General features: G+C 40.7%; 1 protein-coding gene across 3 annotated transcripts; it reads left to right on the top strand.

Moving 5' to 3' along the window:
* The first annotated feature begins 23,284 nt into the window (after nucleotides 1–23,284).
* On the top strand, nucleotides 23,285–132,109 carry HOMER2 (homer scaffold protein 2). 3 transcript variants are annotated; one of them, XR_012154019.1, is made up of 10 exons: nucleotides 23,363–23,778; nucleotides 67,943–68,099; nucleotides 93,979–94,110; nucleotides 103,158–103,250; nucleotides 107,730–107,869; nucleotides 111,705–111,861; nucleotides 114,798–114,908; nucleotides 120,702–120,782; nucleotides 123,240–123,411; nucleotides 127,043–127,130. XR_012154019.1 is itself a non-coding variant. In XM_073304048.1 (9 exons), exons 1-9 carry the CDS (start codon nucleotides 23,298–23,300, stop codon nucleotides 127,229–127,231), a joined length of 1,110 nt encoding a protein of 369 aa, XP_073160149.1. In that variant the 5' UTR covers nucleotides 23,285–23,297; the 3' UTR covers nucleotides 127,232–132,109. The 3 variants fall into 3 exon arrangements, 2 of the variants coding, with proteins under 2 accessions (XP_073160149.1, XP_073160148.1); XM_073304048.1 differs by lacking the exons at nucleotides 23,363–23,778; nucleotides 123,240–123,411 and adding an exon at nucleotides 23,285–23,347 and having other exon boundaries at nucleotides 127,043–132,109; XM_073304047.1 differs by lacking the exon at nucleotides 123,240–123,411 and having other exon boundaries at nucleotides 23,364–23,778; nucleotides 127,043–132,109.
* Nucleotides 132,110–144,179: the final 12,070 nt, after the last annotated feature.

Genomic DNA, 144,179 nt, shown 5'->3' with positions numbered 1-144,179 from the left:
TGCACTTACAAAATTGGTTCTCATTGTTGGATGTTATTCCCTTGGCTAGAGAGGATCTTTGCCTGGATGATTCTCATTTAAGTAACAAGAAAAGCTGAGATATGGCAGATGTTACTGACAGATGTGTTAAAGTCTGTGTAGTAATTCTATCAGATCGCTACATTGTCTCCGTGTGTTCAAAAATGTTCTTTCCTCACCTCCATGTGAGATTGTAATGTGGAGCACCCAAAGGAACAGAATGCACGATTCCCATCAACTATGCTCAGCACAAGAATATTTCTAAAAGAGCACTTCCTTCCCTTAACAATGGCCTTTTAGATGTTAATTGCCTTTAAAAAAGTTGCCTTTATAGTAAAAAATACACACGTGCGCGGACACACGCAAAGCAATTCCTGATGTCAGCTTTTGTTACGAAGTACCCATTTAGACTTTTGAGGGGACTGATTCCTCTTACACTAGCTTTACATCAGTATAATTCTTGACTTGCAGTGAAGTTACTGCTGATTTACACTGATTTGAGAGAAGGATAAGTCCCTTCAGCTTCAGAAGTGCTTTTTTCTTTATCAGTCTTTTCTAAAATACCATCATGAAATTATATTTCTAGCATCTTGTTTCTGGTACTATTGCAAGGGTGGCCTTTCCTTGCTGTCAGTTTTTTATGAATATCACCAAAGTCTTACTGCCATGTCTAATTTTCACCTTTAAGATGACTAAGCCAACTGTGCCCTCCTGGTTCTTTAAGAATGATTCATTTTTATTATATTTGCTTTCTAAGACAGTAATTACATACTGCAGCACACTGTCTTATTTTTTCTAAATATTATAGTGCCAGTTTAATCTCTGACGTAATATCAGTGGTTTCAGTGGAGTTACACTACAGTTGAATTTGCTCCTATGAGACTTTTCCAAATGTTAAATTCTTTTCTCATCATTACTCAGTGGAGCCGTAAAGACAAGGGCAAGAAGATGGGTCTTTGACAGAAAGAACCTAGTTCAAACAGCATCCCTGCTCCATATGTTGCTCATTTGAGAGGGAGGTAGATTAGATCCAGTGCAGCCAGTGCTGATATGCACGCTGTGTCTGAAGGATAAGAAGAAGCATTCACCATAGCAAATCTGGTGCACACTTCATGAAACAGATAGATATAACAACGAGGAGTCTTTGTGGCACCTTAGAGACTAACAAATTTATTTGGGTGTAAGCTTTCATGGGCTAGAACCCACTTCATCAGTTGCATGGAGTGGAAAATACAGGAGCAGGTATAAATACATGAAAAAATGGGAGTTGCCTTACCAAATGTGAGGTCAGTCTAATGAGACAATTCAATTAACAGTAGGATACCAAGAGAGGAAAAATAACTTTTGTACTGGTAATGAGAGTGGCCCATTTCAAACAGTTGACAAGAAGGTGTGAGTAACAGTAGGGGGAACTTAGGTTTAGGTTTTGTAATGACCCAGCCACTCCCAGTCTTAATACAGGTCTAATGTGATGGTGTCCAGTTTACAAGTTAATTCCAGTTCTGCAGTTTCACATTGGAGTCTGTTTTTGAAGTTTTTTTGTTGAAGCATTGCCACTTTTAGGTCTGTTATTGAGTGACCAGGAAGATTGAAGTGCTCTCCCACTGGTTTTTGAATGTTATAATTCCTGATGTCAGATTTGTGTACATTTATTCTTTTGTGTTGATAGTCCAAATGAAACTGAGTGGGAGAAGCATTCAGATATTCATGTAAGTATTATGCAGAATTGTTTGAAAGTTAGGATATGAGGTAGCATGTCCACAAACCAGATTTACCAGATTTGTCAGAGATTTGCTCAAGTTCCAAAAATCAAAATCCAGTTGCAGATTAGATTTCAGGAAACCCAAAGTTTTTTGGATGATCATGATATTGGATCAGCCCATTATAAAGATAGAAGACATTTGAAAGGTATCTGGATTCAGATTTTGTTCTTGCCCAATATTTGTTTTTTTTTGGAGTGTTGATTTTAGTTTGGGCTTGTCAGTAATGTTCATATCCAATCTAATAATCTGCCAGCTCTGTTAGAATATGGAAATACTGACATTTCTGTTAGAGCCAGATTGATAGTTTCAATCTGCATAGAATGTGAGTATATAGAGAAAATCTTCCCATATACTTTAAGAAGGCTGCTGGTATTTGAATGAGAAACTGAGTGGGAGGGCTCATGAGCCCAGTTCTGTGGCTCTACAGGTAGGCCTCAGACTTCAGCCATGAGCCAGCAACTTGCTAATACTAACAGGGAGTGTGGACTGGTGGACCATAGCTGACCAGAGGCACCACCCACAACACTGCCAATCATAGGCGACACCCAGCCACTCCAGTTGGCTCAGGCTCACTATTTAAGCCAGAAGGAGGCACAGGAAGTTATCTGAGAAATTAGTTGAGTTCCTGGATGGCTGCCACATTGGACCCTGCCTTCTCACCTGACTCCTTATTCCTCCTGTCCTGTCCTGATCTAGATTCCTGCCTTGTTCCAGATATCTGCATTTATGCCCCACCCCTGGCTACTGACTCTGGCTCCAACCTTTGGCTTGATTCCTGACTGTGTCTCTGACCTCTTTGATCTCTACTGCCTAGCTTCTGCTCTGACCACTAGGCCTGACCAGCAATGTCCTGGCCTATGTCACTCAGATCCTAACAAAAGGTCCTACTTACCTGTTTTGGAATATAGGAACTCTCAGATGATGATAATTATACTTTATATTATCATAATTTTCATACATCATAAAGGACTTCATCTACATTAAATGAATTTATTAAACCTGAAAGCAGAACTGAGAGTGGTTAAAGTGACTTTCCCAGCAACACAGTGAACCGATGGCAGGGCCAGGAATATATAACCCACGAGACCTGGGTTCCAGTCCTCTACTCTTAAGGCCAGACTGTACTCCCCGTGGCATGACAGAGGACTAGCTGCCATGTGCACTTGAATTTAGCTGCATTTGTCTTACTTTTAAAGTAAAATTTTAAGTTGTTATTCTCACTTTGGTATTTTAATGTCCCAGCAACAGTTATTTATATTCCATTTCTTTTTGTGTCAGCTGAAACTACATTTGCTTAATAAACAGGATCATTCATAAATGTCTGTCCTTGTTCCTAGTTCAGATACATTAGAAATTTATGTACTGGACATCAATCAGTTCCCTCAGACACAGAGCCTGAATATCAATCACTTAAGAGGACGTCCAAATCACCCAGTTTACCCTCAGATTTTCACTCCACTGCTTAAAAACATTTTTTATCCACCAAAGCGTTGATCTGAGGATTCAAATGTTGGTTTTGACCATTGTATTAAGGGACCCCCTCTTTGAAAATAGGCCCTACAGCTAGTTGAGTAGCAAGATTAGTTATGAGCCTGCTCCAAACTAATATAGGCTCTAACCCCACTAAATACTTAATCACATGCTTAAGTTGAACACAATGAGACTTGAGCACATTCTTAAGAGTTTAACTGAATCAGGGCCTTGAATGGGCGTAGAATTGGAATCAACATTTGCTTGAATAAAGCTGCCTACACTAACAAGTAAACATCACCTTCTCCAGCAGACTTTATTGGCAAATACTGTAAGCATAAGAATTTACCAGGTTCTTTTTGCTCTTCCCTCTGTATGCATTTGAGGGAGACTTCCTGAGCATTTCCACGGAGTCCCTCTAATTTTATAAAAATAATAAGAGAGCTGAAGTTGAGCTGGTGTAGCTAAGGAGAGCTAAGTGTCTTCTGAATCTGAAGTAACACCATTAAAAAAAATACCATGTTTGTATTACAGTACTCTCCAGAGGCACCAATCAGGACTGAGACCTCTCTGTGTTAGGGATTATATAAACATATCGACTGAGCTGCAGAGAAGCCTGTGAGGCTTCCATTGAACTGCAGATCATCACTTCTAACAGAACCTAGGTATTTTGTACTAAGTAGAGCACTAAGTTTGTAAAAAGATGTAACTCTACATTTGAGCACAAGCAGTGAAGTCCTGATGGAGCTGACTTCATTAAAAAACAAGCAGACAAAAGTGCACGCACACACAAAATCTATATACTGGAGTTTTGGTGATGCTTTGAGTGTGATTGCTCCTTTGGATTATGCTGTAGCTGCTTATTCTAAAAATAATATAGGAACTTTTATCTTAAATGCTGCTTTGGGAGTATTGCAAACTTCCTGAGTAAACACTTCAGTTAGAAAGCAAATCTCAGAGCACTAGCATCTACAGCATATTACAAAGAAAAGACTTTGCCAACCTGAACAATGAAGCAAGATTCTAATTAAATTGGAAAAAATGTTATAAACTAGTTATAAATTTTATTTAAGGATCTCAGTTACTAAAAAAATGACCAAGATCTCACCGTTCCTGTCAGATGAGAAAAGTTACTGTCTGATCTTACAAGCTACATGTTGGGAGTGAAATTCTTGGCCCTCTTGAAGTCAATGGGAGTTTTGACATTTATTTCAATGGAGTTGGGAATTCCCTCTGGCACTGGACTTGGATAAAAGCACAGAACAATTAGGTGTTGCTGGAAGTGATGTTGGTGATTCAGCCGTGAAATGATACAACAGCATGGTGTGAGCAGATGCTTTACTGCTAGCAGTGTCATCTTTCCAATTGGAGACAAAAAAACAAGGTCTTGACTATTTATGGTTATTAAAGATCCATGGCACATTTTGTAAAAGTGGAGCCGTTAATCCTGGTGTCCTGGCCAGATTCTATTTTGCGTAATTCCACTCTGGCTATCAGCATTCCCTCTATTGTTTCCATTGGCTATGGTATTTGCCACCACATCCTGTTCTAAACTGTTGTGTTCATGTGTATTTTGGAACAGTGATATTTTTCAGAGGCAGATACTTTGCAGAGGTGGGTGAAGTGATCTCTATATATCCCTTATCTGTCTCACAGGAATGACATGAGGCTTAATTAATTATGGGTGAAGCCTGATCCTGTTGAAGTCAATGGGATGTTTTTCCATTGGCATCAGTGGGAGCAGGATTAGCCCTGCGTATGTGTAAAACGTTCATTCTGTGATGAGAGGTATAGTGCTGCAGTGTTACCATATCAACATACCATCTATGACAGGGGTATCCAAACCACGGTTTATGAGCCGCATGGCTCGCGCCCAGCCCACGCCTCCATTCTCCGCTGAAGCCCTGAGCCACAGCAGGCACCTCCCACAGGGTTGAAGCCCCGAGACACTCCTCCGTGCAGGTCAGAAGCCCCTAAACCCACCACCCTGCTGCAAGGCAGAAACCCTGAGCCACAGGAGGTGTGCCCAGCTCTCGAACTTCTGAAGATTATCGTATGTGGCTCAGAGGGTCAGTAAGTTTGGCCACCCACCCCTGGTCTGTGACTTTGTGCAAGTGGGTGTATAATTAGAATTTCTTTAGCTAGACACTACATTGCACCCTAGAGGATTTTGTCCCCAAAGTATTTGATAAATATTTGTCACATGGCCCAGGACAATCAGTGAGGAAATCAGAGATCTTGGAATCAAGCTTTAAAGAACTGATGTTGATTGGACTACTGTTTTGGTTTTGTATGTGTTATGCATTCAAATGATGATTCGTGTTGCAGTTTAAGGGTCTGCTACTGATCTTGTCTCATTGAAGTTGATGCTGTCAGATCATATCCGAGAAGCTAAATTCTCTGCTGGTGTAACTCTTGACACCATTGAAGTAACACCAACAGAAACTATGGCCTCACATATTCTCAGAAAGCTAAATAGTAAACAATTATGGCTGTCAGGCTTGTTCTCTTAGATTAAGTAAAGGTGAATCCCTCTGGGAGAAAAAAATATCTGGAAAACAACCAGATCCTCTAACTCTGACAGACTTTGGCTAGATATGTGAGGAGAATATAATATATTCCTTGCTTACTACTTCTGTCACATGCCATTTATGACTTGTGATATACCACTTGAGATTTTAGATCTGCTGACATGAGGGTACAAGTTATGTCCTTGAAATAGAGATTTTAAAGGGTGGTCTAGCTTCTTCCATACAAACTTAGAAAAAAATGATCCTGTAGTATTTTGGGGAAAAAATGCTAGCCAGACGGACATAGCAATAGGAGGGAAAAGCCAGGCAGCCACCAGATGGACAGAAGAGCTGGAATGAACATTCTTAAAGGTGAGTCTTAGTAAAGGTTAGTCTATTCCTGGGGGAAAAAATATCAAATTAAACTTACAAAAATGTCAGTGCATACAATAATCAGATACCCTATATTTTTGTATAATTTTCCCTTAAAGAAGAATGTGACATTCATGCCTTATAAAATAGAGTCATGTTACTCTCACCCTTGTAAGTATCTAAGAAAGATTTTCAGTTAATGTGTCTGAATATTACTCCATTGAATAAGGATTAATTTAAAGCAAAAAAGTTGAAATGTTGTTAAATTTATATTGTGCTATAGAATTGTATATATCTTTTGCCAATGTTGGTCATAAAGAGAAGTTTAACTAGTTGATTAAAAATTTCAGTTGTACTGAGAAGGAATCTTAGAAAAAAGCAAAAGCCGTATTCTCCTTTTCTTACTTATTGTTTATTCGAGACCAAAAATTTTCTGGAACACTGATGTAAATCTGGAGGAATACTAAATGGAAAAGTAAATAGAGTTACTCCAGATTTATATGAGTGTAAATATGCAGACTCAATGGGAGTTTTGCCTGAGTGGGGAGTGCTAGATATGACCCTAATATATGAATTGTCTCTTTGATCAAAGGCAGCTTTTGAGTGGCACATTCAGCATTCTAAAAATAGCTCTTCTATTCTCTCTTTTAAAGGGGAAACCCTCAAGTTTTGCTGCCCATTCTGGGAAAGGGCTACTATAGCTGAGATACTCTGAGTCAACTGAAATTCAGCCCTCACACCTCATGCAATCCAACTGGCTTCACTTGGCTTGCATGGTAGAGGTAAGTTAGCATCAAATTTGGCCTGCTTAATGCAGAGTATGACTCCATCTCTGGCTATTACAATGACCCAATAAACTAGTTATTGCCTGGTGTTAAAACAAAAACATTGTCCCATGATTGACTGGGCGCACTGACTATGGCAGGGGCGGCCAACCTGAGCCTGAGAATGAGCTAGAATTTACCAATGTACATTGCCAAAGAGCCACAGTAATATGTCAGCAGCCCCACATCCGCTCCCCAGCCCTCAGCGCCTCCTGCCTGCCTGCCGGCAACCCCCACCAATCAGCACCTACTCTCTCCTCCCCCTGCAATCAGCTGTTTCACATGCGCAGGAGGCTGTGGGTGGGAGGAGTGAGGGCATAGCAGGCTCAGGAGGCAGGTGCCTTGAGGGAAGGGGTGGAGTGGGGGCAGGACTTGGGGCAGAGGGGGTTGAGCAGTGAGCACCCTCTAGCACATTGGAAAGTTAGCATCTATAGCTCCAGCCCCGGAATCCATTTCTAGGTAAGGAGCTGCATGTTAACCTCTGAAGAGCCGCATGTGGCTCAGGAACCAGAGGGTTGGCCACCCCTGGACTATGAGATTCTTATGATGCCATAAACTTGCACTTCTGTCCAGCAGAAAAAAAACACAGATACAGGGCTTCTGAAGAATGGAAGATATATTCTAGAATATTTATTCTAATTCTATTCTGTTCTCGAATTTCTAGAATGTGTGTCCTTTTGTGTATGTAAATTAATGTTTTATTGAGTTTTTGAAACTTTTTTTATATAGTCAGCAGAAAAAAAATAGAAAACCCATAACAATCTAGAAATCTAGGAGAGGATAAAACCATCCTATTGGATAATAATGCATATAATTTTTCCACATTAGAGGAAGGGAGAAGACAGGAGCAAGATATGGGAAACAAGACAGCAGGAAACTAATGAGGAAGAAAAGCATGACTATGTGGAACTTCACAAGTTCTTCTCATTGCTTATATGGTAGCCTCATATTTACTAGACCATTGTACCAGTCCTCCATGTTTTGAGACTATTATTTATTTATTATTATTTAGGAATGAGGACAGATATTGTGGTAGCACCTAGAAGCCAACTATGTTGAGGTCCACTGTGCTAGGTGTGATACAATACATACAGGAACAGACCCCGTCCCAAAGCACTTACAATCTAAAAGACAAGACATAACAGATAGGTAGAGACAACTCTTTTGGATTTCTCTCTTTATAAAGCTAGAAACTTAGCCATAAACTTTGCTTGAAGTATCCAAAGTTTCTATTCCATGAGGCCCATTTTTACTTATGTTAGTCCCAGTGGGTGCCCTTCAACCTGCGAACATGACCTGTGTGAGGCTGATTCACCATTTGAGTTTTACTGGTGTGTGATTACCAGTGCTTATCAACACTATTTTTATACTGGTCTGACTCCATTGACTTTGAGGGAATAATGTCATCTTAAAACTGGTGTGGCAGCATAGTCAGTCTATCCAAGACTTCAAAATATGATTGGGACATAACTGGTGCATTGGCCCTGTGCTGGGATGAATTTCAGCCAGTAGGAACATCTCAGATCTTAACAACATATTTGTATGCAAAATGAAATTGACTATAATAACGTACATCCTTCAAAAAGCCCTTTTACTTTGGGGGAAATCATGTTAATCAAGGAGCCTAAGGTCTTCCTGGAAAGCCAGCATTTATCATCACTTTTTGTACCTATTTTATGTAAGCAGGATGGGTTCTTGTACAATTTAAAGCTTTTGCTGGATCTAACATAGGACTCTGATCCTGTTCCCACTGATTTCAGTGAGAATCTTTCTATTGATTTCAGTGGGAGTTGGATCGGATCTTCAATGCTGATCCATAGCTGATGGCTTAGGGTTGTGTCCTATGGTATTACATTGTGAAGTGTATGGATGTTCCAGGGTCAGTCTCCCAAAGAAACCTTGAGTCAGCTAAGTTCTCTTCAGAAAGTTTCATAAGATATTAATACATGACCTCTGCTGACCTGTCTTATTTTTCTCTCTCTCTTAAAATGTGAGTAAGCACAATGGGGCCAAAATGATGCTCAGTCAGACACTTCAGCTACAAACATATCCAGAAAGCAGCTCTTGGACATTTGCAGAAGGCTTAATGACTTTGAATCTTGTACATCTGCAAGTGATTTAATGACATTGTGGTGGATTAATTGTGACAAAGTAATAATTCCCTCTCCCTTCCCAGTTTTTTCAAAAGTAAGGGTTTATTCTGAATACAAAGTATGTAATTTCCCCATAAAACAGAAGCATGAAATTTAAGTTTGGTGGTTAGGTATGTGACCCTACTTGTCTAATAGCTACAACAGCAGGAAACTGGGCATTAGAATGCCTATAATAAATTAATCCTAAATAGCAAAAGATTGGGGTGAGATATAATAGTTTTTGTTCAATATGAACCCATGTGGGGAGGTTACTTGGTTTTCTGACATCAAAATATTGCTTGCATCTGAAGAAATGAGTAATATTATGTGCCTGAATTAGGAAAGCAAAAACTTCCTTTGTACATAGGGAGATAATTGTCTGTGTGTGTGTGAGAGAGAGAGAGAAAGAAAGAAAGAAAGAAAGAAATGTTCTTTTTGGTAGGTTCTCACATTGTCCAGGTCTCTAATGGGCGGGTTGTGAGATCCACATTGCTCTGCTTTTATGAGCAGTTCGAGCAGGTTTCCTTTTATAGACGGGTTACCATTCCTCCCCTCCGCCCGTCAATTGGCTTCTCCCTTGCTTAGCTGTTTCTTCCTCCCCCAGATTCAGGTGGGATGTTTTGGGAAGTTCTTCGCACCACTCGCCCTTTGAGAAGTGGGAGAAATTTAGAGTTGCTCCAACTAAACTAATTTTGATAACCCATATCCAGGCAGGGTGATTATCTTTTGGAAAGACTTTTCCACTTCAGGAAGGAGCCCTTGATAAGAAACAAAAGCTCCAAATATTCATGGCGTTCTGCCACAGATAGGCTGTCCAGGACATTATAGTCACCCAGAGAAAGAGAGAGAGGAAGGAAGGCAGAGCTCTCACCTCCACCACCTGAGATTGCAGCCATCTGGGAGGAACTGGAAGTGGAGCTGCTCCTTCCCCCAAAAAAGTAAGTCATATTCAGACCCTACTGTGACCATCATTCTATGTGATTTTTTTTTTGGGGGTGGGGGGGACAGAAACACAGGCAAAAGTAGTCCCAGATTTGTAATATACAGGACAAATACCAGCCTCTACAGGAATTTGAATACTGAGACTTGCAGATCTGAAATGAAAATCATACCACTAGGCAACAAGCCACTTTCAGGTGACTGGGTGAGCACCATTTCACATGACTTTTGGAAAAAAACACAGGCAAAACTAGTGCAAAAATTGTAAGTCTACAGCAACAAACCAGACATGTGAAGACTTGTCTGGGATTTGGAACAGGACCTGCTCAAACCTGAAACAAGATTCATACCCCTAGATCAACAAACCATATTTGAATGCAGTGCAACAACCATTCCATGCTATTTTTTGAAAAACGAGCAGGCAAAGGTAGCCCAAAAATGTAAAAGTAGAGGACAAAATCAGGCTTTTGCAAGGACTTGTTTGGGATTTGAACCCAGGACCTCTCATGCTGTTCAGACAGAAGGACAGACAGTCACAATGGTATTACAGTTTGGTACACGGGGCACCTCTGTTGGTATAGCAGAGAGCAGGGGAGTCCACTGAGAACTCGACTCCTGGTAGCACTGGCTTGTGCACCATGTGGGCAAGAGAGAGGGGAGTCTCCCCAGCTGAGGGAGAGACAGGATCTGCAGAGACCAGAAAAGGGTCCCTGACGGGACTGGAATCTGTCCCACTCCTCCCCCAATAAATAGATGAACTGGAGCTACTGATTATTAGGTCTGTTTTTCTAGGTATTATGATTCCCAGATATCTGACTTAGTTATTAGGCCATTGGAATTCCCATCTAATAAAAATATACTTCAGCATTCTCCTAGAAATTAGGGGAATATCAGATTTGTCCCAATTAGTTTTAAATCCTGACACTGCTTCAAATACCTGCAAAGAAATTGTGAGGGGATCGATCTTACCAGATATCATTGTTCTGCGTTCACACTGATGGATTTTTATTTCAGTTATATGTATATGTTATATGTATGTATAGGTGGGCATGAGGCGCCATAGGCAGGGACTCGGGCAATATAAAGTATACCTAAGAAGAAACCACCTCTGTTGCATGACACAGCTTGGGGAAAAATATTTGAGAAGAGGCTACTTGTTCTGATGGATGACTTGGGTCCTGTACATAGTTTTAGACAGGATTCAAAGTAAGTAGTGAACCCATATTTCTCCAAGCCAAAGAAAGGGAAATCCTAGCCCACCTTATTGAGTGCTTCTTCGGCATCAACTGATTTACTAATGAATGGGTCAACAGAGTCTTGGTATAGAATCATCAGAGCAATGAGGTTGGAGGTAAGTGCTTGAATTGTATATGTTGTCGACAAATCACTCTTGGTTAGGGTGACTGATATTAAGCAGAGTAATTTCTAGCCTTCATGACAAGACTTTTGCCGTATCTTGCAGGATCATCTGGCTTTAATAAGACAGTAATCAGGGCCATTTAGAACATAGGAAGAAGTTCTCTTGGTCTACACATGTTTGGTAAAATTCAACAAGGAAGCTATCTAAGGCAAGGACTTTGAGGTTTTGTGCTCTGAATAGCATCTTTGTCTTCAGTATCAAAGGATGGCTCTAAAACTTCTTTTGATACTATGTTCATAAATTTAGCGAAGCAGCAGGTTGAAGAGGGAAGTCAGATGTATGGTTCCCTACATAATTTTTTAAAATGAGTGCTTATCTGTTGGTGACGAGTGTAAAGTATTCTATTATTTGATTGTGAAAAATCAAAAATCAAGCTCTTCTTCAAAGAATGGTGAATAGCGTGGATCCCATAGTAAGGCAGTACTTAACCTTACAAATCGGAGTTATTCCTCTGCATGGAGGGTATTAATGTCCAAGGCAGTATTTAACCTTACAAACAGGAGTTATTCCTCTGCATGGAGGGTATTAACGTCCAAGGCAGTATTTAACCTTACAAACAGGAGTTATTCCTATGCATGGAGGGTATTAATGTCCAAGGCAGTATTTAACCTTACAAACAGGAGTTATTCCTATGCATGGAGGCTATTAACCTCCAGATATTCCCGAACTTGATGACTTTCCCCTCTTGGACAGTCTGAGAAGCCAAAAATGGCTTCTCAGACTGTCCAAGAGGGGAGAGTCATCTTTTCATGCTGAGGGTCCAGTCACATCCCCATTGACTTTAATCTGAGCTGTTGGGTGCTGACTACCTTTGAAAAACAGGCAGGTGTCTCAATATGGATTTTTAAAGCCAACATTGAAAATCCTGGTCATCGTCTCATTTTCCCATGGCACTTCGCATGCATCATCTAATCCTGCAGGGAATCCATTCAGGAGTTGATACAGACTGGTCCCTTAATGGAGGGTTCCAGGTGCCACTGCCTACAAGGAAAAACATGTTACCACTGCCAGAGAGTCTGGAGATAGCTACAGGAGCCAGTACAAAGGCACAGGGCCTTGAGGTAGAGGGTTCTGGCCCTTAATGAATCCATGGGGATGCCATTCTTTTTCTGTGAGGGAGGCAGGGAGGAAAGTGGGGTCAAAGTCCACCTCCACTTGTGGAAGAACTGGAAAAAAACCCTGCAGAGAGAACCTAACAGAAAATGTTTTGCACCAGCATGGGTGTGTGATATAAATCATCCCCACAAATGCAGCCATCTGAAGAGTGTTGGAGGATAAAAGTGCGTAACTTTGGACCCCTTACCCAGTAGGTACTGTAGCGTACACTTGAGCAAATTAATGGCCTTTAAAAAACTGACTGACTGCTCAAAGCTGTGGACCAAAACGTGACTGAAACTGGGGTTTGGCCATCACTCTCTCTGAACATCTCAATGTTAACAAAAAATTAAAAGATTACTTGACTATTTAATTAAATATTAATATTTGATATCAATTAGACAATGCCTAATGCAGCACGGAGTCCAGTGCAGCCAACACAACAGAATTTTAAATGCCAGTCTCTCTTGGTTGCTTGGAAATGTAACCCAACTTTGGTATTATGTTAGAGATTAGTTTTTGAATCTAAAATTCTGTGTGATGAAAGAGATGGGTATTTAAACAGATGTCTGCAATTTTTTAAGAAATAGAGACTGAGTTACAGATGGTGGTGAGGTCTGAGAATTAAAAACATTTGAGTTACATGAAAATTTACATGTGAGAAAAATGTTTTATTGAAATGAATGATCCTGAAAGTCATGTGTTTGAAAATTAAGCTGCTTGTACCGAAAATGTGAACATCTTTCTCTTTCCATAGTATTCTCTATCTCATTATTTCACTAAGTCTTTGTGACTTTAAGACTTCACTAAAGTCTTTATTTCAGTAAGGCTTTTGATACAGTCTCACATGAACCTCCTCATAAACAAACTACGGAAATACAACCTAGATGGAGCTACTATAAGGTGGGTGCATAGCTGGTGGAAAACTGTTCCCAGAGAGTAGTTATCAGTGGTTCAGAGTCAAGCTGGAAGAGCATATCAAGTGGGGTTCCTCAGGGATCGGTTCTGGGTCCGATTCTGTTCAATATCAATATCAATGATTTAGATAATGGCATAGAGAGTACGCTTATAAAGTTTGCGGATGATACCAAGCTGGGAAGGGGTGCAAGTGCTTTGGAGGATAGGATTAAAATTCAAAATGATCTGGACAAACTGGAGAATTGGTCTGAAGTAAACAGGATGAAATTCAATAAAGACAAATGCAAAGTACTCCACATAGGAAAAAACAATCAGTTGCACACATACAAAATGGGAAATGCCTGCCTAAGGTGGAGTACTGTGGAAGGGGATCTGGGGGTCATAGTGTATCACAAGCTAAAAATGAGTGAGTGAACAGTGTAGCTCTGTTGCGAAAAAAGCAAACATAATTCTGGGATGTATTGGCAGGAGCGTTGTAAGCAATGACATGAGAAGTAATTCTTCCGCTCCACTTCACTCCACGCTGCTTAGGCCTCAACTGGAGTATTGTGTCCAGTTCTGGGCACCACATTTCAGGAAACGTGGACAAATTGGAGAAAATTCAGAGAAGAGCAAGAAAATTATTAAAAGTCTAGAAAACATGACCTATGAGGGAAGATTGAAAAAATTTAGTTTGTTTAGTCTGGAGAAGAGAAGACTGAGAGGGGACATAACAGTTTTCAAGTATTTAAAAGGTTGTTACAAGGAGGAGGGAGAAAAATTGTTCTCCTTAACCTCTGAGGATAGGACAAGAGCAATGGGCTTCTTGCAGTAAGGGCAGTTTATGTTGGACATTAACATTAGGAAAAACTTCCTAACTACCAGGGTAGTTAAGCACTGGAATAAATTGTCTAGGGAGGTTGTGGAATCTCCATCATTGGAGATTTTAAAGAGCAAGTTAGACAAACACCTGTCAGGGATGGTCTAGATAATACTTAGTCCTGCCTTGAGTGCAGGGGACTGGACTAGATGACTTCTTGAGGTCCCGTCCAGTCCTATGATTCTATTTGTAGCCCTGGCTCTGACATCATCACAGTAACTCCACAATACTAGGGGTCTGTTTACAATACACAACATCAGAATATATTGGCTGTTACATTTTGATTTTGACTTATAATACAGTTTGTTCTGACAGGGCCAAAAATGTGATCTCAACTAAGTTAAAAAGAAAACTATACTACACCAGCTGAAGAGCTAGTGTCTAACTCTGCCCTAACTTATATTGGTGTAAATCAGAAATACTTCCTCTAAAGTAAATGGAGTCACATGATTATACAATTGAGATGACTCAGAATGGAACTCAAAATGCTAACTGTAACCTTTTTGGGGGGTGGGGGTGGAGGGGCTATTTCTGTGGATTTGAAAATAAAGTAACCAAAATAAACTTAGAATAAAAATGCTGACAGCTTAAAAATGACACATGAAAATATAAAATGTGAAATAATTCATGTTCGGGAGGAAAAAATTGAACTACTCATACACCTTACAGGGTTCTGAATTAAGTGTATCAACTCAGGAGAAGTACCTGGGCATCCTTGTGGACAGCTCAATAAAGACCTCTGCTCAACGTGAAGTAGTTGTCAAAAAAGCAAGCAAGATGTTAGGAAGCATAAGGAACAAATGGAGAATAATATGGATAATATTATAATGCCATTACATAGATCAGTGTTGCAACCTCATCTGACATACAGTGTGCAGTACTAGTCACCCTATCTCAAAAAGAATGTTGCAGAATTAGAGTTCAGAGAAGGGTGACAAGAATGAGTAGGGGCATGGACAATCTCTCATATGAAGAGAGATTGAAAAGGTTGGGATTGTTTACCTCAGAAAGGAGACTATGGGTAAAGTGGAGATATGATAAAAGAATATAAAATAATGAATGGTATAGAGAAGATAGATGAGGAGCTTTTGTTCTCAACACACAAGAACAAGGGGACATTCAATTAAATTAAAAGGTGGAAAATTCAAAACTGGTAAAAGGAAATACCTTTATACAACATATGATTAGACTGTGGAACTCACTGCCACATTATGTTGTTGAGACCAAGTATTTAGCAATATTCAAAGAGGAACTGGACATTTATATGGATCAAAAACTCTAGTGTTATAATAGTTAATCTGAATGATTTTTTGAAGAAGGTTATTAGATCTCACGTATCAGGTTTCAAATTAATCTCTGATGATTAGGGATTAGGATGAGACATTCATGGAGGCAGTTTATGCCACATCTACCTACTGTGGTGTTTTTTGCACCTTCCTCTGAAGGTGCCACTGCCAGAGACAGAATACTGGATTAATTGGACCATGGATCTGAGGCATTATGGCAATTCCTGTGTTACGAAAGAAATAATAGGAGCTGCATGAGTCATTTCAAATGCAAAGCACTCAGACTAACCCTTGAATCAAAATCCTCTGGGAGCAACATCTGAAGATGGACCAAGTAATTTGGTAAACACTATGTACTTTCAAATGATACTTCAGATGTTGAACAAACAAAGAGCTGAATTTGAGAGCTAATATATTTATTACTACCCTTGCATGAAGGCTCCTCAGGATAGCCAAGGACAGGAGTGCATTGGCTCCCCTGTTTTTGAGTCAAATACAATAGTATCTTTAAAAATAGGTTCAGAGCATGTCTTTGCCTATTGGTTTTGCCTACTCACTTTCAGATGCCAACAGCCTTCTCTGCTGACTTTGGAAAGTAGCATAACAGTAACATTGATACACAACAAATTTTTCATTGTACAGAGCTTATCAAGAAGAAATGACTTGACAAGAAGCTCGGAAACTCTCTCTCTGACCTCATCTATCTGTACTGTAGTGCACCCATCTCTGGCATATGAGCATAAACCACATGCAGAGTGAGACAGTCAAGTTCAGGGCACAATACTTTGTCTACGTAGGGGACCGCTTTTTAAAATGCTCTTTATTGATTTTTTCAGCACCGGGAACAGTGTATTGTAGAACTGTTTATATGTAGATATATTGCACATTTAGTATGCTTTGCTTGCTCTCATTTTGTCAGGAATCTTGATCAGAAGAACTGGTCCTTTTCCCCCAACCTTCCCCAAATGTTCAAATAGTAAAACTTAAGCAATGTTCATGTTATCGTAAAAGAGGATACATTTCATAGCGATAAAAACTCTATTTGAAAATATTGTATCTGGCGTTTCTGTAGCATCTTTTTTAAAGTAAAACAGTAGAGAAAATTGTGGCAATCCAGTTTCAGACTTACTAGGTTCAGCATGTACTCTATGATATGATTTAGTCTGGATTTCTTTCAGGCCAAAGTATGGAGAATGCCTGGAAGACCTGTATTGAATTGTTTATTAATGCTGACAGCTGCTCTCTGACTATACTAGAATTATTAGATATTTTGGCAGTCTCTAACACTGTACTGTGTAGTTTCACTCTAGGGTTTAAAGACCTGTGTTGGACAATCTGGCATTATTCTGGCTTTACTGGATTATTTTATGTGTGTGTGTGTGTGTCTTTTTTTGTTTTGAAGAGCTCACTTTTTTTTGGTCATAGATTTTCCTTCACTGCAAATGCATAGGGCCCCAGGGGGTGACCATAGTTCTTTATATTTACATAAAACTGCTTTGAGCTGATATTTGCATATTTGTACATTTTCCAACATTATCTTTTGAACAGAGCTGGAAACCACTTTGTGGTAGCACTCTGAATCAGGAAACGCCTGGTGCCAGATGATTTTATACAAAAGATAAGATCTGAAGAATAATGAAAGAATCTCCTCAATTAATAATCAATCTCTACTCCAGGGTCCCTGAACTCTGACAAAAAAAGATTAGATTAAATTTCACAACACAATTAGTCTTTAATTTGCTCTTTTAAGGATGACCTGCAAAGGGCTTTTAAGAAACAGGGTTTTTATTTATTTCTTTTTTTATTTTATTTTCCTTTTATAGTAGGCCTGAATAATTGGTTTGTTTTTTAAAGTGGGGTGGTTTTTTTCCTGCTTGTTTTTACCTTAGAAATCTCCGGGATGTCAGGTCTGGTTTTCTCTGCTTTTGCTATAGGACTCATTGAAGGTCTCAGCTGTTTAGTGTGAGCTCTGACGTTTTAATTGAAAGGACAAGACTGTTGAATCTTTAACAAATACATCCTTTGTCCAAAATATTTATTAGTCATTGGATTAAATAAATATTAACAAAACCAATCATAAACCAAAGTGTTTAAAACTATCTGATTTAAAATCCTTTTCTTTCTCAGTTGCTTAGCTTTCAGTCTTTTGTTTCTTGTGATGTAGTAATTTAACTTGTTCTCCAGTCACCAAAGAATCTTCTAGGGGAGACAAGAACTCAGTTTCTGACATAAAACACAAGAACTCCTCACCAAAACCTTTTTGACTAAATCTTTCAGGCCATATTTATACATCATAAATAAAGTTGGTTATTTGTCATCACAAAAAATCAGAAAAGGCATGGCTCTTGACATGTTGAAAAATACAAATCTTATAACTCTAGTTTTTAAAAAAAGTGAAAGCACACAATATTTTATTTAATATTAAGTTGTTTATCTTGGGAAATAATGAGAACATTTGTCACCAAACAAATACATAAATAGATTAAAAAGTCTTAACAGCACCTTTTATGGCATAAAAATATACATGTGAAGTAAAATAAAATAAAGCAAAACAGTAAAATATGGCAATAGCGAAAGCTAAACAAAAAGGAGAGTAAAACAAAGAGAGGTAGGAAGGGATGAGCCATCTTTGAGCTCTGTGGAATGCAGACTGACTACATATACTTATTTTTGCTAGGACAGTCTTGTGCGAAGGACATATTTATCTTGGTTTACAGGAATCAGGAATAATATATTTTACAGGCTCCCAGGAACAATAGTTACTTTACTTTCCATTTGCAGATACACTGATACACTGATAGAATGAATTTGTTTCACAGGTTGGATAGTGCAAGGGGCTTCTCCACTTTTCAGCACTTGGAGTTTTCTTGAATCTTGCCACAGTAGTAAAGGACACTCTTATGAATAATATATCATGACTGAATTATCTCCATCCTGTATAGGAGCTGTATCAGAAGAGAAATTTTGTGTCCTATGTGAAAGCTGAGGAACTAATTAATTATGACAGCAGATTTATAGTCCTTATTCCAAGAGATCCCAAAGTGCTTTAAGAACTATGGGCCCAATTCTGCAGACTCCTCCTCATGTGAGTAGTCTTTACTCATGAAAGCAATTTGTCAATGGAACTTCATGTAGTTAAGGACTATTCAGATGAGTAAAGGGATGCAGGATTGGGCCCTATATAGAGAAATTATTTAATTCAGCACTGAAATGTAGCCACCTCTGGGTTAAACATTTCAGGTGAAATCCAAGCCCCACTGAAATAAATGGGAGTTTTGCCATTTACTTCAATAGAGCCAGGATTTCACTCTGTGTGTTTTACAGGGCAAAATTACAATATGACAGTTTAGGACAGGAAAGCAAGAATATTTTATCCAATTAGAATGACAGAAAGAATTTCAGGGAAAGATAATGCAATATCCCAAACTTAAATTTGGCCAGAATGCTGGAGTTAATTTCCCCTCTCAAGCAATATGTGTCATCGGACCTTTGAAAAGTCAGAACCACAGTTTTATATTTCTTCCAAAAGAGGGGTCTGAACTCTTACCACAAATAAAGCTTCATAGTGGGGGAGGTCTCCTCAAACCCAGTAATATACAGTACACTTGCTACCATTATGATGACTTGTAATGGCCAGGGCCAATCGGGGCGGGGGGGGACGGGGGGACAGGAGGGCCATTTGGCCTGGGCCTCAAGCTCAAAGGGGGCCTCAAATTTAGACACTTGTTAATTATTTGGCATTTGATAAGTTTCGCAAGTTGTTTTTATGTGCATCCCTATCGGACCAAAATGTGACACGCTCTCTCATCTTAGAGCTGCAAATTTAAGCAAATAAGAGATGTGATTTGGTAAAAGACATAATGTTTTTGTTAACTGATATAGATTTTGCCATATTCAAGAGTTAAAAATGTTCATAACTATTAATAAAAATATATTGGTTCTGATGGCACAAGATTAGACCGTGATGAACACAAGATTAGACCGTGTCCTCTCAGATCAGCTGATTATATAAACAAACCACTACTAGTGGCTGGTGCTGGATCAAGTGTGTGTTGAAAGGTAGAGAATTGTTATGTTTTCGTGTCTTTATAGTTTTGCATCTAGTTGATTAAGGAATTATTTATGTGTGAGAATTCCTCATTATTATCTTCATATGGTAGCTAAAAGAGGTGACTGGTTGGTAGGTTGAGCCCTAGGTTGGTAGCTTGACCATCAACATCGGCTTTCATAGTCTATAGGCCCAGATTCAAGGTGAAAATTTGTGAGGAACTCTTGTACGGTGAGTTTCGTGAGGACACACAAATTTGAATTTTTTGGACATTATCCCTCTGTCTGTATCTGTGTCTGTGTTTACTATGTATATGTCATCCCTTTGTCTTCAGCTCAGCCTGTTATATTATACCTTGTGTGCTTGAGGTTTGATTCAGTGATAAGGATAATAACTAGTCTGACTGTTTCATTTTGTGTTCTTAATTTGTTTTAAGTCTTTCCAGCATTTGTGTACCATTCAGCATTTATGTACATATATACAGTAGAAGATTTCAAGTGTAGATAAGCTACTTATTTACAGTAGAATATTTCAAGTGTGGATAGGCTACATATTTACTTTAGAACATTTCAGGTGTAAATAGGCTACTTATTTACAGTAGAGCATTTCAAGTGTGGATAAGCTACTTATTTACAGCAGAACATTTCAAATATGGTTGGCTACATGTTGTGTATTTTTGTCAGTGTGCCTGCATCAGTGGCTTCAGGTGAACGCACCTTCAATGTGTTGAAGCAAGTGAAGAACTATCACCCTTCAACTATGGGACAAGAGCATTTGAATGGGCTCGCAATGCTTAAAATCAACTGTGATATTGCACGAAAGCTAGATTTTTCCTCAATAATTAGTGCATTTGCACAGAAAAAGGCTAGAAAAGCATTTTTTAAATAAAAAATATTCAAATTATGACTCACTCTTTTTTTGGTGCCTTATTTTGTTTTCATGTGTCGTCATTTTTTATTTTTATTATGGCTGGGCCCTCAAAAGCTGGAAATGGCCCAAGCCTCTCTGGACCTCTGAGAGGGCCTGGCAGTGGTTGCCCTTTTGGCTAACACATCAGGAATTCTCTACAGATTGGCACCTGTAACACACACTCACCAGTCAGTTATATTGTCACACCCATCCCTTTGCTAAATTTGTTTGTGTGGCCTTTACATTTTTTACTGTAGTGCAGTAGTACCAGCTTCACACCTTATATTGTATTAGATGACAGGTTAGAAAAGGTGATAATTTTACATTAAGACAAATGCAATTCCAGTTTCCTTTTAATAGTGAAACACGTAAAGCCTTACTCTACTTTAATAAATCTGAATTCCATTGAAAATCAGTAAAAGTTCCCATTAAGCCACTTATATCAGTAGCCCATGAAGTGTAACTGTTCACTGAAACAAACTCTTTGAATAGGGAGGGTGTATGACTGCATTGCTTCTATCATCTGCAGGATTGTTCAGGGCAGGAGGGATATGAGTTGAAGGTTTAAAAAATAAATTGTGAGACAAGAATCTCAAACCTAACCTTGAACTGTGGTGAAAGCTGAATACCAAGATGAATTTAAAAAGTCTAATACTGTCTTCTTGATTACCCAGGAGGAACTAGAGGGTTTCTTTTAATCTGAGATTGGGAATGAAGAGAAAAAGAGAGAGTGCAGAAAAGGAGATAGGACGTTTTTAGGCTTTAGCTGTCAAATAAAGAGGTGTATGGCTTTCCTATTAAATCTCCTTCAAGCAAGTTTAGTATCTGGCCCTTGCAAACTGGTAAAACACAATTTAAAATCTACAGTAGTACATTTGGCTGTCATTATAACAAATCTCATGACAGTGAGAAAATCCTTTGGAGTACAGCCATCCTGAAGTTTAGAATGATACAGCTGCTTATCTTCATGACATTTTTAAAATTTGCTCTTAAATTTTTTTAAAATGTCCTTTTCCATTTTTTTGAATGCTGGAAACGTCTTAGAAAGAGGCTTATACGGCTGTAATTCCATCACAGGGTTTTAATGACATTAATAAATGACTCAAGTTTCACTTGAGTGGTTTATGATATCACTAGTACCCCTAGATGGAATGTCAGCCTTGTTTTGTACAGTTGAGACATTGTTCCTTATGTCATTGGCTAAATTTTTCTTCTTTTCTTGGTTTCTAGTTAATGCCAGATCGGCATTTACAATACAGCTATCATACAGAGTACCAAACCAAGTAAATTTAAATAATTTATCCACAGCTCCAATCTTTAGATTTTGGGTTTTTTTTAAAAAAAAAAATATAAATTAATGTTCAGTAATAAAATGTTGAAGGTAGTCATTCTTGACAACGGTGTATATCTAAGTTGTCCAATCAATTGTAATTTTGAATGAGAGGGGAAGTTAAAACCCAATTGTCACATTGTTTCCCCAGCATAACAACAATGTATGTGTGGAACACAGTAACAAAAAATGGAAGTGGGATAAACAGAGAAAATTAGCTTCAGAACATATTTGCAAACTTACATTTGCAAAGTGAACATATATTTATGGAATTCATAGACAGTAGTGTGTTTATGTGGTGATGGGGAGGCAAGTACTGGAGAACAGAAGTCACATTATGGTCACAGAAAGACAGACACAGGTAATTAAAGTATCTAGCATAATATAATTAGTAAATGGTAATTCAAGCAGGGTTGTGTATTTTTGGGACTGTCTTGATTTTAACAAGGTGATTGTGTGTCTCACAAGCCATCCCAAAGCTGTTTCAGGGCCTGCAAAAGATCATCATATTGTGATTTTGCATCTTGATGACAGTTTGGCACAATTTCATCAGACTATATTATGAAATGACAGTCAAACTCACAACAGTAGCACTCTGAAAGGACAAATATAGAGAGGAAGGGATTGACACAGCTAGAGCTGTGCAAAACTCAGAAAGACTGGGAGTCATCACTGTTAGTGGGACTCCAGAAACCTGGAGCCAAGTGGAAATAAGTGCAATTGGATGAAGGATCATGAAGGATCAATTTGGACCATGGTATCAGCTCTTGTCACTCACTGACTAATTAATAAGCACTTAGCCTATATGTACTTTAGCTTCCCCATCTGTGAGAATAGTCTTCACAGCTCAAACCACATTCCCTGAATTTAGAGACCAACCTGCCTGCTTAGAGATGGAGCTGAAACGTCCCCAAAATCTGTGGTGTTTGGTTGCAGGAGTTTGGTGTGTCTGTTGGGACAGTTCGTGGAAAGGCCGCAACGTTCAGAACCAGAGGGGACCGTTCCCAAACGTTGGGGTGCACGGATCCGAGGGTGTGTGAGTGTGGGAGCAGGTGGCATTCGCGGAGGCTCCAAACCCTGGGGTCAGAGATCGGGGTTGGCTCATATGGCGGAGCTGGCGCGTAGGGCTGCAGAGTGGATCTCACCCAGAGTCTTGGGGTGCTGGGGCCACGGATGGGCCTAGGCGGATCTCCGCCTGGGCTCCCCCCACAAAGTTCGGCTCTGGAGTCGATTTGCCCCCGTTTCCTTTGGTCCAAGCCCACATCCGCCAGGCACCAAGCGGGCAGGGTGAGGACTCAGGGGAGGGGCATGTTTGGCGGCAGGGGGCGCCTGAGGGGAGGGGGAGTCCTGCCGAGTCCCGGGGAAGGCGCCCTGCCCGGCCGCTGCCGGGGGAGCGCGGGCAGCATGGGCAGCAGCGTGTGGCCCCGCCAGTGGGAGGCGGCTGCGCGAAGCAGGTGGGGACTCGCCGCCGCCTTCCCTGGCTCCGCGGTGCGAGGGAGCTCCCGGGAGAACCCCCCAGCTCCCGCCTCCTGCCCGGCGCGGGGTCTGCGGGAGGCTGGTGGCTGCCCCCGCCGCTGGGAGAGGAGGTTATGTAAGGGGAGGAGGAGGAGGAGGAGGAGGAGCAGGACGGCTGCCGCCGCCGAGCGGGCACAGGGAGAAGCCGCCGCCGCCCGCCCGCCCGGCTCTCGGGAGAGTTGCTGCTGCTGCCGCCGCCGCCGGCGGGGCCGGCCCGGGATGCGCAGGAGCTGAGCGCGCTAGCAGCCGGCGGCCGCATGTGCGAAGTTGGGACTCGCCCCGCGCCCGCCGGGGACAGAGGCGAGAACCCCGGGGGCCCGGCGGGGCTGCAGGCTGCGGGCGCAGCTGGGGACAAGTACCGAGAAATGGGGTGAGTGTCCCCGGGAGCCCACGGCCACTGCCTTCCCTCCCGCCCCGGGGGCTCAGGTCGGGCTCTCCCCAGCTGCCGCCGCTTCGCCGGCGGGTCTCTAGCGAGCCGCTTGGGGCTCGGCTGGGGGCGTGTTGAACTTGCAGCCCGGGGCGCGGCCAGACCCCGCTCCCGGGTGCCGCGGGGCGCTGTACAGCCTCGGGCAGTTTGTATCCGGGGCTCCTGCGCCTGGCTCCGAGCAGCCCCCCTGCCCGGCTAACCCGGGGGCAGCGCTGTTCCGAGCTCCTCTCCAGCTGGGGGGCTGAGTCACTCCACGGCACTGGGCAGCTGGAGGGGGCTCGCCAGGGATGGAGCCCGGCTCTGCCACGGACAGTGCCGTTTGCACCCATGGGGCTGGAGAGGAGCGAGGGCTAGGGGAGCTTGCCCGGCTCGGACGGGACTGGGGTGCCCGCTGAACGAGCGGGGAAAGGCGCAGCTCGGCAAACGCCAGAGCGAGCGGAGGAGCCCAGCAGTGGGAGACTGAGGGGGGCTGGATGGAGCACGAGCAGGTCCCGAGTACTTTGTGCGCTCTGGCTTCGGGGTTTGGTGGTTGTGGCTGAAGTAGCGCAGCAAAGATTAATTTCCGGCTGTTGGATGGCTGGTGGATTTAACCTGGTTCGGGGGCGTTTACACTAGTTTTAGGACTTGTCTTGAGTCGTGGTTTCTTTTTGGTTCCTGTCTTGTTAGTTATATTGGTTAAGGTTCTCGAGGCCTTCGTATGAGAGTTCGTAATTAAAATGTATGTGCAGTGTGGTTGTTGCCCTGTTGCTCCCAGGATACGAGTCTTTCTCTGTTGTTGGTTGTTACATTTTAAGACTATTTTTTTTTAAAAAGCCTTTTAGTTCGGTAACACACGTTCATGAAGTGCTTTGAGATCTTCTGATGTGCAAAGTATTATTATTCAGTTTAATGGTTTTAAATGTAGTTAATTGATTTTCATGCTGTAGTGGCAAAATAGGATCTTGTACAAATAATATGGATAACCAAAAAATATTCATAAATGTAAGAAAGGGGGCAACGTTTTTTAAAATGTGAAGATAATAAGCTTTGCTGTTAGCTGTAGAATAAAACTTGAAGTGTGCAGAAATGTCCTTGTAGCAGATAAACACGGAGGTATGATTTAAATGGCTAAAATGACTGAACAAGTGCCTCAGATACAATGTGAAAGATTCCAATCTTGAAATGAGTAATCTGTTCATGTGTATAAACTCACTTAAAAGCAGAGGATTTCTTTTCAGTGACTCTGTGTTGTAATTCAGTCAGAGCACTGAGTCACCGAAAGCAGGCAATAAACTTATCCAAACGTTATTGTTTGTTATATTTAGATAATTGTTTCTGAAACATTTCTCTGTTTAAATGTACAAGATTTTGGTCTGAGAACATGCCCCACTGGACAATTCAGTTTGCTAGTTCAGAGAAACTAATAGTACTTTTTTTTTTTTCATATCTTGTAATTTGAACAAGAGGGAAGAAGGTAAATACTGTGGTTTAAGGAATTTGTAAACTAAAACCTTAGAAAACAAGAATTTTTTTTTAAAAAAAAAGCGCATATATTTTCAGTGTAAACTATGGATAGACCTTGAAATCTTCTTAACAAGCCTGGAAGGTGGTATGCTGGGGGGATTCCAAAACCCACACATCATTTAATTTGCTGTATTTACTGTATATTCTCTTACATCTTTCCTCTTCTCACCCCCATGTGGTGAGGGATCATTCTTTAATTTCTCAGTTTACTTATGCCATTTTGTAACTATGCAAGCTCCCACTACAGAATTTATTACAGTATCACTGAAGTGGCATAATTTGCAACAGGTATGCTAAAGGTAAATTATATAAACATGAACAATTTAAAAATGCAATGAATGTGCCTAATTTTGATGCAGAGAACTTTCGGAAAGAAGGTGGGCGGAGGAAATAGGTATGGGGTGATATAAGTGGATATTGACCAGCATGCCACACCAGAACATCTCTGATGGGCTCATCAGTTTCTTCATTAAATAAGCATTCATTTAAAAACAAGACAGCATCTTGCCTTTCAAATTTATAAAAGTAAGTTTCAGAATATGAACTGATGCAAGGCTGTCTCATTGCATCTATAGATGGGCAGAAAAATGGGTCTGAAGAACTGCCCCATTCATCTCAATTGGGTGACCAAACAATATTTTCACTGTCATCCTTGTTAACTAACTAGCAGAATATTTTTAGCTATTCTGGGATGAGAGCTTGAATAGAAATTAGAAAAACATCTTTTAAAAAAAAAACAGTCTGACCTGGAAACATGGAAGTCCTATTCCACAGAAATCTATTCTTTAAAAGTTCCAAAGGATTTGAAGTCCATTGATCCACTTGCAGAGTCCTATTTGTACTTCTTGTGTATTTATGATATTATCTAGGCTATTTTGCTTTAGGCAAGCCTGTGGAAGAAAACAGTCTTCACTCTTAGGTTGGAAGCAACAAAATCAGAGACAACTTTATTCGAGTAATTGCAAGGGAAGAATACAGCTGACAGAGAGCTGTCTCAGTTTCTCCAAAATACAAGCAATATCACACAAGCATTTATACTCTTCTGTGGCATGCATTAATTGAAAACATGCACATTTTGTTTATATTATATCCTGTCTAATCCAGCATTTTCTCACTTTCACTTCTCAAAACATTGTTATCTCAAGGCAAGGTCACACTGACTTTGCGCTGCTGTTTTCCCACCTGCTTCTGACTTGAGCCCTGCTTCTACAGGTCCCACGCTATTAGGCTAAGACTTAGCATAACAATTGCTCTGTTTCTAACAAATTAAAATGGCTGCACTTAAACCCTCTCTTTCTTTCCTGTTTCCACCATGCCCTCAGAGTTTCCAAATCTCTCTATCTGTTGCCTGCCTGGGCCTGATCCTTTTTTTTTCTTGCTGATCGGTTCTTTCCATGGGCACCAACTTGTCCCACTACCAATTAGCAAGGAGGGTGGACTTCTCAACTAGCCCCCACCCCTCCAAGTCTCTTCTTTTAAACATTCTCAGTCACTAGGGCTACCCGAGTCCTACCCCGTGAGGCTTGTCACCTGGACAGAACGCACGGCCAATTGGCGTTTTAACTATTCAGTTTCCTCTTATGGCAGACACACTGCTGTTACAGGTTTCAGAGTAACAGCCGTGTTAGTCTGTATTCGCAAAAAGAAAAGGAGTACTTGTGGCACATTAGAGACGAACAAATTTATTTGAGCATACGCTTTCGTGAGCTATAGCTCACTTCATCGGATGCATACTGTGGAAAATACAGAAGATGTTTTTATACACACAAATCATGGAAAAAATGGGTGTTTATCACTACAAAAGGTTTTCTCTCCCCCCACCCCACTCTCCTGCTGGTAATAGCTTATATAAAGTGATCACTCTCTGTCATAAATATAAAGGGAAGGGTAAACCCCTTTGAAATCTTTCCTGGCCAGGGGAAAGCTCCTTTCACCTGTAAAGGGTTAAGAAGCTAAAGGTAACCTCGCTGGCACCTGACCAATGAGGAGACAAGATACTTTCAAAAACTGGGAGGAGGGAGAGAAACAAGGGGTCTGTGTGTCTGTCTATATGCTGGTCTTTACCGGGGATAGACCAGGAATGGAGTCTTAGAACTTTTAGTAAGTAATCTAGCTAGGTATGTGTTAGATTATGATTTCTTTAAATGGCTGAGAAAGAATTGTGCTGAATAGAATAACTATTTCTGTCTGTGTATCTTTTTTGTAACTTAAGGTTTTGCCTAGAGGGATTCTCTATGTTTTTGAATCTAATTACCCTGTAAGATATCTACCATCCTGATTTTGCAGGGGGGATTTCTTCATTTCTATTTACTTCTATTTTTATTAAAAGTCTTCTTGTAAGAAACTGAATGCTTTTTCATTGTTCTCAGATCCAAGGGTTTGGGTCTGTGGTCACCTATGCAAATTGGTGAGGCTTTTTATCCAACATTTCCCAGGAAAGGGGGGGGCGGTGCAAGTGTTGGGAGGATTGTTCTTAAGATCCAAGGGTCTGGGTCTGTAGTCACCTAGGCCAATTGGTGAGGTTTTTTACCAAACCTTGTCCAGGAAGTGGGGTGCAAGGTTTTGGGAAGTATTTTGGGGGGAAGGACGCGTCCAAACAGCTCTTCCCCAGTAACCAGTATTAGTTTGGTGGTGGTAGCAACCAATCCAAGGACAAAGGGTGGAATATTTTGTACCTTGGGGAAGTTTTGACCTAAGCTGGTAAAGATAAGCTTAGGAGGTTTTTCATGCAGGTCCCCACATCTGTACCTTAGAGTTCAGAGTGGGGGAGGAACCTTGACACTCTCCTTACAATGTTACAGCGTATGCTGAGCACAAATGGTTACATTTTGACAAGTCTCTGAAGGACTGGTACTTAGTCAGTGCTTCCAGGTGGGTGTGTTCCGCTTTTTCTGCCTGGAAGTCCTGTCTCAAGGCTTGCAACTTGTCCTGGGTGTAGGTTTGGTTGCTGCCTGTTCATAATCTATGCTTTTAATTGCTCAATTCTAGCTGTCAGTTACACGTCTTTCCTTATCCCCAACTCCTATTTGTACCCCAGGCATGCTACGGCTAAGGTCGTATGCACCAAGGATTATATGCATGGAGCGAGACTCCCCGAGTCCTCCCCTCCATCATCCTGGACTTCTACAACCAGGAGTACACCCATTTGCACTCTATCACCGCCGACTGGGGTGGAGAGAAGAATGCTAAACCCTTATCTGGTTCTCAGACCTACTGTGGCTGAGAGTGGGGCTCACCTTTAATCATGCAATTCTTAACATGTAATACCAACTGTGCCAAACAAAGCAAATGTGAAATATCAAGGGCAAAATAGATAGATGGTGTGCACTCTGCAGGGTTCTCCCACTCCTCAATTTTCCACTAAAACTGTGACAGATTTTCATTACCAATCTGCCTGTGCCTTAGTTGATCAGGCTAAGACCACAGGATCGTAGGGCGGAGATGAAGACAACACACCATGTAACTGAATTTAAAGCATTAATTAATGAAATAACAGCAAAGAATATTGGGAATGCTCCCTCATCACTCAAGGGAAGAAAAAACGTTAATGTTAAACCCTGACCCCCTTTTATACTCACAAACATGCTTCCTGGGCTTGCTAGGCCCGGGGGGTAGGAGAGACAGAGAGAGACGGATGGGAGGTTATTCTGTGCACAGACTGTCCAGAGATACACTGTAAAAATTTCCAACTTGCTTCTGCTCTTGGGAGGTATTTCAGTCCAGGCCGGCTGCCTGTGGCTTCTTCAGCATCCCCAAACCACACCAGGTCCAGGGTTGCAAAGGCAGACTGTTGGGTCTCACCAGGTGGCCAACCTTCGCAAATGTAATTTCAGTCCTGCAACTTATTTGCCTTTGTTTTACCTCTGTCTATATTTTCTTCACAGCCAGCTGGGGCTGAAAGCAGTGTTTTTGTGCTTGGCATGGTCTGTGTCGATTCTTGACCTTGAACGCAAAGCAGCTTTCTCCTTATCTCTAGGCCAAGCTAACTTTTCAAATTAACCCATTCCTTTCTCTCCTTGACTTCAGCCTTAACTTATTGGGAATATAAAGAAGTCGAAGGGGTTAACAAAATAGTTTGGGTAGGGAGGCATCCAGATGCTTTACATTTCATTTTAAATCCTGCATTTGAGTTTTAATTTTGCCTGGGAGTCCTTCAGACTCCACACTCGAGACTCATGGAGTCTCTTTATGGCTTTCTCTGAGGTGTATGATTTTATCTAAATTGAAGGTACCTTCTAGTGGGAATTGTTTAGATGGATCATCACGTGTGTAAAAATTCCAATTTTCTAAATCCCTACAAATCCTAGAACTATAATACACATACATATAATAAGCAGGTGTGCCCTTCAGTGGCACAGGAACAGTCTTAAACTGACCCCCACCCATTTTCCAATCACACAGGAGTGCCCTGTCTGCTGAGGTAGCGGCTCATGAAGCTAAAATTATCACACCACCTCCTATTTTCCACTCGGGTCACTTACACAGGAAAGGTTTATCGAGGATGTCCACGACCTTCCTACCCCCCTTTTGCAAAGAGCGTCATCTTGTCTCAGAGAGAACAACACCACTTACTCCAATTTCTTTCGGTGAGATGGTCAGACCAGTCAGTGGCTCATAACCTGCCTTCAGGTGGGGAGGAGAGAGGGAGGAAAGATGTCAAGAAAACGGACGTGGACTGTCCGAGGACAGGAAAAGGATAGGGTCACACAACCCTAGACTCAGACAGGCCCCTTCCCAGTCATGCCATGCAGTCAGCCTGCCTTGGTCAGGACCTTTTACTAGTCCGCTAGGTGCGGTCACAGGGCTTGCATTAGAGACATCTCCAGTCACGAGCTTGTGGGCTTCGCAGAGAGCTCTGGGTGTCTTCCTGTGACCCTCATTCACCCTCTCTCACACCCAAGGCCTCTGTTCCTTCATACCACAATGCATCAGTTTTTTATTTTGTTTTTGGTTGTCTTTTTTTTTAACCCTGAGGGCATCACCACAACTCCTCCGTCCGGACTGAATACACCTGTGTTCTAATCTGAGGGCATCACCACAACCCCTCAACTCACATAGGTCTGACCTAAGCCACACATTGGCTTACCCTGGTTACCACATAACATTGGCTTTTTTTTTGGTTCCTGCCAGTGTATAATTCTTTATTTATGTACTAAGAATGATGTACTGTGCTTTGTGACTAAAACTGTATAACAACCCCATCATATTATTAGCAAGGGAATATTACTGCTTTTATTGTTGTTTAGGATTATGTTGTTGTTGTAAAAGACGTAATAATAACAGTTTTCATGTCCATACTAACCATGCATTGTCATTGCGTCCAATCAAAACCCATGAGGTTGAAGCATCTGATGCAGAGTCTGCAATACAAGGTTTAATGAAAATGGAGGTTTAAGATTGATAGTTGTGCTGGAAGCACAACACGGGGGAGTGTGGAAGTGGAAAAAAGCGCAGACATCTTATTCTTCTAGGAAGAGCAAGAGTCAGGCTAATAACGCGAGACTTCCAAGCAGGGCCTGGGTGAGTGGAAAAGAACTGTAAGAGAGGTTGCTTTGACCTTGTGTTAGATAAGAATGGAACGCAGACTATAGCAAGAACTGCTGAGAAAAGTAAGATATCAGGAAGGAATATGTATAAACAAAATGCAGTTGTTGATCATTACTGGATGTGACAAAAGGTATAAATGCTAGCCTTAATTGTTTATCTTTTGGGAGACCTGCCATTGTGTACTCTCCCCCTTTTGCAATTGCTTGAGAATAAACTACCTCTGACATGTTGCAACCAACCTAAGAGCAAAGACTTGAGTTTATTCTTCCACAAGCCTACGTAAATACAAGGTGACTTCACCAGTGTGCCTGATTCTCCACCCATTCTTACACCAATGCATCTCCGTTACCTCACAAGTGGAGAACCAGTGTTGACAGGGCCAATTCGATCAGGGTGGATGTAGTCCACTCCCAATAATAGATGAGGAGGTGTCAATTCCAGGAGAGGTAAAGCTGCTTTTGTAATGAGCCAGCCACTCCCAGTCCAGCAAATTTTGGGCTTGAATAGGGATTGGCTCTCCACTTGTGAGGTAACTCCCTTTGCTTCATGTGTCATTATATAATGCCTGCATCTGTAATTTTCACTCCACGGATCTGAAGAAATGGTTTTTTACCCACGGAAGCTTATGCCCAAATAAATCTTAGCCTTTAAGGTGCCACCGGACTCCTTGTTGTTTTTTTTGTGGATACAGACTAGCACGGCTACCCCCTGATACTGGACATATTAATGCTTATCCATTTTTGTAAAGTGCTTTGAGACGTACATTTTTCCAATATAAAAGTGCAAAGAATTGCCTTGCTGTTTATCAGGGTTATAGACAGTCTGGTTTGAGAATACTTTTCAGTTCTGTCTCTGGTTCAAGAACAAACTTTAAGTGCTTCAGGCACTAGTTGTTCCGGCTACATCCAGTAACATGGCAGGTTTTGATAAATTTATATGGGACCTAGTCAGGATTGTATGGAGGCTCCACACAGCAGGTGGAAGCTTGCTGTGAATGGGGGAGGGATGGGTAGGAAGGGGAATGAAGGGAGCTACTGAGACTTGATCAGGTGCTAGAGCCTTGTCCCCCGCCCTGGCGGCCGGTGCACATGCTCCTGCCCCTCCCTGATCCAGTGTCTTGCCAGAGTGTCTGGAAGGTGGGTAGAGCAGAGATGTTATTTCCTGCCATCCTGATCTTGTGCGCTGCCACCATGGCCGCTCCAGCCCTTCCTCTGGGTCCCACTCTCACCTCTGTGAGGTAGTGTGAGGGCAAAAAACCTGGGGGTGGTGGTGGTTGAAACACACATTGTCTGCTCCCCCAATATTTTGATTGCGAGGGTACTAGCCGCATCTCGCCACCTGGATCCTCCACCCCTAGTTCCTCAAGTGTAAAGTGTGGGAAGAATTTGGCTCAGCACTTAAAATAGTTTTTGTGTGGTTGGCCATTATTAATATGTACTGTCCCTGGGTTTGGCACTGAGTAACAGTACAGAAGTATGAAAACTTACAGCTACCTGAACTGTGTAAAACTAGTTATTCAGGTCATTCGCGTAAATCTCCTGTGAAATGAGAGCTCTAAAGAAGCATGTGATGATGCAGTTCAGCTTACTATACTGCAATACTTTTTCCAAATTTTACAAAATTACTAAAAATGTATATTCAGCTAATCATGAGAATGCTGCTCTTGTATAAAATGTCTCCTAAACAAAGAGAGCTTGACTCCAAAGTCAATGCAAAGTCAAGTCTTGTTGATTTCCATGGGCTTTGGATCTGGCGCTAATGTTGCTTATGTTGAAGAAAAATAGTTCTTTTTTCCCCAGGGCTAACTCCCCACCCTTGCAATCCTACAGCTGTGGTACTATTATCTCAATAGTCTGGCCAATAAATGTTAACTATTCCCAAAACACTGTATATCAGACTTCCAATTTCCAAGACTTTTTTTTTTAAAATCTAAACATACATCCTGAGTTATGTCTTTTCACACCTCAGCAAAGAACTAACAAACAAAGAAAACGGCTAGCTCATCAGTTGCTCAGATTTCTGAGCTATATCTGCTAATCTAACAAAGAATACCTGTTTCAATTTGACCTCAATTTTTTTTAACAACAAAAGCTAACGTGCTATTGTAAAGATGGCAGTTTTATTTATTAAAATGATTTTAAAAGGAATTAGATTACAGAAAGGGGAAAATGTAGCTAAGACTCTTTTTACCATTTTAATTTCCACAATACACTTGCAGTTCCCTTTAATTTTTCATATCCCTCAATTACAAAACGTTGCTCGTTAGTAGAGAAGTGGCAAATACCCAGTTTGGATTAGAGTTGTACATCGATTCTTTGCCATTGAAGATGTTGTTCATATTTGTTGGATTAAAATTCAACTAGTCTAAACACCTATTAGCAATGAAACATAATTTTAAAGCCCTTTTTAATAAAGCATTTGTATCAAAATGAAAATTAACCATCCAAATATTAAAACACACCACAAGGAAACACCATACAAATTAAATGCAAAAAATGAACATACAAAATAAATGGTGAATTATATTATTGTGTGAATTAATGTAGTTTAGTTAATATGGAACTACTTGTTATACCCACTTCTGCGGACTGAGGGGTTGGATTTTGCGTAGGGGTGAAGCAGGAAGGAAGAGTGCCAATTCTTCTTTCTTCCCCCACCTCTCGAACCTTGTGGCAGTCCCTCTATTGAAACTCTTTGTGGACCGAGATCAGTGGGGCTGTGGAGGTGAATGGAGGCCAGGTTGCATTTATTCAGGAGGGAGCTATTCTTCACAGTATGCTCCTCTCCAAAGTCCACTGATATTCAAGCAGATATCTGTGCCTAAGTAATGCTGCTTGAAGCTGTATTAATGTGGGCTCCATGCCTGCACCCATCTGGGAGAGAGAGTCTGGGGTGTCTGGCCAGTGGAGAGAGTCATACTGCCATGGCTGAGGAGGTCAGAGGAGTAAGAGGGTTGATGTCTAGAGCTGGGTGAAATTTTTCAACCAATTTTTTGTGTGCAAAATGTGCAGATTTGGGTCAACCAAAACATTTTGTCACTTTGTATCAATTTCACCAAATTGTTTTGTGCAGGAAAAAGTACTTTTCAAAAATGCTCTGAAAAAATCAAAATGTTCTGTTTCTACATTTTTGAAATGAAACCATTTGATTTTGATTTGAAAAAACTTTTCATTTTAAATTTCCTTCAATTTCATTAAAATGTTAAGTATAAAAAATTCTCAATCTAAATGAAATGTTTTTTTCAACCCCAAACACTTTTTTTGACTCTTAATCACCATATATTTTGAATTTTGTTTTGTTTTGGGTCAACCTGAAACAACTGATTTTTTTGGTTGTCTGGCCATTTCAGAAAATAATAATTTCCCCATCTCTACATGGGTCTACCATCAATGGGACTTAATGTAAATTCTGGTTCCCTGAAGATCCCCTGGTTTTGTGAGGTTGGGATATGGTACCTCTTGCCCTTTTCCTGCTCCTCAAAAGCCCCCTCCCACTTCAGAGGATAACTAGCTGGAAACTCCATCAGGCAACGCTCATCTAGTTTTTGACATCTCTCCCAGTCTTGTTGGTACATCTGTAAGAGGGTACAATTTGGTCCTGTTTTTTTTCCATTATGTGATGACGTTTAAGGACACTGTGAAGTGATCTGCCTTTTTGCCCTCTGCTAGCAATATGCTCTTACATCTTTCTCCTAAATTGTTCTTTAACTGATTAAAGAATGCCCGCAGAATGGAGGGAAGTGGCACGGTCAGCCACCTTCTTCTTCTTTCCTTGTTGTCCTTTAATAGTGTTGGATGGAATCCTGTGGGTGAGAGTGAATAGGTTGTAAAAAGATATAAATTGAAAAGTTACAGAAAAGGGCAACAAAAATTATTAGGGGTACGGAACAGCTTCCGTATGAGGAGAGATGAAAAAGACTGGGACTTTTCAGCTTGGACAAGACACCACTCAGGGGGCATATGATAGTGGTCTATAAAATCATGAATGCTGTGGAGAGAGTGAATAAGGAAGTGTTGTTTTACTCTTTCACATAATACAAGAATCAGAGGTCACCCAATGAAATTAATAGGCAGCAGCTTTAAAACAAACCAAAGGAAGTACTTCACACAATGCACAGTCAACCTGCTGAACTCATTGCCTGGGATGTTGTGAAGGCCAAAACTATGGGGTTCAAAAAAGAACTAGATAAGTTCATGGAGGAGAGATCCATCAGTGGCTGTTAGCCAAGAGATGCTATGGGGTGCAACCCCATGCTCTGGGTGTTCCTCATATCTGACTGCCAGCATGTGGGCAGCAGGGGATAGATCACTCGATAATTGTTGTGATCATTTCCTCTGAAGCATCGGCCACTGTCAGAAGACAGGATACTGGGCTAGATGGAGCTTTGGTCTGATTAGTCTGGCCGTTCTTATGGTTGGAGGGTAGAGTTTATGGCAGAGCATGTGAGAGAAATCACAAACTGGTTTCTGTTCCAAAATGCTGACAGTTTTACATTTTGAGAGAAAGATCCTCAGATCTTTATTCAATAGATGTACTCCACTTCCAAGAAACAGTGAGGTATCAGAGCTTGTTTCTATGGCATACAGTAAAAATTGCTGGTCAGCCAGACCAGAACCCTCCAGTGAATTCTCCAATGATTAATGTTCTTCCAGCACTTAATAGCTTTCATATTGTTGCTGTAGCAGTTATTCAGATGCTCAGCCAAATCCAAGAAAACTATCAGTTCCTGGACACAGATCTCTGATGCAGTCCAAATCTGTATGAAGTGTATGCCAGGAATAAGGCCCAAATCATTTCCACCCAAGTGAATCACTACAATGTCCAGTAGATCATAACATCTTAAAGAATGCCAGCAGAATGGAGGGAAGTGGCATGTTCTAAAAAAAGTCAGCGGGTTAGGCATTGCAGAGTGAGCAAAACTTGATGCCAGTGCAGGCCACCACTCTGCTCACTACAGGGTCGTTTGGGTGGAATCTCCTTGGAATCTCCATGTCATGGTCTACTCCTTGCTCTCCCACAAACTTTTGCAACCTTGTGATCCAAGAATCCCACAGGATCCACATGTTGGCAAGCTTGGCATTACACATATTTCTTTCCCCTCAATAGTCAAGGTGCCCATGCTGTGGGTTCCAAAACTTTCCACTATGTCTCCTTGGAAACACCACATTAATCTGCATTGAGGTAAGGAAGGAACCATTTTCCCCCTTCCCCCCACCTGGAGGCTAGTAAAATACAGATTTTCTCAAACAAGCAATCCAAGGCTTGCCTACTAATTGTCCTAATTTCCTGTCCCCTCCGCAGCTGCAACCCCTCTTCCCGTACTCCCAGGCCTTCCGCCACACCTCTCCACACAGTCATCTGTTTCTGGCTCCTACCCACCCGATATAACAGAAATTTTGGTTACGCTGCCTGATGATTATTCTGCTGTGTTCACAGTAAACCTCCCCATAAATAACACATTATAACAGAGACAACTGGTAGCAAGCAACATGAGTTGACACGTTTCCCTGATCTACCCAGGCAAGCATAAAGGGGCCGCATAGAAACCTTTTCATGTGGCTTTTTTTTTCTTTATTGTATATGGACACTGTAATCCCTCCAGACTGCACATCTGTGCAAGTGAAGAAGTGAACATGTTCTTAAATACCATTCTCAATTTGGATCCCCCAAAGATTTAGTGTGTGCCATGAACTACCTGGGGTAAAAATAGACAGATTGAGACAACTTTGACCTGCATATCACTAATAGTTTGATCCCTCGCTCTGCACACGGCAAAAACCCACCTAGAAACTTTAAAAAATGCCTCTTATCTTCACAACCCCTAACTCAAATGACCCCAAGCTTGGGACACTCACCTGATCCTGCATCCTCCGGGGGCACACCAGATTTAAAAGGAATCCGACCAAGCATGTTGATTTTAGAGGCTTAGAAATGTCAACCTTTACACTGATGTAGTGAAGCAATCTTAATTATATTGGTGCTGCTGTGCCACGTTAGTAGGGTATTGCAGCGGAAATTCACTTTGGCCCTAGTTTAGCTCCAAAAGTCAATTGGAGACTTTTTTTTTTTTTTTTACTTCATTGGGAACTAGATTGGGCCATCCATCGATGTCGGAGAGAGCACCTTGCATCACTCTTGAGCAGTGTTCTCTGGCCAAATGACAGAGCAGCATGGAGTGGCTCTTGAAGGAGCCACATCTAGACTTCCTTTGATGGAGAAGGAACGTCAGTGTGTGCTCAAATCCAGCCCAAGCTGGTAATGAGTGATCTGATGGCTCACTGGCCTATGGGAAGTGAACTGGTGGTTTTGGTTCAGGGCCTGTCAGTTCTCACAAGTCCAGTTTGCATCAAATGTCATCCCAGGTGGTGTTCTTATTGGCAGCCTCAACAAAGGGACTGAGGATAGAGTAGATATTGAAGCTGAATTACTCTCTGATTTGGGATGTCGTTTTTAGATCAGAATAGAGGCATGCTGGTGGGTGCTGTGGAGACCTTACTACCTATACTGTGCCTCTTATGTCAGAGGTGGGCAAACTATGGCCCTTGGGATGGTCCTGCTTGGCTTTTGAGCTCCTGGCCGGGGAGGCTAGCCCCCAGCACCTCCCCTGCAGCCTCAGCTCACTGCGCCGCAATGCTCTGGGTGGTGCGGCTGCGAGCTCCTGCCGGGCAACGTGGCTGGCTCCGGCTGGTAAGGGGGCAGGGAGCGGGGAGGGGGGGGTTGGATAAGGGGCAGGGTGTCCTGGGGGGCAGTCATGGGACAGGGAGCAAGGGGTGGTTGGATGGGGCAGAGGTTCGGGGGGGGGACGGACGGTCAGGGGATGGGGAACGGGGGGTTTGGATAGGCATGGGAGTCCTGGGGGGGCCTGTCAGGGGGCCAGGGTGTGGATAGGGCAGTCAGGGGACAGGGAGCAGGGTGGGTTGGATAGGGGGTGGAGTCCCGGGGGGGGCGGTTAGGGGAGAAGGAGCGGGTGGGGTTGGATAGGGGGTGGAGTTCCTGGGGGGCAGTTAGAGGCAGGAGGTTCTGAGAGGGGGTGGTCAGGACAAGGAGCAGGGGCAGTTGGATGGGTTGGGGGTTCTGACAGGGGCAGTGAGAGGGCAGGGGCCAGGCTGTTTGGGGAGGCACAGCCTTCCCTACCCGGCCCTCCATACAGTTTGGCAACCCCGATGTGGCCCTCGGGCCAAAAAGTTTGCCCACCCTGTCTTATGTGAATAGTGGATCTGATTGTCCATAGCCTTGCATCTTGCATAGTCATTTGCATCTGTGCAAAGTGGGCCCGAACTCCTGCCATTCTGATATTGAGCATTTTACACACACTTTGCACAGATATAAATAACTTACACAAAGAGCAGACCAGTGGAGAATCAGGCTCAGAGAACTGTAATCTCTAGGGGTAAATTCCTATCTCCATTGAATGAATGGGAAAACTCCTGGGGCCCAGAATTTCACCCCAGGATTATACATCTTTCAGAAACATTAAAATGGCTTTTAAAAAAAGAGTTGGTAGAGAGGGAAACAGGAAAGCCTTAGCATGGGCTTGTCTACATTTGGGATTTTGGCACTGGTGTAGTTACCTCAGGGTAGCTGCATTTGTGAAAACCCCTAGTGCAGATGCATTGCACCAAAGTGAAAACTGACTTGCACTAGTGTGGTTTACTCTTCTTTCCAGTGCAGGCTACTGTTTGCACCAGTGCAGCACATCTACATTAAGAGTTTGTGGTTGTGCAGCTACACTGATGTTGCTATACAAGTGCAAAAATCCTCAGTGTAGATAAGCTCTAAGTGAAGGAGAAACCTGAAATCGGGAAGATGTTGAAACAAGAAAGCAGAAAATGAACAGAAACTAGTGAAAGGGAGTGACTGCATGCTATTCAGAGACAGGAGGAGGCACAGGGAGGGCAGAGTAGAGAGAGAACCGTAGGCAGCATCTGCAGTAGAGAATTTCAGCAAAGAATTCCCACTGCTGGTACCACTGATTCCACTGCATTGGTGGGAGTTCAGCAAATATTCCCACTAGTATAGACAAGGCCATAGAAAAAGAATGAAGAGAGCAATTGAGATATAATTTAATTTTAGAGAAGAGATCACAACTGAGTTTTTCAGCTACCAAGCTAATTAATTACCACTGTTAATTTGATTGATACCTGAAAATAGCTCCTAAATAAAATATCCTCCCCAAAAGATGGAATATCCCTTAAATCTCTCCCCACGGGTAAAAGGATGGAAGTGAGATGGGCCCCTGACAGAAATGAAACCCAGAATGAAATGCTGAAGACAAGTGGCCATTTAAAATATTAAAGCATTCCTTTCGGCAGAAAACAGTTTTAAACTAGGTCAAGCTTTGACAATGTCACTTTAATTTCTCAAAGTATAGTCTCGCTATGACCAACTTGGGCAAAGTGCAGCAATTAATTTGGAGAGAAATCAGGATAAGATGATATTAGTCTGTTTCTGTTTATGGATTTTCTTTATCATTCTATATTATGTTCAGATATAAACATTACTGTAATAGCTAGAATAAATAGCCTTAGCCATGAAATTAAATTTATGAAATATACATATTTTTGAAACAGCTGCTGTTGTGTGGGAAGTTCTTCAGTTTTCTGAAGGCCGCTAAATAAATGATCAAATCTCCAACTCTTTTTCTCCCTTGAGTACTGTTAGTCATGTTTGTGGCTATGGGTGTCCTTTCTGCAGATACAGTGTGTGAGTTGAATTGTATTTTGGAATTTGCTTGTTGGGATGTAAATGTGCTTGAGGGAACACAGGCTGTTAGTACCAAGGAAGGTTATTGAAGCATCATCGCTGCACATCATTGAGAACAGGCTATATAAGGCATGAGTAGGGATTATGTGTAATACTCCTGCAAACTGTAGATGATTACATTGGATGATGCAGTTGGTCTTTTCTGATGATATTTTCTATGATTTACGCTTGCTGTTCTCTACCTGCTGTAGAATGAAGGTTTCTTCAGTGCTGCCTGCTGCAAAGTCACACTGCTTAGCACGTGTGATGCTAGTAGCCTTCTGCTTACATCTGACCTTATCGCTGAGGTTGAAACTGTTAGGGACCACTGTGCCCACTGCATCATTCAGAGTTATTTTGTAAGGTTAGTATTATTACTGGGATCAGGATTAAAAGGAAGCAAAATATTTGTAACAATCCACATTTATGAATGTTGGTGTTTTTTTAAAAAGAGGTGTTGGTGGATTACATCACTGTTGCTGGTCTGCCTTGATGACTCAGATGAGAGAACCAGCTCTGCTGTGTAGGTGTGTAGGATTTGCAAGTTTGATGGTAATTTTATCCTTTCATGCTTAAAGCTGGCAGGACTGGGAGCTTTAGCTGGAAAATAATGACAGGTTTATCATGGTGAAGAGGGAGTGGATTTAAAACAGAAAAACAGTGTCTGACTATGAAGGCAGGTTCAAAAGGGGCTACTGCTTACCATGCCAAAACTCGCTCATTTCACTGTTAACTCATCTTCCTTTTCCCTTCTAAATCCCCCTCAGTCTAAGTCTGATTGCTTTCAGCCATTTGTTGTGACTTGTCAAAATACAAGATTTTAAGCATTTTTGCAGAACTGTTTTTTCAATTGTTTTTATTTTTATTTTGTCCGGAGCTTTCAAAGGAGCCTACGGGAATTAGGGGCTGTTGTGATAATTGGGCCTACAAAGGTACCCTATTGTGAGATTGTGAATTCAACTGTAAGACGTTAGTCAAATGTTCTAAAACGTCACAATAATCTATAAGAACAAATGTTGGTGGGAAAAGGTTCAAAAGGGAAATGGACTGGATTAGTCCAAACCAAAAGGCCTACTGATATAACTCAAGGACTGTGTTAAGGTCATGCCTGGTAAACGAGAGAAGTGTGAGATCAAAAATCAATGAACCAAAATTGGTGTGGCTGGAATTAGGCTTCACTAGTAGACAAAATAACAAGGGGATGGACTATTCCACCCATCAATCCCATAAAGGAAGAGACTTTGGGGAGAAAATTTGTCTATAGGAACAAGCTTCTCTATCATGGCTGCCACCTAGGATTACTGACTGACTTGTATTTGACCAGCCTGGCCAGTTTTTTTTATGGATTTACTGGTTGCCAGAAAAATAATTTAATCTGCTGTCTTTTTTTTATGTGGGTCTAATGCAGGGATCAGCAAGCTTTGACAGGGAAAGCTGTCAATGGGGGCTGCAGGAAGGGTGGCCAGCACATCCCTTGGCCCGTGCTGCTTCCTGCAGTGCCCATTGGCCTGGGACGGTGAACCGCGGCCAGTGGGAGCTGCGATAGGCTGAACCTGCAGAAGCTGCAGGTAAACAAACTGGCCTGGCCCGCCATGGGTGTACCAAAGGTTGCAGATCCCTAGTCTAATGATTTGCATTATTATCCCAATGTATTGGGATATCTAATGTTAAAAGTTTCAGTGTCTGGCTAAAGATGCTGTAGTGTTCCCTTTTCCACAGTTTGTGATAACAGATCAAAACTGTTGGAAATACAGCAGCTAACTAACATGCAAGCGCACTATCCGTGTGTGTGCGCGAGAGAGAGAGAGAGAGCGAGAGGGTTTGAATCACCCAGGATTGAGGAGATGTGCATGTTATCAATCTTGTCTATATGTGTTGTCTCTCTAGACGCTATAAGTGGCTGTTGGAGGGTGGGAGCTGCGGAGTTGCTTTGTGGTTGGGGTTGCGATGGTCTGTCCTTGTGGGTTGTGTGTGTGTGTGTGCCAACTTGTTTGCATTTTAAAGGTGGTAATCCTCCTGCCACCCCCACCATCTCTTGGGACACTCTTCTTCGTCTTAATCCTGAGAGATGTCCTGAGCAGAGAAAGGGACCCAGAGGCTGCTGACACCTTTACCAGCTCTGGCTGAATCCTGAACATCACTTGTGATGTAAGACTGTTCTCCACCCTCCCCCCATGTGTTCTTTTCCTTCCTCCACCTTATTTCTTCTCTTTCCAATCCCTCTCCTTTTTCCTTCTGTCTAATAAGAGTCTGCCTTAGCTGTCAAAGACTGGATGTTTTGCAACACTGTTGTAAGCCTGTAACCAGACAGTGGCAGCTAAAAGCAATGCCCTAAACAGCACGATGTGTCTGAGTGGCTGATAAGACCGTGTGCTGTGCCTGTGTTTTTCCAGCTGTGAGATTGCATATGAGTCAACAGCAGAGACAGAAATTGCATTTTCTATCTTAGCTGTTTTTTTCTTTCCCGTTTTGTGTGTTTTGTCTTGTCTTCCTGGAAATGGGATCTTACATTTCAAAGACTTAAACTGCTTTTCTTTCTTCTCTGTATCTTTAATAAAAGGTTGAAAGGATTTTTAGTGGTGTATTTGCTCTGGTCCTAAGCAAGCTGAGATCTCTGTATACCAAACCAGGTTTAACACTTTTTAACATTGGACAGTGACTGGGTTATGTTAACACCTTTGACTCTTTGGGCCCATTTATGCCATGTAAATTAGTACAACAGGGCTCAAACCCCACTGAAATTCACTAAGAGTTGAGTTCCTAACTCACTGGAAAAGCCCAGCTTTCATGTCCGCACATGACCTAGCACAAGGGGACCCTGATTCCCGACTCGGGCTGCTAGGCGTTGCTATAAAACAAAGGACAAACAATAGTAACAGTGGTTCTGCAACCTATTCTGACAAGACCAGGCTTAAAAAAAAAAAAGAAAAGTAATTCAGGCAGCAAAGGCCTTTTTGGAATGGGTTCGAAAATATATAGCCATCTTGTACAACATATTTTCATAGGCTATCCCCACTCTTGTTCTGGATTCCTGGATATGGACCGTTGCAATGTTATGTGCCTGATTAAGATTTGTGTTTTTTTTTTTTAAATTGGACAAATACTTGTTTATGCAATGTGGTGAAGCAGATGTATAGCTGCAAGTGGAATCAAATGTCCTCATATAGAGCAATATACCTTTTTCAACACTATATGCTTTAGAACTAGCGTGTAGTCTAAAAGGAAACCACTAGGTTTATTATTTGGCAGTAGAGAGTATTTATTTTTGTGTTCTATGCTTATTCTTGATTGATTTATCCTCCGAGATAGGACAGGAAGTGTGGTAAAAGTGGGGAGTATTCAGTGTATTAAGCCTTTTTCTATGAAAAAGTATTCTTCCAACAAAGTAGAATCCACACGCTCTTGTTCACTTTCACTAAAGTTCCATGAAATTGAATCTTTGCTTTTGGGAAGGTACACTATAATCTAACCACACACACAACTTGAGCAGTTTGTTATCTCCTTTACTTAGTCCCGTGCCCTTTTTCTTATCCAGATACCTGTAGTTCTGCTTCTCAGTAGGAATGTGTTACACATATCTAAAGATGTCTATCGACAGTCATTAAGCTAGGAGTCTGTGTCCTGTTTTGTGATTTTGCAAAATATCTATATCATCATTTGAAAAAGGAGAAAAAATATTTTGACCCAAATTCTTCAGCCTTTAACTGAGCAAAACTCTTAGTGAAGCCAGTGGGAGTACTGCTTCATTAGGAACTGCAGAATTTTTTTTTTTAAGTTATGAAGCTGAAAATGGGGGAGAAATCCTGCATATCATTATTGCATATCATTTCAATTGTGGGAACATCTAAAGACCCCAGTCAGGGATAAGGGCTGTAGTGTGTAGGCAAATACTACTAGGATGGCCCTTGCTTCAGAGGGCTTTCAGCATTCGACCTTTCTGCTTCCTCACTAACCCTATCTTATCCACTTTACCTCTCACCACAGGGAGAACATGACTCATACATTCCCCACTGGTGGCCTGCCCTTCCAGGAGAGGTGTTTGGCAGTATGCCACAACTTTTAGCAGTTTATTTAAAAAATTACACAACTCCATTAAGGGCAAATCACTGGCTAGAAGAAAGCTGAGACATTTCTCACTTGTCTATTGAGGAGCTACAGAACAGGCAAGGTATCACCTAGTATGTTTTAGGGGTGGGAGGGATGTGATCCCACTGGTCACTTGGGGGGAAGATGTAGGTCTATATAAAATATGTTCCTGGCGGCCTTTAAAAAATTCAGTATTTGTAGTAATGATTCCTTCACTTCCTTCACCCATCAGAATTGTATTCTCCTTAAACTAAAGGACCAAAGGGATTTAATTGGTTTAGCACCTACTCAAATGTACTTGTGGCACCTTAGAGACTAACCAATTTATTTGAGCATAAGCTTTCGTGAGCTACAGCTCACTTCATCGGATGCATACTGTGGAAAATACAGAAGATGTTTTTATACTTTAGATAAGCTATTACCAGCAGGAGAGTGGGGTGGGGGGAGAGAAAATCTTTTGTAGTGATAAACACCCATTTTTTCATGATCTGTGTGTATAAAAACATCTTCTGTATTTTCCACAGTATGCATCCGATGAAGTAAGCTGTAGCTCACGAAAGCTTATGTTCAAATAAATTGGTTAGTCTCTAAGGTGCCACAAGTACTCCTTTTCTTTTTGTGAATACAGACTAACACGGCTGTTACTCTGAAACCTAACCAAATGTGTGCACTCTATGCTGTTACGTAGCTGGAGGTTTAGTACCCTCTGATAAGCTTTACTTTAATAATCAGAGTGTTGTTTATTGCAGTTAAAGTGACACTGCCAACATAAAACTCGTATTAGTCCCAAATTTAGTACCATCCATTGTTATAAGCCACACCTAAGGTGACTTGACTTAAAGAAGTTAGCAGAAAAATATTTTTCTCTATTTTTTCCAGTTTCTTTACTTCATGCATTTGGCAGCCCTCTGTCATATTCATTGTTTCCCATGTGTATCCCATCATGGGAGTTAGTTATTCCCTTATTGAAAACACCCTTATAAACATCAATGAGAGAACTGAAAAACCCTTAGAAAATGTACTTAAAGGGATTTTCTAAAAATTTCCAAACAGACTGTATTAACAAGTGCTGAAAGTGGAAACTGTCGCTTTCAAGCCAAAAACAGAATGGGCTTGACCCCAAACTAGATGTGACACCCTCCAAATTCAGGGAAGGTCAGATCTGAACTTGAACCTCTGTCCCATCTCCATCTAAAAATAAGTGAAATAATAATGAAGTAGGTATCAGACTTGATGCTCCTTGAGTGTTCAGGAATTGAGCCCTTGTTTGGGAAAGTCTTTCAAAAGAAAAAAAAAATTGCAACTACATCAGAGTTTCAAAACCTATTCTTTGCCCTTCATAGACAGACGTTAACTGATCAGGGAAAGCTTCTGCCCTTTGGAATCTAAGCTTCTTCATGGTTCCTTGTGCCTGTTCCACTTTCTCCTGTGCTCAAGGTTCCTGGGGTAATGTCTTTGTGAATGTTCTGCAGTTCCATGCTGTAGCTTTTTTGAGAAGCTTGAAGGACAGATGTCTTACTGGTGAATCAGAAGCTCAGGGCTTAGCCAAGTTTAAGCCTAAAATCCCCATGTGCTCTCTAAGGTTCATAGACAGGATATTCTGCATTCTCCTTGAATGTTGCCTGAGACATTTCTACACAAATATCTTCATGTTTGGATCTTTGGGGACTCCCCCCAACCGCAAGTTAGACCTGAGCATCTACTCCCAGGATCCTCAGACTGATTCAGTAGGAAAGCTAATATATCAGCTTTCAGATGCTGAATTAAGATCCTGTTCAAACAGCAGCTCATGGCTCTCCAGATGTCTAATACAGTGCACGGCCACCCCAAACCTCTCGAAACTATCTAGCTTTCAGAAGAGCTTTTAACATCCGCTAGTTCAGAACCGGGGTACTTTAACTTCTTTCAAAAAGATTGTTGTAAATAAACCTCTTGAGGTCTGGCAGCTCCTCTTCCATGCCATCATGGCTACTGGCTGCCTTCCTCCGCTGAGTGGATCTGTTATGAGTTTTTCCCTCTTAATGCAGTAAGCTTGCATGACTATATTTTAGATTTATCACATCTTGGAACTTTTCTCCATGGCTTTAGAGAAGAAAATTTCAAATTCTTTTGGAGGAATAGTTTATATTTTAATTTTATAATTTAATTATAATTTTTTAATTTTATATTAGGGCACCAGAGTAAGAAGCTGAAATGAAATGTCGGGTTCATTTTGCATTCCCTGCCAGACCTCCTTCACTTGAATTTTTAATTGAAATTTATCTGTCTGAAGGAAGTACAGAAACTCTGTGTAACCCATAAAAGACTTCTCATGTGAATTGTAAATGTTGCAATGCCTTTTCAAATACCTATTAACACAGCATAAATGACAGAGTATGACACAGGACTGTAATGGAAAGAGGTCAAGATGCTCTATTGCATGACCTCTAAATTATTTGTCAGCAAAGCAAAATAGACACATAACTATTAGAAATAATGTAAGATGGATTGGTAAATATCTACTTAAAAACATTGCCTGTTGTTTTTTGATGTCATGAATAGGCTCCATTAATTAGTATACTAGATGGTCTAAAATATGGTTTCATACATATGAAGTTTTAGACATTCTGATCCCAAAGACATTCCTGATGCAAGCAGACTAGTATAACAGGGTCCAAAATCTTAGAAAGATTTCCTACACCAACTTGGCTTTTTCTGCAGGGCTGCCTTGCTGTGCTTCTATTAGTATTATTCTAGCAGAGAGATCCTAAAAGGTAGTTTTGGGTAATTGCTTTTCCTCTCCTAAGGATTGTCCCCCACAAGATTCCAACTTATCACCCCTTCTCTTCAATGTGTCTGTGGACCAGTGGGAGGGTTAGTGAGGAGGTGTGGGTTGAGGCATTTTCAATATGCTAATGACACTAGGTGTTACTTTCTGCGTCATGCAAGCCAGAGCATGTGTCTGAAAGCAACTGGAGTGTGGAAGAGAACCTGTTTGGAACTTGGTAGGTGAGAGAAAACATTTTGCTAATAACACCAAGAGTTTGATTCTCCTCTCACTATACACAAATGTTATGACAACGTAATTCCATTGATTTAACTGGAATTACTCTTGACAGATGCTAGTATAACTGAAATCTGAACCTGGTGCTCAGTGTTATATGCAATATTGTCAACATGAGGGAAAGTTGAGGCCACTGGGATGGTGATCCACAAATAGACCCAAAATCCCTGATGATTCGGAGAGTGGGCAGCTTGAGGGAGGAGAGCTATGAGGAGAAGGTTTTAAAAATATTTAGTCTTATTTCATTTAAAAAGAAAATCTATATAGCCCCCTAAAGTGTTACTAGTGACCATTGCAAATAAATTAACACATTTGTTCTGGGATAGTGCCTGGATAGCTCCGAGAATTGTTGATGGGATATGGAGATTCTCGGTTCTAGGTGGTCTGGTTTAAATGTGACCCAGATTAGTAATGACTGATAACTGCCACCGTCTGTGGTGTGCCTACAACGTGATTTTGAGATCTTAGTTAATTTCCTAATGGATGTGTCCACATCATGACTGCCATTTTGTTAGCAATTCCATCAGAGAAGCCAAAGACTGAATGGGCTACAGAGACTGACAACCCTCATATTTGTAGAGGCGGCCCCATCTCTCGAGGATAGGACTGAGGCACATCATTAGGATGGTGTGGGGAAACAGGTACTGTGACTGCCTGTGTTGTATGTATCCAGTGGGAGGTTGGGGAGGTAGAGGCCATTGAGTCTGTTGGTTGACACCTTTCAAGAGTAATGCAATCCACCTAAAAGGTGGGTAATGGTTTGTAATGGTAGAGAACTAAAAGTCTGAATGCACAGGACCATTCATTTCCATGTTTTTCGTCTTCCTTTAAGTCTTAGTTGTGGTGCCAAAGAGTGAACTTTCAAAAGCACAGTAAGAATTTCTCAGCAATCGGTGCTTCGTCTTCAGTGACTGTGTAATTGCATTCTAACACCAGGCACTAATTTTAGACCATAGTGACTATGACGAGTACAGATTTTAGCTCGTGGTTTGATAGAATTTACTCATGGAAGATGAGGGAAAATGGTGTATAAACTTTGCCTCTCCTGACAAAGAGAAACATCTGCTGCCACTTGTTGATTAAGTGGCAACGATTCTTGTATATGCTCGGCACTTTCCAAACAGATCATTGTTGTTACACAGGACTTGTGGAATTTCCAAATCTGTTTCAGAAAAATGAAGCAAGCAAAAGTTTGTTCTAAAATGTTACATGGAAATTCTCTTGTATAACATGGCTTTACTATTTTAGCATAAAACAAGCCCTATTTAGAATTTGTGGGCCTGACTCTGCATCCATGTACACCGGTGTAAATAAGTAACTGTAATGAATTGAGTTACAACTGTGGAAAGCTGATGCGAGAGGAGAATCAGGCCCTGTTTGTTTGTTTAGCTCTCTCTTGTGTTTAGGGGTTAAATTCATCTGGGTGCATGAGGCATGTAAAATGTCCTATGCACTCTACAAGCCCCACAATAAAAGCATAAAATCATAGATAAGGTCTTATGCAGGTCATCTCATTTGGAATGACTATCACCCTGATTTATTATCCAGGAACACTTTGCTTTTGGTAATATGATAAGGAAAACTCTTAATGCTGAAGTAGTTCTGTGGCTTATCAATTCTGCTGTGTACAGATATGGAGGTGTGCCTGAGCAGCACTTGAAGAAGAGAGGCAGGCATAGGTTGCTTTTTGCCACCCTTCTGGCCCCCTGAACCTGAAGATATCAGGTGCCAGCTTGATTCCATAGAGTGGCTGATTTAGCTTATGCTGGCAGTAATACCCAACTAGAGACTGTTTCACTGGCCTAGGATTGCTAGAACACAGTACTGTACCCTCTTGCTCGGCTCCTGTGCTGGAGGTGGCAGTGGGGACAGGGGCAGATGAAATGGAGACCCCCATGCAAGAGGAATTCCCAGCTGGCTGTTCAAGCCAGCTTTCCATCACCTTCGCCCTGCCGAAGCTGCAGATTTGGCCCTTAGCGCTTTTAAAAAGAGTAACAGGACTGAAATAATTTGGGTTGAGTTTTAAATCCAGTTCAAGATCAGAGAAGGATTTAGAAAGAATTCTCAGGAAGAGAATATAAATGTGCAGCCGTCAGAGGACAGCATAAACACCGTGTAGTAAATGTGGCAGCTAAACCAAAGGCAAGGCATCAGTGGTAAAAATGAGGCAACGTTATCCTCTGGCTGCATCACCACTATTGTACTCCAGCTGAGGACCCAATGCACAAAGCCAGTTGGATCAATAACAGTTTGTTGCTTTAGGGCCATGGAGTCCACACTAACGCTGGGGGGAAACAGTCATTTCTAGTGTGCAGAAGGTGTGCTCATCTTAGCTCTTTAATGTTTCATTTATTCTGTGTTTCATGGAAAAATTATTTTAGATCATCTCATTTTAAACATTTTTGGATGTTAATATACTTTCAACAGAATGGAAATAATTACCATATGGCTATAAAATTTGCCATCTGTCCAAATGTACTCAAAGACAGTTACTCTGTGTAGTGTGTTTATCAAAGTCCTAGTAATGCTGGTTGCTGATTGTATACAAGTTTTCATTGGCCTACCTGTCTGTCCCTATTACAATCAATATGTAAATGAAATGGAGAAAATTCCTACAGCCATGTCCTTCACCTTAGCCCGAAGGGTGGAAAAAAATCTGTATACATGTAAAAGGTCTTGATGAAATATTGAAATGCTGACACTCCTCAATCTTTGTTTGTGCTAATGCATTTCTATTTTATAAAACAAATCCTAACTTTATTTTCAACTTAAAGTTCACAGCCAAGAAATTATCAGCAGGTCTCTGTGCTCTATAGAACAATAGAATTTAATAATAGATTCTGCCCTGTTACATGCATGAATCAAATTTGAAAATCCACAGGTTGGAAACACATGGTCAGTGGCATCATATATCTAGGGTTATATTTAAGCTTGTTTCAGTCCTTCAAGGTGCCTTGTTTGGGTTTTAAACACTGAACAGAGCCCTTATTTTCTTACATGAAGTACACTGATCTTTACCAGAAGAATATGCTCAACTATTTTTTTAAGCATATTTACCTGTGAAGAACTAGGGCCAAGGGTTAAGAGAAACGACTAGTGATATTGTTGCCCCACTTGAGACATCTTAGAGTGGTCTGATTTTCAGAAAGTGCTGAAAATCAGGTCCCTTTGGGTAAGTCTACACTGTAGCTGGGTGGTATGATTCCCTGTGTGGATGGACAGACTCACGCAGGCCCAAGCAGCTGCCTGTGATGTAATATCCACATTGCTATTTTTAGTGCACTAGCTCGAGCTAAGCGAGTAAGCGTCTGTCTATCCATGCGGGGATTACAGCTCCCAGCTACAGTGTAGACATACCTTTTCGGTGTCTAAGTTGGGCACCCAAAATCAAAATTTTTAAAAAAATCTTGGGTTGGATTTCTGATGGATAATATGCATTTCTAATAATACTGTAACTTGTGCTCTCAGTTTTCTCTACAATACACCTAACTCTGTTAGTTGGTATAATACAAATTAATGTCTTTTGTTCTACAAATTTTCTGTCAAGTCACAGTGAGACTCTACCAGCATAGGCATGGAAATCTTGCACATCTGACAACCCATTCTTTCTGGAGGTCAGGAGAATGCCAGAGGACCCACAGTTATGTGCAAATGCTGTTGACAGTCCTTTATACTCATAAATAAATCCACATGTTAGAACTCTGCAGTGCAGATCTGATGGTACCAGATGGTCTTACATTTTTAAAGTTTATCATCTTTGATGAATAAGCTAATGTCTAGCAGCTTGAAACTTCAAGCCATATTTTTTAAAATATCTAGCAGGGGAAAAAAAAGATCCATCTTCTGTAAATAGAGTGAAATGTTGTAAATTGCTTTTTTTGCTGTATGGATGGGAACTCCTAACTGTGTCTATGGCTGGCTCTCCTTCCTCCCAGTTCTCCATGTGGTAAAACACCCCTGAGTATGTTGCTTCATATATTGTTGGTTCCGCTGGCCTCTGTCCTTTAGGCACTCTTTTTCACCTGCTGAGGCACTTGGGGACTGCTGCTCAGATTTCCCTAGAAAGCATTGATGCAAGTGCAGTTTGGCAGCTTGGTAGATGCAGATGCACAAATGGGTCTGACACAGGAATAGTGGGGGAGGGGGGTGAGGGGAAAGTTGTTTTGTAGACATAACCATGCATTTTGTAACCAGGTCTGGCGAGTGCCGAGGAGCATGGCTGTATGTGTAGTGTATCCAGGGCTTTGCTCTCCCCTCCCCCTTTGGTATGGTTTTGTGTACATTATTTTCAGTGATTTTTGTCCTCTAGTTAAGGTGTGCTAGAAGAATCCTGCTAGTTGCAGCCCTATTTACACATGGCTGAACTGTAACTAGCCTGGTTCTAATAAGGCTGCAACTAGCAGGATTCTTCTACCATTAGAATGTTCCCCACCCAAACAACGAAAATACTTGACAAATAAGACTTTACTAATCAGCAGCTTTAGTGTTTACTCCAGCATGATTTATTCAAAGCAAAGAAACTGTGATCAGGCAGAGGGGAAGTGGGGGAGGTGAGCAGTTTACCTATGACTGGCCAGAACACTAAGGGAATGGTACCTCCCACCCTTATGAGGTCAGTGTGTTTTGGTAGGATTCCCTGCTGACCCTGTGGCGGACTGCTCCGCTGCTGGCAGGGCCCTGGGTTGTTGATGGGATATGGAGCTTCTCGGTTCTAGGTGGTCTGGTTTAAATGTGGCCCAGATTAGTAATGACTGATAATTGCCCAGGGGGGCCCAGGCCCAGTGGAGTTGGGTGGACCTGGGCCCCCTACTGGGGGCTGCCAGCCCCTTGTGATACTCTGAAACCGAACATTTTTAGACAACCTCTTTTTCTTTCCTTCAAGTTTTCTTGTCAGGCTGCAGCTCCCTCCAGTACTTCCCCAGCAGGCTCTTCCCCCTGACCCAATTAGATTCTGTTTGGTCTGAAAACTTGACCAATCTCCCATTTGAGTTTTACATAACAAAAAATCGTAGCCTAGGAGGAGAGAGAGAATCAATCCTGAGCAAAGCAGGAGAGGAAGGAAAAAGAAAACTTAAGCAGAGGGAATGGGGAGTGAAAAAGGGGAAGGATGTACTCTATACCTGTGCGACATGAAGAATTCGGGAGGAGAATGGGAAGAGTCTGTCTCTCAACCAGTTAAGGCGAAAATGAAAAAATAGGGCCTATTTTCAGCCTCAAGTTTTATCTCCACAAACAAATGCAAGCTCAATATTGAAAGTGCATTTTATAGCACACAGACATTCAAGTACATGATTTGTGAATGCAAACAGGTTCTTAGATATTTATGTGCTATAAAGTGTGCCCACAATGGCACATTTGCACAATTGGTGCAAAATTGGAGGGCAAGTTTAGGTGCTTTTGAAAAAAAATCAAGGCCGCAAGCAGAGGGGGTACACAATACATAGAAAAGGGGAAGCGGTGGGACCTACTTTTTCATTATTTTAATTCAAAATTATTTGAAAGTCCCTATTTGTGACTTTTTCAGCTGCTGAAATTCAAGTGCATCTCCAGCATTGATCTATATGCTTATTAATGATGGCAATGAGGTTACCTACTTGAAAAGAAGTTCTGAACACAGTAATAGTGTTCATTAACTGCAGGGTCATACGACTGGTTAAAATAACCACAATCCAGAATTCTTTAGAATCCATTTTATAATATTATAATTGCTATTAACTAGTATGCTGAAGATATTAAACCCATGCAAAAAACCCATTTACACAGATCCATTGTAACAGAGGGAAGGAAATTAGCATAGAAGCTCCTTGCACGCGTAGGAACTGTAATAGCTCCATCTGGTACTAAGGTAGAGGCAAGAAATAATATAGAAAGAGAAAAGCCGGGTGAGCTAAAGAGGAGTGTACTGGTAAAGCAAGTAATGGTCATCAAATGCATTTTAAGTTAGTAGCTGATTTTTTTTTTATCTATCCGCAAACACAGTTCTTCAGGATAAAAATCATCAGAGGGTGAAAACCGTGGCAGCATCTGATCTCACTGCATGGTGACGTCCTGCTTCAAACACACAGTTCAATGTAAACATCTTAATTCATATACTGGCTTAATTATGAAAATATCTCTAACACCGTTATTAATTTTTCAAGATGCCCTATCAATAGATCGTATCAGAAATTATATATACGAATAAGAGGAGCTGAGCTGAAAGGAAACTAAAGCAATCCTCTACAGATGTGATTCCCTGTAATAAAAAATAAGTGCAGTCTGTGGCAGCAAAAAATTGTAAAGTATTTTTATTACTTGGTGAACAAGCCTGTGAAATTGTTGTGTGTATCTTTCAGACACAATATGTTTATAACCTTGAGAAGACAAACTACTGCTTTAAAAGCTCTAAAATTTGGTTCACTGGTACAGATCTGTGGAATCTTCACACAACCTTCCATTGACATGGGAGACAAACTCAAACTCCAAAGAGCTGAGGAAGAAGGGATTAGGCTTTACAGTTGCCTTCCCTCTTTGTGTTAGTGCAGATACAGAGTCCTCTACCAAGATTGTCATATATAGCAACTGAGGCCCTGTTAACATGTTAGGGGACTCCAAGGAGCATCTGCAATTCCATGGTAGGTGGGCAACCATGTTCACGTCTATTAGATGTGCTCAGTCCTCAAAGTTTTCAACCTCATTTGTGGCACTGTGATGTTTAAGGTACTGTTTCTATTGTCACATTTCACTGCAGGGCATTTTTTTTGTTAATTAGAAGTATGAAATCTTGACCGGATATCACAAGGAGGTAAAAGGGATGGAACCTAGCTTTTAATTGTAATTGATGCTGTGATGCTAAGACAACCCTAGCCAAACAGAATCCAGAAAGCATCCCTTTGCTACCTTCCACAACTCTTTTGGCTCAGCAGGCTGATTGCATGCACTAAATAAAAGCCATAATCTGTCAGGATTACTAATTTGTGGGATGAGGATATCTTATTTCCAGTCCATGAATTCTCCACCTTGCAGGCTGCTTCATGCCATTTGGGAACTGCGCTATGACAGGGAAATTCTCAGTTGACCAGTCATCCAAATTCCAACTCTTTTTATATTGTTGGAGCAGCCCAAAGAGACCAGAACCGGGGTGAGAGTCTGGGCCTATGTTTCAGCGTTGCAATAAACCTCACTTAACAAGTGAACAACAAGTAATTTCCCTTGGTAATATCCTTCCTCCCCAAACAAAACAAAACCAAAAAACCCAGATAAATAGCAAGCTAGTTTTTGTAGATTTGTGATTTACTAACTTCCGTAAACATAGCTCACTCACATCTCCTTAAGATTAGGAATGACATGTCCAAACAGGGTAACCAAGTCCATACAAATGTTTAGGCTCTCATCCCTCATGGAATCTTTAGAATGCAGGCACACCTGGGACTTTATTTAGGCACAAATACAGGGGCTGAGCAGCCTGAGACACACATCTAAAATCTCTCACAGCACTTGCCACTTCGTCTCCACTAAGCAGAGCAATAGAAGTTCAAAGTCCTTCCAGGGCCTTGCCTATAACTATATTTTTTTCTAAAAATTTTCCGTGGTGGTTAACTATGGTGGAAGTGCTGGGGTAGACAAGGTGCGGTGACTGCCAGTATTTTTACTACAATGGTGTGCAGACCAGCTCAGCGCAGGTTGAGACAACTTAAACACCTAGACCCTTGTCTGCACACTCACCATTACTACCACTGGTAGAGCTGCACTGATGTTAGCAATGGTAGGAAACTTTTAAAGAAAAAGGCTAGTATAGGCACAGCATATTATGTCTTGCCATCATTAAACACCATGAATGTCCTTCCGGAGGCTTGCTGAGCCAATTGGATGAATGCTCAGTGCTCTGCATGGAGGCAGGGAATGTTTGCAGATTGTATGTACTGTTTGGTGTTTATTAAAAAGCCAAACAAAAGCCAGATTAAACTTCAGAACAGAACCCAAAAATATTACTAACATTTATGAAGTCTGAAAAATTAATATGTGTGGGGAGGGAGCAGTTGACAGAGGACAAATCCACTGATGTTCCCAAGGCAACATGTTGATGTTTGGAATTTTTGAGTTCCTTTGCATATTAAAAGGTAAAACGTTAGAAGATGTTGCCTTTGTATAAATGAACCTGAAAATTTGACTTTAATCAGTAATACAATCAAAGCATTGCTATTGCAAAATAGCATAATCAAATGCTTAACGATTTCAAATGCCATAAAACTAAACAGAGCCTTAAACAAAGATGTACTTTGGTGCATGAACCCATGCATGTAATTATTGATATACTTTTTCCATACACTATTCAAATATTCTCTCTCAAGGCTTGTGTCAGGGTTCCCTCCCCACTCTGAAGTCTGGGGTACAGATGTGGGGACCCACATGAAAGACCCCCCCCCCCAAGCTTATTTCTACCATCTTAGGCACAAATCCCTTCTTGTCCGTGGACGGTATTCACTGTCATCACCAAGTGAGTTAGACAAAGATTAAAGGAAAAGAACCACTAATGGTGCTTTAGTCTCTGTTAAATTAACACAGACAAACGTTTTCCTGGTTTAGGGAAACTTTTGTTTAAAAGTTGGCCTGTAACCTTACTAAGTATTACCAAGGAATTGGGATACCTGAGTTGTATTTCCAGCCTTGCCACTGATTCTCTTTGTTACCCTGAGCCGGTAATTTCACCACTCTTGTCTTTTTTCCCACATGTACAGTGGAGATATTACCAACGTTTAAGTGCTTTGAAATGAAATTAAAGGTGTGTTTCACATTTGTCCCACCCATCCTACGTCCTTGACTGTTCTTCTTATTCTGTGCCATAGAATATTTTGCAATTTTACTCACGGGTTTAAACATGCATTTCACTTTTGATTGTTAAACATCCTGTCAGCAGACTGTGTAACTTGCATGAAGAATCTGATGGAATCTGACTGAGCTGACTTAATTAGTGTGTGCCAGTTTGGGGCTGGTAACAAGCTGTTTACTTTCATAATGCCTGCATGCTGTTATTCCTGGTGTGAAGTGTATAGATTTCAAAAGTTTGTCATTATGTTGCTGCATTTTGCATTATGGAACTTAAAAAAAATCTTACACTTAATTCTAGTGATCTTTTTCATGTTTAATCCAAAATATTACATATTTTAAAATACAATTTAGTTTAGACATTGTATAGCTGAGTTTCTTCAAGGTGTGATGCCAGATATTTAAAAAAAAAAAGTCTCCCAAATCTGTCAAATAATCAGGTTAAGTAAGACTCTCTTCCTTCTACTACCTAGGGTTGCCAATTTTGGTTGGATGTATTCCTGGAGATTTTATCACATGACATCTTTCATTAAAGATTAATCTTTAATTCCTGGAGATTCCAGGCCAATCCTGCAGGGTTGGCAACCCTACTCCTACCCCCATTTTGTTGTTCTCCAGTGAAGAGCTTTGTTGTGGATTTATGAACTTCAGGAGGGAGCAACCATAGGTTTTCCCACATATCCTTTCCAGTATATCTGCATACTAACCTGACACACTTCCTGCTTGTCTAATCTTTGGCAGTAAACAGATAGTTGTGGTACCACATTGTGTGTTGCATTCATAATATCCATGAGGACCATTAAACCTATTTAATTTATGACCTATGGCATAGGTTGATCTTGCTGTCTTAGAAAGCAAGTAGCAGTTTCACTAATGATTTCACTAAGATTAGAGCTGGGCCCTTCAACCCTGGCTGAAGACTATTTAGTGCATTTCTTCACTGCACCATAAGAACCAGTGAAAAGGCTTGCACCATTTCTTAACTGTAGTCAGAGATTGAAAAATGATGGATGATCTTTCTTTTGAACAATGATTAAAGTTTTAGATAAACTTCAGCCAGTGTGCAGAATGCCTTGTGTAAAAAAACAAGTTGTAGTTCTCCTCTAAAGCAACTGTGTTAGGGTCCGTGCTTTGATCTTTTAAAAAAAAATCATTATAACTGGTAGCGGAGGGTGGGTATGTGTGTATGGGAACATTGCATCTGTACACAGAGACACAGATTATTATGCCTGGGTGAAATATGTCTGAACGAGTCCTGAAAATATATCATTGTGTGTGGATATTTGTCCAACTTAGTGTTTGATATAAGGAGATTGAAGTAGCCAAAGATATAGAAGCTGATGCATTAACCCGCCTCACCACTTAGCTCTTCAGGGGCTCATAGTGCCAAGGAAGCCTGGGATGGAAACTAGAGGCTTTTGTTTAACAGCTGTTCACCAGCTGAACAGGCATGCAAGGCAGTCAGTATGCAGAGCTGGATAACAGAGCTGTATGCAGTGCGTGGTTGGACACTTCATATTCTTCGCAAAAACAACACACGGTTATTTTGGAGAGAGACACTTACAAATGATTTGGCTGGAAGGTTTGTTATTTTCTGACCTCTTCATTATTATAATTCTGGATACGTTGACAGGGAATTGAGAATGGGGCCTCCTACTGGGCACTGTTCAAACATAGATAAGAGATAGTCACTGAGGTCAGAACACTGCATTTCTAGGATATTACATTTTTCTTTGAAGAAATTGTTTGTTGTTCTCTACAAAATATTACACAAATTGCTGCAGTTTTTAAATTGAGGGGAGTGGTGGTCAGCATCAATCCGGGTCAGATTTTATGCCTTAATGGTGATTTAATGTTGGTGCAGTCTGACATTTTCCTGAATCACCTTACCAGATCAACAACCTTTGTAGTAGGTAAGCACATGAATTAAGACAATCAACCCTACAAGTCATGCTTACCATGGTTGCCTATGGTTCTGTGTTAACAGCTGGGTAAATTAATACTTTTAGGCTTCAGTCCTGGAGCTTGTTATGCATGGGTGGATTACTGCAGCCATGTGTAGCCTGACTGATTTTGGTGGGTTCCATATGCGTGCCGCATTCTTCCTGCAAGCAACAATTTGCAGGACTGGGCCAGACACAGCAAATCATGTTCCAGAACTGGTAGTCAGGGTTTTATCGTCCTATTTCAGAGTTAAGAAATGAAATAGGTTGGGATTACTTGTGTAAGAATTTGCCATGCCTATATCTATATACTTCATAATAAATTTGACTAGTGGGCAAGTGTTCTGAAATACTACAACTGAGTACTATAAAAGGTTTTTCAGCTAAATTTTGATTTTGCAAGGTGCTAATCGGGAGTGCTGATATGATTATCTGAGTTTCAAATGGCAGTAGTTTCTTATATACAGAAATCTGAACTGGATAGGGATGGTGGTGTTCAGCAGGATGATGTGGAAATGGTGTTTTTATGTGTTTGTATAGAGCCTTACATAATAAGGCCCCTTACCTGATTTAGGCCTTTGTTTGCTGTCAGAATGCCCTCTCCCCAGAAAAGAGAGAAAAGAAATTAGGAAATCACCTTAGAACCCATATAACCTGTAATTATGTTTTCTCTGCCATGCAGATTTCTGAATTAAAGGATGTGTATCACATATGTTAACTAATTATTTCTTCGCTTTAGTGACAATTACCAATAACATCTAAAATATAGTCTTTGAACAACAGGTGCTGTTTATTTGCGTACTGTGAAGAACATGTGAAGTCCAATGTTCAAAGATATTCCTTGCTATATTGCTTTAAAATACACTGCAGAAGCTTCAGTGAGAAAGGAATAAACACATATGACATGTTTACCAGGAAACATTTCCTTGCTCGTCAATCTCTAAACAAAGCGACATTCTTATTGAATAAGAAGGTGGCTGTGTCAAGATCTGCTTTATCTCCATTGTTTTCACTTTCTCTATAGATACAGCCTAGATTACATTCTGTGGGAAAAGATTTATCTTGCACAAATATTTGCTTCCTACACTAATTTTCTGGGATAGTGGTCAGTAAAGATGTGACTGTTGAAAAAGATCAATAGCAATTGATGTTGCTAAATTAATATATCGTTAATTTTCTTCAAGGAAAGACACACACTCAAAATAATTCTGTAGTGAATGTGGTGCTTGTGAATGGAGGTGATTTGACAGAACTTTAAAAAAAAACAAAAAAAAAAACCCCACCCCAAACTCCACATAACGTATGCTGTATGGGCAGTCCAAGACTCCTAATTCTATCTGCAAATATACTTCTCTCCAGATCTGGAAGAGCCACTTCTTAGGATGAAAAGGTAGTCATTCTTCATGTGTCCAATCAACCTTTGGCCTCTTGGCTGAGGCAGCCAATAAGCTTGTGCCATAGTGTCAATTATGGTGGGGAATCTTGTGGGGCTGTGAGATATGAACACCTGTCCACTAGCCACTGCATTGAGGCCAGAAGTTAATTTCACATAGGCCAGGGGTGGGCAAACCTTTTGGTCCGAGGGCCACATCTGGGTATAGAAATTGTATGGCGGGCCATAAATGCTCACAAAATTCATGCTGGGGTGCGGGAGGGGGCTCTGAGTTCGGGCAGGTGGGATAGGGTGCGGGGGGATATGAGGGCTCCAGATGGGGGGGTTGGACTCTGGGGTGGAGCTGGGGATGAGGGGTTTGGGATATAGGAGGGTCCTCCTGGATGGGACCAATGGGTTCGGAGGATGAGAGGGGGATCAGGGCTGGGGTAGGGGGTTGGAGCCCAGGAGGGGGTCAGGGGTGCATGCTCCAGGCGGTGCTTACCTCAAGCAGCTCCTGGAACCAGCAACATGTCCGCCTTCTGGCTCCTATGTAGAGGCATGGCCAGGCTGTCCTACCTGCAGGCGCCATCCCTGCAGCTCCCATTGGCTGACAGCAGCCAATGGGAGCTGCGGGGGCAGCACTTGGGGTGGGGGCAGTATGCAGAGCGGATCCCTCTGGTTACCCACCTGTGTAGGAGCCAGAGAGGGGACATGCCACTGCTTCTGGGAGCCACATGGAGCGGCCCCGAACCCTGCTCCCCAGCTGGAGCGCTGGAATGGGGCAAGCCTGAGACCCCCGGCCCAGCGGGAGCTCGAGGGCCAGATTAAAATAGCTTGTGGGCCATAGTTTGCCCACTGTTGACATAAGCCATCAGACCATTATTGGATAACAATACCTTTCCTTTATAGTCGACCAGGGACTGACTTAAGCTGGTGACCTAGCTGTGAAGAGCTATAATATACCATTACCAATCTGCTGAACTAATCAGTCCACAGTGAGTCTCACTTTCATTAGCATGAACTTCAAATTTCTCCCCAAAAGTAAATCTGATTGAGCTTGCCTTCCCTCTCGTCCTGCCACATACTGCTGCAGAATAGGAAAGGAGGCTTGATTTTTCACAAACATCCTTTGACATAAGAATGGGGAGTGAGGACATCATTAGTTATGGTCTTACGCTTTATGAGAGAGTTTTCATGGTAACATTTAATGGCTATGTAAAATACTTAAAAGTAAACATGAATCCTTCTAAATCTTATTAGGAGAACAAAAAAAAAAAAAAAAAGGAAGAAATGGTTGTAATGAGGCTTGCAGGTTGGAGCTATAGGGCATGATTTTCTACACACCAGCAAGTACTACTGGAAGACACTTAGGGCACATCTACACTGCAGCTGGGAGCATGCCTCGCAGCCCGGCTAAACTGGCATGTGCTGGCTGTGTGTTAGCTAGCGTGCTAAGACTAGCAGCTCAGGAGGTGGCATGAGCTAACTGCCTGAGTACAAGTCCACCTGACCCTCTGGATCCATACTCAAGTGTCTAACCCATCCCATTGCCCAAGACACAACGTCCACACTGATATTTCTGGCATGCTAGGTCAAGCAGAGCTAGCTTATGTCTGTCTGCTGGGCTGGGAGGAACACTCCCAGTTGGAGTTTAAACATACCCATATGTACAGTACTTCCAGTCTGAGTAGTGACCGTAAATGTAGCACCTTTGTGCTCAAATATCTCTAACAAATTCCTTTTTATAAATTGGTTCTAAAAGAGGGTAATATACTCAGTTTAAAATGGGAGTCTCTTTAAATAAAATAAAAAAGTTATTTTCTAAAACACTCCTTGTTATATAATGCTTTTATAGTTTTATATTGAGCATACCACAGCGAACTGTCATGCCTTGCAATGTGCATTTTATTTAAAGAATCCTCAGCAGAACATTAACTGTTCTTCCATTTGCAATTCTGGTAAAATTGATTCTTGATTCAGGTGCCAGAAATCATTACTAAGAAAAAAATTACCATGTGGGTTTTGAAGTGTGGTGTGTTTTTATTTCATTTTTTGCAGTCATGACTACACACATGAATCCCTGATATGCTATTAGCTTTAGGGCTCCTTTAATGCAGCTGTGATCACTTTAGATAAGCTATTACCAGCAGGAGAGTGGGGTGGGGGGAGAGAAAACCTTTTGTAGTGGTAAACACCCATTTTTTCATGGTTTGTGTGTATAAAAAGATCTTCTGTACTTTCCACAGTATGCATCCGATGAAGTGAGCTGTAGCTCATGAAAGCTTATGCTCAAATAAATTGGTTAGTCTCTAAGGTGCCACAAGTACTCCTTTTCTTTTTGCGAATACAGACTAACACGGCTGTTACTCTGAAACTTTTCACATGAGGAGCCTTATTGAGTTCATGTGTGTAAGAGTACTCAAAACTGTAAGTGTTTGCATGATCAAGGGCATAGTAGCTTAATGCCTGAACCTGAAGGTGACTCCCTGTAGCCAGGCAAGTCAATGCGGCTCCCCAGGGGCACAGCAATTTGTTGTCACCAATGTAGAATCAGTTGTGGGAATGGGGCTTTGTTTTCAGCTTCTGTACACGAAATAAAACCACAGTTTGCACTATTTCAGTATTACCATTAGGAAAGGGTTAGATAAAACAATAGAAAAAATCATAATGTCACTGTATAAATCCATGGTACGCTCACACCTTGAACACTGCATGCAGTTCTGGTCACTCCATCTCAATAAAAATATATTAGAATTGGAAAAGGCATAGAGAAAGGCACGTAAAATTATTAGGGATATGAAACAGCATCCACATGAGGAGAGATAAGAGACTAAGAAGCGGGGGCATAATAGAGGTAATAAAATCATGAATGGTATAGGGAAGTGTTATTTACCTCTTCACATAAGACAATGAAATTAATAGGCAGCAGGTTTAGAACAAACATAAGGAAGTACTACTTCACACAATGCACAGTCAACCTGTGGAACTTATTACCAGGGGATGTTGTTTAGGCCAAAAATATAACTGGATTAAAAAAAGAATTAGATAAGTTCATGGATGATAGGTCCATCAATGGCTATTAGCCCAGATGGTCAGGGATGCAAACCCATGCTGTGGGTGTTCCTAAACCCTGACTGCCAGAAACGGAGACTGGACAAGAGGGGATGGATCACTCAGTAATTGCCCTGTTCTGTTCATTCCTTGTGAAACATTTGGCACTGGACACTGTCAGAAGACATGATGGTGGGTTAGATGGATCACTGGTCTGGCCCAGTTGGCCATTCTTGTGTTCTTACCAACCCTAAACATTCAGAAGGCCCATAAAAGCCATTATGGTGATTTAAAGTTCATGAGACTCTTATAATTTTAGCATCTTTTAGCCTTCTGTTTTTTGAGGTTTTAACATTTGCATTCTTCAGGGTTTTCTCCATGACCATGATGGTTAGAAATATATTTTTTAATGAAAGTGGTCATTTTCACATAATCATGCACAGGGGCTTTAAGAAAAACACCAAATATCACAGGAGGACTCTCTATAGAATCACGAGAAATGGCAATCCTGTTGCTCGTATTCAAATTTTTAATAACGGCAACATTCCTGACAATGAATAAATCATCCATAACTGTAGAATCCCCCCACCAATACCCCTACTATTTTTGCACTTGTTTGTTCATTTATAGTTCATGAATGAAGGGTGCAGTTACAGTGATCACAGCTATCTACTGCATAAGAACTTTCTGGCCGAGCAGTTTATCGTGAATTGCTGGGTTATGCATCTACAGTATTCACAACTGTTTTCTTATATCTGATTGCAAATAGAGCCATCTCTGGAATTCTTTCAAGGGCACATATCCGTACACATGGAAGGACTTGATACCCATGATCGTGCTGAGCCCAGAGCTGTGGTCAAGTCTGTGTCCAGAAAGTATTCAAAAAATGCCAATTATTTAATGCAGATTTGGTCATTTATTCACTTGATTTGATTCTGCTCCCACAGCGTGCATGGTTCATAATTCCCTGGGGTGTGTTTAGTTATATTGTAATTTTGTTCTGAATGCCATTATTATGAATATGGCTCATGTTATTCCAAATAACCAGTGTACATGAATAGAGTATTTATTCCATCATCTGTGTATTAGTATGTGTTGCTGTGCCTGTAAATAAATAAAGCATGCAGAAAGCAAACGCATCGGATTTCATGAAGTATGGAGAGAGATTTTAAACAACAACACAACATTATAAAACAACAACAAGTTGTTTCTATCTTGGAGGTATATGAGGTTTCATTTACATTACAATATGTGCTACGGAAATTGAAATTTGAAAGTGAGTGACCTAGCATATTTAGTCTTGGGAGTGTATTTAATAATTTACACACAATAAATGTGTAGCAGTGTTGAAATTCTTTGGAATTAAAAACTATTAAGCTGTGCAAAATTAAACTGGTGAGAGTGAAGATATGGTGTAGCTTTGTGTTTGGTCGTTCTGCGACTGTTAAGTGTGAATTAGAGGATTAGAATATTGTAGTGCTTTAGCTACTTATTAATAGGCATGTATCTTGTAAAATGAAAGCTCTGCCATTTTGATATGGAAATAAGTTTGGCAGGTGTGACTGTTACAAGGCAGGAAGGATGGACTGGGCTTGCTTCTCTCCCTCTGCTCCCCGTGATCTTAGCAAACCTTGCAGTGAGACAAAAAGGAAAGGGTTACGCTCCACTGAAAACAGCAATAATACCTGGAGCTTTTGTACGCTTTCAGATGTCACCAGCCACTGCTGGAGTTTGGAGGGGCTGCACATCTTGACTTAACATATCCATTCCGTTTTTAATAATCAGGGGCCAAAGATGGCAAATCAACACTAAATGACATGTCTTAGAGACGTCTTCCTCATACTGTGCAGTAGTGAGTGCCAATGCTGCACTCTGCTGTTGGAAGCATTTTGTAGGGCACATAAAATAACTACATTACACCCCAGCCTGGTGTTTGGTAAAATGGTGTCTCTATAAACTACAATATGTTGAAATAAAACAGATCTTGGTTTTGCACATTATTATTCTATGTCAGTCGCAGGGCATTTGCACTTGAAATGTGACTAATACACATTAAATATTAATGGAAAATCTGCGGGGGGGTGTGTGTGTTTAATTTATAATGGGACTGAATTATTCTCTTACATCTTTTGAAGCGGTGTCATGGGTGTAAGTAAGAGCAGAATTTGGCCCTCCCGCTGTACTCCAAATTTGACTGGCTGGTTGTGAATGTGGCTTTTACTTGATGGTGCCAATTAGAAATTAAAACATTAATTGGGGAAGATGCATTGTTTTCAGTGTCTGTTTCCTCTTCTCTTTGTCAGTTCTTGCACTTCTCTATATCTCCTCTTTTTTTTCTTTTCCTTCATTATGTGCTTTACCCACAAAATTAAAATTAGGGGTTACCTAATGAAATTAATAGGCAGAAGGTTTAATACAAACAAAAGGAACTACTTTTTCATGCAACACACAATCAACCTGTGGAACTCATTGCTGTGGGATGGTGTGAAGGCCAAATGTAAAACTGGGTTCAAAAAAGAACTAGTTAAGTTCACGGAGGACCAGTCCATCAGTGGTTATTAGCTTAAGAGGGTCAGTGTGAAGCCCCTTGCCCAATACAGCTCTTAACCTCTGCAAGAAGTTGGAAGTGGAAGATAGTGGTGGATCACTCCAGAATTACCCTGTTCTGTATGGTCTCCCTGGAGCTCTTGTATTGACTGCTGTTGGAGACAGGATATTAGACTAGATAAACTATTGGTCTGAGCCAGTATGGCCATTCTTATGTACCTATCCCCTTTATTTCTGTATCTTCCAGGTCTTTTCCCAGAATATTTCCCTTAATTCTGTTTTCTGAATTGGTCAGTCAATCTCTTCCTCCCCCCACCCCAACATCCACCTTTTTACACACCAACAACCCTGACTTAATGTTGCATACACACCCTCTTCCATGGAGCACCAGGCATCTTGATATGCAGAGGACAAAACTGCAGTGAGGATCTCACTGCTCAGAAGTCAATACCACTTGAAAAGGCACGACCTTACCCATCACCGCAGTGACTGGATTCCTACCAGGTTGCTGCCCCTGAATATTATTTGGCAGCTCCATTTATTTTTGTAGATGCCAGCGGGTGTAAGTGTTTTGAGTAAATTGGAATGCCCCCTCCCAAACTCAATCTGTCACTGCTGCCACCACCACACACACATAACATCCTGGGTGCTGGAGAAGGAGTTTTCTCTCTAGGCTTTCCCTCCCACCCAAAGATTCCCAGCAACCTCAAGACTCTGTTTTGGGGGTTTACCTTTTCAGTAAACAATTCCAGCGTCCGCCTGTGTGCAAGACTTTCCCAAGCTGCAAAAGAAGACTGAGTCTTGCTAGTTTGACTGCTCCCCAGAGGGTTCTGAATAGCAGTAGGCAAGACTGGCAAAGCTACAAGCCGCAGCAGAGGTACTGGAACTGTCAGTCTCCAGACTCAGGATGACTATGTTATGTTATGCCCACAAAAAATACAGAGCAAGCAAATGGGGGAAAGGGGAGAAGATATCTATTCCCTGGCTGCAGAGCTATTTGGTATTTTTTTGTAAGAGCCCAAGAGCAAGTACTTTAAAGGGGAAATTTCTCTGACTTCCCCATTATGGGGAATTACCGTAGCTGCTTACTCAGGTGGCATTCTGACCTGTTTTAATTTGAAGGTAATTATTGGCATAGACTCACATGTATTTGCGTAATAAAAACTTGACATGTAAGTGGGCTTTAGGCCTCTTAAGCTGAGTATTTTATGGTTGAAGTGGTCTATGTATATGTAGAGAAATGCCCCTTTTTTCTAGCTAAGTGCTGCACAAATATTAGCATTTGAAATGAGAGCCAAATTCACATACCTGGGACTGCATATAACATCAGTCTCACAGAGCTACTGTTAAGGAATAACTGGAATAATTTATATATCTTTACCAACATAGTGAGAAAGTTCCATTGTATTTGAAGTGTCTTCCACATGAGTATTGAATTTATTGAATTTGGCACAGCCATCCATCCAGAAATGTACTCAACAGCTCCTGAAAAATTTAAAACCATGCAGATATCTTACAAGGAAAAAACATTACTACTGCACCTGCATGTTTGTTTGTTTTTTCATTTTTAGGCCTCATTAGGTTTTTCACCAGCAAACCACCTTTGCCAAGTTAATTCTACAATTAGAGTATCAGATATGCCCAATGTTAGTAAATTCAATTTGATTTGTATGATCATGTATTCTCTAGCACCTAGAGACCTCACTCAGGATCAGGGCCGGTTTGTGCTAGATGTTACCCAAACAGAGCAGAACGCAGTCCCTGCCCTGAAGATCTTACGGCCTAGAGGTATGTCAGCACTTTGAGTTGGAGGTGTAATTTCCAACTCGAGAACGCACACCCTCACTAGCTCTGATTGAGCTAGGGTGCTAAAAATAGAAGGGTAGCTGCAGCAGTGGGAGGGGCTAGCCGCCTGGAGTAGAACTCTGAGATGCTAGCTGTGTACTCAGGGCTGTTAGCGCTTCCTACCTCTCTCACCATGGCAGCTACATTTCTATTTTTAGTGTGGTGGGTTTGTCTCCTCAAGCTGGAAATTACTCTTCCAGCTCCAGGTGTAGCCATGGCCTAAGATAACACAACAAGTGGATGTAACAATCAGCTGGGAGGAGCAAAGGATTGAACATAATGGAAAACGTGGAGGCCAGATATGTACACAGATTGATGGTTTTGAGGTGGGTAAATAAAAATATTTATAAAACAAATATCCGAGATTCCCACTGGTGTTCTACCTAGACATTAATTAGCCTTGTGCAAAACACCTTCTAGCAGCCTCTTCAGTTTGTGTGTTGTAAACATCCTATTTCTCTGAGGCTGATATGGTGGGTTGTATTGGAATAAACTGACATTTCAGCATCCTATCATAATTATGTCAAGATAATGTCTTAATTATATAATATTCTAAATGTGTTATGTTGAGTGGTAATGTCATGTAATGTTCACTATTTTATATAATCAGTTAGCCCTCAGACTCAGGGAATAAAAAATTATATAAATATAGTAGAGTTTTCTTTACACTTTAAAATTTAACTTGGATGGAAGGTACAATTTGAAGTGGAAATAGAATATTTACTGACATTACTGCCTTAATAAATCCTAACTGTAGTCTTCAATCCAAATAACTTCCTGTTTATCACATGTATTGTTCTGCTAACCCTGCTTCTTCTCTGCTCTCATGTTGTTTATACTGTCATCTTTAAAAACAAACAAACCTGTACTTTGTGTGGAATTCTCATGTTGGGTAAAATTGTCTGTGAATTGACAGTACTATAGTTAGGAAATGAAGCTGTGGGTTGGGACCCCAAATACTTCACCCATAAATACAGCTTGTTGAACTAAAATGTAATACAATCTTTTTTCATCGTGGTTAGCTACTTTGCAGCTGATTAAATTTTCGTGCACATCCATAGAACAGAATGAACGGAAGGACTGAGATTTTAGTATGTAAATAGTGACACTGGGCATTTGGTTTGATAAAATTGTAAGGAGAATCTGCAGTGAGTTCTGTCTCTAAGTAATGATTCATATGGCTGAGTGGTATGAGGAAGGAAAGCTGTGTGGTTTTAGAAAAAGCAGGTGGATTTGGCAAAGATGTGTGTCAATGTAATTTAATTGAAATGATGTGCTAATTTGAGGAAGAAGGTGCTAATGTTTTAACAGTGTCCAGTTATAGCAACATGGGAACTAAAATTGCATTTGTACTGGTGGCCCAAGAAGGGAAGAAGGTCAGTGAGTTCAGGGAGCTAAATGTCACATGGTAAGGCTAAGAATAGGTATAGAACGCTGGAGTGTTGATTCAGATAGTAATTTTAGAGCACTGTTTTTCCATTTAGAATTCCAGGGTTATCTCATTTGAACTGTGAGGTTTAGGTCTGCTGTTTTCAACATGGTTGATCAAGAGTGGATTTCTGCAACATTTCATCTTCCACAAACTCATGCATCCATTTCTCCTGTCCCTCCCTATTCCAGAGAACAGCCCATCTTCACCACCAGAGCACATGTCTTCCAAATTGACCCCAGCACCAAGAAGAACTGGGTTCCTGCAAGCAAGCAGGCTGTAACTGTTTCCTACTTCTATGACAGCACAAGAAACAGCTATCGGATTATCAGTGTGGATGGAGCCAAGGTAGGAGGTTGACAGATACATCTGGCATGCTTATTGATTGGAGAGCATCGTGTGATGCTGCTCACCATTAACTGGTAATAGATATGGATGGGCCAGCCTACAGAGATAATTGAATAAATACTTAATTTGTATGTAATCCACTCTGTTTTTGTACTGTGAAAGCTTCGAGTGCAGAAGTAAGTGTGTGTGTGTAATAACAAGTGGCTTTCTGAACACAATTATACATGTGGAGGCAAGACTATATCAATTTAGGATAGCTTAATAATATTGACATCTTGGCAGGCCAGTAGTTCTTAGTGTCAAGTTTTGGCGAGTATTTGGCTGATTGTGTCTTAAAATATTGTCCATTAAAGGTACATCTGAATTTTTGTGGCAAAAACCTATTTTTAAAGGGTACAATGGGAGAGGTGCACGCTCGGACTGGAACTATTAGTTTTGAAGAGAAAGGATTGCCCACTCCTTGGGATAAAATAATATGTCTTCAGTGAGTAATTATGCCCTCCTGCCTGCACCTTGATAGACTGTCACACAGCTGGTCATTTTTTTCAGTCTGCAAGACATAGTCTGCTATTGTAATTCGCAACCCCATGCAACATTCCTCTAGCACAGTGAAAAAGTGAAGAAACTCCACAATGCTGCAGCCCTTCTCTTGCGCCCCCCTCCTTTAATTAGTTTTTATTGTTTACGATAATGACTAGTTAAGGCCAAATTCTGCCCTTGGAAGAATGTCTACATTGATTCAGTGGGAGCCCCAGATGTGCATTTGAGGGCAGAATTTACCCCTTGCATGTTTCCTTTGTAAAGGTCTAAACTGGAACAGCTTCAGTTTACCACTTAATTCAGTGGTTAATGTTAGCAAGGCAGAGTTCATTAGCCTTCAGTAGACCAACTGCAGTGATTATTTTATGTAAATTATTTCTCTCTCTAAAATAGATTACAAATTAGAGTTTTATTTGGATTTAATAGAAGCAAATAAACATTTCAGTTACTATGTTTGGGGTGGAGTACATCTCTTGATGCTTGTGTGCTTCTTTGTCATGCTCAGTGCGCTTTGAGAGGAGCCTTGGTATAGTCTACCAAAAGACATTAAAAAAGAGAGCAAAAAAACTGTCAGCATTAGGGTGCACATGCACGAAATCAATCTGAGTCATTTGAAATTAAAAATCTCCTGAGATACGTTCAGCAGAGAATGAATTGTTCACCAGCCTCTGGATTGTCCTTCCTCTTTCCAGAATAGTAGGCCTGTGCTAGCTGAGAAGCAACATAGTGTTTACGCTGGCTTCTTTGGAGTTCTTCATTACCCCTTCTGTGGAGTCCTTCCATGCTGGGCATCCCCCTGTTTGGGAATATAGGCTGGAAAAGGAAGCTCTGGTATTGTGCTGCCAGATTCAGCCAGTATGCTTCACTTTTCTAGCACCTTTTTTCCATCCAAGAATCTCAGCACATTTACTAATATCAGTTAATTTAGCTTCATAACTTAGCCTGTGAGTAAGTGCTGTTATCCCCATTTTAAAGATGGGCAAACTGAAGTATGGCTAGATTAAACTAGTTGAGTGAGGAAGTCTATGGTGAAAACAACTTAGATTTCGTGACTCTCCATTTTATGCCTTAACTGCAAAACCTCCCTCCTTATAGGCCACTGCTTTGCTTAGACAAGTCAGTGTAGGACATGCTGAGACACTTGCATAAAAATCGCATTGAAATCCCACTTCAGCGCATTTGCTATAGTTTTACCACGTCATGCTGACATTATGTAGCAGCAATAAAATGTTATGAAAACTCTCTAGAGTGCAGTGCAATTCATTCCACATTGGTGGTGGTTTGGTTGTGTAAGCTTCATTTTTTTTTTTTAAAGCTTTCATTGTTCCTCTGGAGCTACATGTTGAATTGCAAATATGGAAAAAAATGTAGGGTCACTCTCACCCCTTTACTGTTGTTGTCATTCATAAAGTCAGGGACTGGCTGCATAATACTAAATGAATATTTGTTACCCTTCTGATGTGTCACTAGTTTGACAGGTCTTGCTCCTTGAAAGAGTGGTTTGTTAGGAAAATCATGTTTTTCCCCCTAATAATTACCGAGTGTTTAGGGAGCACTTGATGTGTCTGTAGAGGGCTATGCAGTTTTCTCTGTGTGGAAATGCATTGTACATTTATAGAGAACATATGCAGTTAAGAAAACATGAAGTAAAACAGGTTGGAGAAAGAAACGTGAATAGTAGGTATCTCTGGCTGTCTGACCAGCATTTGTCTTCCCAGCAGAATGGTTACTAGAGGTAATGTATCAACTATAAGGATGGCATAGATGAGTTAAACTACATGGCGGATCAGTGATCCGAAGACACTCACACAAACCTTAGCCACCAGAGACCAGGGTAGTGTCTTTGATGTAACCTCTCACAGAAAAAACAGCTGACACATTTCCCTTTCTGGATAGGCTGTTAGTATTTATATCAAGTGTGAACATAAGAATCTTTTCCAAGATAACATTACCAAGGAAAGGAACAGAGCAATATGTCTTTTAATTACATAATAACAAAGGAACTTTGTAACTTTTTCAAGAAAGTAATTTTAATCATAATTCTTGGAGGAGTCATTCGCCAGAGTCCGTCTAAACAGGAAGATACAGAACGCTAAAGGAAGTAATATTGACAAATAGGGCTTGGAATGTTCCAGATTTAATGAGGTGACCATTGGCTCTGCCATAGGAAAACCCCTAGTGTTTTAGGCAAAAGTCAGAGTGTGACTTAAACTGGGGAAAAAACATGAGCTAATAAAAGTGGCTGGTTACTGTGCAGTGTGCGGGGGAAAGCATAGGCCAGACTCCTCATTAAAAACAATCTATATTATTCTACCTTTAGAAACACAGAGAGCTGAAAGATTGCGAATTAAACAGAGCAATAACCTCCATCACCCTTTGGAGTTATGCATGGTACTGCCTGGATTGATTTTAAAACAAAAAAAACCCTTCAAGTTGTAAATATTTGTTAAGAAGGAAAACTGAGGTTGGAAAAATAGGAACCTAACATATTTCCATAGAGAACCTGAGAATTAAAACTGTTATTTTCAGCCCCCTCCAAATATGGGGGTAGTGCAGTCATGACAATAAGCAAGGGCTAGGTCTCTTCCCCTCCCTCTTCCCCCCCCTCCCCCCATTTCAATCTATTGACCCTGTGTAAGGCTGATAGACCACAGTCGTTGGTGTGTGGGATTGAACCTGGGGCCTCTGGAGCTTAGTGCATGAACCTCTACTTTATGAACTAAAAGCCATATGGTCTCGAGTTAAGGCTGTAGAGCAGACTCATTAATCTCTCTCTGTCTCTCTAAGTGGTCTCGATACCACTAGATGGGACATAACACCAAACCAATGAGGTGTGTGGGTTGCATACTTCCCCTAGCCTGAGGAGGTACGTCCCAGCTGAAATCCCGGACGAGCCCCCACTTGTAACATCAACAGACCCCGATTGTTGGCAGGCAGGATTGAACCTGAGGCATCTGGAGCTAAATGCATAAGCCTTTACTGCATGAGTTAAAAGCCATAGGGCCCCTAGCTAAGGCTCTAGAGCAGACTCATTAATCTCTCTAAGTGGTCTCAATGCCATTAGATGGGACAGAACACCACACCCAGGAGGTGTGTGGGTTACAACTGCACCAGTTAATCTTTTGAGAAACAATTCTATTCTGTCCTTGGCGAAAAAAAATTACCCCGAGAATTAAAATCCAGTGATAGTTTGGGATGGAACAGATATTTTGAGACCAGTCCAGCAGAGAAACCTGACATCTCATATTGTGATTGTGACAAACTGGAGAAGATATTTCTATGAGGACGATCAGGCAGATGGGCAGAGAGAAGAGAAATGAAGCAAGATCACAGAAGGAAAAGACCAGCATGTTGCAAAACTGGCTCTAGTAAATATATGCTACAGAAATGATAACCTTTAGTGCTTTAAGGAAAGCGTTCATTTCAACTGCAGAGTGACCATTCATTTGCAGAGCCCAAGTTTGTTTCCACGTGCTATAAAACAACATACAGCATAAGTTACCTTGAAAATTAACTGGCAATGGCCAAGCTGATAACCTTGTTAAAATAATGTATATAGTAAGGAAGAGTCCCAGGATACAATGTTTTGTTATCTGGCAGACCTGTGGATCAAAGTCAATGGGCCTATTCGTGGAGTAAAGTGCAAATCTGTGTGAATAAGGGTGGCAGAATCAGGTCTGTGGGGTATATTCCTCAGAGTGAATAGAATAAACTGAATAAGCCTCTCTGCAAAATACTTGGCCTTAAATTGCATATCCTGTCATATGAGAGATTAGTAAAAAATAGCACATGTTGAAAAGGAAATTTCTACTGCTGAAGATGATAGAATGATGCTTGGATTCCTTCAGGGTTTGTTTTTCTAATCCTTTCGCCAGTCTGCATTACTAGTTAATACAATAGCTCAGCACATCTGCACAGAACATACATTTCTTTGTTGAATATTTACTCAGTGAAAAGGGGTGGATTTAGGAACCTGAACTCTAGAGTTACCACTTTCAAGGTAACTATCCGCATACTTTTCTTTGTGGATGAAAGTTAATTGGTTGTGAAAGCATGGACACTTTGTTTGTTTGTTTGCTTGCTTGTTTTAACGGTTTGGGATGTTCTGCCAAAAGGTGTGTGTTCAGATTTGAAGAATTTGCAGTTAGTGCTGTCAGAGGGTCTGAGAGAAACATGCCTTTCTCTAGATTTTGTTTTGGCTTTTATACCTTTTTCTTTGCCCTAATTTCCATTATTAGAACAGTATTGAATCTTTTTAAGAGAAATATTTAGCGTGACGCTGAGAAGCAGTTCCATACTGCTACATTTTTTGGCACCAAATAAAGACTTCAGACCACATGCTATGAAAATACTTTGCTAGATGCTTGCACGTTCACCATAGCACTTAACTTTATATCTGAGAATTGGGGGGTCTGATTTGTAGCAAATATAATGCATGATTTGGTTGCAATTATTTCTATTTCTTGTGAGCATATTCCAAGTGAACATGTAGTGATATCCTGATTTAGCAGATTAATTAGCTGGGGATATATATAGTATGGCTAAACATATCTGTGGGAATTGCTAATGGATTCCTCCCCTGCTACTCCCTGCTGCTGTGACTATGACAGTACTGACATGCAAGAAGTCCTACTTTTCCATGCCCTTTATAGATTTCACAGCATTTAACTCCATTGTGAACAGATTGCCGGGAGGCAAATGGCTTCCCACCCCTGCTTTTGCTCCTGCTGACTTATGGACCCTAAGGGAAATGTGTGTTAGCTGCAATTATATGTTGTACAGTGACTGCACGTTTTGTCTATGTTTTTGGTCATGTCATCTACTAAAAACAAAACTATATGCTTGTAATTGGAGATTCACCTTTGTCAAACCTAAATTTCCTGTTCCGTTAGCTATACAGTTAAATGACCAGCAGATATTTTATGGTCATGAAATGCAGAGGAGGAGGAGAAAGCAGCTCAGGAGTCTTCAAAAGTGATCTGAAAACTGTGGTGCTTTGCCTTTTTTGCTCGTTTTTATAATGTATAAAGAAGGCCTGGAAAAATATTCAGAAAGAGATGGGTAGGGGCATGCGCATGGAGAGGGTTCTGTTTCCTGGGTTTTTTACGTTAGAAATTCAGGTTTTTTCTAGCTAGATTTTATTTGCTGTCATTATTTATTTGTTGTTGGCTGTTTATATTATGGTAGCACCCGGAGTGCTGGTCAAGGTCCTATTGTGCAGTGCACTCTGCAATTGTGGAGGATGACATGGTCCCTGCCCTGAAGATCCATTAGCGACAGTAGAACCAGTAGGATTGTGACATCCAGACAACTTGTGCCAGTGAAACCTGATCAAGTGAGCAGAAAATGGTTCAGACTTTTTAAAACCTTTTTTTGTTTTTTTGGTCCAACAACTCAAATGTCTGAATAAACAGTTTGGCAGGTGAGAATGTTCCCTACAGCACTCCTTCCCACCCCTTCGGGTAGGAGCTGAGCTGGAGAGAGATTCCAGTCCACGTTTGAGTCCTCCAAGTAAGATCTCCAGCAAAAAAAGAAAAAATTGACTTGATACCACTTCCATTTTTAACATAAATTCAGCAGAAAGAAAACACTTCAGGCCCTTTTTATATTGCATAAAACTTTTTGAAGGTTAACTGTAAGGTGAATCAAGATAGTATGGCTCAGTGATAAGGTCAATTGCTTTTTCCTCTGGGCACCTAAGTTCAAATGAAGGTTGACTGGTTTTCCTAGACTCCTATGCAGATTTGTTCACAACAGAGAAACCTCAGCACAATTCTCTTGAGCAGAAACTCCCAGGGCTGGAGAAGTTGGGGTGCTGCAGTTTAGGCAGTTTGAATATATTTGATCAACTTATTCTCTTTACCCATGAAATATCAAAACTACTAACTTTGACATGGTTATAGACACAGAACTTCATCTGCTTTATGATTCTAATATGTTTTCGAAAGGAATTCCTAACGAAGGAAAACAGCATGGCTGGAACTTTAAAGACTCTATATAAAGTGTAATTGTAGAACTCAGTTCTGTCCTCCAATGTGTATCATGCATCCCTATGTCTATTATTATTAACATTTTATTTTTATATTGGAGAATCAGCCATTGAATTCATGCATATTAGCTGAGGTTTTCTAGTGTGTATAGTGATGCATGCACTGTAAATATTGTTTGGGTTTAGAAACTGATAGGTTAAGCTGCTGGAAGCCCACACTTTTTCTTATCATTGTAATCAGCCCTTACTCAGACTCATCAGAACAAGCAGTTTTGTTCTTTGAGACAGCTGTAACTTAGACTGTCGTAGCTTGAGATGTCCTAGCATAGGTTAAAGAAAAATGCTTGAATATAAAGATCTGTGTCCTAGTAGCAGTGGCAGTTTAAATAATGTACTTGTAAAAGCTATCTGGAGTGCTTCTTGCAGTCTTTTTCCTTTGTAAATAATGAAAATGGATTGGGCTTCAGTTTGAGAGGTAGCTGCTGGTTTTGTTGTGAAGTTCTCCTTCATTTTGCATGATGAACAAATTGAATGAAGGGGAATATTTGTCCTACATCTGAGGCAGAGTCTGTTACCACCATCCCGCTGTTTTTTAACCTTATTTTCTAATTACACTGGAATAGTGGAATAAGTTATAATGAATGAAATCTGCAGAAGACTGGTTCTAATATGCACTTTGTGAGGTCACGGGAAGACACTGACTAGTAGTTTTGGGGTGCAAACTTCTTTTGAAAGGATATTGAAATTGGAAAGGGCTCAGAAGAGTCACAAGAATGATGCAACTTATTAAGAATCTGCCTTACAGTGAGAGGTTTAAGAAGAGGTTTTATCAAAGAGAAGGTTAAGAGGTGACCAGATCACAGTCTGAGTACCTGCACAAGAGAAGATTCTGATAGTAGGGGGCTCTTTAATCTAGCATACAAAGGCATAACAAACTTGGCAATGGCTAGAAGTTGAAGCTGGACAAATTGAAACTGGAAATAAAGGACAGATTTTCAGCAGTGAGGGCAATTAAGCATTGGAACAACCTATCAAGGGATGTACCCTATTCTCCATCACATGAGGTCTTAAGGTGATTCTCCATCTCGGAAGGTCATCAAGATATGATGTCTTGCTAAAAGGTACATTACATTTCACCCAGTAGCTTGACACAGGAGTCACTGGGTGAAAATCTTTAGCCTGTGTTATGCAGGAGGTCAGATCAGATGATTGCATTGATCCCTTCTGGCCTTAAAATCTATTATTCTAGTTCTGCATTGGGTTAGTAGTAGCTTAAGGTTGTCTGTATTTGTGGTATAACAGTATTAAATGGTATGGTAACCTAAAATAGCTTGAGCGCTGTCAAGGTTCCTCCCCCACTCTGAACTCTAGGGTACAGACGTGGGGACCTGCATGAAAAACCTCCTAAGCTTATCTTTATCAGCTTAGGTCAAAACTTCCCCAAGGTACAAAATATTCCACCCTTTGTCCTTGGATTGGCTGCTACCACCACCAAACAGATACTGGTTACTGGGGAAGAGCTGTTTGGAAACGTCTTTCCCCCCAAAATACTTCCCAAAACCTTGCACCCCACTTCCTGGACAAGGTTTGGTAAAAAGCCTCACCAATTTGCCTGGGTGACTACAGACCCAGACCCTTGGATCTTAAGAACAATGAACAATCCTCCCAACACTTGCACCCCCCCCTTTCCTGGGAAATGTTGGATAAAAAGCCTCACCAATTTGCATAGGTGACCACAGACCCAAACCCTTGGATCTGAGAACAATGAAAAAGCATTCAGTTTTCTTACAAGAAGACTTTTAATAAAAATAGAAGTAAATAGAAATAAAGAAATCCCCCCTGTAAAATCAGGATGGTAGATACCTTACAGGGTAATTAGATTCAAACATAGAGAACCCCTCTAGGCAAAACCTTAAGTTACAAAAAAATACACAGAAATAGTTATTCTATTCAGCACAGTTCTTTTCTCAGCCATTTAAAGAAATCCTAATCTAACACATACCTAGCTAGATTACTTACTAAAAGTTCTAAGACTCCATTCCTGGTCTATCCCCGGCAGAAACCCAGCATATAGACAGACACATAGACCCTTTGTTTCTTTCCCTCCTCCCAGCTTTTGAAAGTATCTTGTCTCCTCATTGGTCATTTTGGTCAGGTGCCAGCGAGGTTACCTTTAGCTTCTTAACCCTTTACAGGTGAGAGGAGCTTTCCCTTGGCCAGGAGGGATTTCAAAGGGGTTTACCCTTCCCTTTATATTTCTGACAAGCGCTCTCTAGCTGTTAAAGTTAAGCATAACTATTACAGGTCTTTGGCTGCTACCACCAATTGGGACTTGAAATAATTGCAGCAGTCTGTCTACACAAGGGCTCCCAGAATTGCAAATACTGGTTGAGCTGAACTAGTGTAGGGAATGGAGGGAAATTTTGAAGAACATTTTTGGCATAAACAAGACGTGAGGCTGTGAAGGGAACAGAAAATTGGTTAGAACTGGGATATGAAACAGAATGAGCTCTGTTGTGTCCTGATTTAGCTTCAAGAAACTTGATGGGTCCTTTGAGACTCTGTGTGTATTAAGTAGGAGTCCCGACATCTGTGCAAGACGTTATTTCGGAATAAAATGTCGTCATGTGGAGCTTTGTGATTTGAATGGATTGATCATTTCTACTGTAATCTCTTTTCACATTATTAAAATCCAAGTGCAAGATCCCACATCCCTTCCTTTGACTCGCAGGATATAAATTCTTCAAAAGCAAACTTGTAAACCTAGTCAGACATAGGTGACAAATTATTGGCAGCAGCTGCTTGGTGGTAAAAGTGAGCTGGACCAGCTCCACATTTGATTATGATCCTGTGTGGCTTATGTCTGTGTTCCTGTGGACAGCCCAGCTGCTTCTCAAGGACTTTGTGAAAAGAGCACCCAGAATTGCATCCGGCAGATTGATGCTGCAAAAACCACTTTTCAGATCCAGTTTGTGGAGTATGTTGGTCACAAAGCGTTGTGCCCTACAGACACATTTAAACGGCACCATTTTCCAATTAATAAGAAAATTGTTTGCTCAAGCCGAAGATCACATTTTAATTGATGGAAACACCTATACTTTAATAATGGAAAAACTAATGACAATTCATAATCACCTCTTATAGATTTTGAGCACTAGCTTCAAGTGTTACCCTGGGCATTGGAATGTGCCAAGACCACTGGCACCAGGTGGTCATCCAAACTGTGTGATGTTCTGATAATGAAACCTGAAACCAGGCAAAGCGCATCTGATTTCTGATTTTTGTTACATTCTCCTAAACTCAGGCCAGGCTCAGTGAGGTTAGTGGATCTTTCAGAAAATCCTGGCCAGGTCTCCGATGAGCATGAGCTGGTATGTGGCATCAAGTGAAAAATCACAAACAGCTCAGAGGCTGTTGCTGGGGTCGTGAAACCAGGCACAACTTGGTGGGGTGTGCTGGGGTTTTTGGCATTGTTAGATTTCAAAGCAAAGCTTGCAGGGGTGTGAACTGATGAAGATGAGTGTCATATAGCACTAGTGGTTAAAGTCCCTTGCTTCTGCTTGCTAGAATTCATTGACTATGGGAACACTTGTCATCATTCATGGATTCTGCATGGTCCTATCCAGCCCTTCTTTTGTAACAGGAATAAAAGCCAGATACCTTGCAGTTTATTCCCAGAGGTTTCCTTGATGAATCAGCAAATGCTTTATTACATAAGCCTTCCTCCCTTCAAACAGGGCATTTTTGCTTTAACCCATTTTTTTTAGTTCAGCCACTGAAAGTAATAAGGAATAATTGATGTAAGCTGTGACGCTTTTTAAAGCTCTAAGGATTGCTTGTCCAATGGAACAGCTAATTTACATCGTTAGTTTCTCTTTTTCCCCTTGCTGTACTGCTGGAGGTGTCTGTTTGGAAATCCCCACACAACCACTAAAACAATCTGAGAGTTAACATTTCAGCCATTCTAATCAAGTCAACAGTGCCAGATGCAATTTATAAATAAACTATTATAACATGCACTCCTTAAAATTTGTGCATCAAACATAATTTGGTGCATATTATCTTTTAAAAGAGGAAAAACATGTAGAATAGAAATGATTTTCATCCATGGAGCACAGAGATATTATTTTACACAATCCTATAGATGTATACGTGTATACACAGAGGCATATGCCTTCGGCTGTGTGGATGTAGAAATTGCCAGGCTGGATCAGACCAGTGAGCCTTCCATGTTACTGTAGCCAGACCAGATGCTTCCGAGGAAAATGGCCAGGAGACATTCTCATCGCCTGTAAATAACTTGTCCATGTTCCTTCCTCTATCAGATATCAATTATCTACCCAGCAGTATGACTTTTGCAACACAGATAGTCTTTTTAGTAGAATGTGATTACAAGTTCAGCCTTCCGGGGGCAGAGAGTAAGTTGCATTGATCACTCTATCGTGATCAAGGAGTGGCACTGAATCGCTTCAAAAGGAGTTCCAGTTAATCTTCCTCTAACAGAAGAAGGGTGTCATGAGCTTGGGGGTGGGGAAAGAGGAAGAAATAGTAACATAAATTAAAAATATAATTATGTGTAAGAGCTCAGAACAGGATTTTTCTCTTTTATATGTGCAGTGGAGATGTGGATTTATTGCTGCACTAGAGCAGGCTTAACAATACAGTGATAACTAAATTAGCTCATGCCCCCTAATTATACCTGCTTCCCCTCTCTGGTTCCAGCCCATGTGATCAGTATGAAAAGTTTATGACCATAAACAACCAAGTAGGCAGGGAGAGCCTGTGCAGATTGGACTCTCTGTAGTACCTAATTGCCTTCTATGACGAGATAACTGGCTCTGTGGATGAGGGGAAAGCAGTGGATGTGTTATTCCTTGACTTTAGCAAAGCTTTTGATACAGTCTCCCACAGTATGCTTACCAGCAAGTTAAAGAGGTATGGGTTGGATGAATGGACTATAAGGTGGCTAGAAAGCTGGCTAGATCGTCGGGCTCAATGGGTAGTGATCAATGGCTCCATATCTAGTTGGCAGTTGGTATCAAGCGGAGTGCCCCAAGGGTCAGTCCTGGGGCCGGTTTTGTTCAATATCTTCATTTATGATCTAGAGGATGGCGTGGGCTGCACCCTCAGCAAGTTTGCAGATGACGCTAAACTGGGAGGAGTGGTAGATACGCTGGAGGGTAGGGATAGGATACAGAAGGACCTAGACAAATTAGAGGATTGGGCCAAAAGAAATCTGGTGAGGTTCAAAAAAGACAAGTGCAGAGTCCTGCACTTAGCACGGAAGAATCCCATGCACCGCTACAGACTAGGGACCGAATGGCTAGGCAGCAGTACTGCAGAAAAGGACCTGGGGTTACAGTGGACGAGAAGCTGGATGAGAGTCAACAGTGTGCCCTTGTTGCCAAGAAGGCTAATGGCATTTTGGGATGTATAAGTAGGGGCATTGCCAGCAGATCGAGGGATGTGATCATTCTCCTTTATTCGACATTGGTGAAGCCTCATCTGGAGTACTGTGTCCAGTTTTAGGCCCCACACTACAAGAAGGATGTGGAAAAATTGGAAAGAGTCCAGCGGAGGGCAACAAAAATGATTAGGGGACTGGAACATGAGTTGTGAGGAGAGGCTGAGGGAAATGGGATTGTTTAGTCTGCAGAAGAGAAGAATGAGGGGGGATTTGATAACTGCTTTCAACTACCTGAAAGGGGGCTCTAAAGAGGAAGGATTTTTACCAGAGGTTCCCAGACTTGTTCTGCCTCTTGTGCAGGGAAAGCCCCTGGCGGGCTGGGCCGGTATGTTTACTTGTCGCGTCCGCAGGTTCGGCTGATTGCAGCTCCCAGTGGCCGCAGTTCGCTGCTCCAGGCCAATGGGAGCTGCTGGAAGCGGCATGGGCCGAGAGACGTACTGGAGCTCCCATTGGCCTGGAGCAGCGAACCACGGCCACTGGGAGCCACGATCGGCTGAATCTGTGGATGCAGCAGGTATACAAACTGATCCGCCTGCCAGGGGCTTTCCCTGCACAAGTGGCGGAACAAGTCTGGGAACCACTGATCTAGACTGTTCTCAGTGGTAGCAGATGACAGAACAAGCAGTAATGGTCTCAAGTTGCAGTGGGGAAGGTTTAGGTTGGATATTAGGAAAAACCTTTTTCACTAGGAGGGTGGTGAAGCATCGGTACCTAGGGAGGTGGTGGAATCTCCTTCCTTAGAGGTTTTCAAGGTCAGGCTTGACAAAGCCCTGACTGGGATGATTTAGTTGGGAATTGGTCCTGCTTTGAGCGGGGGTTGGACTAGATGGCTTCCTGAGGTCCCTTCCAACCCTGATATTCTGTGATTCTATGCCTACTTGGCCATGTCTGTCCCAAGATAGGAATGTTTAGGACTGCAACATGAGGCCTTCGTCCTGAGGCTTCAGTAATGTTGTTACAGGGGTGTAGAAAATGTTAGAGATTTTATAAGACTTCATACAAGTGTTTGTCTGTAATATGGTGGCTGCACAAAAGACAATGTGCTTTTATTAGGTACAGAAAATGTGGGCATTATGTAACCACAAACTATTTTTATGACATATAATTATTGTGTTTTCATGTTCTCATTTCCAGTCACCAGGAAAATCTTAAAGGGTTAACTCCACAAAGGAAACTTAGGCTCAGTGTTAGAATGCTGGACTCTAGGTGCCCTGCCAACCAGTGGAATCCACCGCCCCAGTTGGTCACCCAGGCACCCTATACAATGCATGGGAACAGTTAGGCACCTAAGAATGGGATCCACAAAAGACTGTGTGCTGAGCTAGGCAGAGCTAGCCAGTGGGAAATGCTGAGGAGAGGGGTGTGGCCTAAGCCCTGCCCTTCAAAGGGAATTAGGTGCCTATCTCCACCTGGGATTCACAGTCACAAACCCTCTTCTGGAGTTCAGCACCTAAGCTGGATTAGGCTTTTCTTTTTTTTTTTCTTTTCTTTTTTTTGCAAAGAAGGAATACAGACTTGAATGTGGCTCTCCCACATCCCAGTGGGTGCCCTAGCCACCGGATCATGGACTCATTCTAGTCCAGTGAATAGACTATTATTTTATAAAGTGGAACAGCTTCAACAGGAGAGCTTGGGAGAGCCCCCACCCAAAATACCCCATAGCCTCGTGAGTAGGACACTCCCTCACAGGTGGGATACCTGGGTTCAGGTCCCTGCTACTCTCAGGCAGAGTGGGGATTGGAACCTGGGTGGCCCACATTCTCCATGACTGATCTAAGCACTGGGCTATAGAATATACGGCTGTGTTTTGTGCAGGGCCTGATCCATTAGGCTGGGAAACTCCTAGTTTGTGAATCTCACTGAGGTTTAGGCTCTGCCTGTGCCCACCAGCAGAAATGTAGGCATCTTTGGGGCTTTATTTATGGGAATGTTGGCACCTACAGGATCTGGTGGCAGCTAAGTGAGGGTTTTGAGGTTCTACATTTTGGATTTGGGCACCTAAATTCCTTTACAGATCTAGCCCCAAGTATCCATTGTGTACACCCCATGGACAAATTAGAAGGCTCCCTTCCTAGCAAGTTAAAACAATACAGAAAACTTTGTTTATATTCCTTATAAAAATTACATTAAATCTATAAATAACAGTTCATATCAAATGATTAAAAGTGCTTGGAAAGACAGGCTGTAGATTTCCTACATGAAACAGTACTCAGGCTTTTGAATAGTGTGGGTGGCTGGATGTGTGCACTGTGCCTTCAAGGGAAAAAAAATTTAGCTGTCAAAGCAGACATTTGAGATTTAGATTGGACCCTCCCCCGAAAAAGCCTACCCAAACCAGTGGCGATGTTAATTACCTTGAAAGATGATATATTTGGAGTAGGTGTAGCTGCAAAATTACTTAGTAGAATTCACATAAAGCAGGAACATTTTTTCATTGCATTTAGACAGGTTTCTCAGTAGGGACTTCATCACAGAATTATTTTCTCAGCGGAAGACTGCTTAGTCTTTTTTTTTTTTTTTTTTAGTACTTTTACATCTATTCATAAAATGGGTTAGGAGCCATTTCCAGATGTAAATCATATATGGGTTTTGTTTGATTTGTTTTAACTTGGGGTTTAAAAACACACCCCCATCACTCAACTTGACTATTTTGGCTGGCTGCAAAGTAGATCCATAGGGCAAAGGGATGTGAAGAATAATCAGTATTGAAATACCAAACCTGCTGGGTTAGTTGCACGTACAACAGAAGTCCCTGCAAATAACCAGCCTTGTCAGATACATGGGGCTAAAATGCTGGTCTTTTGTTCGGCACCTGTAACTAATTATCTGGTGATAAATTCAGGTCTGGTCTCAAGTATTGTCCCACCAACACTCTAAGCCCCTCAATCGTGCGTAAGTGATGTAGAGGAGCAAAGAGGAACATGAAGAGAGAAGAATTATAAAGCTCTTCTTTGAATTATGACACATCTCTATCTAATACATCCTTATCTTCAACTCATCCAAATTAAAGCAAGTGGTACATGGCAGGTTGTGCAGATGAATCAAGACTAATGCATGCACACAGCTACTACATTCAATTTCCAGCGAATGGGTGTGTCAGATTGTATTTCTCAGGGTGTAGCAGCACTCACAATTTTTAGAAGCATCTCCCACAAAGACTTGGCAGAAAGGGGGGGGGGAAAGCTTGATCACATTCACTGGTAGTGATTATAACAACTATAATTAATCCGCCTGCATTACAGGCTCATTGCTTGAGCCAGAGTACTGTTCTCAATTTCTGACTCCTTAGTTGCTATTGGATTGTTTCTTTGCTCTACTCCTGTGTTTTGTTTCTTTTCATAGCAGTCTTGATTAACAAAGCTTTTTTTAAAATATATATATTTTTGGTGGACCATAGACAAGGAAGAATACTCGAGATCAGGGGTCAGTAACCTATGGCACGTGTGCCAAAGATGGCACGCGAGCCAATTTTTAATGGCACGCTGCTGTCTGCCTACCCCAGCAGACAGCAGCCTGCTATTAAAAATCCTGCCCTGCGCGGCCCGCTCTTCTCCGCCCGCCGCCCACCGCTCTCTCCTTGCAGGGCGGAGGGGAGGGGAAAGCTTGCCGACCCCTGATATATAGACTTCTAGAGAGAGACCTTCTAAAAAATGTTAAAATGTATTATTGGCATGTAAAACCTTAAATTAAAGTAAATAAATGAAGACTCAGCACACCACTTCTAAAAGGTTGCCGACCCCTGGTCTAGACAAGCCCTGAGACTTGCCCTTATTGCAGACTTGCAGCCTAGAGGGCTGGGGAAATGAAATTTCAGTTGAGGGGCACACACACATTCAGCTTCACACCTTTGAGAGCATAATTGAGAAATTATTAGTAGCTTGTTTAGGTAACCTTAATGACTGACTTAATGGTCAGTTACCTTGGCTTTGTTATTTTGGGCATGTCCATATTAGGGTTCCTCTAGACCTCTTCCACTTGGTTCTACAAAAGCTCAGTTTGACTCCAGTCTCATCACTGTGGTTCCTTTATTTGGCATACAGGAAAGCTACGCTGAGTTGGTCAGGCTCAAGCATAGAGGGTGGGAACAGGGCATACCACGCATCCAAAGTTACACAGCAGACCTCTCCCTTTATCTACATTTAGACATTACATTGCATTTGCCATACATTGCATCACATATTTTTGGATTGGGTTGTAAGAAGCTGTACAGCAGGCTCTGTCCACGCACAATTTACTCCTTACCTCAATTTATGTTCCAGGCTTATTTTAGCCATTGTTATCTTAGCCATTGTAAATTGTTCCCTGTGTGTTTCCTCTTATCGTATCTTTTATAGACATTCTGTTTTCAGCCTGCTGATCCATTTACCTGCCTAATTCTGTCTCTCAAAAAATAAGGCCACCCCCATGTTCAGTTACTCATGTCAAGCCAGGCCTACAGTCCATGTGGGGAAGTTATTCCAGATTAAGGATATGAATTTAAAATGCAAGAGCTATTCTGTGTTAACTCCTGTGTGGGTACTCTTAGTGCCTTTTTCCAGTTTAGCTTAATCGACTTCCAAAATATACTGGCTAAAGGACTAGCTACTTTGCAGCAAAAAGAAAAGGAGTACTTGTGGCACCTTAGAGACTAACCAATTTATTTGAGCATAAGCTTTAGTGAGCTACAGCTCACTTCATCAGATGCATTCAGTGGAAAATACAGTGGGGAGATTTATATACACAGAGAACACAAAACAATGGGTGTTATCATACACACTGTAAGGAGAGTGATCACTTAAGATGAGCTAATGTCAGCGGGGGAGAGGGGAAGAAAACCTTTTGTAGTGGTAATCAAGGTGGGCCATTTCCAGCAGTTGACAAGAACGTCTGAGGAACGGTGGGGGTGGCAGGGAATAAACATGGGGAAATAGTTTTACTTTGTGTAATGACCCATCCACTCCCAGTCTCTATTCAAGCCTAAGTTAATTGTATCCAGTTTGCAAATTAATTCCAATTCAGCACTCTCTCGTTGGAGTCTGTTTTTGAAGTCTTTTTGTTGTAATATTGCGACTTCTAGGTCTGTAATCGAGTGACCAGAGAGATTGAAGTGTTCTCCGACTGGTTTATGAATGTTATAATTCTTGACATCTGATTTGTGTCCATTTATTCTTCTACTTAGAGACTGTCCAGTTTGACCAATGTACATGGCAGAGGGGCATTGCTGGCACATATCACATTGGTAGATGTGCAGGTGAACGAGCCTCTGATAGTGTGGCTGATGTGATTAGGCCCTATGATGGTGTCCCCTGAATAGATATGTGGACACAGTTGGCAACGGGCTTTGTTGCAAGGATAGGTTCCTGGGTTAGTGGTTCTGTTGTGTGGCGTGTAGTTGTTAGTGAGTATTTGCTTCAGGTTGGGGGCTGTCTATAAGCAAGGACTGGCCTGTCTCCCAAGATCTGTGAGAGTGATGGGTCGTCCTTCAGGATAGGTTGTAGATTGTTGATGATGTGTTGGAGAGGTTTTAGTTGGGGGCTGAAGGTGATGGCTAGTGGCGTTCTGTTATTTTCTTTGTTGGGCCTGTCCTGTAGTAGGTGACTTCTGGGTACTCTTCTGGCTCTGTCAATCTGTTTCTTCACTTCAGCAGGTGGGTATTGTAGTTGTAAGAATGCTTGATAGAGATCTTGTAGGTGTTTGTCTCTGTCTGAGGAGTTGGCGCAAATGCGGTTGTATCGTAGAGCTTGGCTGTAGACAACGGATCGTGTGGTGTGATCTGGGTGAAAGCTGGAGGCATGTAGGTAGGAATAGAGGTCAGTAGTTTCCAGTATAGGGTGGTGTTTGTGACCATCGCTTATTAGCACAGTAGTGTCCAGGAAGTGGATCTCTTGTGTGGACTGGTCCAGGCATCTGAGGTTGATGGTGGGATGGAAATTGTTGAAATCATGGTGGAATTCCTCAAGGGCTTCTTTTCCATGGGTCCAGATGATGAAGATCTCATCAATATAGCGCAAGTAGAGTAGGGGCATTAGGGGACGAGAGCTGAGGAAGCATTGTTCTAAGTCAGCCATAAAAATGTTGGCATACTGGGGCCATGCGTGTACCTATAGCAGTGCTGCTGGTTTGAAGGTATACATTGTCCCCAAATGTGAAATAGTTATGGGTGAGGACAAAGTCACAAAGTTCAGCCACCAGGTTTGCCGTGACATTAGCGGGGATACTGTTCCTGACAGCTTGTAGTCCATCTTTGTGTGGAATGTTGGTGTAGAGGGCTTCTACATCCATAGTGGCCAGGATGGTGTTTTCAGGAAGATCACCGATGGATTGTAGTTACCTCAGGAAGTCAGTGGTGTCCTGAAGATAGCTGGGAGTGCTGGTAGCGTAGGGGCTGAGGAGGGAGTCTACATAGCCAGACAATCCTGCTGTCAGGGTGCCAATGCCTGAGAGGATGGGGCATCCAGGATTTCCAGGTTTATGGATCTTGGGTAGTAGATAGAATATCCCAGGTCGGGGCTCCAGGGGTGTGTCTGTGCGGATTTGTTCTTGTGCTTTTTCAGGGAGTTTCTTGAGCAAATGCTGTAGTTTCTTTTGGTAACCCTCAGTGGGATCAGAGAGTAACGGCTTGTAGAAAGTGGTGTTGCAGAGTGCCTAGCAGCCTCTTGTTCATATTCCGACCTATTCATGATGACGACAGCACCTCCTTTGCCAGCCTTTTTGATTATGATGTCAGAGTTGTTTCTGAGGCTGTGGATGGCATTGTGTTCTGCACGGCTGAGGTTGTGGGGCAAGTGATGCTGCTTTTCCACAATTTCAGCCCATGCACGTTGGCGGAAGCATTCTATGTAGAAGTCCAGTCTGTTGTTTCGACCTTCAGGAGGAGTCCACCTAGAATCCTTCTTTTTGTAGTGTTGGTAGGGAGGTCTCTGTGGATTAGTATGTTGTTCAGAGGTGTGTTGGAAATATTCCTTGAGTCAGAGACGTCGAAAATAGGATTCTAGGTCACTACAGAACTGTATCATGTTTGTGGGGGTGGAGGGGCAGAAGGAGAGACCCCAAGATAGGACAGATTCTTCTGCTGGGCTAAGAATATAGTTGGATAGATTAACAATATTGCTGGGTGGGTTAAGGGAACCATTGCTGTGGCCCCTTGTGGCATGTAGTAGTTTAGATAGTTTAGTGTCCTTTTTCTTTTGTAGAGAAGCAAAGTGTGTGTTGTAAATGGCTTGTCTAGTTTTTGTAAAGTCCAACCACGAGGAAGTTTGTGTGGAAGGTTGGTTTTTTATGAGAGTATCCAGTTTTGAGAGCTCATTCTTAATCTTTCCCTGTTTGCTGTAGAGGATGTTGATCAGGTGGTTCTGCAGTTTCTTTGAGAGCGCGTGGCACAAGCTGTCAGCATAGTCTGTGTGGTATGTAGATTGTAATGGATTTTTTACCTTCATTCCTTTTGGTATGATGTCCATCTGTTTGCATTTGGAAAGGAACTTTGCAGCAGTTATTCCATTTAATTTCCACATGTAGACAAGTTCTTGGTTGGAGCAGGTAAATTGGAGGATATTCAGACCTGGTGGATATTCTTGCAGAAGGTTCCTGTGTATAGGAAATATTATTACCTTGGAATATGTCCTGCTTGCGAGTTGCCACACCATATAGGTATGCCTACCACTCTGCCAAGATCCCGGTGGGGTCTTTTTCCTCTTCCTTTTGGAGTTGAGCCTCTGGGATCTTTACTCCTCCCTTATTTTAGAGGAGCAGGGAGGAGTGCTCGTCTGGCAAGCAGTGCCTGATGCCACAGGGCATCTGTTCAGCACCAGGCCAACCTAAAGAAACCTAAATCCCAAAGATCCCTTAGCTCCATTCTGTTGATCTTCAGCTGACTGACAATTGTGCTGTTTTTAAATCCCCTGCCCTATCCATGACTTCGTGAAATGGTGACAATACGTAATGTAATGAGTGATTCACAAATATCTCTATTTTTTTCCTTTACCCTTGCTTTTGGGAGGCATGCTGGCATTTTTGTACTGGTTCTGCAAGTTGTACATGAGTAATACATCTGTGAATCAAGAGAGCCACTTTCTGCCCAGTGCAGTGCTATCACACAGACCTCAAACTTCTTAGATGCCAAAGTCCTACAACTTTAAAAAAGTCTCTGTGCATCTCACAAGCATTTTGACAACTTACATCACCCATAGTTTCTTTCTCTTTTTCTACAGGTTTATGCTTTCTTGTAGCCTATACAATTTACTTATTTGGCTGAGTCTCTCTGCATGAAGGCTTTACCATAGATGTCATCTGCTGTATGTGTCTTCATAGCTTCCAGCATATTTATGTTAACTTTTATCCAACAAACATTCCCTTTTTCAGGCCATTCTGTTAAAGTATCTAGAGTCAAATATCACTTTGAGAACTTGCTGTCTGGGCATTGTAGCACTAAGCTTGTACTGAGATGGGTTGCATCATGTTTTTTTAATTATTTTTATTATACAGGATATCCATTAGGGTTTCCTCTCTTGCTGAAGGAGGTGCGATTAATATAAATTGTTTTATATAGACATTTCAGGAACAATAACTATCGATACACTTAGTATAGATGTCAAAGTAAAGAGTGATTCTTTCTTTTACCACACATACAGAACTTAGTTTGTGTGATAAATGAGTTTATTATTCTTTAAGGGTGCTTATTACATTACTTTCTTCTCTGCCCCGTCTCTAAGGAAAACTCACTAACTGTCTCTGGTCTTGATCATATTTGATTAGATTATTCTGCCAAGAAGCTCTATGACCATTGAACCTTCAATTCTGGATTAAAGGTTGAAAGATTATTCAAGTTTCTGGTACAGCCATAATTGCATCTAGTGCTTGTATTATATTAGTGCAGCCCAAATCCAAAATTATTACATGTGTCTGTTGGATTTGCTGGGTCATCTTTTCTTACAGAAATAGAATAACAGATCCAGGAAGTTACAGATGGAGAAGTCCTGTCAGATTATTCTGTCCATTGCAGAAGTTTTTATTGAAGTGAATTTGCTAATCTAGTGTATAATTTAGTTTTGAGTCCCAAGCAAAGACGTTTCCATCACTTCCCTTCGGAGATGATTCCACAGACTAATGGAGCGAACGGTCAGACAGATTTTCCTGATATTCATTCTAAATTTATCTTTTTAATGCGCGCCTCTTATTCTTTCTTATAACCTTGTGTCTCTCTGTCCTTTCTATTCTTAGTGTTTACAGTCTTCAAATATTTATAGGCTACAGAAACATAGAAATTAGAGGTGTTTTTCATCTCTAAATATTAAATGACAGGATTTTCCAGGGTTGTGGGTTTTTTTTACTTGTTAGCTTTTTGTTTAACTATATGATACTGCAGCTGTTAGCGGCAATGTCTGGATTTAAGAGATTTTTGACTCTCTTCTCCTAACAAACCTGTTCTATGCAAAAAGAATGGAAGGATTGTCTGCTGTTTGAAATTGTGTCCTATGATGTATTGTATGGTACTAAGTAATGTTGGAGCACTATTACATGACTGCTGCTCCTTTGGGAACCATGTTAAAAATCAAGCTGGGTATCTCATGAGGTTATCTTAGTGAGCAACCTCTTAAATAAACACAATTTCCCTCCTGCATGTAACATTCAAATTCCAGTTCCCACTTTTATTTCAAAACCCAATAGAATTAACTGTCTTTTAAATCTGTTTTTCCAATAGAGATAAATAACGAATATACAAAATGTTGGTCCCAGCTGTGCGTTGCGTGCTATTAGTGTAGTGGCAGAACAGTTTGGACACAACCACTCTTGCTTTAAGCAAGTTAGTAATGCAGGGACACTAAGATGGAGCTGTTTTGTATTATGTATTTGTGAATACGTAAGGCCTTGTGCCTGCTTCCTCTCCTCTCTCTCTCTCTCTCTCTCTGTTTGTTTTAAGTACACTCCCTTCATATCCATAGCACACTGGATAGTTCATTACAGGTAAAAGCATCTCTGCTTTCAAAAAAACGGAAGAATGTTCAGATAATTGAGTGAACCTGTATGCTGAATATTCTTAGGTGCTTTAACACAGCAGTCTCTTCGAAAGTGGACTTTTCCTGATTGTTTTCCTATCAGAATCCTTCCCCCCTGTTTGTCCAATTACCTGACTAGATGGAGATGGGTAGGAAGAACAGGCAGGTAGTAAAATATTATAGATATGGTTAAAATGGCCCCTAACTTCTCTGAACCAATTTAGTGCATTTCTAGTTTAGTCTCTTACACCTTTTATTCTCTTACTTTCCTGTGCACAAAAAGAAATCTTAATTAAGTAATTGGCAGACTAGGGAGTAACAGTTAGAGCCAGCTCACTGGTAGTTTCTTAATTGCAGCTTATAAAAAATAGATGAACTGTCAGTTCCTTGAAGATATCTGATCACTGTGCAACATTTCCTTGCATTTTGGCTGCCAAAAAAGCTAAACTTTGCCATGTTTAACAGATAGCACCTAATGTTTTTCACTTCCTTTCCCAAGCAGGTGTTGTTACGTGTCTACAACTCACTGTCTTAGTCCCTTTATAGCTTATTACACATTATCATAAATGATACATCTAGCTTTATAGTTCTAAGAAATGTAAATATTTATTGAAGGATCTTTTCAAAGTAGCTTTTTGAAAAATTTTATTGCTCTTTCAGTTTCTGTCCAGTGAGTGGGGCCATTGTCTGTCAGTAATGGCTGCCATTTTATGAATATTTTCCTATGGGAGCCCAGTTTAAGATGCAGATTAGGATTCAAAGAATAGTTTTAACCACTTGAAAGCCTTGGAAATGTTGAGCATTTCTAAATTCTGAAGTAAATTTTATAATTGAAAAAACTTGATTTCATTTGTAGTTGGTTTAACCACTTAACATAAATGTTTTATTTAAAAAAAAAACTATTTCCCATAAGCAGTTTAGAAATGGTGGCTTTCGTGGCCTTCCAACGGTCCTATTCAGTATCCTCTCATCAAGATGGCATATTCATATTGCATTGACAATTAGTTATATAGATCACTTAACTAAAATCCTTAGGGTTTTGCTCTTCTTTGCATTTAGATGTAAAGGCTTGAATATCTCACATTACACTTGGATTTTCTTTTGAATTGCAGCTGCTATTTCCTTTGCTATTTCTGTGGTAGAGAAGAGTGTATCTGGAAATCTGTTTATATTTGAACCTCTGAGTCAGCCATTCAGAAAAATGTAGTATGAAAGATCAGTTACATACTATGTATATTAGCCACTGCCTCTGCCATTCTGATTCTTTTAAAACAAAACAAAAAAAGCTTCAGAAGAGTAACATCCCCCTGCCCCCGTCTATTTTAGTTCGTTTGTCAAAATGCAGGGGAATATCTTCAAGCACATTTGTGTTTGGTTGCTATTTGGATCTGTATTGCTGTGCACTTCTTTTTTAAAACTAATTTTGTCGCAAATCGCATGCCATGAAGTGAGGTGATAAATATATCTATGCATATCGCAAAGCATTATGGTATGTATTCAGAAGAGGAAATAGTAGAAAGAGGGAAAGAGTAAAGTTGACTGGATTATAAGAAAAAAATAGGAGCACTAATGGCAAGGTCATAAAAAGAACAGGAGGACTAGTGGCACCTTAGAGACTAACCAATTTATTTGAGCATAAGCTTCCGTGAGCTACAGCTCGCTTCATCGGATGCATGCTGTAGCTCACGAAAGCTTATGCTCTAACAAATTTATTTGTCTCTAAGGTGCCACAAGTCCTCCTTTTCTTTTTGCGGATACAGACTAACACGGCTGCTACTCTGAAAGGTCATAAAAGTTAAGAAAGGAGGGGGGAGGAGGAATCATATTGTGAATTGCATAGAACACTTTTTGCTCAATATAAATTATAGTTTAGAAAAAAATTCTGCTTGAAATACATCATAGATGGTGTTGCCAGGATACTTCCTGATCGTGTTAATTAAACTGTCCTGCAGATATAGCTTAATTAGCATATAATTTGCATATTGGACACAATGGTGCATGTTCCTAAAGAAAGCTCCTCTTCTACTAATAGACCGTTGTATTCAGATACATTTTCAAGGGGGAAAAAAGTCTTTAGACATAACTATATTTTCTTTTTGCAACCACATGATTAAGATCTGTCCTAATGAACTGATGTATATAAAACCTGCGTAGTAAGATGGTATTTTATGCTAGCTTCAGTACATTCTTTTCCAGATCCCCCTTTGATAGCTTTCCTCTTGTAAAATAGTACCTTATTTCATGAGATGCCCCATTGCTTAAGGTACTAATCAAACTGAGCAAAAGAGGCAGAATCTGGCTCTTGAAGATATCATTATATACAGTTATTGATGCTACAGTTCACAACTCTCCCAGATCACCTGGGACAGTCCTGAAATTAAGCACGGCTGTGCTGCTCATTTGGGGCTCCCTCCTCTGGAGTTAACCCCCTTAGCACCTCTGGATCAGCTTGCATGTCTGCCTGAAGTGACATAGTGGGGAGCAGAGCGCTGATCAGAAGGCAGTTCCTTGCTCTGCCTACCTGTGGAGAATGCTTTTCTGATTGGCATTCTGTGGCCTACTCTGCCCAGATGCTTCAGCAGCAGAGATCAAATGCTGCAGGAGTGGTTCACTGCAGGACAGAGGCAACCAGGACAAAGGAGGAATGAGAGAAGAACCAATGGGGCAGCGAGCATGCTCGCAGATGGAGGGAAAAAGAGCCAGGGAGTCATTGAGAAGAAGGGGACAAGGAAGGACAGGGAACAGAAGGGAAAACATAAAGACAATGGGAGAGAGAAGAGTTCAGAAATGGTGGGGAGGAGAAAAACAACAAGGTGGGAAAGGAGAGAGAAAAATGACAATCAAAATATTTTCATATTTTGTGTGTGTGTGTTTATAAAAAAAAAAAAAAAACAGTCCCTACAAAGTACATCCTTCCCAGCCCTGGTGCCTGACTTTCACCAGCCTAGCTCCTTGTGTGGTCATTTATACATGTGCTAAGTAGGTAAATGGCTACACAAGGTGCTAAGCAGCAGAGAATTAGGTTCCTAGTGCCTATGAAATGCTAAAAATGGAAGTGCTGCTGTGAGTTCCCAACAAAGACCATGCCCTTCAGCCCAGAACTCTTGGCCTTGGATGTGCCTGGCCCTCACACCAGGTATTGGAAGCTGTTAAAAGAGTATGTAGAGGTGTTTTTGACTGGCCATTTATTATAATGCTTACTGAAAGTTTTATGGGAGCATCTAATAAATACATTCATTTACAACTACAGCCATTTACAAAGAAGATGATAAAACAAAATATGGCAAAATACATTGGTCAAAAGAAATTCCTGGAAATTGGAAGATTGCAGAAAAAATCCAAACAAAATGAAGTTAGCAAGAGAGGAGAATAGAAAAAAGACATCTCTGTCTTGAATCTGTAACATTCCTATAGAAATTGCATGGACTAATTTTGTATTTTTTCCTTGTATTAATTATTTTTATGTCCAAAGATTTTTCCTGTAATTCTCAACATTACCAGCCCAGCATTCAATCAGTATTTCAGCTCCTCAAAGGAAGCATTTTCCTGATGCTCTGTGAGCTCTCTTTTAATAGTAGTGGATTACAGAAGAAAAACATTTTCACTCATATCATTGCTAAAGTAATCTACTTCCTCTTTGACTATGTCAGAGTTCTAATTTCAATGAAATAGTGCAGGAGTAGTAAGCTGTGGGACCACAGTGGCATTTTTTTAAATAAAAAGTTATTGAGCATGTGAATCAAGTGACAGTCAAGGTATTAAAATATTTCATAAGTAAAATCCTTCATGCCTACCGCAAACTCCAAATTTAGACTGGGAACCTGCTAATCATTCTGAATAATGATGTTGCTAGAATATGCATTTCAGGTGTTGCTTCTGTATCTAATTCTTTTTTCAACTTTTTTAAAACAGGTGATTATAAACAGCACAATCACACCTAATATGACCTTTACGAAAACATCGCAGAAGTTTGGTCAGTGGGCGGACAGCAGAGCAAACACTGTGTTTGGTTTGGGTTTTTCCTCTGAACAGCAGCTAACAAAGGTAACTGGGCTCATTTTATTTCTGAAACAGCAGCTGTGATTCTTGTGAATTAGGGAACTGCTGCACTGTCGGTACCAATCTGGTAGGAGTCTCACAAATTGAATTTATCGGTAGCTCATTAATGATCTCTTCTTCTCTATGTGCAAGTTGTTAAACTCCTAACTATCCAGTGGTTGCTTATAGAGCCTCAGTGAAGGTTACAAAGTTCACTGATACAAGGATACATTTTAATTTGATCACCTGTGGCCCTCTATAAAAGCAAAAGCTATGAGATTTTGAAGCTTAGTTTTTTAGATGTTCTCAAATACAGTCTAAGCGGTTTCTTGGCATCTCTTTTCCTAGACTATGTGCTAATTTTATATAAAAACTACATCAAAAGAACATTAAGGATACAAAGTGAAGCACTAAAATGTCAGAAAATGCCAACGTTAAGGCTGCCTATGCATGCTTAACTCTACATCTATGTTGCAGAGAAGTCTCTATTATTTTAACAGACATCCAACTAATAGGCTTATTTAGAATCCAAAATTGTCTTCCTATGAAGTACATATGGCCTTGGATGTAGTGTAGTGGTGTACTGGTTTGTGTGTTGATGAGTGAATTTGACCCATAGTGGCTGGCCCTTTGATGTTAAGGGGACTATTACTACAAGTGACTATAAAGAAAAGTTGTCCTTTATCTCAGCTGGGGTAAGCCTGTGCTTTTGAAGCAGAAGGCTGAGGATTGTAGTTCTAGCTCCCCTATGTCACTTGTCTGCAGAACAGGTTACAATGAAGGCTTGTAAAATATCCAGCCGACTCTGGTAATGAATAACTAGTAGTGTAAACAATACCTCTCACAGTGATTCGATTAATACTTTTCAAACGCAAGTCAAGCAACCAGAATGTTTGTTCTCACAATAAAAGAAGGTACTTATCTAACACATAGTTGATGTTTTAAGCATGAACACTCAACCCTTATTGGCACTGTTTTATCAGTTAACCAAATATCACGTCCTTGGGCATTCCAAACAGTCTCCATTACTCTCCTTTTGTCTTCTTGCATGTTTTGGTCTGAGAGGTACTAGTGTTGAAATTTTAAAAGCTGCTTCTTGGGTCTGAAACAGCAAAGACTGACCATTGTAGGGAAAGGAAAAGCCTGTTGGATGTAATGTGTTTACTTTCAGTCAATTGGGTGACTGAATTCTACGTGAACTTATTTTTGTTAAATTGGTCTTACTGAGTTCATGCATTTTCCACACGACTGCATTTTTTGCAAATATTTCACATTTGCAAAAATGATCATGCAAAATTGTTTTCACTCTTGGGGTGACTAGAAAAGTGTCCTGGTAACCATCTGGTTCTCCTGGAATGTTTATAGGACTAAGTCATTCAGTAAAATGAAAAAATATTACCTGCTTTAAAAAAAAGAGAATGTATCTGTGGCAATGCTTCAGGAAACTTATCTCAAAACAGAAGAATCAGTCTTAAAAGGAATGTGTACCATGGAGTATCTTTCGGCTCCCATGAGAGAGAGGTGTGTGTATTAAGTAGAATGGGAATGTAAAAGGATTAAAACCTATCCAGAAGGCAGATGAGGTGATTGTTGGGCGTGCAGAGGACAAATATGCACCGAGTGTGGAATATACATTTCTTCAGAAATAATTTTGGAGTGATGGCAATGGTCCAGAATTCAAAGGTAATAGTGGCAGGTGACTTCAATAGCTGTCTGGCCACAATGTGGGATAAACTACCAATGAGACAAGGTCCATCTAAAGAAGCTCAAATTCTGGAACTAGTATATAAAGAACAGGACACAATGGAGATTTGGATTTTGCCTTTTTTTCTCTGAAACTGCGAAAAACACTTACTAGAATAGATTTAATTTCAATATCTAAAGATTTCCTACATGAAATCTTATTTGAATGGAATATCTCTGACCCTGTTCCTGTCTTCATGAAAATAAAGTCCAGTTCAGGATTATTAAAAGCTGGAGATTTAGTAATATATAAGTTTAGTAATATATAAGTAAGTTTTGTTAAAAGACCCAAACTTTGTGAATGAAATGGATAATTGATAATTATATTAAGGACAATAGCTCACAGGATATACCCTGGGAGCTAGATGGGAAGCATTTAAAGCAGTAATAAGGGGACATACTATCTCATGCCATAGTTATAGGGAAAAAAGACATCGGCAAAACCGGGAAGAGTTAGAGGAACAAATTTTGCAGAAGCAATGTGTCTAATAATGTAGACTTAGTCAAAGAGATTAAGAATGCGAAAATAGCATTAGAAGTATTGACAACAATAAAAAACAAACAGGCAACTCCCTCGTTTGCCAAAGGCTCTATGAATTGGGGAACAAATCAGGCAGATTACATGCCAGACTGCTCTCTAACAGAAGACCCACAGCAGCCGTACCATACTTTAAGGACAAAAATGGGGTACTCCAAAGCAAGCAAACAAAGGGATCAATAAAGTACTAGCATTCTATTTCCAAGTGAGATACACTAGCAGATATGTAAAGTGGAAGATGTGGGAGGAAACATACTGCAAGATATTAAAATGCCCAGACTGACACAGAGTGAAAGGGAAGTACTAGATGGCCCAATAGCATAGGAAGAAATAATAAAAGTACCTAGCTCTTATGCAGCACTTTTCAGATGGAGAAACTGAGACACAAAGGTAAAGTGACTCACCCAAGGTCACCCAACAGGCCAGTGGCCAAGCTGAGAATAAAACCCAGTCCCCTAAGTCCCAGGCCAGTGCTCTAACTAGTAGGCCACAAGTGATTTTTTCATTAAAATCAGGGAGGAGTCCTGGGCTGGAAGGAGGTACCACTGAATTCTATAAAATATTAAAACACCGGTAACTCCCTTACTAGCAAGTGCACTTCAGTCTTCTGAGGCAACAAAGTCCTTACTGGGCACCTTCTAACACACAGATGTAGTTCTGATACCTAAACCAAACAACACTTATCCAATCCAGCATCGTATAGGCCTATCTCTTTTTAATAAAGAGAGAGTAAGATTCCATACCTTATTTGTGGAACACAGTAGTTATTGAGCATGCAGATATACTCCTCCCATGCATGTACACTTTTTTGCATGTGGACCTTGTCATAAAGGGGTGACAAGAAAGAGCTGATAAGAAACTGTTTTTTATTTTTTGGCCCCAATCACCTGACAATAGGCCACAGTTACAAAAGTTTTTAATAAACCTGTCACATGACAGGGGTCAGTGTCTAGGGTTGCCAGGCGTCCAGTTTTCAACTGGAATGCCCAGTTGAGCAGGGACCCTGGCAGCTCTGATGAGTAATGATGACCGGGCTGCTAAAAGACCGGTTGGCGCACAGCGCGGCTAAAGCAGGCCCCCTGGCTTTGCGCAACTCCTGGAAGCAGACAGCACGTCTGGCTCCTAGGCACAGGTGTGGCCAGGCTCCGCAGCTCCCATTAGCTGGGAATCAGGGCCAATGGTAGCTGCAGGGGTGGCACCTGTGGGCAAGGGGGTGTGCATAGCCCCTGGCCCCTCTGCCTAGGACCTGGACAAGCCGGCTGCTTCCGGGAGCCGCCTGAGGTAAGCGCCGCCCGGCTGGAGCCCGCAACCCGAACCCTCTCCTGCACCCCAGCCCTCAGCCCCCTCCAGCATCCCAGAGCCCACACCCCCCAGCTGGAGTCCTCACCCCCTCCTGCACCCCAACCACCTGCCCCAGCCCTGAGCCCCCTCCTGTACCCCAAACTCCTCATCCCCCACCCCACACTGAAACCCGCACCCCAAGCCTCTGCCCCAGCCCTGAGCCCCCTTCCGCACTCCAAACCCCTTGGCCTTAGCCCAGAGCCCTGCTCCTGTACCCAAAACCCTTCATCTCCATCCCCACCCCAGAGCCCTAACCCCCTCCTCCTGCACTCTGAACCCTTCATTTCTAGCCCCACCCCGAGCCAGAGCGGGAGTGGGGCCTCTGGGCAGGGGGCGAGGCAAGAGTTTGGTTTTGTGTGATTAGAAGTTGGCAACCCTATCGGTGGCCACTGACTTAGGTTAGCTGTCAAAAAACAGAGTCATTGTCCTCTGCTTTTGTTTAGCCATCTTTTGTTCCTCCTGTAAGACAGGCTTTCAGGCATGGATTAGGTCATATGAGTTTGGGGTGGATAGTGTAGCTGTTGCTTTTGTGTAAATAATCAGCTACTTTGTTTGGAATCTGATATTCTTGCCATCTGCATAACTTTGTTGTTCTTATTGTAGAGCTGCTTCAGTTCTCGTTTCCTGATATACAGCTCTCTTGTAACTACTTCGGGGTTAATTGTTTGCCTAAGAAGCTTATTGGCAATAGGTTTTTGGTAGTTTCTAAGATGGTGATCTCCATAAAGAACCATAGTGAGGTGTGTTTCTTCTGCCCACCACAGCTTTTTTTAATTGAATGCTTTGCTGTTTCTCCTAACTTTTCTACCAATCCATTTGATGACAGAGATGTGACATGGCGTGCCTGAACTGGTATATCAAAGAGAATGGCCAGAATGAGCCAGTCATTAATTGTGGGCCATTATCTTAACTCATTCATAAAACATAAATGGCAAATTTCGTACAGCCTAGTTTCCAAGAGCTTCCTGCAAAATGAGCTGGCAATTAAATATAAATGAGACTGGTTGGGGGGTGGGGGTAGCAGCTGTTTTATAGCTCTGGCACTGGAGCAACTTGTGCTTAGGAGGAATAAAACATAACACCAGAAATGTAAAACCTAAACATGTAAAATGTAAGGTCTACTAAAATATATATTTCTGTGAATAACTTTCTGAAGATTCAAGTTACTTTCAAATAATTCATATTATGTGACACTTATTAGCACTTTCAATTCCTCATTAAATATCAGCAGGGGAGATTCATAACCAAATATAGCATTTGTATGATACACCTTCTCAAGACCAAAAAAGCTTGTCAAGATTTGGTAGCAACAAATCCTTCCTTTAATACAGCCTGTGCCCACAGTTTACTGGACTGCTGTGAGATGTCATATATAATTCATAACTGGCTGCAGAAGCTGGGGCTGGCTCTGAAATGTACTTTCAAACCTGCAGCAATGATTAGTTGCTGTTTTCCCTTCCTTCTACCTCCTTCCCTTTCTCCCTTCCTTTGCTAATTTTGGGTAGGTTTGTCAGCCCAAAAGAGTTCGTTTGAAATAGCCAGAGCAGTGGAAGTAGGGGAAAAGAAGAGTGAGGATGAGGAATGAGGCTACTTTTTGAAAGACTTTAAATAACTAAACATACCTCCACCCTCAAGAAAATATCACTTTCTGCTTACATTTCTTTATTTTTAAAAATATTTTAGTAGGATCTTACTGAACTTACAATTAGCCATTTTAATTACAAAGTACACATTAAAAGCAACCAGCTTTTATGCTGGTTTAATAACTCATGGCCTATCTAGATCACAGAAGTGACATACAGGTTTTAATACCAATGGGCTGTGGTCAGGGGGCATAATATATTAAGAATTCTCAGAAAATAGGATCGCTGTGATTCTGCAGCCAGCGGTGGATTGGGTTTATATATATTACCAATGCCACAAAAGTTCCATAGACACTCTGTAACCTCCCTCAGAAATGTCTTGTCTGTTGCTGAAGTAGCAATTGGCACTGGAAATGGTGCAGACATTTAGTCTGCCACTACGATGGCTACACAGTTAGAAGAACAGTCAGGTGTTAGTCTTTCATTTCTCACAAGAGCTAAGTGCACCTATCAAACCGTGGAAAGCAGAGATTGTTTAGTGGAATCCAACAGGTGTAAATTAGGCAGAAAAAAGACATTTCTAAAGAGGAAATATCAAAACTGTTTATGCATTTGTTAGCATTCAGTGCATAAAGTAACAAACTGAACAAATAGACAATACTTTTCATTATAATTTCAGTTGCAATAATCTCTAACTCTAGCCACAATATTGGGTAAACATAATTCAGAAATGTGACTGTTTTTAAAATGAAGATGTCCCTTTAAGTTGGTGGACAATTCCTTTGTTGGTCTTTGCTGCTAGAAGCACATTTATTTAAATAAAATGCATTAGTAAACTTTAGCTTTGACTAAAATCACACAACAGACTGAGATCATTGTTGGTTATATGTTAAAGAATGTCGGGGGAAGTGGGGGGGTTCATATATAATTTTTTTATATGGAACGGTGGAAAATGTTCTCTTCACAGCGCACATTATTTTTCAGAGCGGTCATCTGTGTCCATTATGAGGATAGTTTCAGAAATCAAATTTGAAAGATTACTTTTTTCCAGTTTTTCATCTTTTTTCTAGTGCACTTAGACTCATGGGAATTTTGATACATAAGATTTATTGTAAGAGAGTGACTCAATATAACATTAATATATACTCTATGCTGACTTAAAGATACCCAAGTTTGGAGCTTATTTTTGACACAATATGGTAGAAATAATCTGCTTGTTATACATGTTTTGGTAACAACAGTTGCAACATAAAATGTATTTTACCTAGAAAGGTCAGGGTTTCATGACTCAAGGACAAAATATAGTGCAGTTGTATTCAGTGCATTTTATAGGTCTCCAGATATAGTGGAATCGCATGTATACTACCTGTACATTCCTTCAAATAGTAAACACTTTTCATATGCAACTCCAGCTGAAGGTGACTGGACTCTGGAGTTCAGAGTTTTAATATGTACCTTCACAGATCATATTCGCAGCCCTCTCTATATTATATCTAAAATTCCCCTTGGCTTTAAGCACATGCATGCCCATCCAACGGAATCCTGTGATGACTTATGTTTAATGGTAATTTCCACCCTGTGTGTGTGTGTGTTATATAATATGTTATCTACTGATGTAGTTTTATCTAGGTTTCTTATTTATAGATGGCATACAGAGCAACACCTGTAGTTCTGGCCACCTACTTGGTTCTGTTCTAAAAAGGGTCTGTGGTTACTGACGTTCTCAGAGTTTTACATTTAGGGCTGAAATTTGGCATGCGTAAGAGCTGAATTATGGTAATCGATAAAACTAATGATCTTGCAATGTTCTAGCAGCAATCTGCGTGTGTGTGTGTATGTATGTATGTATATATATATATATATACACATATATAATCAAATGTGTATATACATAATAGAATGTTGTTCAGGGTAATCCTGTCTCTGACAATGGGCACTACCAGAGAAAGGTGTAAGAACCCCATAGTAAATGTGTCAGCTGCTGAAGCATGTATCAAATCACTATGTGGCCTTGAACAAGTCATCTCTCTCTCTGCCTCAGCTACCATGCTTGTAAATTTGAGGTGATGAGAGTACTTACTTACCTGTGTTGTGTGACTGAATTCATGAATGTATGCAAGGACTTGGAGATCTTTGGATGGAATGTGTGATAAGTGCCGAGTGTTAACCAGTGTAATGGCTTTGGATAGACTCGATATAATTTTGAAGAGTTGAATCATGTGGTTTTATTAGTGGTGTAGTCTAAGGCTATATTTGAGCATCTTTTGACCTTTTTCCTGAGGGGTGCTTTTGTTTTGACACCCACTTTTTAGGGATTTCACCATTGTACTTAACAGATGACTGAGATTTCACTTTGGTACTCCCTCTTTATAATCCATCTCAGTCCATCCCTCTCCTCCTTTGAACAACATCTGTAAATGTCTTTCTTTTCAAGATATATTTTTATTGTGACAACCCTTCCCTCCCACGCCCGCTAACTCTTCCCTTGTCCCTTTCTCGGATGTAGTTCTCCCTTCTGTTCCTGGATTTTAGTGTAAGTGTAGTTTTTATCACATTTGAATGTTTGTTGTGTTGTGTTCTATTTATTTATTGTTTTTAATTATATATATTCTCAACCATCATTCTGCCATGCCCAATTGTTTCAGTGGAGAGGTGCTTAATAAATTGATCTATTCAGATGATTTTTTTAAAAAATCAATATTGGAAGGAGGGGGAATGAGCTACACTGAAGTAATAAAATGTGGCTTCTACATTTTGGATGCTATTTAGGGAAGGGAATATACCTGTCTGGAAGGAAATATGGCTGACTGTTGAGCAAGTTTCATGTTGTCTTCCCTTTCCAATATTGGAAATTTCTCCACAATAAATTCATGTACGTTTGAACTGCCTTTGGTAGAAGTGAAGGACTCATTCGAAGTGTTACAGACACCCACCCTCATACTGAATGCTTTTTATTTAGATGCCTCCCTTGCCCACCCCTTGAACCTGTGTTTTGGGGGTAGGATCCACAAAATTAAATGATTGGGGTTTGCATATAATGATTGGGGTTTGCATATAAGACCAGAACAGCAGAATGAGGCCTTCAATTTACATGGCCTTAGGATGGGCCTTTCATAAGCACAAAGCCTACTGGAACTTGGTTTTGAAAATCCCATCTTTAGATTTAACTATAGAAGCTTTACTGCATTTTTTCCCTGGTGATTTGAATGAACATTTTATGTGAACAGAAACAGCCAAAGCTTTTCAGTCTTCAAACATTGTCTAATATCTTTATTTTTAACAGCTATAAGATAACGAGACTTTTAAGAGAGAGGCCATCTTCTCCCACATTCCTGCTTTATTTTTGGGGTGGAGGGTTACCTTAATTTCACCTTCCTGCTCCTTCATGACACCCTGTCCTCAATCCCTCAAAGGTCTCACGAGCTCATTTATATTCTTTCTTTCAATTGCCTTTCCCTTCAGAACAAAAGACATTTGATAACCGTTAATCTAAACCTGCTTTTTATCCTCAAACTTTAATAGATGAACATTTTTTTAAATCACGTTCACTTTTCCCTCCAGACTTTTTCTTTCTTCAGCAATAAATAATTATTAGTAATTTCTAAAGAAACTATGGAGATATTGCCTTGCTTTCAAAACAGAGTTACTACCATCCCTTCCAAGGGAATCTGTTTTTAATTCAAATCAAGCACACACTTAATGTTTCATATCTAAAATTTAAAAATTGCCATAAGCGATTGTATGGTCATGGGTGTTTGCGGACTACAAAGAAACCATATAAAGATTCTATTCTGAACAGTTAATGTGTCCTAAATGATTTTAATAAATATCTTTCATGCATTTGGCAGTTTGCAGAGAAATTCCAGGAAGTAAAAGAAGCTGCCAAACTAGCAAGAGACAGATCTCAAGAGAAAATTGAGACCTCAAGCAATCATTCCCAGGTAAGTCAATTATCTGTAATATATGTACACACACACACACACACATATGCAGGAAAAATTATTTGAGACTAGATTCAGCAGTGGAATATACCTGCTTCTGGCAGCCAGTTTAAAGTGTCAACAAAGAAGATGGTTAAATATCATTGTTAACTATTGGTCTTTAACATTGCTGGAGGAATATTCTTTTTCTTGTGTGCTCGCTCTCCTTCTCTTTCTCACTTACATATAATAGTCTTTTCAGGAAGTTAGTGAAAAAATAACAAGGTCATCCATATATTCTTTGATATAGTTCTTCATTGTGGTGGCCACTGGGGAATGCATCTGATGAATGCATCTGAATGCATCTGATGAAGTTAGCTCACGAAAGCTTATGCTCAGATAAATTTGTTAGTCTCTAAGGTGCCACAAGTCCTCCTTTTCTTTTTGCCTCACTGCAGTATTTCAGCAATAAATAAATGGAATCTGTTGTAACACTTGCTTATGCCAGTTGCCTAACCCATTTTTTTGTTTGGTTGGGGCTGTGTTAGAGATCAGTTTGTACAATGTCACATAGCTAGCGTAATTTGAGTTCTCATGTATTTCATTGTCCAAGTTGGGTGATCCAGAGATGTTGGGTGATTATAGTTTGTCTGCAGGTGAGGCTTTACCATCCATTACTCACGGTGACTGGTGGAAAGGGAGTTTATAATGTATGTCCATGGAGTACACCTGTCTGGGACAGTTTGGTTTAGAAAGATGCCCCTATACCCAGTGTTAATTGTTTACGTTAGAATATGATGAAATCAAGTTTTATCACAAGCTTTGTCACAGTCCCTTACAATAATTCATTATAATTGCATGAAGTCGACAGCTAGCTAAGAATTAATCCTTGTTTAATGGGAACTCATTCATTGTGTTTTGCATAAAAGTGTTGCTTTGGAGGAAAGTTAGAATAACTTCTATTTAGTGATTACTTCAACTACACAATCAGAAGAGCCTTTATGACATCAGTGAGACTGCTTAGTGTTCATTTCTTCTGAAAATCAATCCCCTTGTTTAGATCCCTAAACCAGACTTAGAAGCCTGACATTAGATGCTTTAAAAAAAAAAAAAATTGTGGCCATTGAGTCTAATGTAAAGCAAAGGAAGTTAATTGAATTGACCACTGGTAAAAAGTGTGTGATGTTAATCTCTTGGGAGTAGGAAAGTGTCCCTTTTTTTTTTTTTTTTTTTTTTTGGTACTTCACAACTTCCAGTAGTATTTCTTTGCTCCAGTAGCTTAAACTGATTTTAAAATATTCTTCTGGAAAATTTTGCAAACTTTGTAAATTATATTTTTTCTCTTTGAAAAGAGGCTGCCTTTTGCCCCCAGGGCACTTCATTGTGATAGTTTTTTTTATTACTGTTCTGTGTTTTAAATGTTCTTCTTTAAATATTACATTTACTGTTACAATCTGTGTATAGTCTAGTATGCCATGAAGATGTGATGCATGTGAGAGCTGATAAGAGACTGGTCTTTATTTCCTGGTCTCACTGACTTGACATGAGACAAGGTTACAAATAGCACAGATGTGAGGGTCACTATTCACCAGTCCCAGTGGCTACTGGTGCACCCCGGGGGGAATCACTAGGCTCAGATAAGGAGCTATCTGTCATTACTTAAAGGGAATCAGAAATGTTCTTGCTTAGTGCAAATATATAACACGACATGGTATATAATATGACCTCTTATGATACCTGTATTTACTTGTACCGATAAAGTCAATGTGAAGATAAAGATAGGACTGCATTTTGATTGACAAGAAGAGAAACTTTTTTACTACTTTGTCTGGGCCACAAACAGTGGCATCCCAGACAACAGCATTACCTCAAATAGGCCATGCCAGGTAATCTGCCATTGCATTTTGTGTCACATACCTAGTATGTTATGTCACAAAAGTAAATGCTTGCTTCCTTTCGGTGACACTGAGGTTTTTTTGAGAGGGGTAGGGAAGTAGGCATATGTTTTAAAAGGGGAACAAAGATGCTGGGGGGGAGGGGCGATTATAGACCAGTCAGCCTAACTTCGATACCTGGAAAGATACTGGAACCAATTATGAAACAATCAGTTTGTAAGTACCTAGAGGGATAATAGGGTTATAAGGAATAAACAGCATGGATTTGTCAAGAACTAATCATGCCAAACCATCTGATTTCCTTCTTTGACAGGGTGACTGGCCTAGTGGATAGGGGAAAGAAGTAGATGTTATATATCTTGATTTTAGTAAGGTTTTTGACATTCTCATAAGCAAACTAGGGAAATGTGAGCTAGATCAAATTAGTGGGTGCACAGCTGGTTGAAAGACTGTACTCAGAGGTAGTTATCAGTGGTTTGCTGACAAACTGGTAGGGCATCCCTAGTGGGTTCCCACTAGGTCTGGTACTATTCAGTATTTTCATTAGTTACTTGGATAATGGAGTAGAGAGTATGCTTCTAAAATTTTCAGATGACATCAAGCTGAGAGAGGTTGCAAGCTCTTTGGAGGACAGGATTAGAATTGAAAATGACCTTGACAAATTGAAGAATTTGTCTAAAATCAACAAGATGAAATTCAGTAAAGAGGAGTGCCAACTACTACATACAGTTGGGAAGGAAAAATTAAATGCACAACTTCAAAATAGGGAATAACTAGGTGGTAGTGCGGCTAAAAAGGATTCTGGGGGTTACAGTAGGTCACAAATTGAATACAAGTCAACACTGTGGTGCAGTTACAAAAAAGGCCAGTTTCATTCTAGGGTGCATTAACAGGACTGTCATTTGTTAGACCTGGGAGGTAATTGTCCCACTGTACTCGATACTGGTGAGGCAACAGCTGGAGGACTGTGTGCTGTTCTGGGCACCACACTTCAGGAAGGATGTGGATAAATTGGAGCAAGTCCAGAGGAGAGTAACAAAAATAATAAATGGGTTAGAAAGCCTGATGTATGAGGAAAAATTTAAAAAAAGCTGTGAGACACAGTTCCCTGGGGGTTCCCAGGATTGCAAAGTTCCTCATTACTACCTTCCCTTAGTGTGAGGCAGGCTTGTCTGTGCATGCTGGGGTCAGCTCCCCAACTCCAGGGGCCATGGGCAACACAGGCCCTGCTCTCTCTCTTAGGGTTAGGCACACTCTAAGACTCAAGCTCTCAAAGAGTCCCCCTGGAGTGACCAGCCACTGGTCCACTACACACAGGATTCACAGATTTGCTGCTCCCAATGAAGCAGTCCACACCAGCTTACTAGCTTCCCTTCAGGTCACCACTCCATTTGACACACAACAGTTAGATAACGTTTACAGTGAATACTAGTAAGAATTTACTTAATGAAGTATAGAGATTTGAGAAGTAGCAAGTAAAATATTGGAAACAAATGGTTAACTGTAAAATAAAATCATAACATGCATTTTAAATCCTAGATTTAACTACCAAGATATTGTTCTAATTAAATTTAGCTCATCCAAAGTCTTTGAGTATTTTCCAGCCAGGTTGGCCATGACCCTCCTTTCACAAGGCAGAACATACTGACAGTTTTTCTCCTTGGTGAAGGATCTGGAATGTATCTCAATACCTCCAGTTATGCCCCAAACATCCACTGTCTTTACTTGTAAACGGGATACCCTCTTGCTTTTTTGTGTTTTCCTGCAGCTTTCCTCTCTTGTTGAATCTGCAATCTTCTGCTTAGCATCAGGCTCAGTAATGCAAATAGGCCTCCACTGCAAAGCGGACGATACAGAATAGACACATGACCAGCCAGAGAGAGAGAGAAGCGTCTTTTTTCCCTCCTACATAACAGAAGCTTGTTTTATCACCTTCTGGTGATGTGCCTTAACTCACATACCTTACGATGAAAATTTTCAGTACTGATACGCAATTCCTTAAACATTATGCATACATACATTTCACAGTTATTATAATGACCAGTGGGCTCTTGGTCCGTGGTATCTCTCTCACATGCCACCTTCTGGTAAATTGAATATACATACATCTGCCACAGGGGATCCTGGTAAAACTCTATAAACATCCATATACCCTCTGCCAGTTGGCACCAAGAGGTTTTTCGGTCACACTGGGCATGCTTACCTTTGAAAAAGAAGCTTGAAGAGGGGTCTGTTGAGTCTTCAGATATGTTAAGGGCTGTTATAAAGAGGATAGACTCAGAGATCAGTTGTTTTCCATGTCCACAAAAGGCAGGTCAAGAAGTAATGGGCTTCCTCTGCAGCGAGGGAGACTTAGGTTAATTACTAGGACAAACTTTCTAACTATAAGGGTAGTTAAGCTCTGGAATAGGCTTCCAGCAGATTGTGGAATCCCTCTTGTTGCAGATTTTTAAGAACAGGTTGGACAAACACCTGTGAGGGATGGTCTATGTTTAAGTGGTCCTGCCTCAGCACAGGGGCCTGGACTTGATAAACTCTTGAGGTCCCTTCCAGCCCTACATTTCCATGAGTTTATGTTAACACTAATCTGTGGATTGTGCTACAGGAATCTGGACGTGAAACACCATCTTCTACTCGGGCATCCAGCATAAATGGAACAGATGATGAGAAGGCATCTCATGGTGGCTCTGCTGATGCACATCTGAAAAGTGAGAATGACAAACTGAAAATTGCTCTAGCCCAAAGGTGAATCTCTTGTAGTATCTAAATTGCACTGAATGCCTGTGGAGTGACTCTTTGGGAGTGGTTACATATACATATCCAGGGATGGTTCAATAAGGAAACCGCTATCTGACCTAATAATTACTATACATGTTAAAAGGCAAATACCAAGGTAGATACAGGAACAGCTTACATAAAAAATGGGAAGGCGATCAAAAAAAGTGGTAATAGGATCTGTGTTATTGCCTGCCTATTACCCACATCATTGTAAAGGGAAATAAAAATGTGTCCTATTTTAGCATAGCCCATATAGTCATGTGTTGTTTCTGTAGCAATAAGGGACTTGTAACAGGGTTCACTCACCACTCTGGCACCTCCTGCTGGCTGTCATGGGAATTAGGTCTGCATGTTAGTGTGCCCTTTTCGGGTGGTGCCTCACCGCCGTCACTCCTGCGCTAGGACCTACGTCTCTCCAAGGACCGCGGTGTCCTCTTCAGCGACACAGCCCTCCGGGGACCTGCAGTCCGTTGTTCTACCACTTCCCTTAGTGGCTACTTTAGTGAATTGTCTGGCCACTTCCTTGTGGCCCCAGCATCCTCTTTGCTCTTGCCTCAGGGCCTCAGCCTGAAAACCCCATCAGCCAGCCAGGAGATGACTCTCGCTCCTCTGGTCCCTGCTAGTAGCACTGCTCTGTCCAGAGTGCTGTTTCTCAGCCCTACAGAGACACAATCCTTCCTCCCTGGGCTCCCAGCAGAGAACTGCCCTCCTCTGCCCTGTAGCTCCCTTTCTATATGGGCCTGCTTGGCCCTGATTGGCTGCTCCCTTCAGCCCTTCTCTGATTGGCTGCCTCCTGCACAACCTCCCTAGGGCTCTATTAACCCTTTAGAGCCCAGTGTGGGGTAGGTGCCACAGGGGTAGGACAGGGGTATACACGTACCAGAGTGAACTGCGTGTGGCTCGCAAACCTCTTCATGAATTCTAATTTACTTGTGTTCCTAAAAAAAAAGCTTTGTTTCACGTGTGAACTTTAAATTGCTGACAGATTGGGAGGCGTTTTGATATACTGCTAAAATGTCTGCTCTTTAAAGGTTTAAAATGTATATATTTTTCATTTACATTAATAATCCTCAAAGGTTTGCTTACAAAATTTAGACCACTGAATATTAAATAGTCATAGCTTACAATATCTAGGTTAATAGTATTAGCAGAAATTAGTCAAATGTTATTGCATCAATTTAAAACCACATATTAGATGATTGAATTAGCTGACTTTAGTAGGTACTACTTTTGTCAAATTGGGAGATTTACCATTTCATTTCTTTCTGATTTGGTGCATGATGAGAGAAACTCTCTTAGCTAGTGATACCAGCTCACATTGCTAACCATCGATATGTGGGTTTAAGAATGCAGATAACATTTAGGCCAAAGGGGAGCAAGTACTTCTGATATTGTGTGAAGCCAATTTTCTCTTCTCTTCAGTTTCAGTGGGTGTACTTTAGCTGTGAAAACAGGTGAGGGTATTTAAAATAACAAAAGATAATTATTAGTTCATCATAAATTTTTTTCATTAATTTTTTAACTTTACGTAGCTTTCTAAAAAACTTTGAGCACCACTTTAAAAATGTGCCCTGTGTGCCTTGAAATCACATTTTGTATCATTTGATTTAATAAATTTTTTGAAAAGGCAAATCATGGTAATTTGTAGCCATAGTAAAATAAAAAGTTGGAATGTTCTAAGCAGTGACATTAATATGCCATAATTCTCTTCTTGGAACTTATTTGCCACATCTGCCTCTAGCATATGAATATGCCCATGAGTGAAAAAGGGAAAAAATATCAGGGTCACTTGTTGCTTTTTAAAGTTTTGGTTTTTTTTTAAGCCATATGATACAATAAGCCAAGGATCAGCAACCTTCGGCACGCGGCCCATCAGGGTAATCTGCTTGTGGGCCGCGAGACATTTTGTTTACGTTGACCATCTGCAGGCACCTCCCACCCCTCCACAACTCCCACTGGTGTGCTGGCCGCCACTTCCCGCAGCTCCCATTGTGAGGGAACGGTGAACCATGGCCACTGGAAGCTGCGGGGGGGCCGTGCCTGCAGACAGTCAAAGTAAATACAATGTCTTGTGGCCCAGCAGTGGATTACCCTGATGGGCCACGTGCCCAGGGTTGCTGACCCCTGCGATAAGCAATTCAAAGGTTGCATACAGTATGAATCATAGAATCATAGGACTGGAAGGGACCTTGAGAGGTCATCTAGTCCAGTCCCCTGCACTCATGGCAGGACTAAGTATTATCTAGACCAGGGGTCAGCAACGTTTGAGAAGTGGTGTGCCAAGTTTTCATTAAATTAAGGTTTTGCGTGCCAGTAATAAATTTTACATTTACAGGGGCCCCCTGATGGAACCCTAGACTGGCAGTGGGCTGAGCGGTGCTGGCAGCCAGGACCCTGGCTGGCAGGAGCCAGCGGACGGAACCGCGGACCTGCAGTGTGGGCGGCAGACAGAACCCCAGACCGGCAGTGGGATGAGTGGCTCAGCCTACTGCCAGTCTGGGGTTCCGTCTGCCGCCCGCGCTGCCGGTCTGGGGTCCCAGCCACCAGCCTCGCTCAGCCCACTGCCGGCCTGGGTGGACGGAACCCTGGGCCCGCAGCAGGCTGACCTGGGCTGGTGGCCAGGACCCCGGCTGGCAGGGGCTGGCGGACAGATCCCCAGAGCCACTCAGCCCGCGCTGCCAGTCTGGGGTTCCGTCCGCTGGCCTCTGCCAGCCAGAGTCCCACCCCGCTCAGCCTGCTGCCGGCCCAGGGTTCCGTCCATCCAGGCTGGCAGCGGGCTGAGTGGGGCCGGCAGCCGGGACCCTGGCTGACAGCAGAGTGCCACTAAAAATCAGCTAGCGTGCCGCCTTTGGCACGCATGCCGCAGGTTGCTGACCCCTGATCTAGACTATTCCCGACAGGTGAAGTACATCAACCCTCCTTTTAATTTTTAATAGGATAATTTTTTTATTCCTACTGGCTGTAGTCACTTCTACAGGCTAGTAACTCAGATACTAGAAGCTTTCAGTTTTCTCCATCCATTGTCCCTCACCTCTTTAAAAGGCACATCACCCACCCTTTACTTCAGGAGCTTGGAAGGTCCTAGGATGTTTAGTTCTTCAATAGTAATATTTTTAAAGCTATATAGATATTTAAAATCAAAGAAAAGAAGTGAAAGTGTATTTTACCTACAGAGTATATATATTTATATTTTTCTTGGCTTACTATATAAAATACTATAGTATTATCTTTCATCCTGAAAGATCCCAACATGCTTTATAAACTGATATGTACACTATATGCTGGTACCACCTGAAATGCAGCCACTGTTTAACAATTCACAGCTACACTTCAGTACAGCTTAGGACAGGAAGTAAAGAATGCTGTAAAAATTCATGACTACAAACAGCAGACACCACACATCTAAACTAAACCTCACATCCCCACAGACAATACAAGTCCTAGAGCTACTACATCTAGCATAACAGATGCTCTGTTAATTCAAGTTGGAGGAGCTTGTGCTTTTGGAATCAAAATCAAAAAGCACAAGCTCCTCCTACTTGAATTAACAGAGCATCTGTTATGCTAGATGTAGTAGCTCTAGGACTTGTATTGTCTGTGGGCTGTTCATTAGAGATAAGTAATCATATACACTTGAGTAGGTCTGATATTCTCTGTGACAGAGGGTCAATGTGCAGTGGGCATTGCACTAGAATACTGTATCTAATTCAGCTTGCCACCCACCATTGCAATCAGGTGTTCTCACAGAGTAATAAATGGAACTAAAGCATTAGTGACTCTAACTCTAGTTCGTTGTTTTCAGTTCTTCCAATGTAAAGAAATGGGAAACAGAACTGCAGACTCTGAGGGAGAGCAATGCCAGGCTGACTTCTGCACTCCAAGAATCTGTTGCCAGTGTAGAACACTGGAAAAAACAGTTTTCAGAATGCAAGGAAGAGAATGATCAACTCAGGAACAAGGTAACATGAGTGGGTTGGATAGAATAAAATGAACCCTAGAGCACCAGTTGAAATGCCAGAGAACCCTGGCTTGGAGACTCCTCTCCTATTTCTCTTTCCTTGCCCCAAGCCAATGTCCTCACAAACAGCCCAGACTGTATGATATTTACAAACATAACCAGCAGTACTAGGTTGTCCAAATACTCACCAGAAGCTACTGAGGAGTCTGCAGCCAAGCACTGAACAAAGTGGAGGAGGGCAGTCAGCAGCAGCACCAAGGGTCAGAAGCAAAAAACAAAGTTCAGATTCCCACCAGTTATAAAATCCAGACCCAAACTCTTTGAATGATCATTTTGAAATATATATTTATTGTAATATTATTAATTAAGCTTAAAAATCCATAATCTAGTTCTTTCTAAACCTTTTCTGATGTTCCTCTTCTCTCAGCCTAGGCAGAACAGAGACAGCAGTGGCATCTCTTTTGTACTCATGTTCTTCTTCTCTGTCTACTCTGCTGCTTTGTCGTCTTTCCTTGTGCTAGAAAGCAAAAAGAGAGGAAGAATGGAGTAGAGGAGATGGAGATGGCTACTTCTCCTTGCTTCCAGGATGCAGGAGGCAAAGAACTGGGAGCCAATTTACATATCACCCAGGAGTCCATGCTCCCTGGTTGGTGGAGCTATAATACTGTCTGTCCGTGCTGTTGGGTAGGATGAGAAGAAAGAGAACTGCAATGAAGACAATTACCGTAGTGTACTCTTCTTATAAGTTTTTTAGCTAAAGCATATTGATGCCTTGTGCTCACTCATTGTAGTAAGTTGGCTGGTTTAAACCATTCAATAATGCTAATTAAATCTCAAAATCAGACAGCTAAGTGATGACATGAGTTGTACCCACAATATTGTAAACACAAAAAGGGAGGAGGAGGAGGAGCCAGGCTGCGAATCAGGCCCACCACCTTCAAAGCAGCGTATTTCAACTCCATAAGCCTGTTGGAGATTGTTGCCAAAAGCCTTTTTCCCTTCCTTACTGAGCGTGTAATTTCACAGCACTGTAGTATAGGGATTGAATGTGAACCACAAGAGAGAACACTTGGGAGATGTAAATTTAGATTTTTAAAAACCCAAGCTTAGAATAGTAGCTTGTACTGTCTCTAAAATAATATGATGCTATCTATCAAAAGCTTGTAATTGGCCCACGCACTAGTACAAGTCTGCTGAATACAGTGGGAATTCAGTTTCTGTGAATAATGCTTGTAGTGATAATTTCAGCCTATTGATCTTAAGTTACTTTCCAAAAAGGTGGGTCCTGTTGTTGCTGCTGTTTTTGCCTTTCACTCATACAGATGACTGGGGCATTCAATGTACAGAGCAGATTGCAAGTGATTTTTGATTTTCGATTGTTTTCAGGAGTAGGTATGACTTTCATTCCTTTTAGCATGCCACTTGGTTCCAGGTGAAGAATGTCGTAGCTGGTGGGAGTGCCACTGATAGGCAGATGTAACCTGATTTACCTGTCTGTCAGGGCACTAAAATGCCTATTGGAATTCACTCTGTCTTTGCAAGATGGAGATTTTATATCTCTTTGTGTGCAGTTTGAGGATGTCACTGTCAGAATGTGGAGATAATTCTAATAGAGCAAATCAGTGCTTCACAACAAGCTTTCACTGTATTTAGACTACGACTTAACCCATGCTGGGTGTCAAGATTGCCTGGAACTAATTGTCAGCATCAAGGTAATATTAGGCTGTTAGATAAATCAGGTTCCTAGAGCAAAGAGTTAATAGTTCATTGTTAAGGCTAGCAGTGAAGGTCTCTCTTATGTATAAGGGAGAAATAGCTGATCAAAATAGTAGATTACAGTTAAATAGCATATCATGCAACAAAAATTATTTACTCAGCATTTGCTTTTGTGTAATGCTACATAGGAAAAAGTTCCTTTCATTAACATGACCAGGTGCAAACGTGCCACTTCTCTCTAAGTGTGGTCAAAAATGAGCAGGTTCACAAAATGCTTCCTTATTCTGGCGCAGTGGTTAAGGTACCTATAGCCCAACTGTCAGACGCTTTCTGTGGTTCATATAGCCCCACTGTCTGCATATGGTGTCATTGATCTTCCTGCAGAGAGAAAGATTCTTCTCTGTTTCTTCTCTCAAGTAGGTTTCTGAATAGGCATTGGTGCTGCACCAAGCATGGGGTGCTGGGAAATTCTCTCTCCTGTGTTAATTGAGTTAGACAGTTTTGCACATTGATCTACCTTAAAATGATGCCAAGTACAGTCCCAGAGAAACCCAACGCTGAGAATTAAAAATATGTTAATGAGAGAGCCTGGTGGCCTAGGAGCAGTGCAGCACACGAGATCCGAGTCCAGAGATGGCTAGAAGAAGTGTGGAATCAGCAAGCTCATTTCCTGCGTGAGAGAACAAAGCACCATCTGTCACACTGTACTAATCCTTCTGGCTAAGTTTTAATGCTGTATCCAGCCCTCTTATTCCTCCTGGAATAATAGACAGGCCCTGAGGAGATGATGTTGGGAACTCTAGAGAGCTTACTTCCTCATACCATATTTGAAAAAAACCATAGATTACTGGCTCATACTTGCATAAAAATGGAAGTGCAAATTTATGCCCATCCGTTGCTCTTCATTACTAATTATGACATTCCAATGCTTTGCACAGTCCTATGTAATTACATAAGGCATTACGTGAGATACAATAAATGCACCCTATGAGGCTCCCTAGAGTGTGTGTAATTGGGTTACTTTGTTGTTCTTAATTTTAAATATAACAGTGGTAACTTTGAACTGTTGTACTAACTGGTATGTTCTAGGGGGGCAGATCCTAGCTCATGTGAATTGTCGTACCTCCGTTGATTCCAGTGGAGCTGGGACAGTTTACACCAGCTGAGGATCTGCCCCTAGATTTACAGAGAATTGGAGTTTGCTATGATCTTTTGTTAAAGATTGAAGAGCTGGAGGAACAATGCAATGAAATAAATAAAGAGAAGGAAAGAAATGCACAGCTGAACAGGCGCCTCCAGGAACTGGAATCAGAACTTCAAGACAAAGAACTAGTAAGTAAAATAAACTTAGAAATGGCACAAATTCTTTAAAGTCAGAGTGGGCCCATCTGCTTTTGACTATACAAAGCAACACATACAATGTGTCACCACAGTCAAAGGGAGTCCAGCGTTTAAAGTTACTGCTCTTTCTAGCTGCTGTAAGACTCTTTAGACCTCCTAGGTCAGTGGTGTCCCCTAATCACTCGTTTACAACACTGTAGGTTCTGAATTTTTAATCTGATTTGGCATTTGAGTTTGACAATCGTTAACAAAAATTATACTTTACACTTCTGAGGATCTCAGTGCCCCTTAAAACCATTAATTGGTTAAACAGCATAACACCTGCTGAGACAGGTAAGTAATAGTACCTTCATAGTCACACAGCAAGTGAGTTGAGAATAGAATCTCGGAATCACTGTTCTCAGTCCCCTACTCCAATCGCTTTACCATATGGGAGGAGGGGAGCTGTTGACTTCCAGGTGTTTGTCAGTAAAAAAAACATCCCTTACAGGAGAGTTTTTAGTATCTTTGTTAAGACAGGGGAGGCTCTCTTTCTGTGGAGTCTTCTATTTTACCATTTTGTCACCCATACCTTCTGATTTTAAGAATTAAGTCCAAGATGGAGATTAAAATTAGAGGATGTTACTGACAGTTTCATTCAGAATTCCTAAATCTCTCATCTTAGTTTAGAGGTGTCATAAATATAAAGGGAAGGGTAAACACCTTTAAAATCCCTCCTGGCCAGAGGAAAAACCCTTTCACCTGTAAAGGGTTAAGAAGCTAGGATAACCTCGCTGGCACCCGACCAAAATGACCAATGAGGAGACAAGATACTTTCAAAGCTGGAGGGGGGGGAGAAACAAAGGGTCTGGGTCTGTCTGTGTGATGCTTTTGCCAGGGACAGAACAAGAATGGAGTCTTAGAACTTAGTAAGTAATCTAGCTAGATATGCTTTAGATTCTGTTGGTTTAAATGGCTGAGAAAATAAGCTGTGCTGAATGGAATGTATATTCCTGTTTTTGTGTCTTTTTGTAACTTAAGGTTTTGCCTAGAGGGATTCTCTATGTTTTGAATCTAATTACCCTGTAAGGTATTTACCATCCTGATTTTACAGAGGTGATTCTTTTTTACTTTTTCTTTTAAGAAACTGAATGCTTTTTTCATTGTTCTTAAGATCCAAGGGTTTGGGTCTGTGGTCACCTATGCAAATTGGTGAGGATTTTTATCAAACCTTCCCCAGAAAAAAGGGGGTAAGATTTGGGAGGATTTTGGGGGGGAAGACATTTCCAAATGAACTCTTTCCTAATAATAATAATAATAATACCAGTGTTAGACGTTTGGTGGTGGCAGCGAAAGTCCAAGGGCAAATGGTAAAATAGTTTGTACCTTGGGGAAGTTTTAACCTAAGCTGGTAAAAGTAAGCTTAGGAGGTTTTCATGCAGGTCCCCAGATCTGTACCCTAGCGTTCAGAGTGGGGAAGGAACCTTGACAAGAGGGTATTCATTTTGCTAAGATGAATGATGTTGGAAACGTATAGCCCCTGACTAGGGGGAAAAATAATGGAATCTTTGAGGTTCTCCCCCGCCCCCCATAGTAGAAACCAAATGTTCTGTGCTGACTCAAGAGCAAACGCAGACAGCAGATGTAGTGAAGCGTGTCTAGCGCCATTATAACTTCTCAGCTGGTACTCCTAAAGAGCAGTGCTATTAAGGAGTTTTAAGATGGTACAAGGAGATAGGTTAGGGAGATGGATTTTAATGCGCAGTTAAAAATATAATGTAGTTTTCAGCACCAAGTTTCAAAGGAAAATGTCGTCATGCTTTTTTCCCAACCTTTCTGCTCTAATAGCATATGTAATAACCCCTACTTTGTGCTAGCATTTTCCTTGAGGTTCACATTCTCCAGACACCACATCAACCAGAGAATTGATTGACACATGAATATTACAGGCCTAGCTTCCATTCATTTTTGAGAATGAACTGCACCAGCCTGATTTCAGACTATTTCTTACATTAGTGGATTTCTGATTAGCTCTAAACCACCCTAAACAAGCTGCTCTTGGCTTTGCAAGGCAAACCAGCATGGAGCCTGCTCACAAATGCAGACATAAAAGAAGCACCTCTGAAATTCTGTCCATTTGAGGAACAATAAAGGGAGGAGAGAAAAATGAAGGGATGGAAAGAGGCGCAGAGGCACTGGGAAAAAGATATATGAGCCACAGACCTATACAAGGGAATCGGAATGCTTAAAGATGTATAGGGGTTCACATCTCAAAATAAACATAGGGAGTTACTGTCACACTGATCTGGGTTACACCCTAGAACTCTGAGTTGTCACTACTTGATCTGCAACCCTTGGGTGCCTCACAATGCTTTGCTTCTGTAGCTTCCAGTCTCAGATGCTCACAGCCAACCTACAAGTATGCAGGTCACACCCTAAGTGTCTGTGTGCTAGACATCCCTAGTTCAGCAGCTCTCGCCCCAACCTGTCTACCACCCTGCAGCCCCCTCTGGCTTCCACCAGCCTTGCTTACAAAAACAAGGTGACCCCATCACACTCCTAGTCCCATATTTCCCCAAAACCGTGTGCATTTTGAAGTATCTAGCCCTCTCCTGGACAGCTCAGAGAAATAAGGTTTGTTTCTCCTTTAAAGAGATAAAAGCACATTACAGTTTATTAACTGAGGTAAATTCACCTTTCTTTCAAACACAGCACTGAGTTAATTTATGGTAAAAATAAAGCAAATTTATTAACAATAAGACATAGGTTAACTGATGCCAAGTAAAAGGAATAAATTTGGAAAGGGTCACAAGCAAATAAAAGTGAAAATCTGCACCTAAAACTCTAAAAACTTAAACTAGAAAAGTACAGGCTTTGTTCAAGATGGTTTCTGTCACCAGTCTTCCTTCTTTTCAGCCAGGGCTGGCTTTCCTTCCATCCGGACCTTTTACAGAAGTACAAGATGCTGGCTTCCCTTGTCTTCCTTGGTGAAAGATCTTTGCCTAAGCAGATTTCTCACTCATATTCAGTTCCTAGAGACTTCAACCCCTCCTTGGTAGAAGGACACATCTTTCTCATTTCGCAAGAGTTCTTGTGTCCATCTAGTGATGGATGCTAAAGATGGCTTCTGTCTTTGCTTATAACTTCCAAAGCTCAACAATCTTGCTTAAAGAGGCAGGATGACCTCATGCTGTAGGGCTTCCCACTCCCTGGCATGTATATAAGGCTTCTATTGATTTGCTTAATTTACATAGGAGGCAGGTAAATAGCTGCTATGTTCCCTCCTGTCTGGGAAAGACCTGTGTTTCTCCCTTTGTTTGGACATACTGTAAGGCCTAATATCAATAAGTATCCATATATAGTGTTAATACATACATTTTTACGATAATATTAATCATCAGTGAATCTTAGGCTTCAATAAAATACCTCACTTGATAAACTTTTATAGTACAGTGATATTGTTTACAATCAGTTAATTCAGTTGGTTATCATGTGAGGTTCAGACCCCTTGTCTTTATAAACCAGTAAATCTTTGCAGTGTACTCTTTGAAAAATAAATCCTGGACCGCGCTTTTTTCCTGCTGGGTGTAGATGCCATGCTGTCTCCTCCCCTATTTGTTACCTTGATAGCTTTCTTTATCTAATATGTAAATTGGACCTTCATTGTGTTTGATGATGGGGCTGGTCAGAGAAGCAAACATTCCTTTGTCTGGGACAGACTTGTTTACTAACTACCCCTGACATGCCTGGCTTAAACATATTTTAGTACTCATTCCAACATATATCTATAACTCTTAATACACACTGTATATATCCATCACACAAGTATATTAATGATCAGTGTGGTGTTCGTTTTCCAATGACCTATTACTTGACACGTTTTAGATACAGATTATAACTAGAGTTGGGGAACACTGAATTGGTCAGGCCAACTGAAACTCATCACCTGATACCAACACAAATCCTTGCCCTCTGGCCCTGGATGCTCGTAGGGTCACACTTCCCCCCTTACAAAGCTGCAGCAGGGCTAGCCACTGGCTGCCCGGATGCAGCAGGTCAGAGTCCTCTTCCCTGACAGGGCATCTGCCGCCATATTTTCATTGTCCTTTATATTTAAAAAACCTGTTTTGTCATCTTTGTTTACAGTTTCCAGGACATAATATCAGAGAGTATCCATAATTTCATCTACAGAGTTGTTACAAAGCGTTCACCATGACTGTAATAGCCGTTGTGCTGTTAGATTTCAAACAATCTATTATATGTCATCTTTTAAATCAATATCGTGACCCCACTGTGGGAGGTGTAGTGATTATGTCAGGCCTGACAAGACTTGTTGACACACCGTAGTAGAGCCTCTGTGTCACAGTTAGCAGCTTTTTTGCATATCTGGGTCAGTGCCTGCTACGCTTGCATTAGAAGCCTCTTTTAATTGATTTCAATGTGATGGTCAGAAACAGGCCATGCTAACAAGCAATTTGAGCCTTTAAGTTAATACTGTAAAGTAATGGTCACAAAGTTGGAGAAGAACACACAGAATATTGGAGATGTCCTGGATACCAGAATCACTCATCGAGAAAGCTCAATGTCTCTGTGTAGTGGTATTTTTGGCAAAAATTTTGGAAGCAAATAAAAAAAACCACTGTGGAATAGACCAGATTCTTTTAAAAGTTGGGTTGGAACTGAAATTTGAGAAATGGTATAGTACCTGGGGGAACAAAATCTGGAGATATTGAGGAAATGTTTTTTGTTGCATAATTTTATGGTAGAGTGTGGGAGACGTATACTCTTATTCTGCTGTGAGATCACCAGTACCTGGAAGACAAGATGTCACATATCCCACAACTCTACTTGTGATGTGTGATATGGCTTGGCTATCCTATATCAAACTAGACCGAGAACTGATGAGGCTGGACACGTTTTATCTTTATTTATTTTTTTATAATATTTGAGGAAATAAAAGACATGTTTGGAGGCAGATCCTGTAGCCTGCTCCACAGATTGCAGCCTGCCTCCTCCTGGACTCTAGGGGAAATCTCCAGGAGCAGATCTTTGTGGGTATTTTCACTCAAAGTCCATTTCTGCAGCTTTAAATGAGGGAGGGGGATGATTTGGCCCTTGGTATTTACATTCTTCAAATATGTTCCCCACGTCACCACTGCCTTTGCTGTTAGCAGAGCAACAAACTCTTTTTAACTTTCCTCTTCAATCCATCTCTGTAGTCACCTATGTGTCTTGTTGCTCATTTCTAACTCCTTTCTGTTTGTCCATATTATTCTGGTAATGTGACGCTCAGAGTTGAATTCAGTATCCCCGGTGGTGTTGCTCAGAGCTATATATGTATATGCTTAGGTCTGTTATCTCCGTGCTCTGTGATGTTTTACATTTACAGCTCAAAATTCCAGTGACCTTTTTCACTGCCATATACCATTGCAAACTCGTATCTAATTTGCTGTCTTCTAGGTCTCTTTTTAGCATTATTGCGTTTCAGATTTCCCTGTCTCATTGAGTATGTGTCTATGTGTAGTGAGAATTCATAAACATAACTAGCTGGAGATTAGATTATGTTCAGATGTCGAAACTATGTAGTCAAGAAATGATTGATTAAATGTGTTGCAAAAATGAATATTATTATATTTAATTTATTAAATTAACAACTGCCATTTATAAAGCCAAAACATTTTCAGTTATTTTTAAATCCCAATGTTGTGTGGCATACAATATACTTGTGCAAAGTAATTTCACAGCTTCAAATTACCTTTATTCTAAATTGAAGCTTGTTATAATTTTCCTTTTTTTTTTTAATAGGAATTGGAGGATCTTCGAAAACAGGGTGAAATTATACCCCAGCTAATGACAGAATGTGAATCTGTATCTCAGAAATTACAGGTACAGTTCAGCAAAGAAATTGATCTAAATACAGTGGAAGGGACATTTTGTTTTGTATTTCTCATGTTTATGTATTTTTACCTGTTTGTAACTTAACTGATAAAGAGACCCCCAATTCATAAAAGTTAATGCTGATTACATACAAAATGTACTGTGGCTGCCACAGAATTAGAAGTAATTATAGATAGCTTCTATCTCTGCCTGGTTATCTGAAGAAGTTGCTACTCTGGGATCATGTTGCAACTGTCACCTGGCAGACTCCAGGATATTCTATATCCAGCATTTTATGCCGCCCTTGCCTTGCATTGCCTCATATGCAGTGCTACTAGAAGTGACTGCTTCACCTACAAGAGCTGGCAAGCATTCACCAGTCTCCTTCCAAACGGCCATTTTGAGTAGTCAAGTCAGTTAAACTAACATCATGATGGCAGCTAAAGCTAATTATTATAAAAGAAAGAGAAAAGAAGAAAAGTTATTTGTTTAAAAAAAAAACCAACAACTAAGTTACGTAATGTTGGGGAGAAGTTCATACAAAAGGTATTTATATGGTGGGTAGCCTTTTTCAACACAATACATTGTCTGTATTTTTATGTAGATATTTATATAGCCCCCTATCACCAAAGTATTTTAATCCGGTTGGTTTTAAAGCTTTTGAACTCTGACTGTATATATCAAAATGATGCATTCAAGAATTTGGATCTGGGGGGTCCCCGTCATGGATTGGGCCTCAGTATGGTATGTACCATACTAACACAGAACAAAGAGACAGTCCCTGCCCTGTACAATAAAAGTATGAATTCAAACAACAGGTATATAAGAACAGCCATACTGGGTCAGACCAATAGTCCATCTAGGCCAGTATTCTGTCTCCAGCCATGGCAAGTACCAAAGTTTCAGGGAGAGTGTACAAAACAGGGCAGTTGTCTTCCCCATCTTCCCCCTCCTAGCTTCTGGGAATCAGAGGTTTAGGGTCGCCCAAGCATGGGGTTGCATCCCTGGCCATCTTGGCTAATGGCCATTGATGGACTTACCCTTCATGAACTTACCTATTTCTTTTTTGAACCTAGTTATGCTTTGGCCATCACAACATGCCAGAGCAATGACTTCCACAGGTTAATTGTGCATTGTGTGGAAAAACTACTTCCTCCTTGTTTGTATTAAATCTGCTGCCTGTTAATTTTATCAGGTGATGCTGGTGTTTGCACTGTGGGAAGGGGGTGAATAACACTTCTCCCATCATTCATTTTATAGACTTCCTATAATATCACCTCCTAGTCATCTCTTTTCGAAGCTGAATAGCCCTAATCTTTTTAGTCTTTCCTTATATGGAAGCCACTCCATACCCTTCTTCATCTTTGTTGCCCGTCTCTGAAACTTTTCCAGTTCCACTATATCCTTTTTGAGATGGGGCAAACAGAACTGGACACAGTATTCAAGTTGTGGGCTCACCATGGATTTATGTAGTGGCATTATGGTATTTTCTGTCATCTTTTCTATCCATTTCCTAATAGATCCTAGCCTTTTTTGACCACTGCTGCTCATTGAGTGGAAATTTTCAGAGAACAATCCACAGTGACTCCAAGATCTTTATGTGGTAACAGCTCATTTAGAACCCATCTTTATTTATGTGTAGTTCAGATTATTTTTTCCAATGTGCATTACTTTTCACTTACCAATGTTGATTTTCATCTACCATTTTGTTGCCCACTCACCCAGTTTTCTGAAATCCTCCTGTAGTTCTTCACAGTCTGCTTTGGACTTAACTCTTGGGCAGTGGGTATAATAGGCCAAGGAAGGGCTTGGCCTTCCCTGGCACAACCACCCCTACCTACATGCACTCCACCTCCCCGCCCCCCCGGTCCATGCTGCTCGCTGCGTTGCTTCTCCTCAGGGGTGGGGGAGTGAGGAGGGATGCTGCGAGCAAGCGGCGGGCACGGGGGTCTGGTGGAGGAGTGAGGAGGGATGCTGCAAGCAACCAGTGGGCACTGGAGCCACCAGCTGGACAGGGGTAGAGGTCGCTGCCTCTGCCTGGCACTCAGGCAGGGGGCGACTTGGCCCGGTGCTCGCAGGGGGAGTGGATTGGCCCGGCGCTGGGGTTGGGGGGACCGGCCTGGGGTGGGCTAGCCATGGCTGTTCTGGTTGTGGTGGAGGGGGCCCCTCAGGACTCCTCCTGTTACGGGCAGGTTTTAGGGCTCCAACATGTGGCGGGATGGGGACGGTAGGTTAGCTTCCCCAAAATGGGGGCTCACCCACCGCCCATGACTTAACTATCTTGAATAATTTTGTGTCATCTATGAACTTTGCCACATCACTGTTTATTCCCTTTTCCAGATTATTAATGATTATGTTGACCAGCACAGGTCCCAGTATAGGTCCTTGAGGGACCCTGTTGTTTACTTCTCTCCATTGTGAAAACTGACCATTATTCCTACCCTTTGTTTCCTATCTTTTAACCAGTTACTGATCCATGAAAGAATCTTCCCTCATATCCCATGACTGGTTAGTTTCCTTTAAGAGCTTTTGGTGAAGGACCTTGTCAAAGGCTTTCTGAAAATTCAAGTCCGCTACATCCACTGGATCACGCTTGTCCACATGCTTGTTGATTCCCTCAAAGAAATCTATTACATTGGTGAGGCATATCTTCCCTTTACAAAAGCTGTGTTGACTCTTCCCTAACAAATCATGTTTATTTGTGTGTGATAATTCTGTTCTTTACTGTAGTTTCAACCAAATTGCTTGGGACTGAAGTTAGACTCCCTGGCCTGTAATTGGCAGGATTGCCTCTGGAGCACTTTTTAAAATTGGTGTTACATTATCTACCTTCCAGTCATTTGGTACAGAAGCTGATTTAAATGATAGGTTACAGACTACAGTTAGTAGTTCTGCAATTTCACATTTGAGTTCCTTCAGAACTCTTGTGTGAATACCATCTGGTCCTGGTGACTTATTACTGTTTAATTTATCAGTTTGTTTTAAAACCTCTTCTTTTGACACGTCAGGGTGGGGCATTTCTTCAGATATATTACCCACATCAGAGATATCCTTCTTGACATCTCCCTTACATCCTCTACAGAAAAGACTGATGCAAAGAATTCATTTAGCTTCTCTGCAGTGGCCTTGTTTTCCTTGAGTTCTCCATTAACACCTTGGTTGTCCAGAGGCCCCAGTGACTGTTCATGAGGCTTCCTGCTTCTGATGTACTTAAAAAATTCTTACTGTTAGTTTTTGCATCTATTGCAGATTGCTTCTCAAATGCTTTCTTGGTCTGCCTTTTTATACTCTTACACTTCATCCGCCAGTTTGAGCACCTTCCTGTTGCTCTCACTAGGATTTGACTTCCAAATTTTAAAGGATGCCTTTTTGCCTCTGATAGCCTTCATTACTCTGTTTTGAGCCATGGTGGCATTCTTTTGGTCCTCTTATTGTCTTTTTTGATTTGGAGTATGCATTGAGTCTGAGTCTCTAATATAGTGTTTTTAAATAGTACCCGTGCTGCTTGCAGGCATTTAAACCATGTGACAGCTTCCTTTAATTTACATCTAATAAGTGTCCTAATTTTTGTGTAGTTCCCTTTTTTAAGTTAAATGTTACTGTAGTGGAATTTTTGGGGTATTTTTCTGCCCTACAAGGACAGTGGCATTGGAGCAGTTTTTATAGTGGGGATGCTGAAAGCCATTGAATAAAACTGTAAACCTTGTATATGATGGAAACCACTTCAAGCTACCGTACCCCCAGAACCCCTACTTCCTGCACCCCTGTACAAGGATGTTAAATTTAATTATATTATGGTGACCATTACCAAGTGATTTAGGTATCGTTATCTCTTGAACCAAATCTTGTGTTCCAAATAGGACTAAATCAAGGATGCAACAAACACATGGGGGAAACACAAGAAAACAGTGAGACAATACTGATCAGTCTGATAAACAGAGGTAACAGTACATCAGCTATCTAACCATAATCATTTTGGCAAAGGAAATGGCCAGGGAAGGTTTTAAGGAGAGATTTGAAGTAGGATGAAGTGACCTTTGTGAATGTTTATAGGAAGCTCCCTCTACGCACACGTGTTCAAAACTTAAACAAATGGGTGATGAAGACTGGCATCACTGGTGGAGCAGATTCCAGATTCGACAGCTCAGTAGCATGTAAGAGATGATAGATAGGGCAGGGATCAACTGTGTAGAACCTTAAAAGCAAGACTAGTAATTTGTGTTTATGCTGCAGGGATGGGAGAGCCTACAGGGGGATGCAAAGAGGGGGGTAATGTGGTCGAAGCGACAATCTGGGGAAATGATTTTTGCAACAGTTCTGAATGGATATAAGTGAGGTGAGATGGGACATGTCAAAGCTGGAGAGGAGGTTGCAGTAGTTGAGAAGTGGATGAAAAATGGAGCTGTTTTGAGGGAGAAGAGAAGTCAGATCTTAGAGGTATTATACAGGAAGAGGTGGCAAGATCTACACATGGCCTAGATGTGAGGATCTAAAGGGAGGGGTGAGTAAAAGACTCTGTTTAGAATTGATTTAGCTAAAGAGTTTCTCCCTTTTCCCCACATCTCTTTATATTCTTCAATGCCTCCAGCTTCTTTGTTGAGCTCAGAGACAGCGGTATGGTTCCCTGGTTAAACATACTATGTCCAGATTTTATGAATATTTGGGACAGTAAAACTAAAAAGCATGTGGCCATGTTTTCAGCAATGAATTATTTTTCAACATTTGACACTCCCTGTAAATATGGATAAGGAAAGTGTGGAAGAGGAGGTCAGTTTTGTTCTTGTTTGAACAAAGAGTGGAGAAACATTTTTAATAGTGAAATCTCACTTTGTAGTTAGTTATTTGTGTCTAATCTGTTCAGTGATATTAATTTTTGATTCATCAGTCACCCTCAGTGCTTAGCCCTGTACAGAATGTAGAGGAAAGTCTAAAACACCAAATCTGTTGTCGTCTTGAATATTTAACTGGAGAAATGGCTTATGCACTGAACTAATACTTCAGCTGAGTCTTTTGTGTGTTGGCCTTTCTTGAATAGATTTTGCTTTTATGGAAGGATACTCATCCCTCTTGGCATCAGTTAAGTTGTGGTGGAGGCAAGCTTAGCAGAGCTCACAACAAAAGGAACAGTGGCTAAGGGGTAAATATACCGGAAAAAGTAAGAACCAGAGGCACTTTATAGTTCCAGGGTTTGAGATAGGAAGTGTCTAGATAACTGGTATGGGTTTGGTATAGGGTGGTAGTGACCAAGAAGGCATTGCAAGTTGATGGTTGTTTTGGCCTGTGCTATACAAGTGAGTGCTTTCATTTGAGTCCAAGTCACCATCATAATTACCACCCTGAGCAGCAAAATCAAGAACTGCAAGGGCATGGAAACTGAACTACCCTCTCACTTGGAAATGATTACTTATGGCTGAGGCACCTTGGTAAGGTGTGTGTTGGGAGCTGTTCCCTGCTTGTGCTATATCTGTTCTGGGTATAAATAAAGGTCTTTGGACTCTGAGGCTGTCAGTCTGACACTTTCACAAGCTTAAACCGCCATAAACATAACACATGAAAAAAGAATAAATGAAACAAGGTAATCTAGGTGAAAATAGTGGAAAGACTATTGAAGAGGTGGGAGGGAAATGTGAGCTGTGGGAATAAGATATTAACATAGGCCATTTCTACATGGTAAAGCTCATTATTTAAAGTTTTAAGAAGACTTAAGTTTAGATATGTACACTGTCCTGAAATGAGGAAAAGCAAAAGGAAAGCTAATGAAATAAGAGAACATGGTTTTCTAAAAGAAAAAGCAAACTGCAGTGTGGGAGAGCATTAAGTTGTTTTCACTGACTATATGCTTAAGTATTCAGCCAAGGAGTTTAAAAGAAATCCTGCAGAACCTAATAAAGCGACATTATTTCTCAGGGGATGTTTGTAAAAGCTAAACCACCATAGATAATTTTGTGGCACAGAGACTAATTTTGCAACTGTAGCAATGTATGCACAGTCCACAATTTAAATCCAGCAGAATTTAAAGATATCAACCAATGACAAAATATAATGCAAAGCATCTTTTCCACTTAATCTGTATCCTTCCCTGCATTAGTCAGATTTAAAAAAAATATATCATGTTAAAATTGCTTCCAGAGGTGTTTGTATTAGGCAGACTAATAGAAAGTCAAAGCAAAACATTTAAAGTCTGCGTGGTATTGTTGCTTTGCTCTAGTAAATGTTCATCCATCTTCTCTAAGATGCATGTTGTTTTTTCTTTCTATTCTTTTTTTAAGGCTGCTGAGAAAAAGAACAGAGACCTGGAGGAGAAAGTCAGAACACTAAGGACAGATGTTGAAGAGAACAAACAGAGACAGAACAGCCTTAAAACTGAATTAAAGAATTTTTTAGACATACTAGATGGGAAGATAGATGAACTACATGACTTCCGACAAGGACTGTCTAAACTAGGAGTTGACAACTAGACGGCAACAGATTTTTGTAATCTAGGGTCTGAATGTTTGGTGTTTTGTTGATCCCAAATGTGTATTTTACAAAATTTGACTAGAATGTTCCACTTGTTGGTATTGTTTCTGTACATACAGGCTGAAAATTTGGTGTGTTTTTTCAAACCAGTTGTGCTGCTCACTGAATTCTGTTGAGAAGAGAAATGATTTATATGGCTGCTCTGGGTTTGTGAAGAGGTGGAAGATTCTGTCTCAGGAATCTGGAACTAGATCTACCTTATATGAATATGCAGTTAGTTGTTGCAGGGAAATTTATATCTTTCTTAAGGGCTGTTGCAACCATAGAAACAGAAAACAATACTATCAATACTCCTAGCAACGTGCAATTTTATTTCTTTTGTTGAGTGGAGTGGAGTTAAGATTAGAGGGGGCTCCTGCCATGTGTAAATCAGTTGGGTAAAATGTGTCTGAGTTGAGCTGCAGTCAAGTGTAGCAAATCCCTCTAAGTAGATATTAAGATCCTTAGGAACAAATCAATAAAGCCTAATTCACAGAAAGAAACCAACCGATTTTATACTTGTGTGACCTCTGATACAGGGTTTACCATGTAAATGTATGTGCGCATACAGCACATAATCTGCAAAGTTGCAGTCGGTCTCAGCTCTTGTACTTCATATAAATCGTACAACAGCTGATGAGAACTTCTCGTTTAACAAGAGCATCTTTTTCCTCAGCCCTGGTGTTTAAATTCATATAATTAAGTTAATCAAAACCTCTTTAGAAAAAACCACACTCTCTCTTCCTGGGACCAGATATACAGCAATAGGGATAGGTTATTGTTTCACATATAGGTCTGGGCCCTCTAATTATCTGTATAACTTAACTGCTGTGAACATCCACTGAAGTGATTTCAGAGCCGTTAATCTAAAAAACATTAGTTCATTTCACAGAACCGCTGAGGACAGTTTTGTACAAATGCAAGTTTCTGTTCAGGAGACATCCAGAGTTGAGGTAGCATGAAAGCAAAACCCTTTTCTTTGAAGTATACTTTCCGATCTTATGACATATTAAAGGGGATGAGTTAGAAACCAAATTGCCCATTTAGAATGACAAAAAGAAAGGCATTGCAGAAAGACATTGTAACTCGTATTTGATTATTCAGCAGCTCTAAACACATTCTGAGTAAAACAAGAGAATGCTTGGGATTCCAGGAGCATGAAAATAAGAAGCAAGCTTACTTCACTACAGGCGGTGACATAAACAGCAACACTGGTTCAGAATTCAATCTAACTCTGCTTTTGTCTCCGTAACTACTTTCATGGGCGTTTTTGTTTTTATTTTTTTAATAAATATTAGGCAATAGCCTGCTCTGAAGTTATTCTGAAAGCCCGTGCAAATAGAATTTGGGCAAGAAGTTCTGTTTACGTCCGATACATTGATGGTATTGCCTCTTTTTTTTAATCTGGAAAAGGCTACTGAAGTGTGAAATTAATGTGTTCCAACAGGACGGACTAGAGTGGCCATGTCACAACATTCATTTCACATATTACAAATTAGATTTCTAATTCTTAATAAAGCTATAATCAAGGGGTTTTTGGTCATTTAAATATTTTAAGTGAAGAGTACATTGAATACCTTTGCACACAGATCTAATAATCCAGATGCTGGAAGTCTGTAGAGATACTCTATCTGCAATAGTTCTTTAATTTTAGATAGCCAATACTTCAGTGGTAGATGCAATCTAGCCTTGCCTTTTTTGTATGTGTGCTTTGTAATCCTTTTATACAACTGATATTATGAAGCTAGACTATTTCAGTGTATGGTGGTCTTTATAAAAATTGTTGTAGAGTGCCAGTATTAAAAAAAATAAAATAAAAAAAAATATCAGGTACTTGGAAACATAATATAGAATGTAGGCATGTGAAAATAAGCTTTCACCAGTGCAGAATATACATGTGTAACATAATGTGGGGTTAGATAATGTGATCCGACTACTCAAAATTGAAAGTGACAAAGGATACACAGTGTATTTTCTGAACAAATAATTTCAGTATTTAGTTTGCATCTATATAGTTCACTTTGAATAAAGAATCATCAAAAAGGCAGATGACCTACTTCTCCTCTACTCCCATCCTAGTCTTAAGGTTAGCTGCACCAACTGTGAAGCAAGGAAGTAAAACAATTGTCTGTCACAAACAGTATACATTGCCAGGCTCCCTACTCTGCTTCCCATTAATGCTTTTACCTCCTTCGTACTGAGAGCCTTGCTCAATCTTCTGTTTCTTTTCTTTTTCTTTTTTTCACTACTAGCGAGTCTTAGGGCTTGTCAGCATGAGAGAGTTGTATTGGTTTAACTTAAGGTGTGATTTTTAAATGTATGTAGTTAAATAGGTGCAAAGGGCTGTGCAAACACTCTTATTTTGGTTTAATCCAGATTTATTTTGGGTTCATCCAGTTATTTCAGTTTATCTTAAACCATTTAGGAATCAGATTAAAATAAATGAAATAAGCCACTCTTAAACTGAAATAAGAGGGTCCACACACAGGGTTGCATTGGTTTAACTAAATTAATTTAAAAACTGACAAGTAAAACCTGTACAATTTTCTGATGTAGACAAGGCCTCATAAAGAAGAAATAAGGATAAGAGGGAAGGTGTGGAGGCAGAGTCTAGAAAGAAAAGCATTTATTTCTGGACCTGCTACTTGTGCTGCATACTTCTGAGAAACCAAGGGAACAAGGTGGATACCCTTTGAGCAATCTCTGTTCTCTCTCCTGTAGTCAGGACCCCAGTGTTCACATTCCTTCCTTCTTTGGCAGGCGTATTCAGTTTTTACATGGTTGAGGCTCTGGGGGAGCTCAGCACACAATTTGCAGGCTCGGACATTCTGGCTGTCTGCATCCTCCACAGGATTGACAGCCCGGTCTAATTAATTTCTGCTCTCTCTTTTTCCTGTAACAAAATGTAAATACTGGGTCCTGGGATTCAAGGCCCTATTTGTTACCTGTAAGGATTATGCAAATTGGTCTTCTCTCATCTTTGCCACTCTGTCTTCTTCTAGTAATTAGAGGAGATTATAAATGTTGCAAGCTCCCAGTCCACAGGAACTTAATACCTCCGTATCTTGGATACCTACAGGCATTTCTTCCTTGAATCTTGATCCCTACCGGATAGGTTCTTTCATTAAGAGCAGCTGATACGTACCTATGTCACATGGCTGTTGTGAGGGTAAATCCATGTTGGTAAAGCACATTGAGTTCCTAGCATGAAAAATGATATGACTGCAAAATACTTTATTTATAATTGAACTTCTGTTGCAGCCCATCAGTCACCTCACAATGCCAGATATGTGAACCTTATTAGCTCCTCAGGGACTTGGTGGGGTACAAAAAACTCTCCTCTCTTCCCTTCCTCCAACAAACCGTGAGTACAGGGCCTTGGGAAACCAAGCATTCTCTTTGTGGGCAATTCTCAGGTAGTAGTAAGGATCTAGCATTTATGCTTTCTCTAGCCCACCTTCATCTTTCTGTAGGTACTGGGCCCTGAGAATCCAAACCCTCTATTTCTGAGGTAACAACTGCTGAACTCTCCCTCAAGCAGTAGTTGGTTTCTTCAGTATCAGGTTTTCCCTCCATTTTCTGCTGTTTCACTTCTGCCGTGCTGTCTAAGCAACCTGGAGAGCTTTCAGTAGGCTTCCTGCCATAAAGATCCCTCCTTAGCTATTAAGCCTGTTTGGTCACCATAAGAGACCTGTATGTGGTCCTTAATCCATTATCTGGTGTCCTTTCAATGCCTGCCTCCCTCAGACAGGAATACATTGCCCAATCAGTCTTGCATTCTGGCTTCCTTTTGCACACAGACACACACACACACACACCCTTCCAGTCCTTTGGCCACAGGCTCAAGTTTGTTTGGGGGAGGGATGATTCTGTGACACTGCTCCTGCAGAATGAAAACTTCATGATATGTGAGGGTGACTTCCTGCAGGGGGAAATCTGACTGGTGATTCTTATTCAGAGCCCCCTAAATCTGGAGGCTGCCCTCTGCTGGAAAATATTTCCACTGTCAGGGTACAAGGTGGATATTTTGGAGAGACTCCCTGATCACAACAATGCACCCTTCCCTCACGTTTTTTTTCAAGACATTTGCATCTTGGGAATGGGGTCTGTTTGACAGAGGCTTAGTCATATCTCAATTACGCCCACTAAGTATTGTATATTATATAAAGTTGCAGTGGAAATATGTGAGGTCTCTAAGATAGTGATCTCTGTTGATTCCATGACTTCTCCTCTTTATGCTGTTTATAGGAAAGTGCTACTTAATGCTGCATTTTTTTTATTATTATTATTATTTTTTTTTTTACCAAGGCTGTGCCATTAGTGCTGGCCCATCTCTCCTGATTTTGATATCTGCAGAGCTCAGGCCCCTCCATAAATAGCAAAGTTACTGTCTATCTCAGTGATGCACTTTTTGATTGCTGAGCTGTATATGGGGATAGCCATGGAAGGTCAAACATGTTTGACTCAAGGGGTTAATCCTGCTCAAACTGAATTAATGTTTGTACCCCTGCCCCTCCAGGGCTCTAATTTGTTCCAGGAAAATCCCAAGGTGACCAAAGAGGGATCTGAGTCCAAACAGTCCTGAAAGCACTAATTTCAGCCCCCATATCTCAGTCTGCAGATGTTTTTGCTTATTAGTAACGATTTACAAACATGAATTTTCAGCACCCCTCTGATGTTGGTTAGTTTTCACTTTGCATTACGTCTACGTTGGAGACACACATGGATTTCCCCATGCAAGCAAGTACTGACTCTAAGCTTGGAAGATGTAAAGGTTCAGTTTGTGGATGTAGAAAGAACAGGAGTACTTGTGGCATCTTAGAGACTAACAAATTTACTGGAGCATAAGCTTTCGTGGGCTACAGCCAACTTCATCGGATGCATAGAATGGAACATATAGTAAGAAGATATATACACACACATACAGAGAAAGTGGAAGTTGCCATACAAACTGTGAGAGGCTAATTAGTTAAGATGAGCTATTATCAGCAGGAGAAAAAAACTTTTGTACTGATAATCAAGATGGCCCATTTAGACAGTTGACAAGAAGGTGTCAACTTCTTGTCAACTGTCTAAATGGGCAAAAAGAAAAGGAGTACTTGTGGCACCTTAGAGACTAACAAATTTGAGCATAAGCTTTTGTGATGCATCCGATGAAGTGATCTGTAGCTCCCGAAAGCTTATGCTCAAATAAATTGGTTAGTCTCTAAGGTGCCACAAGTACTCCTTTTCTTTTTGCGAATACAGACTAACACGGCTGCTATTCTGAAACCTGTATAAATGGGCCATCTTGATTATCACTACAAAAGTTTTTTTCTCATGCTGATAATAGCTCATCTTAACTAATTAGCCTCTTACAGTTTGTATGGAAACTTCCAACTTCTCTGTATGTGTATATATATATCTTCTTACTATATGTTCCATTCTGTGCATCCGATGAAGTGGGCTGTAGCCCATGAAAGTGTGTTCTAATAAATTTGTTAGTCTCTAAGATGCCACAAGTACTCCTGTTCTTTTTTGCGGATACAGACTAACAGGGTGGCTACTCTGGAACCTGTCTTTGTGGATGTAGGTTTCTCACCTAAAGTGGCTAATCAATCACTTGATCTTGTATTTGGAGTGTCTTGTTAATATCGTCTTGTGCTCAGCGCTCTGAGCATGAATGGCTGTCATTTCCACTTCCTGAGGTCCTGTAGATAGGAAAGGGGTCTGATGCAAAGGTACTGTTAGGTTTTCTTTATGGAGCATTTGATTTGTAGACTTGACTTTCAGAATTCTATTTCATCATCAGGAATGGCCCTCTGTTTAAAGATGCTATATCGGCCTCCTTTGAGACCTGGGGAAAGAGTCTTTCTTTTGTTTTCTGCCATAGTAGCCTTTTTAATTGGTATCTCCTTTGCCAAGTGATGAATCAGTGAGTTCACTGGAATAGAGCTGCATTGTCTGTAAGGATTTCAAATTTCATCTCTCACTTTCAGTTTATTATCATTCAAAATTTCCTATTTTTCTTAATCCTCTTACTCCAGCTACTCCTATGCCCAGAAAACAGATAGTGGGTTGCCGTGTTTTATGTAGGCTAGATAACGCCTTTTGATTGTGTTTTTAAAAATATATATATTTTTGATTCCATGTCTAAAATTTAGAATGAAGCTTCTAAAGCCACTATTGCTCAGTGGATTAAAGGCAATATGAAGAGTTTCTACAGTTCTTCACTGCTGTCTGTCTGTGAAATATTGCTATTATTTATGAAGAGAGCGGACCTAAGCATTAACTACTGTACTGTATTGTGGCAGCTGTTTGCCCCTACACTCGTTCCTTTATTGCTCAATACCAGCTGATACCAAAGATGATCTTGGTCAGCATTCTCTTTGTTGGATTGAGGTTCACTCACTCAGCAGACTGGTCTAACAAATATTTATTAAGGCAAAACACTGAGTAGTGATCAGTTATGAGTGGGAAGCCCATGAGGACAATCTCATCATTCCATAAGATCTCTCCACCCCCATCAGTACAGGCTTAGTGTTAGTTCACACCAGTATTTTTTAGCTTTTTAGTTACTTTATCTGTTCTTATTCTCACAAACATGATTGCTCTGCAGTTTCTTACACATGCACAGCACTAAATATGATTATTCTGCAATTTCTTACACGTACACAGTTCTATTTATGCTTACACCTTTAAATGTTATCAGAACAGGTTCTTAAAATCCACAGCAGGCTTCTGTCAGGCCTAAATATGCCTTTGGTCCCAATACTCTTGGCTGCTAGTCAAGGTAAGCCTGTGTCTGCCTTTTCACACTGCTTTACAAGTTGCATTTATGGAATCTTACTGGATGGAAGCAGGACTGCACAACAATGTAAAATTGTTTACTAGTCATTCTTTTCATTCTCTGCATCCATCCTGCTTTTCTGGCTTTTTGCCCTCATGACTGTTTACTGTCTTCGCTGTCCGGGGAAATTGGTGGAACCTGCCTGTTTATGCTCAGAGTCCTGTGTGTTCCATGATTCACAGGTGTGGATTTTTTCCCTTGGGTACAGGATTGTGCTTCAGAATTCAAGCTCTTTTTTTTTTCTTTAACGTGTTTCTAGCCCTTATGGTTGCAAAAGTCTCGAAACCATGAATGATTTGTAAACTAATGCCATATTGTCTTCCTGAGTCTGCAGACAGCCTGAAACAAAAGCTTTCCAGGGGCTGAACTGCCCAATTCGTCTCAGTGAGTTGTTATTACTGAATTCTAAAGATGACAATTTAAATGTTAACATTTAACTGTTCCATTGCTGACTGTTTCAGCAGAAATGTCAACTAATGTGATCTTCCCGCAATCCCAGACAAGTCTTGCATACCTACTGATGGGTCCAAAGTCCCAGTTATCCCCTACTCAACTGCCAAAACCTCCAACTTTGTCCCTGTTTCTGTGATGCAGTTATGAGTTATAAATACAAAAATCTTTGGCATATCAAAAAACTGAATGTGAGCACTGAGTAAAATAAATTGAATTTATTATCCACACAAAAATAACACGGAGGTTACTGTACAGATTGAATAGTACATTTTCACATTTAGTAAAAAGCTGCAGATAAAAAAATGTAAATGAAGCTGCTACTAAATTTGTAGTCTGCTACAACAGAAATAATGCAGCGTAATTTAGGTCCAGCTTACCAGGGAAGAACACTAGGCTTTGCTTATACTACTTATGTTTGCAATTATTTTTGCCTCTGCTTCCTAGTAGGTGGGACTGTTATAGAATCTTATTATAGGCATGACGTAGAGGCTGTAACACACACAACTACCGCAAAGTAACTTTCTCTTTTTGAATTGTGTTAAACAATCAACTAAAGCATCAATCACAGCAATAGCAAGTCACAAGCTATTGATCCAGATCCACCCTAAAATGGAGAGAACCACCATTAACTGATACAGAAATGAATTGCACATTCGCAGAGTCTTGCAACTTGAGGCTTGTGTCCATATTTTGTATTCCTTTTAGGATATAAACTCAACAGTTTTATGTGCATGTCTTTAGTTTGCATGTCTTAAATATCGTACTCTGTATTCAGTAACAACATACCTTGAGTGAAATATACCGTAAGGAATGTATTGCAGAATTTTAAGAATGTGTTTCTCCGAAAACGCTTTGTTCTTTTGCAGGCTGAGGAATAGGACTGATGCTGCTAGACTAAGAAATATTTGCTTATGTAATTGGGATTTTTTGAGATGTCTAAACAATTTGACCTTCTGCTATGTTTTGTGTTAGCACTAGTTTTTGAAAAACTGTTTAAACTAAATACTTTCAAATGACAGTGCCTATACATCCAAAACTTTTATATGCATGTTTTGAAATATCGTTTTTCCCCTTCTAGTCACTTAGTTAATTAACAAATTCTGATGGCACATAAAACCTAGGCACTCAAGAGAAAAATCTATCTCTGCTCTTGTATTTTCTGTTTTTACCACTGGTCAGCAATAATTATTTTAGCCATATACCAGCCAAGAAGACTGATACTGAAAAAGAATTGTGAACAGTTCTGCTAAATGTGCAGTACATTGATCATCTGGTGTGGGCTGAAAGTGGAGATATGCTCAATAAAAAAAAGTATCTTGCAGGATTTAGATGTTTTTATTTTATTTGCCTAATAGTCACAAATGCATAATCTACTATAAAACTCATCTATATGATGGAGTACATCATTTTTTAACTCAAATTTAAATATATCCCTTAGTTGTAGTTAACAATTATGGGAGTGTTTTTAGTGTGGTCTACTATACCAAAATATTTAGAAGTATGATGAGTCTTTAGTAATAAAGCTATACACACAAACTGTTTTTACTGTTTCAAGTAAGGTTTTGTGAATGACTGACAATTCTATTGATATACAACTATGGGAAAACACTGCGATGCTTTAAATGTGTATTTTTATCCTGATTTAATTTATGATTAATTGAGCTGAAGTGTTTACTACATTTTGTTGTAAAAATATGTCTGACCTCGTCATTCTGTCTACTGTGAACAAGTACTTTTTAAAATCAAAGGTAAATGGTAAATGTGAACATTTGGACTCTCTCCTAGGAGCAGTCAATGGTGTTTTTTATATATTAAAATAGATTTTTCTTTATGAACTTATAGCTTTGTTGTTTTTATCTGATTTTATTGTATCATATACATTTGTTTTATGTAAAAATATATAGTTTAAAAAAAATCTGTCTAACTTATAATAATGAGCATCCTTTATCTCAGTTGCATAATCTTGTCATTAAGAATTTAAATTTAGGGAAGTTTTTCATTGAAAATAAGAGCTTGGTTTGGATTTATGCATCTGTGCGTATCTGCAGGGAATTACACTGTGGTAAGTTTCTGCTCTATAAGATGACATGGTGGCAAAAATACCTATCTACACTGCAGCTCCTACCATTCTTACCTCCAGTGGAGTTGCACCACTGGTGAATTATAGCTAAAAAGTACTCTATAGCAGATGAGGGTGTAAGACCCTGATTCTGCAAACTCTTACATTCTTGCTTAATTTTACTACCATAACTAGTCCCACTGAAATCAGTAAAATTAAGCAGGTGTATAGGTGTACGCAGGACTGGGTCCTAAATGTATGCATTAAACTTGAAAAACAGCACCTAGAAATCTTTTTATAAGGCCCTGATCCTACAGACACATACAAATATGCTTAAAGCTAAACCCATATGTAGGTGCTTGCAGGATTGGGACCTTCAGCTGTGCTTTTTGCTCAGTGTGAGAAAAGGATTTTCTTTAGAGGAAGACTTTTTTAAGAACTGTCTTCAGGTTCTTATTTTCCATGGATTCCCACTAGCAAAAAAAGCTACGCATAATGTTCACAACTGATAGAGCATCACCTGGTGGCAGGCAGAGAAGCTCTGAATTTCTCTTTGAAGATGCGGACAAAGACTCAAAAATAACTTTCTATTTTGAAATTAGAACTATTCTGGGTAAACATATGACAATTGTTAATAATAGTCCCTTATTTTGACATAGTCTTTTCTGCATCTGTCAGTTTCACCTGACAGGGTCTTTACTAGAATTACTCTAAGCACCATTAGTTTGAGGTTTCAGAGTAGCAGCCGTGTTAGTCTGTATTCGCAAAAAGAAAAGGAGTACTTGTGGCACCTTAGAGACTAACCAATTTATCTGAGCATAAGCTTTCATGAGCTACAGCTCACTTCATCAGATGCATAAAAGTTTGAGGATAAGCCCAATTGGAGAAACATGTCTCTGTAGTACGTCTCTTTAGTACATACTTACTGGTACTTTCAACATTTGATCTCATTTGCACCAACGCTGCTTCACTTTTAAAATATTATTCTTGTACCAACATAGTCTTTCCAACTAGAATTAATGAGTTTATAAGAAGAGTTTCTAAGTATATAAAGTTCAGTGTGGCTTTTTATTACAAGTTGCAAGCTCTCAAATTGTCCTGTGTCTTTTTCTGACGTATACATAAACCTCTACACTTGAAATTGTCTGTATCTCAAACACATAACTAATCGAATTCTATTATAGTTTCTAAACCATCAACAAAATCACAAGTGATTCATAGATAGGATAGCAAATTGAAACAAACACATCTTTTCCACTCTTCAGTAATTCTGAATTCTTAGCAAAAGTTATTGACACATTAGAGAAATTTACTAAGCGCCCATAATCAAAAATTTAAAATCATACCATTACTAGAGCCCTGGAAATCTGTGGATATCCACCTTATAGCCTTGGATATCTGCATGCACGCAGATATCCACAGACCATTTTTGCAGATTTTGGATCGGATGCAGATACAAATTTTGTATCTAGATCCCCGCAAGTCTGCGGATATCAGCTTTATATCCACAGAGATCCTCATCCTCAGATATGGATGCAGATATCTGCGGATCATTTTTGCAAATCAGATGTGGATACAAATTTTGTATCAGTGCAGGGTTCTAACAATTACCCCTAAATAGACCCCATCACAAAATTAAAATCCTACAATTAGCCTAAACCAGCCTCATTCACTGAAACCCAAACCCCATAACATAGGAAATGTCAAATAGAAAAGGTGCAAGGATTTCCACACTACAGTTTACTCATTAGGGTATTTCTCTCCAGTGGAGGATGAAATTCTCTCATTCCAATGGTTACACATAGCTTGATATTTTGTATATGCATAACTTGTGAAAACTGCCATTGACCAGCAGACAACCACATTCATATCAATGTTGTTTTCACCACTGATAGTAAAACTGGTGCTTGCGAAATGCTATCGATACAACAGCTTTTCGGAATGTGGGATATAAACACATTCAAAAACAAACATTCTAACTTGGTAGAAACAACCCATGAACAATATAATCAAGGAAATTTCATCTTGAAACTCATGTTCTTAATACCTTAATCTTTGTATTCTAATGGTTTTCTATTAGAACACTTCAATGGAATTATAAGCTTGGTTTGTATTTCTGTAGTTTCTTAGTTTTCTCTTTATTAGTCCATTTTTTATCCAGGTATACAATATAAAATATCCCCACTCCAGGATTTCTAGTGACCATTTAGACTAAAAATGGGGGAAGCTGCAATATATTTTTAAGTGTAATCAGAAGTTCCAAAGGAACCTACAATATGTGTGGTTTATCTGTGGATAATTTATAATACTCTATTTTAAAAAAGGAAAAGCTAGAGCCTAATTCGTTGCCCTTTCCATTGAAGTGTGTGTGTGTGTGTGTGTGTCAGAGAGAGAGAGAGAGAGATGTGCATGTATATACTGTGCCCTTTTCTGTTTAACACACATCACTGGTGACAGTTGTTTTATAAAGTTTAACATCATTCTATTCTCACGTATTCCAAGCACTTTTAATGTTCTGTTATCTAAAGGCATGTCTGTGCTGAAGACAATGGGAGAAAAAAAGTATATTTTAATTATATGCAGTGGTGAATCTCTTAGCTTTATCTTCATTTGTTAGGAGATCTGAGAACCAAGAATTTAATTATGAATTCCCCTTTCTCTCCTCATTTGGAAACAAAAATGTCATAAGAAAGATCCTGTATTATTTCTAGCCTAAATATCGATCCTGGTGAAGTCCACTGAAGCTTTGCTGTTGACTTCAATACAGCCTGAGGTTGGCCCTATCTATGACACGTAGAGGAATGTGTGTGCATATCTATTTTTTCACTGATAAAAAGTACTTTGCTGAATGCTAGGGGCTTGTAAATAAATATTAAAAATTACAAGCAATGTGAAATATCCTTCCTATAATAGCCATTACAACCCAGAGCCTCTTCGAGCATATCGGCTACACAAATTAGACCAATACGTAAGCATATGCAAAAAAATAACATGGAAATCATAGATGCATATATCTGATCTTTGAAAGCAAAGGCAGGAACCAGTTTGGGCCCTATTCAGAGCCCATTGCTGTGGATCAGGTATATTTCAGATATAGGATTAATAGAAGAAAAATGTGTACTACTCCATAGCATATCAGGCTTGGAAGGAACCTCAGGAGGTCATCAAGTCCAACCCCCTGCTCAAAGCAGGACCAATCCCCAATTTTTGCCCCTAATCCCTAAATGGCCCCCTCAAGGATTAAACTCACAACCCTGGGTTTAGCAGGCTAATGCTCAAACCACTAAGCTATCCCTCCTCCTGGTTTATGAGGAACCATCAGCAAACCACCCAGCCAAATTGAGTTTCAATTAGCAACATCGAAAGTTGCCTTTAGAAGACTCCTATGCCAGCTCTACCAAAGCCCAATACAGCTGCCTCAAAGGTGCATTTTGATTTTGTTACTTAGCACTTATCAGAGAAGGACAGCTGTGTGGCCTTCTCAGGAAGTAGAGATCTTAGTTATGGTAAATTACAAAAAGCCTGGATCTCTTTCCAAGACAAGCCCCATAATGTTAATAACATAATGCATTGCAGGGAACACTTTGCAAATCATCACAGGCTCAGGAGCACTACTCTTAAGCTTGTCATGTGAATTTTTGGGCGAGAAATCCTATGTTTGGTTGGTTCTACTGTCTTTTTCCCTCTGGCTTTAATGTCTAATGCCTGTGTTTATAGGTTCTGCAGAACACATTCTTCTTAAAATTAAAGAGATTTCAATAGCTATTTAGGAGAAGTATCAGATCAAATGACCCCCATTCACTTACCTGTGTGGGCTGAAAGCAATGGGATGAAATAGATGCATAAATTCTCTGTCCATTTCTTCTGGTGCTTCTCTGTTGTGCCAGTCTAGGGCTTGGACATCTGTCCATTGACTTCAATGGGCTTTGGATCAGGCCCCTAGGGCTGGGGTTCCCACAAGAAAATTTTTGGTGGCCTTAGATTGCAGCCACCAACTCTTGCTGGTGACTGCTCTGAGAATTTTTTCTAAAATACTTAATTAACTTTAGGAAAAACAAATAAATATGCACAGATACATGTCCAAGTCATTGTAATTTATTTATGTAGGGGTTTTTTTTCAGACTCAATAATAAAAATAATGTACAGTTGTGTCTATTCTTTGCTGGACCTAAACAGAATAGAAACAAAATAAGGTGCTTTCCATGTTCCTGTCATTTTTTGTTGTTGTTTCTTTTGGTTTTTTGGTTGCTGATTTTTTGGGGGTTTTTTTTAGCCTTACTAGCTAGTAAGTCTGTGCTTGTGAAAACTGATATTTGTAGGTTTGTTATCGCTTTTCATAGCAGACTTACTCAGCCCTGGCAAGCTGGGTCACATATTAAGCTCTTGGAGAGGTGGGTAGGGAGGCAGCAGGGACCGGGGCAATGATGGGGGAGTGAGCCTGGGGCCAGAGACAGAAGCCCTGAGGCTGGAACCTGAAGCCCCATGGCCGGAGCCTGCCACCCAATGCCCTAGGGCAGAAGCTGGAAGCCCAAGCCCCACTGCCCTTGGGAAAGGGGAAACTCACACTGGCTGCCTGCTCCTCTGGTGTTGTTTGTGGCTCCAGAGTGGGGCAGGGCTCAACCCTTACTCGTGCCGCAGGAAAGGGGTGAATGCTTTGCCACCTCTCCTCCCCCCCATCACTGCCGATGAGGTGGCCATGGCGGCCACATTTAAGCATAGCAGTAGCAGCTACATATATTGTACTGTCAGTCCTGTTCAAGCTATAGCTTTATGGTTTGTTCTTCTGTTGACACAAAAAGTGTTTCTGCATATAAACACATGGGTCCTTGTAGACATTTGCTATACCTTTGTATTTAATAACTCACAGTGTTAAATGTCATGTAGCTCTTCAGTTCTATGTCTCCCTATATGATTGGTATACAACAGGCACCTCACCTCAGGAGTTAAATGTCCTCAACAAAATTCCCTGATTCTGGTGTGCAGGTAATTAGTCAAATTTATAAGCAGGCACAACTTATGGTACATGGAACATATTAAATCAAACCTTTTTAATTCTATTACTGGAATTTTTTTCTCTTTCCCTTATGACCTTTGATTAACACTGGCAAGCTGTGAAAAAAATAAATCTGAACTGTGCTTTATTGTGATCAAGAATCAATGACAACTCACATTTTCCCAGATTGTTATCATTGGGTTTGGTTTGTTGTGTATGTTCTGGATTGGGTTTGTTTGATACATGCTATAAAGGGATTTTGGACATCCAGGGAATTGCAAATAGCACAATTACCTGTAGCCTTATTTATGGCACCTTGTCATATTCAGTTTTTTAAAGATGTCCAATTTTAAGCTCTTGTCCTTTATCTTACCACCAACATTAGTAGTAGGCTTCCCTTCCCCAGAAGCTCATTTTAGCATTGTTTGCTGGCTTAAAGATGAACTGCAAAAGTTTGCTGGACTTTTTTTTTATTTAAATAGAATACAAGATTACAAAAAAGGAACATAGTCTGTGTCTGGTTTTGAAAATGTAATTGTCACCACTATCTGAATCTTTCCTGTGCCAGCCTGTGTTGAAGACACAAACAAACCTCAGCCATTCCTGTCTGTCCTGGGCTGCTCTTTGAATGCCCTCTAAATTAAGCCCATAAATTTTCTCTTAATACTGTTCTATGGAGGAATTCTTTTAATATGTCCCTTCAGTTGCCCATTGGCATGGCCCATGGCAGATGGTTTGCCTTTATTCCGTACACATGTCCCAGATAATTCCATCTTCTTTTCTGGATAACTTTGGAGATAAGACATTGTTGAACTCACTAATGAATCTCAGAAGTTGTTATAAATTAATTCCATTCTTTCTGAGGCATTTGCTTTCAAAGGCATTAAAATGTCTGTCTCTACCTTTGGTGGATTTCCAGCTTTCACATCCATATAATATGATGGAACTACCATTTGAGTTGAAGATTTGTAGCTTGGTCTTTAAGTTGTATATCTTTGAAGAGCAAATTTTGTTTAAGCTGGCAAACGCAGCTGCCACCTTAGCAGTTCATGACATTATTTACTTCTGGATCTCCCTGTTGGCTTGCATGTTACTGCCAAGGTATGTGAATTGACTCATCTCTTGTATTCCTGGGGTTATCAGATTTATTTTCATAACTGATTATTAACCACATCTTTTTTGAAATGCTGGATAGTCTTTCAGTCTTTGCTTGCATGTTGGTTGAACTGACACTTAGAAGTGCTATGTCATCAGCAAAATCTAGATCTTCTCATACATTGTTGTTAAACCATGCAATGTTTGTGCTGTATCAGTCTACACTTTTTCTCATAATGAACTCAATGGCAATGCCAAACAGGAGAGGTAACAGAATACATCCTTCTGTGACACTAGTATTTGTTGAGTGAATGGTTTAAGTCTGCATTTACTTTAACTGTGCAAGCTTTCATGTTCATAATTTTTATAGGCATATCATAACACTTCAAGGTGTGCCAGGGTGAATCACAATGGAGGCTGTCAGATGCTTTCTTAAAATCTGATTATGAATGTTTTTTGTCATTCTCTCATTGATAACTATTTTTAGGATGAAAATCTGGTTGACATGATCTTCTGGGTTGAAATCCACCCTTAACTTTGCCTCAACTGCTTCCTTTATTCTGCTTAAAACGATACTGCAGAAGACATTCCCTGTCACCAAAAGGAGTGTTACTATTATGATCACTGAAATCTGTTGAATTAATTAAAATGGAATATATCATTCAGTCACTGTCAAGCATTAAACAATTTTAAAAAGGGTTTGAGGTTGGCATTCAGAGACCTCAGCCTGCTTAGGACCATGGAAAATACTTTCAATCTTTTATTAAAGATACAGAAAAGAAGGAAAAACAGTTAAAGATTTGAAATGTAAAGCATTAAGAGAGGCTTTCATTTTAATAGCATCCTTTGTTTCCTTTCCCTTTAGCTGGACAGAATTTTGAGAAGGAAAAAAACCTCTTGTTTCACAGTCTTTTTGATGGTATCAAAGATGGCAATAATTATCCTTCCTGGGGAAAAGAGAAGTTAGTTAAGATGGGTGTGACAGGTTAACCCCCATCCGGAGTGCCCCTGATGTACTGGGGTACCACTGAGCCTGCCTGTTCCACCAGCCTGGGTTCTCTTACACTGTCCTGCTGAGCCAGGCTCTCAAACCTCCTCCAGCGCACACACTAATAGGGACACACCCAGCTGCAAAAGGACACAGATGCTGAAATCAACCCTGCATGGGAGGACTCAGCTAAGGTATTGCCCAGCACTCAAGTGCACACCCCCTCTGGAGTGTAAACCCAAAATCATATAGTCTTGCGCTGCACAGAGAACTATACAGTGTAAGCTCATTGAAATTCACCCCCTCCCTCAATGTGGAGGAAGATATGCACAGCTTTTTGCCCCTCCCAGTTATGAATTCCACAAACTGGTTTTAGAGAAAACAAAAACAAGTTTATTAGCTACAAAAGATAGATTATAAGGGATAGCAAACAGATCAAAGCAGATTATCCAGCAAATAAAACAAAAATGCAATATAAACTTAAGATACTA

Source organism: Lepidochelys kempii, chromosome 10, assembly GCF_965140265.1.
Source record: "Lepidochelys kempii isolate rLepKem1 chromosome 10, rLepKem1.hap2, whole genome shotgun sequence".
Taxonomy (NCBI): domain Eukaryota; kingdom Metazoa; phylum Chordata; order Testudines; family Cheloniidae; genus Lepidochelys; species Lepidochelys kempii.
This window is presented reverse-complemented; position numbering and strand designations above follow the sequence as displayed.

Bases quoted from the DNA above. Each gene is read 5' to 3' on its own strand.
- HOMER2 (XM_073304047.1), top strand. From the start codon at position 23,666: ATGTGCGAAGTTGGGACTCGCCCCGCGCCCGCCGGGGACAGAGGCGAG. The intron at 94,111-103,157 runs GTAACTGGGCTC...TGCATTTGGCAG, and splicing joins CTGAACAGCAGCTAACAAAG to TTTGCAGAGAAATTCCAGGA. The intron at 114,909-120,701 runs GTAAGTAAAATA...TTTTTTTAATAG, and splicing joins AACTTCAAGACAAAGAACTA to GAATTGGAGGATCTTCGAAA.